Raw genomic sequence first — 127,545 nt, 5'->3', positions numbered from 1 at the left:
CAAATGGTGACCATTACTCACACAAGATGCACGCATATTGTATGCAAATGTCATGATGTATCACACACACACACACACACACAGTGGGGGCTCACTGCTGTGATCAAACTTGGACCCGATCCGTTCTCTTCCACTTCCAGCTTGTCCACACTTTGCATTCCAAGCACAGGTGAGCCGAGCCTCAGACCTCACCTGGCAACAAGGAATTCTATTTTCTGATTGGTCGATAGGTCGCTAATTCCAGACCGCTATATGAGCACACAGTAGTCTGCCTTTGACTCATTTACATGGTATTTAAAGGAATTTCTGTGGAGTGAAGCTAATCATTTCTCGTGTGTGACGGAGACAGCGAACAAATACACACGTTTCACTATATTTCAGGAACCTGACTGTAACCTGTGACCCAAAAACTGACAATATGTCAGAGCTCCCCCTAAAGGTCTCGAAGTAGGCTTTCAGTGGAGCTCGTGTCCTTTTTTGCTGCTGTGACTAATAGTCTGGAAAATACGGTAATTCCACTATGAACCACTAGAAGGTCTATAGAGCTGATGTAGCATCCTCTCCACGGTGACTCAGAGTTAGTTGGTGTGCAGTACAGCAGCATGAGGTGACACCTGGGAGGCCCCAGAGCTGCTGCTGCTGATGCTCCATCAGTGTGAAACACGGGCCGTAGTGCCCTCAGGGGAGCAGCAATAAAACATCGTCAATAACACTGTGTTAAACGACAATGTGCTGTTACACACAGTGTGAGGGCGAGGCTCCTTCACAGATGACAGCCTCCGTAATCTGCAGCAGAATTAAAAGCACAGATTTGAATATGCATCTCTCTGTCTCTCTCTCTCTCTCTCTCTGTGGCCTCCTTGTGCTCTGCTTTCTCTAATTCCTCTTTAATCTCTGCAGTCAACACCTCCTGAGCCCCCTTCTGTCTTCAGACCCCCACCACACACACACACACACACTCAGATGAATTAATGTGTCTAAAGTCTTCAAAGCAGCAGAACCAGGCTGAGCTCAGCGAATGCACTCAAAACTTATTTTTTTAATATCAATCTTTCTTTGGCTTCCGCCGCTCTTTCACACACACGCATGCACATAGGATTAAATGTAAAACCATAGTTATGTATTCCTAATGTTGCTATAATACAGATTAAATACCTTGTGGACCCTGACCAGCTGTGACAGATCCGAGCCTGGAACACACACACACACTCAGTGCTCCCAGCGTCTCACTTGTTAAGGTCGATTTATGCCCGCACACTTTCAGCAAATCAGATTATCTCTGTCATGTCACAGCGGAAGTGGGGAGCTGTGTGTATTCGTACAGCTGGCACTGGGCGACGGTTCAATATTAGCATTCATCACCTGTCCATAACACAGAGTTTGACACTCGCTCAGTGCAGAGGAATGTGTCTGAACACACACGGCACGGTTTCGTTTTTAGATCTTATATGATGTGTTGTGCTGTGTAACAGCAGACACACACAGTATGAGTGTGTTTACATTTTAAGGGAAACGAGTGCTTTTAGAATGAGGTCAGACCGCAGACACACACACACTGGTCTGGCATGTTTCAGTCCACATCCAAGCATGATCATTACAGTCACATTAAATAAATATCACTCACAGGTTTGAGTCTGGGTCCACCTAAACTCCTGCTTAGTCCAAATGCAGGCACAGAAATTAAATAACCATTGATGCATAAATACACCATCATTCAATGCGCCTCTCAGATGTTTTAGTGCACATACATCAGACACGTCTGTGTGGACACACTCTGCTGCAGCTGAACCTGCTGCGTGAAGCTACAGAGAGACTGACCGGCTGTGAGTGTTTTGAGGCGGGGGAGGAGCTCACGGCCGCTGCTTGTCGAGGACAGTGGTCTGACTGCAGAAGGATTTCACGTCAGTCTCCAAACGTCACCAGAGAGTCAGTAGTTTCTTTAGATTAAAAAAAGTTTGAAAACGCCAAATGTAGCGAGAGAGACGCCGAGTTGGCAACACTCGTCTATATGCTGGGGTAAAAATGCCTCCCTGTATTACTTAATGCGCATGTCCAGAACCGAACAGAACACGCGCCCCAAATCGAAACGGGGGGCGGGCGATCATGGGAGCAGGAAACTCACGCTGTGATACGTCAACTGTCTGTCACTCAAGCGGCAACGCCCATAATTATGCGTAACTTTAAGTCTGAATACAATTGAAACGAGTGGGTTGTAAAAAAATTCACCCCCCCTACAATTGACACTAGAAGAGAACCTATCATCTGAGACCAGAGTGGTTTTTTGTACCAGGCCGTAAACATGTTAATTTCTGCTGTGAAGTCGGCCATTTTAACATGGGAGTCTATGGGAAATTACTCGCTTTTGGAGCCAACCCCCAGCTGTTGCAGCGTGAATTACAAGTTTTGACACTTCTGCATGGGCTTCCACTTTGAGCCCCGAAGGTTGCCGCTTGGATTGAACATGTTCAGCGGTGAGCTACAAGGAACAGCTTTAATATGATATCTGTCCATTTAAAAGATCATTCAATAAACTGAAGCCCCAAACAGCTGCACATGGAGACAGAGGAGGCCCCACAGCATCCACCAGAAGACGGAGGACTTCACCTCCACGCGCCAGGCAGGACAGAGCTGGCTGCACCATCACAGCACCACGCGTCCTGCACGACTCCATCTGCAGCGTCTGCTGTGCAAACGTGCAACAACACCACCCATCTGACGTACACACACACACGCCACAATGCAGCTTTAAGCATTTGTGTTCAGCTCGTACCACATTGTGTCTCACACCTACAGCAACTGTGATAACACTTACACACACTCACAAAGTGAACATTCACACACACACACGTGTAGTGTTTGAATGGAAACCACGGGCTGAAGCAGCGCTGCACCTTTACACGGTCAGCAGAGCTTTACATACAAACTGCTGCGGAAGCAGGCCAACAAAAACACTATTACACAACCTCTTAGGTACACACAAAGGAGACATCTCACAGCACACACACGCACACAAAGCTACAATGTCAAGCCCTCTCCAGTGAAGCTGTCAGGTCAGGGTGTACAAGAGGAGGCTGCGGTGAAGCACCACACACACATATCCAGTTCATCCACATGAAAGCTCATCACTGCTAACATTTAAACACACATTCAGCCGCCTCTGTCCCACCTCTTTGTTCAGGACATCCCAGCTGGATAAACTCTGATTGTGCTTGAACACATCATGAGTGATGTTTGGTTCTCCCTGATCAAATCATTATTTAAACCAATTCTCAACTAAATTATTTTCCCAAAATATAGTGTTTAAACCATCAGGATTCTGTCTCAGTGCAGCTACAACACCATGAGTGGTTCATGTTTCACATTAGGGCTGCAACAAACATAGTAGACGGCAAAATTCGTCAACAACTAACACACACACTTTTTCAAAGCACCAACTGAGGGCTTTGGTCTAATATCTTCAGCTTTATACATTGAAGCGGCAGCACGGAGGCGGATGAAGCAATGACAAATGATTAAGGTAGTCGATGAGTAGTCGTTAGTTGCAGCCGTATATCACATATAAATCTGAAGGATGTTTCATAATTATTCTGTCTGACAACATTTTTTGCAGCAGGACTCCCATGTGACCAGCAGTCACATGACAAACGTCCAGTATTTGGCTGGTCTGGCTGGCAGCACTCTGCATGTTCTCTGACAGTCAGCCACAGGGGGCTGTTTAAAGACTGCTCTGTGCAGATGCCATTGGTCACAGACAGTGGTCACAGTTTACAGACACTCAGAGCTGCCCGAGGCTCGCTGGCTGCTGGGGGATGAAGTCCAAACCTGTGTGCACCACCTCGTTCGCCTGATTCCACTGAATTAGGAGCTAAATGGGAGGTAATTAATGTGAATGTGAAAGGCTCCGATCAGTGACCAGTCACAGCACTTAGCTCTGCCATGGAGACAGATGGCTGAGGGAAGCAAAAATCTCAGCATCCACACACACACACACACACACACACACACACACACACAGAGAAGCAGGCTGAATCTTTACAGTGGTCTGTGGCTTAATGGAGCTCTCAGACAAACTCAAATGGAGACAAAGAGGGAAAGAAGTGACTGTTTATGTGACAAGCTGTCCTCTATAAAGGTTCTGGGAGGATTTAAACACATTATTTCATATATATATATAAATATTATATAATTATATATTTTTACATGAATGTTTTTAGCTGCTAAATATGTTAGCTGTGTTAGCAAACCATTTACATCATCTGACCCGCCCACTTGGAGACGAAGTTTAGTACTAGCGCTGTGGAATACTCTGCATGCTAAATTCACTAGCTTGCTAACTTATGCCATAAACAGATCTATGCTATAGCTACATAGCTAACTTTAGCTTAGCATTTCTAACCTCTTTGCAGCAGGTGCAGGAATATTAACCTCCATGCCTGCTGCAAACAAGGTGAACTCCATCTTTTTCTCCATCCCCTTTTTATCCTCTCCCTCCTTCCTTCCTCCTTTCCCTGACTCTCACCTTCACTCCCCCACCCCCACCCCCCACTACCATCCCCATCAGTGCTCTTAGCCTTTCACCTCCCTCTATCCGAGCCTCCTCCTCCTCCTCTTCCTCCATCTCTGCCTCTCCATGCTCCGGTCCATCCCTCTTTCATTAGAGGAGAGCAAACTCAATCCCACCAGATGTAATAACCTATTACACATCACACAGACTCGTGGTTCATAAGGAAAATTATTCTATAATAAACTTTCCAAAAATATCAAATAATACGCCCTCTCAGCAACAAGCAGGAAGCCATGATGCCCTCGCATGTGAGCAGCAGTCACATGACCAACATTCAGAGAGTGTTTGGCTGTTCTTGTAGTTTGTAGCTCAGAGCGCCCTCTAGGTGATAAACAGGAAGTGAAGAGGCTCTCTGTGTGAACAGGTTCCTTTTAGCCTAACACAATCCTCAGCCCTTACAGGTGGTGAAACTCTGATGAAACTTCATTCAGGGTGACTTCAGGACGCCGGTGTGGTGTAAATATCAGGACCAACACACCAGTGATTGGCTTGTTGTTGTCATGATTTGCGACTTCCTTTCTGCTTTCATGTTTCACTTTGAGGCACAAATGAAACACCTTCGAATCTCAGAGGAACTTATTTCTACATCAAGCCAGCAGCAGCTTTGAAGAGCTTCTCTCCCACTGCTGGCGTCGCCCGGCTGACCATCACAAGCTGTTTGTCCTCCTCCCTTCATCGCTCCGCTCGCCGCTAATGAGCTCGGCTGTCCTCTCCTTCTTTGTCAAACCTGCTCTCCTCCTCCCTCTTTCCTCTCCTCACTGCTTCCAATACAGAGTCCCGGCCGTGTTTGATTGTTCATTTATTTCACCATCTGCCACAGTAAACACACACGCAGCCATTACCTCCCATATAAAAAGCCTCCCTCCTGCTGTGATCACTACTTTAAGGATTTTGCCAACAGACTGACTTTCCAGAGCCGCATGTGTCTATGTGAACTCCATCTCTGCCGAGTCCCTGAAGACGGCACGATTCAGAAACAGAAACTCATAAATCAGCTTGTCCCTGAACTCGCTCCTCTCTCCCTCTCTTTCATCGCTCCATCCCTCCCCTCCTCTTCCTCCTCTTCCTCCTCCCCTGTGAGGTGGCTGAAGCAGCAGTGACGCAGTTACACCAGGATTCCCTCCATCCCTCTGCTGCACTAACTTCCACATCCTTTTTGATCCTGTGTGATCATGACTCCGTCTTTCTGAGGTGGAACCGACTCTGTTTGATTCCACTGTACGACTGCACGACAAACACAAAGGAGCCACTCGTATCACCACAAACACACAACAGAAACAATCCTGACACACTGAGCAAAAGGCATCCCAAGGTGAGTCTCTTTTCTATGTCATCTATTCCACCGTGTGCGTTCACAGTGTGTGTGTGTGTGTGTGTGTGTGTGTGTGTGTGTGATGGTATGCCAAAGAGGAGAAAGGGAAGTGAAAATGAGAGGGGGAGAAAACCCTAAAATAGAGCAGCTGCATCTGGTGGGGCCTGGCCTTAAACCTGTGCTCACACACACACACACACACTCACTCACACACACACACACTGTGACCGTTCCTCTCCACCTTGAGGTACTGTCTCCTCTACACTGACATGTTGTTATCATACTTAAGAAAGTGATGGTAATATTCCAACTGTATTAAGAGAAACAAAATAAACAAAAAAAAATCCTACATTTCCCATGGTGCACCTGTACATCTCCATGACTTCTTACATCTCATATTGTTCTTCCAGCACTTGGTTTTAAACTGAAGGATTCGTCAGAGCTTGGTATTTTCAGCGTGCCCTCCAGCTGTACCTGTGCTGCTCACCGCTCATTTGTCAGCTCCTTTTTTTTCCGCCTGTCCTTTATAATAAAAACAAATCAACCTGATAGGACTGTGGAAAAATCCTGCAGTCCACACTGCCACTGTTCAGTCCGGCTAGGTGTGTGTGTGTTTGTAAGGTGGTGTTACCTATCTTTGTTATTTGTTTGCAGCCTTTACAGTAGCTTAGCGTCGAGATACAACACATTTAAATCTGCTCCAGCGGCTCATAAAGGCTCAGTTCATGGACTTTAATCGCCGTGCCATCCTGATTGTGTAACATGAGTATGAGCAGAGTCCAGCAGGACTGTGTGAAAGGCATGTTGGTATGTCCTTCACACACAGGGGACCATCAGACATAAACATCCTGCGTGATCATGGCGATCAGCAGGGCCGCTCTTATCATGTGTTTCCTCCCTCAGCCTCTCTGACACACTTTCAACTGGATTCTGGTTGCTTGGTAACCGACCGCAGTCCGAGGATTCCAGAGAAGCGCCGCAGAGGGAGAGGAGAGTTAAGGACAGGAAGGTGGAGTGTTCCTCTGTCTTTGTGTCTTCACTCCACCTTCCTCTCTTTGCTCTGTATTTTCTCCTCTTTGTTCAAAGCCGCTCTTCCTCCTCCTCTTAAAAAACTCCTCAGGGGAGGGGGGGGGGGGTGGTCTCCCTCTCATTTCTCCTCTCCTCTTCCCGCCTCTGCAGAATGCAGTATAATCCACAAACCTGCTTTTAATCCAGTTTCAGTTTATCATAAGCACACAGGAGGTGGCGCTCAGGTCTGTTAAGGTGCAGCAGTGTTTCAGAGTGCCGGTCAGCCAAGTGTCTGGGAGCCTCTGCAGAGGACCTCAGTGCTGACACCACACTATTGTTTTTTACTGCTTCAGTGTGTTTTATAGATCAGAGCTGCTGGAGGCCTCGAGGGATTACAGGACAGAGAGAGGAAGAGGTGGAGAACTTTCACTTGGAGGCAAAAACGTTAGAATCCTGAGAAACCATAAAAACCTCAGAATTCAGAATCACAGTGTATGTAACCTTCTTTAATCACTAAGCAAAGACAACACAGATCGATTTTTGTTCTTTCCTCGACAGTGGAGGAATCAGAGTGAAGCAAACAGATTTCTGTACATCACTGAATCCAAATCTAAAGGTCAGAGTCTATTGGTTGTATTTCTATCTTCCACCAGATGGCCATATGCCCTGTCCTGCCTGGCAGCATATGGACATCTGGACACCAGCCATGAGCACTGAGATCACACACACACACACACACACACACACACACACACACACACACACACACACACACACACACACACACACACACACACACACACACACACACACACACACACACACACACACACACACACACACACACACACACACACACACACACACACACACACACACACACACACACACACACACAGAGAGACATGTGTTTACATCAATGTGAGCATGTTAAAAAAGAAAAAAACAGTTTGTTGTGTTTGTGCCTCTAACTAAAATAAATAACACAAATACAGCAGGTGTCAACACCACACACACACATTCAAAAACCTGTTGTTTAATGTGTGTGAACTGTACAAGTCCTCTATATGAATGTGTGTGTTCAGTGTCTCCATGTGAAACCTGGCAGCGTTCTGTGTGATGTCATTCAGGAGCTGTAGTGTTGTCCTACAGACCGGGTCGTGAGTGCAGTGCCTCTTTTTTGCCATTTTTAGGTCAAAGGTCGACATTAAGTCCGATGGAGGAGGCACAGGGTCTCTGATGGTTTAATAATAATAATATTTATCCACCTTTATGACACACTCCAGGTTCACTGGCATCACTCTGACAGTCCTCCTAGAGCAGCGTTCAGAGCACGCAGACGAGGTGGAGAGGCTGAGCTCCACATGTCACCACACTCTGCTGCCTGTGGATGTTTTGGATGGTTGCTCTGTGAACCGTGTGAGTGATGATGGACACACAAACTGTAATTATTACGATTATGTGTAGATATCTGATGCACCTCACTCAGCCGAGGTTCAATTCAACACAAATGAAGCTGGATCATTTTCTGTTTCTGCTCACAGCTGAAATGATCCAACTAAACACATTTACAGGTGTTCAGAGAGCAGATCTAACTCCAGCCAACAAGTCGTCTCAGCAAACTAGGTTAAATAAAGTAAAGACAGAACAGTGGAAGCTGTTGTGCAACAATCTGACGGTGCGAGTTCGGATTTCTGGCAACAGCTTGATGGCCATTAAGGCGAAGACGCTGAGCACAACAATAAACACAGACAGAGCTCAGGCCACGATATTCACTCTGCAGCTGAGTCACAAGCAAACCCTCCACCATCAGCCAGACACACACACCCTCCACCATCAGCCAGACACACACACCCTCCACCTAATGAAGCTCCTCTTATCTCATGGAAAGAAAGGAAAAACTCTAGAGCCACTGAAAGGACACATTTGTCTTCCCTCCATGAAACCTTTAATTCAGGAGCAGAAAGAGGAGCTGACAGGGACGCGGAGTAGAAGATGGATTCACAGAAACACTTCACACACACGTCAGGGATGTAAAATAACTTCAATGTATAAACACACACACAGCCCGCCAAAATCTGACCCAACGTGTCGATTCTCCGCCCGCCTTCATTCAAAAAAGCAAACATGCCGCCACAACAACTTCCTTCCTTCCTTCCTGAGCGTCTGCTGCAGATCACCTCACTGCCAGACAGCGAGCAGGAGCGCTCACACACACACACAGAAACTGAGCGAACCAGTAATTGAATTTCTTTCCATATTTTAGTTGTCGTTACCATAGGAACCACATTTCTTTCTCGTCCACAGCCTGGCTGCGCTGGAGCTCAGGAGGAGAGTGGAGCACATGGACGCTCCTCTAACTGTTATTTATCAGGTGCAATTAATGCAATTAAAGAGTCAGCCTCCCTCCAGACTGCTGCACGCACTGATCTCCATCTGCAAGGACCCGTCCTCTGGGAGCAGGATGGAGCGCTCTGAGATCGCGGTGCCTTCGTTACAAACAGCGCAAATAAACCGGCAACACTTCCAATGCTTTCATTTCTCTCCTGAGGAAAACACAGGGACGCATCATGCATCACAGCAAAACTAAAGGAAAGTGGGCTCCAATTAAAGGACAAGGTATTTAAAAATAAAACAAAAATGTAGGAGTATTCAATGATTCAATTAATGCAACTGTTAAGGTCAAAGAACAATAAAAATGTGATTCTCCAGCTGGAATCAACAGACTCAGGTGCTCACTGCCAGTCTGCTAAAGGGGCGGGGCAGAGGAGGAGACCAAGCGACACAGATACAGGAAATGACTGTCCTCTCTGTGATGTGTTCAGGTGTCATCGCGGTTATTTCAGTTTGCTTCCTGCAGGCTTTTAAACACACACACGGTGAGTCCACACCGGGCTGGAGGTCTCCAACACTTCCAGAGCGCAGCCACAGCCGAGTGGACAGGACACTGTGTTTTATTATCAGCTGAGGCAGCAGCAGGAGGCACAGCCTGCTGGTTTCAGCTGGATTACATCCAAAGAAAAAAAAACTCTCCACACGGCGAGTGGAGAGCGGTGGACTTCAGGAGCATTTGAAAGGTGTTTCACACACGCTCAGTCCTGGTCCCAGCACTGAAGGCCTCACACTAAAACATTTCACTGACACTGTCCAGGGTTCGCTCACCATCAGTAAATAATCATCAAACTCTATTTACCCTCACCATGGCAACGGCTGCATACACCTGGGGCAGGTACTCCATGTTACCGTGGCAACGGCTCCATGTGGTCAAAGTGAGGAGGAAGCATTCTGTTCTCACAGGAGGTACAGGGGTTAATATGAACCTGTGTAAATGTGACACACACACACACACAGTGAGCCAATATATTGTACATTAACAAACAGGCTGCTGGATATCTCCATGGAAACAGAACTTACATGATGAGACAGAAATCAGAGCCTCAGATCTGTTCAGATGTTGGTAAAGGTTTTTGGTTTATATCCTGTTATGGATAGATATTTGTCTTTCAGCTCCTCTTGCATCACTCCCCCCTGCTTCACCCCCCTCACCTCCCTCCCCCTCATCGTTCTTCCACTCCGACCTCAGAGCTAAACGTGGTAGCTCTTGTTTCCTCCCGTGGGAGAAGAGTGCACTGAAGCTCTGGTACAGCAAATACAAAGTGACAATACATTCATTACTTATGCCCTCACTCTTCCTCCTTCCTCCCACCACACACACACACACATGCAGCAGTGTTTCCATCACTTCAGAGGATGCTACATTGCGTTACTCTACCCACAGTCACTCCTCGACTTAAGCTCAGTTCATGGCTCAGCAGACGTGGCTCTGTACATTGAAGGTTTGGTCAGCTCGTCTAGAGGATGATTCAGCTCTGAAATGCAGATATTTCTGGAAGACTCCTCAGCGTTGCTCCATCTGGGCTTCACGGTGCTCTCAAATGATGAATTATGTCAGGATCAGATCATAATTTAGGCTGGATTAAGGGTCAGGCTGTGACGCTCTTTGACATTAAGACAAGAGGTCTCACATGTTTGTCACGTTCAAGATAAACATCGTTTCATGAGGAAGAAAGATGAATAATAAATAAATAAATCACCAATGTCTGTATCAATGAAAAGATCAGATGTTTTTATGTGCAGTGTATTCACTTTAACCTTCATTAATTCATAACTCACATGATGGAACTTTCTGTCCTCAAAGGAGAAGCAGGGCTTTAACACACACTCCTCCTCTCTGTGAGTGTGAACAGGCTCTCTGATCAAGAGCATTAGGAAAATGTCAGCCATTGTACCTGCATTTCAACCCACTTCAGATAAAACCTCCAAAGAACACACACACACACACACACAGAAAGGGTTACACTGCGACACACACACTGTGAGTGTGTAGTCAGGGCTCAGTGCACTGAACATTCCTGAACTGGAATCCTGACTCCGTCCTCTGACAGTCACCCACTGATTAGAAGTACTCTTCATCTTCTCCTTTGTTTTGCCAGCACAGACTCTTCCTCTGCTCCACTGCTGCTGCTGACTGATGGAGCAATTAGCATAACACAATAAATGCAAATCAATTCTAAAAGCAAAACTCTGATTCCAGCTGTCAACTGGGAAACAACCCAGAGCCCAGCTGATAAAAACACACACACCTCACACACCACGACGTTCCATCTCAGGACAGTTCTTATAAGAATATAAAACACTGAGATGACGGCAGCATCTCACACTCACAACAAGGCACTGACAGCATGTTAAAAATGTGTGTGTGTCTGTGTGTATCCTGGAGACAGGTAAATGTCATTGATTTCGTAGCTGACTATGTCTTAAGTTGCGGTTTCCATGGAAACAGATAAAGTATGTATTGTGTACTGTGTGAATGAGCCATACCATAATGCTCCAGCCGGTGTGGGTGGACAGGCAGCGACTGCACAGAGATCAGCCTGCTCCACACGGCTGCTTCTAACACGACAGGAACACCTTCACACGGTGATGGAGGACAGACGTTCTCTGCATGAAACCTTGTGAAGACTAAATAGAAGAAGTGTGCCAACTGAAGATGAAGATGTATTCTTCATGGTCCTAAAGCAGCAAGCTAGCATCTCCTGTGCTTCCTCCACGAACAGCCAATCAGACTCCTCCATTTTGTAGCTAGCGAACATTAACATTAGCTCGTCTTTCACATCTGCTGTGCTAGAGAGATGAAACAGCTTCACTGTGTGTTTCTTCATTACATTAATTAGCAAAAGGCAATCAATTATATTTATTAACCAGATTAGTCCAACTCATCCACTTTAGCCAAAAAGCGTTAGCAAGTGTAGTCTTCAGGCTGAATCAGCATCTAAGGACAGCAGGGGAGGTCCGTCAGCTCACACACTGGGACCTGAAGGTATCCATAAGTGTATAGCTGCTCCCTGATTGGCTGCTTCATGTTTCTGCCTTTTTATGATGCCGCCTGAAAATCTGCACAGTAGGGCTACTCGACTAAGAGACGACGGCAAAATTCGTCGACAACTAATGTAGTAGTCGACGGGTAGTTAGTGACATCATCGCATGGCATGCAAATAGTGGGATAAGTGGCAGTTTGGGTGCAAGAGGTCCTGGGTTCGAAACCAGGATGAGCCGTCTGGTAGGTCGGTGTGGAGGAAAGGTTGTTCCAGACTCCACTAGAACCATGCAGAATCTGCGGTAATGCACTTCGGGCAGATGCGGGAATGAGCAGACACACACACAGACACACACAAAAAAAAGAAAAGAAAAGAGCATGAACCGACGGCTTCGGCCCAAGATCTTCAGCTTTATACATCGAAGCGGCAGCACGGAGATGGATGAATCGACAAATTAGCACCCAAAGTAGTCGACTATTAGTCGATTAGTCGTTAAGGTAGTCGATGACTAGTCATCCCTACTGTACATGTGGCCAGCTAAGCACACCTGACAGTGACCTCAGGCCGTCAGCTGTGACTCACTGCTGGTTTTTGGCTGCTCTGGTGCTGATAAAAGAAACGAGCGCCGCGCATGTTGTTTGACTAATAAGCGCTCGTGTCAGCGGTTCAGCATCAGCGCGGCTCGCTTAATGAACTCCGACTGCAGGTCAGGAGCCAGCAAGGCTTCCCGTCACCATTACCCTGCTGCTGGATGTGATTTCCTGTCACAGTCAGACACGCTGCCAGCAGCATAATCACTTTCTGACTTCTCTATTACATTGTTTAAGAAGCACAAATGGGAATTATTAAAGATTCATAAAAGACGGGCGATCAATCAGTGAGAAGCAGCAGCAGCAGCACATGAGGCGCTTCCTAAAGTGCTTTTTAATTATTAACAGATTAACTTCTGCTACAAGTGAAACACAGTGAAACACACACCTCCTGCTGACCCACAGTTCATGAGCACTGACTCCGCCGTTATCAGGAGCAAAGTCAGACACTGTGACAGGTAAACAACGCTCTGCAGGAGCTTGTTGTGAGTCTGTGTGTAGCCTGGCAGCGAGAATCCAAACAACGTGAAAATCTGCTCCAGGTTTGGTCAAGAAAACTCTCCGGATCCTTCCAGACACCATCACTGTGTCTGTTTTCCACACTGTGATATCACACCGGTGTCACCGCGCAGATTTATGTGACCTCCCACTGACACTGATCGACTATAAACACTCCTGTTCACTGAGGTCACGTCGACCTGAGACTTCACCCTGCTCACACACACAAAAAGTTATCTAATCTGAGCAGTACTGCAAGAATAAAACCATTTATAAAGCTTTAAAAAACTAAAAGTACAACAGCTGCAGTTCCACAAGTGTCCACTTGAAGGCTTGTTCAAAAGTTGTCAATAATCAGAGACCTCCAGGTTCCAGAAATAAACATGTTTACAACTGTTATTGTCTTATTGATTCTGCTAACATGACAACACGTGTCATGATTGGACGAACCATCTGTCAGTCACTGCTGAGGCTCTCTGACAGCTAGCATGTAGCAGTTAGCATGTGTGTAGAGGACTGTTAAGATGATCGCTTGGACACTGCTTTCCATGATGCATTGTGGGATACATCGAGGACACTCTATAGGTCTAAACATTGTCCATACACTACAAAATGGCGCACACCCTGTAAAGGCCCTGTACAGTGAGCAGGGGCAGATTAAGGACGGTGACATAATTAATCCACATATTCTCTCTCTGATGATGCTGTTTGCTGCCATCTTTTCTTCTTCCTGCTGTAGAAAACAAACCACAGACTCTGGTTTCTGCATGTTTAATATCCCTGTCCGGCTGTATTAGGGTGCTCTAAGAGAAAATAAACCTTCAGCATAAAGCCGACGTGAACACAAAAGAGCCAACACAACGAGGAATCTTTCTTTTTCTTCCTCCGCTCATGTCTTCTGGCTCCCAGGCAGCTCTCCTCTCCTCTTATCCATCCTTATCTCTCCCCTCCTGTCTCTGAGCTGTCACATGCTTGAGGAAACTGAACAGAACACTACGGCCCGACTTGACAGCCTCCTGCTGTACATGTGTGTACGTGCACAAGTGTGTGTCTGTGTGTGAGATTATTGGCGGTGTGTACAGCGAAGCATGTCGGTACACAACCATCCCACTCCAACCTCCAGCTGCATGATCCATTCGTGTGATTTTATTATTGTTTCGGTCAAATGGGAATACACGGACGCACAAACACAAAGCGCACAAAAACAAACATTTAGTGTGTGTCTGTGTGTGTGAGTGGAGACATTAGACCATTAGCTGGATCACACTTTTTACAAATAGAGCTTAAAGACCGACTCTGATCCAGTCAAATACAACAGGATTATCCCAAAGCCTTCGTACATACAGACACTCACTTTACACACACACACACACACACACACACACACACCATCCACATAATTAGTCTCTTTTATTTAACCTCTGTGGAGGTTCAGGCAGCTCCATGAACAGTAAACTCTGCAGGAGGAAGATTTCCTGAGCTGCAGCTTTTCTTTCACCGACATCACTGACACCACAAACACACTTCCACAGACTCACACAACCTCTTTAAATGTAGCCGGGGACACCATGAAAGCACCCACAGTGTGTATGTGGACCTGCATGTTCAAATGTCTTTGCAGCTTTGAGTGACAGGTGGGTGCAGGCAGCGTTCTGCCGAGGCATCACCTGACATTTAAAGGCAAATTACAACAGAACAGCAAGCTGTGTGATGTCAGAGTACAGATTGAGATTAGATTTTTGTTTTTCTCAGAAATAGAGGCCATCTGAAGACGGCAGGAATCTGCAGGATCCAGCTTCCAGTGTGAGCCGGTGTCACATCCTGCAGCACAGACACACACTGAAGCTGGAGGGAGACGTAGGAAGTGGTCTGCACAGGATAAAAACATCACTGAGCTCCTCTCTCTCCACCTCCACCCCCCCCCCCCCTCCCAGTGAAGTGAAAGGTCAGGCCTGTCTCCGCCTTAGAGATAAATCAGCTCCCATCACATCACTGTGTGTGTGTGTGTGTGTACATCTTTATGCTAAACACACACAAAAACACACACATTTACACAGAGCCACTGACAGGAGTGGCATTCAGCGCAGAGTTAAAACAGGAAACACTGCTCTGAACATGATGAAGGGAGTCATTTCACTGTGGACACACATACACACACACTGAGCTGCAGCAGCACAAAGGGACTTAACGTCACATTTATCTCCTCTGACAGCCACTTATTGCTGAATGACCCTCCTCTCGTTCTGCACTTTATGGCGTCACAGATTACAAGTTAGCATACTGGGGAACCATTTGAAGGTAACACACTTACTGCCGCTCAGAGAGCAGAGAGGTTAGAGAGACAGAAGGTGTGTGTGTGTGTGTAGAGATGTGCACACAGAAATATAATGTGGTTTTGATTGAATAATGGAAGGCAGCATGTTCTCCTCTCTGAGTTACCGAGCAATAGAAGAACCAGATACGGCCTGCTGCCTCCACACTGCATGAGCAGCTGTGTGTGTGTGTGTGTGTGTTGGCCCTAGGCATGTATTTTATGGTCAGAAAGAGATGAGGCACAGACTGATATCCTCTCCTGACGGCGTTCATTCAACCTTCAAAATCCATTACTCTCTCTCTCTCTGTGGGTCAGTGTCTCTCCACCATCCTCCTCGCTCAGGCTACTCATTCCTAATGTGATTAACCTGACTCCAGTCCCTCTGCTCTGTTTATTCTGACTAATTTTATTCATTCCGTCTACTTTAAAAAAAAAAAATCCAAAGTTTGCTTAAAAATACAAACTTTTCTGCTTCAAAGTATCTGAGTTCATGTTGAGCAAGGTTTGGTTCTGACCAATCGGAGTCCAGTCAGGAAGTGCTGTCCAATCCTCTTCACACATGCTAAATGCTACATGCTAGCTGTCAGAAGTCCTTGGTGGTTTGCTGATAGTTTCCTGATAGACTGACAGATGGTTCGTCCAATCAGCTGCTGAGTATTTTTTTTTTATGGTGGATCCCACACTGAGGCTAAAAGGGACAGTTAGGGGCCAGTTCCTGCGCAGTCCTGCCGTGGAAAGTCACCTACACAGAGAGCTGAGAGAGTGTGCTGTGTCGCTTCCCTCAGGTGTCGGCTGTAGGTTCAGATGTGTGTTGTAAACAGCGTGTGTGAGTCACTGCGGCGCGTCGCTGATGTCACATCCTCACCTCTGAGGGGACCTGTCAGTTCATATCTGTCTCCTTCACAGTGGATTTCTGAGAGTTGAATCATCAAGTGTGAGTGAACAAAGTCATTTTTGGCTGCTCTTTAAAGAGTCTTAAACATTTTAACCCTCGGTGATCCACAGGCGGATCACTCACTGCAACTACAAAGGCCCACTGCTTCCGAGGACGGGAAGGGGGGGGGTATCTACACATCGCTATGAAGGCAAAGCATGATGGGAACTCAGCAGTGCAGCGACTCTGTCCTCTGACAGCAGCATTGATCACAGAGGAGCACTCTGCAGATAATTATTCCTGTAAATGTGTGTTTACATGTCAGCATCAACCCTGCACACGTGCGTGTGTGCATGTGTGTGTGTGTGTGTGTGTGGAGCAGGAGAAGATGCTGATGAGGTTAATGGAATGACAGCCCCCTTGCAGCCCCTTCATTGAGAGTAATGGAGGGCCTGTATAAATGGCTTCAAACACACACAGAGAATAAAATGGCGTGGCAGGAGGTCAGATACGACGAAATTCAATTCGAGCAGCCGGTAAAGATGTGGAGGAGTAAAATGGTCAGAGAGGAGGATTTAGAACTCCTCAGTGAGAGAAGTATGAATAAAGCCAATGTTTGTAGACTCATTTGAGAGCCTCCCGGCTGCCCTTTAAATCTGTCAGTTCAGAGCTGAAATATCATCAGCAGGCTGCAGATCTGGCTCTCTGCGCTGCTATCGCTGCACACCTACTGCCATATTATCATGGCTGATAATTGACTTAAATAAAAAAATGTCCAGTCAGCGTCACACAGCCGAGGTGTAAAGGCTCACCACTGTCCCCTTCCTCAGGTTGAAGAGGGTAATCATCACTTTTATTCATAACAAGAGGTTGCAATGAGCTTTTTAACCAGTCAGAGCCTGTGAAAAACCCGGCACTGAAACAAGGCTGCCCTACAGCAGCCGGCTGGTTCCTGTGATGTAAAAATACCCTTCTGTTTTAAAGAGAGAGTCAGAAGTATCTGCTTTCAAGGACAAACTGGTTCCTGCTTCCAGGAAGAAAGCCTTTCTGAAATCTTTTAGAGTTTTGTTTCTGCTGCAGCACCTCCGTTTCTCTGAAGTACGCTCTGTTCTTTTTTCAGCCATAAAAGAAGAACAGCATGGTGAGCTACAGCAAAAGGAACTTTCCCTAAAATGGCCTGTTAGTTCCTGCAGTGAAGAAAACACCCAACTTGTTTTGTCGAGTTTAATCGACCACCACCAACTCATAAACTACAAGAAACCTGCCCTAAAATGGCCTGTTAGTTCCTGCAGTGAAAACAAACCTTCCTGTTTCAGGGAACCACACCATCCAATCAGCACGCAGGTTTTCAGGGCTGCTCAGAGGTAGTCCAGCACTGGGAAGACCCAGCAGGTGGAACTTGCCCTGAATGGCCTTCCTGTGCAGTTCCTGCAGTGGAAAAACACCTGCTGATGCAGACACAAACATGCTTCACAGAGTGTCATCATAACAGATGAGCTCTGTGCTCCAGCTCAGCTCACATAGGAGCTCATTTTGTGTGTCTGTGACTTTTTGTCTGTAGTGTGGAGCTGTCAGACGTCTGTGTGGAGTCATATATAGTTTTACTGGTCCTCACATCGTCTGACCCCGCCCTCTGATCTCCCACTGTTACGTGTGTGTGTCTGTGTGTGTGTGTGTGTGTGTGCCTCCAGAACAATTGTGCCTGCTTGATTTAATCAGCTGTTAATTGAAATGGAAAGAGTAATAAGAGAGAAACTGCTCATTGTTTTAAGGCCATCTGGAGCCAATGCGCGCACACACACACACATCGTAGCGGGATGCAGGGTGAACCGTCTCTTGCTTCACTGCAGGACCTCCTCCTGATCTCTTTCTCCTGTCCTCTCTCTGTGCTCTCATCTCTGAAGTCTCCCCCTCTCTTTCCTCCTCTCCCTCTCACCATGTTTACACTGAGCCTCCATTAACAATCAGTATTACAGGCCCGTCAGAACACGAGCACCTTTATCCAAACACAAAGCCCGCTGGGAGATGTAAATCTGATTTCATTAACTTTTCACAGCAGTCTGATTGATGTAATTTTCTTATGTAACTCTTGTTCTTTTCTATTTTCAGCGTGTGTGAAGTCGGAAAGGTTTCCCTGGGAAGACACATGACTCTGTCTGCCACTTAAAGCCCTCTCTGAGGGATCATCTGCGGTTTGGTGATGGAGCTCTTTCACAGGCAAAACTGTTGCTCAAAAGAAAACTGCAGCATTAAAGGAAGGCTGTGTGATCCAGTGTTAACTACACAAGACAAAAACATATTCAAAACAACTCCTCCCAGAATGACAGAACCACTGCAGCCATGAGGTCCTCAGGCCTCAGGGTCCATCCCTGCTGTTTGCAGAGGATGTGGCTTCACTGAGCTGAGACCTCCACTCACATTGGAGCAGTTTGTGGGTGAATGTGAAGCAGCACTTCTTAGGCCCCGTTCACACTGGAGAAAGTCAATCCAGCTAGAGTAGGACTGAATCCAGAGAGCCTTTAAGCTGGATACATTCAGACCTATTTTGAAATCTGACTATCACACACACGTGTTCGTGTTCAATCCAGCTTAATCCGGCTTGTTTGTTGTCCTCCAAACCACTAGGTGGCGCCTTGTAATATACAGAGTCTGTTCAGGCCGCGGTAGGACTGCATGTACGCATGCGTCATGTTTTTTTTGTCCTGTGTCGTTTGTTCTTTTGGGTTTTTTTCGGTTCAAAAAGCAGTTTATTCCTTTGTAGCCCTGTTGAAAATAAACTCAGGGCAAAGCTGTCATAGTTCGACGGTTGTTTACATACGGATTTGTACGCGACCTAGACACTGTCCCTGTGAACCAGAAGTATGACGTCGCTAGCGGGATTCGCTAGCTGCATTTGTGTTCAGACCTGAGACAAATGTAAGCCAATCTGGCTAGATCCGCCTCCGAGAGGTAGATTGAAATCAATCTGGATATATCCAGATACGGCCCGAATCCCGCTTTAGCCAGATTGATTTCCCCAGTGTGAACGGGGTCTAACTGAAGGGTGGAGTGCCTTCTCTGGGTTGAGTTGATGCCTCAAATGGAGTGTTGATCAGAAGATGGACAGGCAGGTAGGTGTGGTGTCTTCAGTAATTTGGGCTCTTCACGTCTGTTGTGGTGAAGAGCTGGGCCAAAAGACTTCACTTACTGGTCAACCTACATTCCTGTCCTGATGTAGGTCCATGGGAAGAACCAGATCACAAGTGGCTGATATGACCTTCTTCCACAGGGTGACTCAGGGTGAGGAGCTCTGAGGAGAGTCACTGCTCCTCCATACTGAGAGGAAAGTCTCCTCTGTGAGGTGGCCCAGGAGGAGGCCCCGAGGAAGACCAGGACATGCTGGTAGACACCTTGTGGTCCAGCATGATTCACCAGCAGAAGTAATTCACTGACATATCAGCGATCAGGGAGGACACCATAACCAATCAATGCTGTTGTACAGAGAGCCATTTTGATTCCTGCACACACAGAAGTATCAGACCAACCACGTCTACAGCGTGATTTCTGTGTTACAGCAGCATCGGTCCGTCCGTCCGTCCAAACCCTGCCTGACAGTCTCCTCTTCAGATGAGAGTGCACTTCAAACAAGAAGCTAGGTGGGCTGGGATGAGTGTAAAATTAGCAGCTATCCACGCTGAGCTGTTAATGCCACATCCCTCCTCCCACGGCTAACATTGTTTTAAGCCATCTCACTGGGTTAGCATCAAACAGAGGCAGACACACGGCGGGGTGCAGGTCATCTTCGTGCTGAAGCTTTCAAAGAGAAATCCGCTCCATGTTTTTTCATCTTCTTCTTCCTCAGACGGCATTCTCTCTGCTCACGTCTCTGTGCCAGGAACGCCTCGTAACAACAACAACGCCCTCACACACACTCTACTACACCTGATCATTCAGAAAACACACTGTAAACACACTGTAAACACACACACATGCACAACAGAGCTCACCATGTCAGCTACCAAATTAGGAAATAATATGCGAGGTCGCACAAACATCATGTTCGACTTAGTCAGGAAACACACACACACACGGGAGGTATTAGAGGCATTTAGCATGAAACTAACAGCTAAACAAATCATTTTGCTGTAAATGACTCGCTGCTCTGCAGGAGGGGAACAGCCAGCACAATATGTGAGGAGACATTTTACTGCTTCAACAACACAAGCAGTCAGGCCACAACATGTCATTTATAATATCTGACTCTGCCTGCCTGTTTATAGTCCACAGGTGCTTCCAAAAAGGAGACGTCTGTGTGTCCACAGTCAGGAAAACACACACTGCTGCTAATCTGTGTTAGCCAGTTTACTAAAATATGGAGCTTAGACACTCCAACAGCAACCCTGGGCTTTGGGCTGGTTCACAGTGCACCGACATGGGTTAGCTTAGCTCTTAGCTTAGCCATGGACAGCCCCACTGTTAAACTCCATTCACACTGGGGAAATCAATCCAGCTAGATTCAGGTCGTATCTGGATATATCCGGATTGATTTCAATCCTCCTCTCAGAGCCGGATGTAGCTGGATTGGCTCAAATGTGGCTCAGGTCTGAACGCAAATGCGGTGAATCCCGCTAGCGACGTCATACTTCCAGTTCACAGTGACAGTGTGTACAAGCGCTGTAAGTAAACAACCATCGAACTATGACAGCTTTGCCCCAAGTTTATTTTGGACAGGGCTACAAAGCAATAAACTGCGACAAAAATAACGCCATTGCATGCACACACGGTCCTACCGCGGCCTGAACAGACTCTGTATATTACAAGAGGCCACCAAGCGGTTTAGAGGACAACAGACATGCCGGATTAAGCCGGATTGAGCGCGGATACGCGTGTGTGATGAGCCAGCTCATCTGAGCGTATCCAGCTTAAAGGAGTCAATCCTACTCTAGCTGGATTGACTTTCTCCAGTGTGAACGGGGCCTTTAGTGTCTGTTTATCTCCGTCAATCTGCCAATCTGCAGCCGATCTCAGAGACAAAGTATCTGAGGGTTGATACGTATGAATAATTGTCATGGTAATCGTCTCCACGGCTGGGTTCACTGCTGTTAGCATCACTGCTCCCTTTGTCGTCTCTGCTTTCAAAGAACAAAGATCAAATACTCTGTTGTTACAGTTTGTTAACTTTCCGTCAATTATATTTATTTCTCTGTATCAGTGGAGGATAACGAGCCGAAACAGGCACAAAACACAGATCCTCCTCACACACTCACACACACACACACTCGGCCTGCCACCCTCTGATCTCTTCATTAGCAGCATCTCATTCTGTCTTGGCGAGCCAGAGGAGGACCCGTCCAGTGTCCATCGCCATGCCGACACAGTGCCGCCAACCAGAACAAACCAGATCAGTGCTCAGTGCGTAGGAGGTCTGTCACACACACTCATGTTAGCGCTCCTCTGCCTGCAGTGCACTACAGCACACACACACACACAAATAAGGAGCTACACACTCGGCTGCATTATTCAGTCCAACATGGAGTAAAATATAAAAGAGGCATGTACAGTAAAATCTGTTTTCAAATCTGAAAGGAGTCCTCCTGAAAACAAACATGCTTTAACTCCACAGCAGCAGACAAGACACCGGTACTACAAACTCCAACACCCAGAATGCACCGGGCCGTCGACTGTTAGTTACTCTGAACCTTTTAACTTCCTGTGAAAGTCCAACATTAAGCTTCTCACATGAGGCCACGTCAGGGCCATGTGTTTATCTCTTGGGAGCAGACACACCCTTCATGTACAGTGTGATCAGACTCAGAGGTTTTCCTTTATTAGGGACAAACATTTGCTGTAACCATGGAGACAGCTGCCAGTCAGAGTGGAGGGAGGCTGATGTGAACGTCTTCTTTTCCCTGTGTGTCCTGTTCAATATTCCATTTTGACCATATTAATGGATTGGGATGTTTTGCCCACATGAATCCTGTAACCTTATTGATCCTCTGCAGTGTGAAGTGCAGCATCACAGAAACATGGCCGATCTTTGCGTGACAGCTTCATTTCCAACAGTCTGCTTACAGCTGACGCTGCATCCCTGTGACCTTTGACCTGCAGGATCAATCTAAAGTCTGACGTTGTTTTAATGCCCTAAAACCTGCAGTGGAAACATAAATACATTTTACAGTCTCATCAAAGCTCCCTGCTGCACGACCTCTGTTTTTCCTGATTACAGCGAAGCAGCATTTTGTGGTTCAGTCTAATTACTGGATCTATAGAGTGTGACGCTTCGCTCCCCTCCAGACAAGCCAACAGCACCAGTGTAGAGCCACTTCAGCTAAAGTCAGCCTGTTTAACACACACACCGGGCCGCCCGCACTTCAGCTGGGTCAGCGGCTTCACAGCGCCCAAAGGCTCAAAGGCTGCACGTGTGTGTGTGTGTGTGTGTTTGAAGAGTGATAATAGAGGTCCATTAGAAAGCAGACCAAGGGCCACTGAGGGCGGTGTTCCTTCATTACAGTCTAATGGACATTAAACGGCACTCACACACACAATAAATAAGAACTGCTTCAGATAAGGCTGCATCATCCTCTCAATTAATGATGACCTGAAGAGTCAGGGAAAGATTAATCCATCTACACTCAGTCTGTGTGCGTGCGTGTGTGTGTGTGTGTGCGTGCGTGCGTGCGTGCATGCGTGCGTGCATGCGTGTGTGTGTGTGTGTGTGTCTAAGGCCTAACAATGCCCTGATCGATCCACAGAACAATAGATCACTTAGAGGCCGAACATCTCCTCCTACAGCTCATGACAGACAGACGCAATCAGAACCAGATTCTTCTCTTACTTCCTGGTTGCTATGGTGACGAGCAGTGTATGTATGCCTTTTGATCATTAAGATCAAATGATATGAACAGTGCCTTTCAAAATAAATGTCTCAAATTCATTATTGGGGCATTCCTGAGAAAACCCATCCCAGGCCCTCCAACATGTCCCGAGTCTGCCCTGAGGCCTCTTCCTCCTACGTGGACACGCCTGGATCTGACCAGGAAGGCACCCCGGGGGACATCCTAGCTGGATGCCCAACGACTGAGCAGGAAGGAGGGTCCGGGCACCCTGCAGGGGGAACTCATACCAGCCTGTATCTGTGATGTTGTAGCCACGACCCACAGCTGGTGAGGGTGGAAGCACGGATCGACAAGTGAGCCGTGTGCTCTTTCTTCACCACGAACATCATGAAGTGGTGTTCATTAGTGAAGATGGTCCTGCTGATCTACACCTGTGAGGACCATAAACTGTATTTTATGCTGTGCAGCTCTGAAAATGGCCGCCTCTTCTCCTCAGACGTCCTCATTCAGTCGTGCATCAGAACAAACGGACAGTGTGACCACTTCACTGACTCTGTGTGAGTTCAGTTCACATGAGCGCCAGGTCACCCGCAGAAATCAGAAACGAGCAGCAGCTCCGACCTGAAACTGAAGGTCACTTTCCACTTTGCTCTCATTCTCTTTGTTGTGTTTGCTGCACCGCTCCACCCGGGCCTCCAGTGGTCTACCACACACAGACACACACAAGCGTGTGAGCGTCCAACAACCTGACTTTACCCTTTATTTAGCCTCCCACGCACTCCACCTCACAACACTTTGTATAAAATACTCATAAATAATATAGTTATTGACTTAGAACTCAAACATGAACACACACACACAGACACACTGTATGTCGACGCCCCCTCCCCACTGCTCCAATAAGCAGCAGCGCTATTCTGTTGCCTAGTAACCAGGTAGAGTTTCTAGTAAGAGCCTCTTTGCCGTGAGAATCCCACTGTCCTAGACTTCTACTTCTTCCTCCCTCACCCACTCTCTCTCTCTCTCACACACACACACTCACACACACACACACTCACACACACTTGTACTGTTTGAAGTTGCTTTCATTAAACCCAGCACATGCACTTTAAATTCACCCCACCACTTTTCTTCACCATCAACCTTCAATCACCACTCTGCCGTAAAACGTGGCTGCTGTGACTAGTATCTCACACACACACACACACACACACACACACACAGGCCCACTTTGTAGACAAAGCAGAGCCACATGCTGCAGAGATGAGGAGAAAGAAGAGGCTGCAGATCTCAGGTCTCTGAGGAGATGCAGTGGATGTATCCATTATACACTGCTGCTGTGAAAGCATCTCTTATCTAATACACACTTACACACATTGTAACCCACTAGCACACACACACACAAATATGTGGGCATCCAAGAGGTGTGGAGCATGTCCAGATCCTCGACTCTTACTCTTATAGAGTAAGAAGCTCTTTTGTAGTTTATAGAATGTGTGCATAAAAGAAATATGCAAATATGAATATAATATTAATAATAATCTTTGAGATGTGGACTGAATCATCACACTCAAAACATCTCTCACTTTAAAGTGCACTCATCCACAGCAGAGACGGAAAAGATGAGGAGAAAAGTGTCAGCAGTAAAGGAGGTCTGGACTGAAACTAAGTTACACACACTCGCTAAAATATTACAGTGATAAGCCCGCTTTCTCACTGACACACACACTGCTCTGCTGTCCGCATCGCCATGACAACCCAGCGCTGGATGCTGATGGATTTCCCAGATCTTTTATTTATTCATCCATCTCTGCATTACTCTTTTATACACACGCATGAAGTGCATCCTCACGTGTGTGTGTGTGCATCCATGCATGCACTGCTGCACACACACACACACACACACACACAGGCCTTTATTTGCAGGCTCATCGGATGATCAGAGTTGATATTTGTAGAAGTGCGCAGCTTTTGTCTAAAATCAAAGATCAGCAGCAGCGCAGTAAGAGCTGCTGTGTTATTCATGTGTAGGTCTACTGTGGGGAAAACACACACTATCACACAGACACACACTCAGACACACACAGAGAAAAGCTCATTAGGAACAGCAGCACAGCTACTAAACAGGCAATATGACCTAAAAACATAACTGAATACTGAACAACCAAAAGATGGAGTTTAGGACTGCTGAAGATCCAAACCCAGAGACGATGCAGCGTCCCTGGGGAGCCCTGTTCTGACCTTCCCCTCCTTCCAACCACCCTCATCCAGAAGGAAACGTCCATCTTACTGGCTTTTTGCATTGTTTCTTGTGGTTATATGTGTCTTTAAAGCTCTTCCTATTACACCTAGTGCCTCTCTTTCAGTTGAAATAAATTCATCTTTTTGGTCACAAGGACATCACACACACACACATACCTACAGATCAATAGACTCTGGGAGTCAGGTCATGTCTTCCAAAGAGACCCTGAGTCTTTATTTCTGAATTTGTGTGTGTGTGTGTGTTCATACTGCAGCAGACTGAAAAGAAGACTCAACATAAAAAAATGTTTGTTCATCTGCAGTCAGGATGTATTTTATCAGCAAGAAAAGACAAAGGAACACAGAGCGCGCCCATTATTCAGCTGCACAAAAGAACAGTGTGTGTGTGTGAGTGTGTGTGTGTGTGTGTGAATGGGGGGTTAGGGTTAGGGGGGGTTGGTGGAGAGTGTGTCTTAAGGTTGAGTGCGCCGTTGCATCTCCACTGCAGCAACCACCAAGGCGCAGCAGCAGCAGAGGAAGAGGAGCAGCTCTCTTTCTTCATCCCTTCTTGTCTTTGTCCCACTTTCTAACTTCCTGTCCTCGGCTGTCTGTCCTATCGTTCTAACACTGAGGCATCACCTTCTCCTCTGTGTGAGGGAGGACGTTGTTTTTTGTTGTTGTTGTTTTTTTAGAAATGATCACACAGAATTCACTCTTCGACCATCATCAACACGATGTGCAGCCATGGCAACAGCTGCTGGAACATCCCTCCCACAGTATCAGAGGCCCAATCAGTGCGCCACTACAGGCACTACAGGGACCCTGACTGACAGCTCTCAGTGTATTCACAGAGATCCTGATCAGCTCATATCTCCACTCACTGTCCTCAGTCTAACAGCATTCACGCAGTGAAGTGGTCAGTGAGGACTGTCTCTGAGTATGAGGACTGATGGGCTCCCAGTAGAGATCACTGCTGACAGGTGAAAATAGGAGTCTGGCAGCTCCGCTCAGGACAGCGGGGGCACGTCAGGAGGGACACATCAGGGGGGACACGTCAGGGGGGGGGGACATGTCAGGAGGGGGGGACACGTCAGGGGGAGGGACACGTCAAGAGGGGGGGACACGTCAGGGGGAGGGACACGTCAGGAGGCACACGTTGGAGCAAACACATGCGTATCATGTTAGCTGGTGGATATTCAGAGCAAGCTAGCTAACTATCATTCTTCACGATCCATTATTCCACGTGAGCAGCAACCTAGCAGGCTAACTTTAGCTTAGCTGAGTTGAATGGATCTAGCATCTGTAAAACTGTACACTAGCTGCATCTAGATCAGCCTGAGGGATCTGGACTCAGTTGGGGTCCTACGCTCAGTTAACTCAGACCAGCCTCAGCAGATTGACCTTTGACCTCTGATACCGACCATCAGTAACATGAACCACAGCCGGCTGAACACCTCATGGTGTTCTGTTTCCACTGACACATCCAAGCGTCTGATAAAAACATTCAGATCACTTTTATTTAAATAGCACCTTTTACAAGCAAAATGGTCTCCAGGTACAGGAAACCAAGCAACAACAATCGACCAATCACAGCGCTTCTGCCCGTAACCCCGGCAGCTTCATCACTTCACCGAGCACCAGCACCACGCACACGGTCCTGGTGAGGGTCACTGCCTGTAGACACAGTGCGTGTGTGTGTGACTGCACACAAACAAAAGCCCGCCAAACACACACACACACTGTGTTTACACACATGAAAACAGCTCTATTAGTTCCAGATCATTTTGTAAACAGTGAGCCGGAGGATAAACAGAGATCCTACTGCACTGGAAGTAATCCCACTACACACACACCTCAACACTGTGCGCACACACACACACACACTACCTGAGGGCAGGCAGACTATACCATTCATCTGTTTAATTATTATAAATGATATATGAATTGTTATATATGAACATTAATGCTCCACATTAAGTTGTTTTATTCATTTTTAAAGGTATAAATAAGAAGTAAACATCAGCTCTCATACTTCAGTCACACATGAAATGTTCTGTGTTCACTTGGTTTGTGCGTCTGTCTGTCTCTGAGTGAAGGTCTGCAGCCTCTGATTAGATGATGTGATATCATAACCACCTGATTCAGGCTGATTAGGTCTGATTTAGGGGGCCAGACGAGGTTAATCCATTACAGCTGAGTGGATTCATCATGCTATCTAGATCCATTAGTCATCCTGCACTCCTCAGTAACTGAATACAGATGAGACAGAGCAGCCGTCCAGCTGTTCCTCTGATTGTATGAAGTTCCTCTGATGAATCTGATTGACACCCTGTGTGTGTGTGTGTGTGTGTGTGTGTGTGTGTGTCGCTGTACGACCTACTGCTGCCATAAAAGTCACCTGTAAGAAAGTGGACCCGTCCACTTCTTGTCACTCCCATGGCAACATCAGCAGAGCTCTTTCTGACAGGGCTCTGTGCACATGCATGTGTGTGTGTGTGTGTGTGTGTGTGTGTGTCATGTTAAAATGGCTTCATCTCTGCAGCGTGACGGGTTGTGAGCGTTAGGCTCCATGTCAGCAGGCTGTCCTTCTCCTGCTGCCACTCAGACAGGCCTCCTGTGGTGTAACTGTGTGTGTGAGAGTGTGTGTGTGCATCACTCCCTCTCTGCCAGTCTCTCTCTCTTTAAACTGTGTGTGTGTGTGTGTGTGTGTGTGTGTGTGTGGTGAGTCATTATATTTGGCCTGCAGTCATCATAACAGCAGATTGGGGGTCGTGAGGTGCGTTTTGCTGCAGAGACGGAGGGATCCTGCCTCTCTGACGTATGAAGACTTGGCACACCCTGTGCAGTGTGTGTGTGTGTGTGTGTGTGTGTAGTGTGTCTAACTTTGTGTTGTGCTGCAGAGTGGACACAGCCCACGCTCATGAGGACTTTCAGCTCACAGCAGACATGGCAACCACAGAAACAAAGTCCGATCTGTGTGAAGAGTCTCACTGAGGATGATCCAGAAACGACAAACTAGCTGCACGAACACACAAACAGACTGAATGACTTTAAACTCTCACATACACAATGTCATGATGTGTTGTATTCCTTTAAGTTCTACTTTTGTTTACTGTTTTCCTGCATGTGTTAAGCTAACGTCTGAACACATAATCAATCCTTCCATCCTCCTCTAGCAGCTTATTGAGCTAGCTTCCTATTTGAAACGGTTAAGCAAACATTATGAAACAAACACCACAGTTAGCCTAGCCAGCTAACCACCCCCGCCTTGCATCACTCCACTCAACTCTTAGCCACATAAGCTTCGTGCAACCATGTCATTTAATGCTTGCTCAGCTGCACACTGTTCGGTACACGTGTTTCGGTTCGGGACGAGTGTTCTGTTCGCTTCTGGACATGCGAGTAATACAGGAAGGCATTTTTACCACAGCATAGAGACGAGTGTCTCTCTCGCTACATTTGCCGGCTTTTCAAACTTTTTTAATCAAAAGCAACTACTGACTCTCTCTGGTGACTTTTGGAGACGTGAATCATTCTGCAGTCAGCTACTGTCCTCGACAAGCAGCGGCCGTGCGCTCCTCCCCGCCTCAGGTCAGTCTCTGTAGCTTCACGCAGCAGGTTCAGCTGCAGCGGAGCAGAGAGACCCACAGCACTCTGCGTCCAACCGTCTGCAAAGCTGCCGCTGGGCCCGTCAGTGCTCACAGAGCGGGATGTAAATTATATATTTCAATGGCAAAAATAAAATAAAAACACAGGCATCACTATCGTTAGCTTAGCCTAGCGTAGTCATAGAGTTCAGGCTATCCAACTAGCATGTGATGAGCAACGGTGGACAAAGCAACACACGTTCTCTGTCCGACGGTGTGTGTCTGTGTCTCTGTGTGTGTGTTAGTGCATGTGTCTGCAGCAGCGGTGAATTGTAAAAGCACAATGATGCACAGAGAAATGACATGCTGCCGCGCAAATAAGATGAATAACATGAGCTGTTTAGTTTGTTTAATAAAAGAACGAGGTGTAGAACTGTTCTATAGGAAACGTTCTTAAATGGCTTCTGTTATGATCTGGTGCTATATAGAAATTACAAAATTAAATTGACTTGACCTGATATAATGATGGGAAACACTAGGCCTGTCACGATAACACATTTTGCTGAGAAATTATTGCGATAAGTGATAATATTGTCGTTTTGAGAGCATGTTCAACTAATCATAACGACATATAATGCAAGTACACCCTTTCAAAGATCAATGAACTTTAATTTCTAAAAAACATTTAACACTGGAAAGGCCACCAATCATCAACATTATTATTATTATTATTAATGATATTAATATTAATGTTTACATAGGCATGTTTAGTCTGGTGGTGAATTGTGTCGAAGTGTTGAACCGGTGTTGAGCAGCTTCACAGCTCTCTGTGTTGCTGTAACCAGCGTCCAAGCCCTGCAGCACTGTGACGCACCGTGGCGACGCAGACAGCGAGCTGACCGTGGTCTGCTCAGAACATCCCGAAAACGTTACACAATGAGTTAAAAAATAAGAACTACCTGTGGATTTGACACATTTTAGGACAGAAGCCGCGGGACATATAAAGTCCGACTTACACACTTCATACGCTACAACGCACCGGAGTGACGCCTTTTGACATCCAGCCTCTTTGGCGAGGAGAGAGAGAGGGAGAGGGAGAGGAAAACAAACGAGCGTGCAAATGTAATTTATCACGGCTGAAAAACGTATCGAGCCCATTTAATTTATCGTGCAATTAACTGATTTATTGTTTATCGCGACAGGCCTAGGAAACACTGAACTGATTCTTAAATGTGTTGAATGATGGATAAACAGGCTTTGTATTTTATGCTCATCTGGTATTTCCAGAGTGTTAAAAGTAGGAAAAACCTCAACAATGTAAACCGAACCGAACCGAAAACCATGACCTCAGAACCGTGATATGAACCGAACCGTGGATTTGGTGAACCGTTCCACTCCTACTAACTAGCTATCATATCCTCTATTCTGCTAGCAGCAAGCCGGCTATAAGTGCAGCTTAGCCACAAGGTGTGGACCTGATTTAACTCATCAAGTCATTTACAAACAGCAAGCTGGCTAATGAGTTAGAATATTTAATGAGCACATTAAACCCATGAAAACCATTCAGTCAGCAGCAACAAAGCTAACCAGCTAACTGTAGCGATGGGAGATTGTGTAAACTTTTTTTTTTTTACACAATGCATAAATTAGAACCAGGATCTATAAAACAAATTAAGTGAGTAGCCCTCGGTGCTTTGACTGATTTCAGGGTTTAAACAGACAAAGGAGGTCGGCTTTCACCTCAACTTGATCTTTTTGTTTGTGTTAGAATAAATCCGTCCTGTCACTGCGCTGTTGTTGTTGTGTATTGTTTGGATGAATCAATAGTGGATCAGGGGATAAAGAGATCAATATAAAGCAGAGGAGGGACGTGCCTTTCTGTTTACCTGCAGCTGATCACTGGTGATGAGACATCATAAAGATGACGGATGAGAAAAGCCATTGTGGTAATTGTGAACAACTGTTTGTGCTGTGGCAGGTGATTAATGGCTGCTCGGCAGCGCAGCGAGTGTGTGTGTGTGCGTGTGATCTAGGCTTCATACGGTAACATTTTATTCCCAGGCTGCTCTGTAAAGCACGCCGGTCTGCTCTTCTTCTCTCTTTAACCCGCCGTGTTCGCTCCTGAGCGGCAGAGCATTTCTGCTCTGAATAATATTTACATATTCCACAGTGGACCACCAGCTCTGCACCGCTCACACACACACACACACACACACCCTGTGGAATAAAACACACAGCCATGTCCAGAGAGCGCTGCCCTCCTGACATGACCTGCTCACAGCCTCAGACAAGCTGCTGTGATGAAGCGTCAGCCATGTGACGGTGTGTGTCGTTCATTAGCCGTGCTAACTGTCGCCATAAAAAACACAAATAACACATCAGGAATATGAGCAGGAGGCAGGAGAGGCTGCTGCAGAGTAATCCCTGACACACAGCCGCGAGCAGAGCGGACATGATTCAAAGTAACGTCCACATCTGTCAGACAGCCGGCCACTGAGCTGGACGTCCTCTGTGCGCTCAGGACTAACTGGACTGTTCCTTCATCATCTGCTTCCTCAAACTTCTAATGAAATCATGAAGCTTCTTGGGAACGAACTGACCGTCCAAACTGTTAAAGTGATGCTCATAAGAGCACAGCAACAGCTGATCCATGGCGACGCGTTAAGGGTTCAACTCTGATCCCACATGTAAGAGTTAAAAGCCTCTGATGACTCGCATGTTTCTGACATACTTCTGACTGACTCCTGGATTTAACACACAATGACTTAGAAACAAACAAACAAACAGGCGTGTGGCCCTCAGCTGGGGCCTGAGTGGGGCGCTCTGGGAGCAGACGTCCAGAGTTTTAGTCCCCTTTAAATGATTTCCATCCAGCTCTAGCTGCAGAGCAGCCGTAGCCCGCTCCTGCACGGTGGAATATTTTAACGTCAGCGTTACCACAGGGAGCGTGACGGGCTTTACATTTCCATGGCCGAACAGCTACATTCATCCCCAAAGGGACACAGAGCTCAGGAACGCCCGCCACACGTACATCCTCCATCTTCATATCTATAGGTACAAAGAGCAGCAAAGCCTGTCAGAAAACTGCTGCACTTCAAGATGGAAGAAAAGCTGAAAAGCTGCACCACCAAAGCCCCAACCTACAACCAACCAGGTGGAGCTCACTGGTTGGATGACTTCAAACCTTCAGAGGAGAATCTCGAGTAAACAGAACCCAACAAGAACCCAGAAAGTCAAACCTGAAGCCACTGAGATGCAGAGCAGACACACACCACACAACAAAGCATTCAAACCAGTCATGCAGCTCCCGGCCCTGTGGGTGCAACACCCGGCCCTGTGGGTGCAGCTCCCGGCCCTGTGGGTGCAACACCCGGCCCTGTGGGTGCAAGTGTCTGGACGGCAGTACTCACTGCGACAGGACGGATGGCCTCACAGCTACACTCCCAGCAGGTAAAGGATATGGGTTACACACGACGCGCAGACACCAGTTTCGTGGCCTCGTCGTCTGCTTCAGGCAGAAGAAGGCCACGGGGGCCAGAGCCGGGTACGGCTGCTGCTCCTCCTCCTCCGAGACACAGTCCGGGTCTCGGATCGGAGCCGTGATACGAACGCCCAGCGTCGGTCCCACTTCCACCTCCAGCTCCGGCTCCTCCTGGACTTCAGGACTCCATTCTCCTCCACCACCGCCGCCACCACCGCTCCTTCTGTCCTCCTCCTTCTCCTCCTTCTCCTCCAGGCCTCCTCCTGGGTCATCGTTCCTGTAGGGTGTTGGTATGGGAAGCCTCACCTCCTCCTGCACCACCTCCTCTTCCTCCTCCTCCTGCTGCTGCTGCTCCTGGTACTGAAAGTGTGCTCTCCCCTCGCCATCAGTCATGATAGGGCATCAGGCAGAGCCACTCTGAGGGGAGGGGGGGTCAGAGGAGAGACGGGGGTGAGGCAGGAGAAAAACAGGCAGGCTGCACGGCAGAGGAGGAACACTTTCTGCTCATTTCAAATCGGACTTTTAAAACAAAAAAATCTAAATTTAGGTCAAACGTCTGAGAAAAAGTCACAATTCCCACATAAAGAAAGTCCAAGAAATGGGATAAAATGTAACTTTTTCCCCTAATTTCTGCTTTTCTCTCAGACGTCTGAGGAAAAAGTGCAAAACCTGAGAAAAAAAAAGAGTCTGAACACTAAAGTCTGCAGAATTCTGGGGGAATATTTTCTACAGTGTCCTTAATCCTGAGTGTAACTCAGATTATCTGTGCTCCACGAGTGAGCAGGCAGCACTTCAGACACCTCCTGTGAGCACGGAGCTGCGTCTCGGTCAGCTGTGACAGAGGTCTGAGTGAAGGCTGAGGACCAGAGGAGGGATGCTGCTGTGTGCACCGTGGACATGTCTCCCCCCTCTCTCTCTCTCTCTTCCTGTTGCTATGTGATGGAACAGATGGACTGCTCCGTCTCTGCTCCACTCAAGGTTTTTTAGCCCACACCACGCAATGGTGGGCAGGGAATGCGCCAAAAAGAGCAGAAACAAACAATAACCTCCGCACTAATCCTGATTATTAGAAGCAGAATAACACACAGAAGCAAACGTTAGTCAGCATAATCCAGCCGACAGACTTTTCAGGGCTTTTTAACGGGCTTTGTGCTCCGTGTGTGTGTGTGTGTGTGTGTGTGTGTGTGTGTGTGTGTGTGTGTGTGTGTGTGTGTGTGAGGGGGGCGCATCTGAGGCGTGTGCGCGCTCCTAGCTCTGAGGGACGTTTTATAACAAAGACAGAAAAATGTCAAGCAGACTTTAATGATAAGAAGCCGTGAACCACAGCCCGCGGCGGCGCGCACACTTCACCTGCGCGCCTGAAAAGTGGATTTAATGGTCCGTGTGTGAACATCACATGATAAACTGGAACATTTTTTACCTTATCGAGACGGAATCGGAAGTTCCCATAAACATGATCCGTGACTTTCCGTCTTCCCAGCGCGCACCCTGCCTGTCTCAGCGACCCGGAGCTTCCCTTCCTGCCTTCCGCTCCCTCTGCTCTCTGCTCTGGAAATCCCGCTCCTCCTCCGGTCTGTGCGCTAATCCGTCACAAATCACTGGAAGTAATCAAACAAGTCACTTCAGGTGGTCTCGATCTTCGGTTAATAAACGGGAGCGTCTGTCCACATCCATCCGTCCGTCCATCCTCGCTGAGGTGTTGTCGGTTTACGCAGCGTGGAGCGGAGATGCGCGCACGGGGAGGGTCGGACCGTGTGGGTGTGCTGTGCTATGCTGAAGCTCCGTGGATGATCTGACACGGGAAAAAACTTGGCCCAGCACCCGGGAGCCCGGACACGTGACACGTGATATGCCACGAAGGGGGGCCACGGAGACGCACAGCGCGCACAGGAGACGCACAGCGCGCGAGAAACGCGTGGGGAGCCGAACTGGGCGGTGTTCCACGCTGAATGATTCAGATGATTAAGTAGCAGCAGTATTAGTGTAATTATTGTTACATTCTTCAGAGAGCTTGTACCTGTTGGGCTGTGCAGGCCGCCATCTTGAGATTTTGTGACGTTAACGCGTGCGCAGTGGCCACAGCTGGTACTGCAGGTCACATGACTCACACACACACACGTCTTTTCCAGCCACCTAAATGCTCTGCCTCAGTGAAAATAAACATTCTTTAAATATTTTGTGACATAATTTCTTCTTTAAAACATGATCAAATAATTTAGTTAAATCCTGCTCTTGCTAATCTGAGGTTTTGAAAGTATAATGTATACTTTCCATGTCTGTGAGAGTGTGAGGGTCCATGTAGCCGCCATGTTTTTAATTTGACAACACCAATCACTGCAGCTGAGGACGCTGCGGCTGCTAACACTGTAATGATTAAGCTAGCATTAGCTCAGCTAGTCAAATGTTGCTACCATTGTTGCTAGCTTAAGACTGTGTTCTAATCATAGACTGAATAAACACAGACGACATGACAGCTCCCCAAAAGTCAGGCCAGAAGCTCTGTATCGCCCCCTGGTGGTTGGCTGCATGAACCCCGCTTCCTCCATGTTAGTGGATGGAGCACCAACTAACTAAACACTAAAAGTGCACCACACATACATGGTTAGCCTGTTAGCTAGTTACAGCTTTACTGCAGACTCTGGTTCCAAGATGGCGTCTTGTAAGATCTGTGGCCTCACTTTGTACAAGGGGCAGAGAGGCAGAGCCACGTCGTCCATGTTTATATACATGTTCACACACTGTCTGAATCCAACAGATGATCAATACGTCTGTGTCAGCTCGCCATGTCTGGCCAAAATTACTTACAAAGGCCTCAAATATCTGTGAGAGTCCACGTCTGATGTTCTGATCTATCATCTGTTTCCACTCAGGACCCTTGGTTGTGCGAGCGGTTAGCAGGGCGCCACCTGTCTGAGGCAGGAAGGGCCTCGGGGGGGCTGTGAGAGCTGCTGAGCTCCTTAATTGATTGAAGCCACTAAAGTAATCCAGCTAAAAGCAGCTTCATGAATGTTGCATTATTTTAAATATTATATCAGCTCATAAATGCACGGTGGAGAGACCTGCACGCCATGCCAGCTGAGAAGATGTGGCTTCTTATTGTCAGAGTAAAAACAAGAACAAAAAAGAAGTTTGTTTTCTTCTGTAGTCACTAAACAATCACCGTCAGCCTCTACATTTTCTGCAGCTGCTGCTGCTGCAACGTCTTTATAAACAATTTGATTCAACAATCAATTTAAAGTCCCACGCTGGCCGAACGATCAATCACAAACACATACACTACACTTAACGAGGAGAGTTTACAGAGGCAGGGCGAGGAGGAGGAGACGGCCGGCTGCTGTCAGGACGCACGCCGCCTAACTCTCACCAGACAGGAAGTAGACGCTTCCAGCTCATTTTGACAGCTGATTGGACGAGAATCTGAAAAGAGTCCTTCAGACAGAAAACCATAAAAGAACGTCTTCTCAGAACCTTAAGAGTTAACCACAGGCGTGACAGACTCACATTTGGAGGCAACCTCTAGTGGACATGGAAGGAACTGCAGCCCCTTCCTGCTCTTTAGTCCTGCTCTTTACTGTCCAACATGAACCTTTCACAAAGCTAAACATGTTTTAAACCATCTCTCATCTTCATCATTTTCCTAATTAACCCATTCATGCCTGTTATGGCCTCCACACACCCCTCCACCTCTGAGACGTACAGCTGTGTTTATCCTCACAGGCAGGATACATCAGGCCAACAGCCAGATTTCACCTTTGTTCAGATGAAGCCATACTGTTATGTACACTAATCAATAATGATGTAGCTCGCTGTGATTGGCTCAGGGCCCGGTGGATGAAGCAGTGTGTGCTGCCAGAGGAAACATTCTCTTTCCTGAACTGAAACACACACACTCTGTTTTAAATGAGATTCTGTGCGCTCAGGTTCTGACACTCTGCTCGGGTCGTTCTCAGGCGTCGGCTGCTCACAGACGCGGCGAGCTCCCTGCCAGCCGTCCCGTCGCCAAGCCGATCAAAATAATAATTTGCAAAGAGGTTGATGTTCTCCTTCAAGACCCTTGGCTGGCAGCAGAGCGGCGTCCCTGAAAGCCAATTAAGAAGTTGTTTGAAGCGGTGAAACCGGAGGGACAATGGAGACACTGGAGAGGTTTACTCAGAGAAGAGGAAGCTCTTCTGTGGCTGTGAGGAGGGAGGAAGAGGAGGAAGAGGAGGAGGAGGAAGTCATTACAGCAGCAAGATATGATGCTCAGCTGTGAGCAGTGTGCTGACACCTGTCTCTCTCTCTGTCCCACCTGTCTGTCTGTCTGTCTCTGCACAGTTGGACTCCCATCCTCATTACTGCAGGCTTGGCCCCAAAATGGCTCCCGCGAGGCTTCTGCTAATGCTGGCGTCACTTCACGGCGGTGCAGAGTGCCCAGAAACCTGGTCCGCTCAGGGCGCTCTTGTCCTCTGAGAAGACAGAAATCTCTTTTATTACACAACAAAATGCATCCTGCACGTCCAGCGCTGACTCAAACCAGACTGCAGAAGAAGAAAACATCTTCACACGCTGTGTTTAATTCATTTCTACAGTATGTATTGCCACCATGTCCAAATCAATACGTGTGCTTCCCACAGATAATCAATACTTCTCTATCAGCTCGCCATCTCTGCCTTGCATTCGTTGGCTGTTCAGACCGCGTCCCCACTCCCTACCCCCATCCCGTCACCACCGCCCTCCCACCCCCCCTCTGACTCCCACGCTTTCATCATCCAGCCTTTTCTTCCTGCTTTTCTCATCTCCTCCTCATCTCGTCACCACACTTGATCCTGATAAGTGGGATTTTTGAAGCACAGCAGCAGAGACTGGATGTTTCACTCTCACACACACACTGTACAGTATATATGAGAGAATTTCATCCAATCAGACGATTGCATTTAATAAAATTAAAAAATTCATTTTTCTGCACTATGTAGTTCAGAAATCTGCATGTTTTTATTTACACTACTGCAAGAAAACCTTTGTCACATGGCATAAAACACCAGGTCAGAAATGAGCAGCCACCCACCTCAAGAAAAAAGAGAATGATTGGACAATGCATCTGTCAGTCACAGAGGAAACTGCAGCCAATCAGATCAAAGAGGAAGCACAACAAGCTGCTGAGGATCAGCTAGCATGTAGCAGTTAGCATGTGTGTAAAGGATAGTTGTGTCTTTGTGAGGAGAATATGAGCATAAAAAGCACAAAACCAAACAAACAAGGACACAGACAGAGCTGACAGCACTTCCTGACTGGACTCTGATTGGTCAGAGCTGACAGCACTTCCTGACTGGACTCTGATTGGTCAGAGCTGACAGCACTTCCTGACTGGACTCTGATTGGTCAGAACCAAACCTGGTTCAACACCAGCTCAGAGCTGGAAGCCTGATGATGGAGCTCTGGGAGTTTGTGAGCTCACAAACCTGGTGAGAATCCAGCTGCTGTTATCACCATGGTAACTAACAACATTTTTCATACCCAAACTGTGACCCATTCCCAAAACTAACCCACTAGTAACAGACCATCCAGTAGTCTGTACCACTGCAGAAGGTGTAAAATAAACCTGTGAGTAGCCACATGTGTCCGTCTCCCCCCTCTCCTCACCCGCTCTGCAGGTGGGAGTATTCTCACCAGGCCTGCTGACGTAGGTGAGGAGAGGGGGGACCCTGCAGAGGGCTTCCCCCGAGCAGCAGCCACTTCTATACACAACATGTGCAGACAGGAGAGGGTGTCACGAGTGAGCCACTCGAAGCTGCTGAAATATGCATATTCCTGATGTATCACTGAAATCAAACTGAGAACAGTGCACTGAGATGTGTGTGTGTGTGTGTGTGTGTGTGTGTGAGAGAGAGAGAGAGGCTTTGTGTCTTAAATGTGGAGCTGCATGCCAAAGTAATCGTTCTAATTAGGGTATATAGAGAGAAAAATATCTGCATTCATAAACAAAACAAGGAGGAAACCCTTACATAATCACACACACACACACAGGGTTTGGAGCAGCATCAGAGACAGCTTCAGGAGGAAATCTGTCACGCTGCAGTCAGCCATGCAGTCATACCTGATTGTGTGTGTGTTTGGTTTAAAGGCACTTTTCCACTGCAGGAACAAGGGGCCACTTCAGAGCACTCTGTGTCCCTGATGAGGGTTTAGACCACAGGAACCTGCAAGATGTCATCCAGGGACGTCTTTGAGGGTGAAAAAGGCTGCGGTGGGGGGGCTGGACTCTGATGGGTTAAACTCAACATCATGGGGCTCAGTGCTGAGGTTAGACAAGGGAAGAAGAACATGGATGGTAAACAGAGTTAGTAGAGACCAGCTCTTTGAGTTCCTGGTCCTCGCGTGTTCACAGGTCTGCTGATGCTGTGCAGCTACATTATGACTTCTAGCTGGAGAATACACTCCCTTAACTCACAGCCTCCATAAAGAGTCTGCTGGAGTGGCTCAGCTAACAGTCTTTAACTCTGTGAGTTTATAGCAGCGATTGGACTTTATATCATCCTGTAGAGGCGTCTCCACACAGAGAGGTCTGCAGGCTATAATCCCTGAAATAATTCACACTTAAATAAGTCAGATTACATTCATGAGCTGATCGGTTTGCAGGGATCTGAGTGGAGAACGGTGTGAGGAACGAGTCAAACTCACAGCAGAAAAACATTCAACTTAATTAAAATACTGACTATAAAAGAACTGCTGCAGGCTGCGGCCCACGTACACCTCTACCTGTCGACTTCAAACCGACTTCAAACCGAGTCCATGGGGGCCGAGAGAGAGAGAGAGAGAGAGAGAGAGAGAGAGAGAGTCAATGGATCTAGAAAGTTTGCCCAGCAGCTTCACTGTTGTCATGGCAACCACTGAGCTCCTCCTCCATCCTGTTGGAGAGGTGTCAGTGTGAGGGTGTAGATCAGGTGAACAGGTGTTGGATGATGGTGGTCTGAGTCTTGTTGGTGTCCTCCTGTAGCTGTCTCAGAGATCAGTGTAGTCGGCCCCTGTAACAGTGTGACCCTTTCTAACAAAAACATCAGGCGTGAGCTCCATGTCTCCTCTGAGCTCCAGAGTTTTTAAACATGGTTCACGTTGGGGAAAACTAAACTAAAGTGGGACATGAACAAAGTCATAGAAGACAATTATTATTGAAATCCTATCAGCTCCGGTCCAGAAATAAAACTCCCTGTCTGACTTAATTGGACTGTTTCATTGGGAAGTACACTGCTAAAAAAGTGTGTGTGACTTTAATCGCTCCAAAAGTGAGTCAGTCCCCACAGACCGCCGTGTGGAAATGTGTTGGCACGGCCAAGATGGCGCCAGCTGGTGCCTCCACACAGAGATTCAAAGCTGCTCCTCAGAACTAGAACCTCTGAGTGACAAGCTTCTCCACCATTTTCCACATTACCATGGTAACAAATCAAGGAACTCTTATTCTCATGACCACAAGAAGACGCACAGCTGTGTAAACGCCACCATGTGATTCACCCTAAAAACTGTTTGATCTTTTCTATTCAATAAAAGTCTCATTCTATAACTCTCAGTGACATCACTAGGAGCCACTTCCCAGCATCCTCCATTCTGCCAGCAGCAGCAGAGCCCCAATAGAGATACAGTATATGAGGACGCCATGGAGGGAGGACCTCCTGTCCCCATCAGTCCTAAGTTGAACTGACCAATCAGCAGCCATTAGCAGCAAGCTAGTGATTTTTGGGCTTGAAGGATTTAAGGGCTGCCTCACAGCGCCCTCTAGGTGAACTGGAGCCAGTTTCAGTACATTGACATGAACAGGAAGTGGACAGACCCTCCTGGAACAACTCAGGCTGACCTCACTTTGAATATGACGCCATCTTTACAGAGAAGACACCTGCACTGAGATACATCTGTAAAAATGTAACGGGACGTCTGTTCATTCAGGTGGAAACAAACAACAACAACAACAACAGGTTTTAAGAGGATAAACAACAACAACAGCAGCACTGCAGGTGGGATCAGACAGAGGTCAGTCCAGCGCTCGCCTCCTCTCTCTGAGACTTCCTGCTCGGCTGAGTGTGTCTGAAACAGTTGTCAGACGTCACATTAGGAGCTCCTGTACACACAGACACACAGACACACTGTGATAACAGCCAGATCAGATGGAAGGACACAGATGAGAGACGGGAGGACTCCCAGTGCTGAGTCACACCGCTCCACAAACTCCTGCACAGTCCTCACATACTCAGCTGTGTGACGACACGCCTGCATATGTGTGGCTCTGTGTGTGTCTGTCCCTGTGCAGCTGTGCATTCCAATCAGAGAGATTTAACCCTCCTGCCTCCGCCGAAGGCCCCACCACCACCACCCTCCTCCCCCCTCCTCCTCCACATCATCCAGTAATATCCTCTGATTTCCTGCCATCTGGACGTCACTGAGTCCAGGCTGCACACAAACTATCAGCGCTATTCTCACGCTAGCAACAATTAGCTGGTTTTTCCAGGAGGAAGGAGAGTTGTCGCACGGAGAATTGTCTCGATCTAACAACGTCTGCTGCCAGTCTGTGCTCTGTTGTGTCTGCATGCTGTGGCCACTTTGACCTGTGGGTTACACAACACACAGGTCAAAACTCACAAAACAACAAAAACAAAAATCGCATTTCAGAGAGTCAGAAAATCACAGCAGAAAATCCTGCAAATGTTTCACAACCACTGTCTCTACACAATGCTGGTCAACATGTGTATGGTGAGTGACACCAGTTTCTTCTTTTTTTTTTCAACATATTACAACAACAATGCTAGCTGGCTAACAATGCTAGCTGGCTAACAGTGGTTAGCGTTGGTGTGCCTATGGGATTATAGCTAAGCTAACTTGCCTGCTAGCTGGCTAAATGCACCACTGTTGCTTTTCCTGGTTCACATACCAGTGTGAGTCTGCAGCTGAATGATCATGGCACAGATTATCATTACATTTTGCTAACACTTATCTGTATGATAAGAGTTAGCATAGATAGCTTTGTTAGCTAATGATGAGAAACCAACAGAAAGACACTGATTTGTCACACTGTTGTGTCTATCATGACCTTTAACAAACTGAAGTCTTGATCACTTTAATCCAGATCAATTTGAGCTTTGAATCAGAAACATTTAAAGGATCCACCCTGAACCGAGGCTTCTGTTTTCAAACAGGAGACGCTCCTTTCACTCCTATTTGCTGCTGCCTTCCTGCCATGGCTGTTCACTCCTCACCAGGCTTTCAGCTTCATTACATCATCTCCTTTTCTGCTCGCAGAGATGAGCGCACAAACACACACAGACACACACACACAGACACACAAAATACTCATGTAAAACCCAATAAATATGGCTTATTAGATGTGTGTCCAAAATCAACCTGTTGTAAAGACTGTGTCTGCATGTGTGTGTGTCTGTATGCATGTGTGTGTGTGTGTGTGTATGCACGTGTGTGTGTGTGTATGCGTGTGTGTGTATGCACGTGTGTGTGTGTGTATGCATGTGTGTGTATGCACGTGTGTGTGTGTGTATGCGTGTGTGTGTGTGTCTGTGTGTTTTGAGGATCACAAGGTTAGAGGCGAGGATTCCTAACAAGGTCTGTGGCAGCATTGCCTCCATGGAACCAGCTTGACTGCTCTTACTAATGAGACACACACACACAGACACACACACACAGACACACACACACACAGACACACACACATAGCAGCGCAGCCCTTTAAAAACCTCTGAATAGATGCGGTGAATCACCATTTCATCTGATCTGCATGCAAACAGCCTCACTCACTGAACCATTTCCTGGACTCTAGGTGTGTGTGTGTGTGTGTGTGAGGCCAAAAGGTCCCTCCCCTGGCAGCTGAATCTCCCCCATTGCTTGGTCCCTGTATCCCCCCCCCTCACACTACAGTTGATCTTTTTTATGGTGTTGGTCCAGAGTTTGTGTGTGTTGTGCGTTTCCTGTGTGTGTGTATGTTCGGGTGTGGGAATAAACATATGTTCATCAAAGGCGGATTACACTCCAGTATAGTGTGATCTAATCTGAATACAGCATTTGTAGGAGAACAACCTGCTGATCCTGATCACTCTCTCTCACACACACGCACACACGGTCCTGGGTGTTGTGCGGATGGATGTGCTGGGTCATCGGACCTATGCAGTGATAATCATCTTCCCATGCAGCTGACCAATCAGAGCCCAGCTTCTAGGAACAGATGGCTGTGTAATCTGAGGGTATGAATTTGCTGTGAGCTTTGTTATGTAGCATTTCTTAAAGAGAGAGAGAGTGTGTGTGTGTGTACATTCAGTGTTGTGCTGTGCATTACTTTTCATTTCCGTGTGCAGAAAATGTCTCTGACACTCGAACGCATCGTGATGCTGCTGTGAACAACTGCTGAGGCTGACAGTAAAACATGAACCCCGGTGTTAAATGGCCTCTCGCTGAGCTGTCCTTCCTTAGTTACTGTTGCTATGCCTGCAACTTTTCTCATGCAGTCTGGTCCGACGGTGGACTGTGTCCGCAGGAAGCTGCGCTCACATCAGAAGTTCAGTGTGGACAACACAGAAATATAAAGGATGCACTCCGTGGGTGATTTTCCACATAGCAACCATACATAACTGTCCATGTCAGTCTCTCTCGCCAACCAATAAGAATCAAGAGGGGGCGGAGCTTCATTAGAAAACTGCTGCTCTCATCGTTGCTAACTGTCCCAGCTGCTAGCTTTGTGAATACCTAATGTAGCAAACGTGCTGGCTAACTTATTTTATGGCGTTAGCACAGAGTTAGCTATATATAGCTGTTAGCTGTGTTAGCAAACATCCTAGCTGACTTGACTTTCTAATGTGAATATCCAACATTTGCAAACATCCTAGCTAACCCTTGTTTGTGATGCTAAATACAGCTGCTAGCTGAAGTCAAAGCAGGATGCTAACACATTCTTGTCACTTGTGTTACCTCTGTAATGTGTGCAGGTCTAATTCATGCTGGTTTTAGGAAGACGACAAAGAGTCCTCGCCTTCAGCAGCTGCGCCTCTCTTACTCTGATTGGTCAACCCCCCCTCCCCCCTCCCCTCATCCATCCTCCAGCACCTGAACACAGCTGCACCAAAGCAGTCAATGTAAACAAGATGGCGACGAAAGTAAATTGGCCATAAATCAGAGCTGACTGATCACTGTTCCTCAGCATCATGCCAGCTCGTGTCTCTGCAGAGTCCACACACACACACACACACACACACACACACACACACACACACACACACACACCACTTTTACTAGTTCAACTCCACCAAACCTCAAACTCCTGGCAGTCGTCTGAGCGCTCTGACCTGTGTGTGTGTGTGTTTAGAAAGAGCCTCTGTCAGTAGATTTATGGGCTGCTGGGACTGCACAGACTGCAGCTGCTGTCATACCACAGATCAAAGGGGATTCCAAGACAGGAGGAGGAGGAGCAGGAGGAGGAGGCGGCGGCCATGTTGGAGAGGTGGGTGCAGGGAGGACTTAACGGCACTCTGATGTCAGCTGGTGTCTGAACTTCAGATCTTTAGATGATTAGTTTGTGACCACCGTTTGCTCTCAGATGTAATCCAGCACAGGAGGGATTAGGAGGCCTCCAGCTGAGACTGTAATCAATAAGAGCACATCTGATTCCAGCTTTGAGCTCATCTATATTCTGTGTTGTTACACTGAGAAGTATTTCTAATATTGAGCCTGATGTATCTGATAAACCCAGCGTATGATCCATTTGTCTCCGTTGTTATTCGTGCTCTGTTTTCTGCAGCAGCCCATTATTCTCATGATGATCATTAATCATCTAATCTAATCTGCAGCGTGATGCTGCTCCATCCTGCTGCTGGTTATGTATCTCTTGTAATCCAATTGGTGCGTCTGTCTCTAATTCTGTAAAACAGCAGACGTCAGCCCAGATGGCATTTCAAAATCAGCCGAGGACACCGGAGGGCATTTCAGAAATGATTTCACACAACTGACATGATGCAAACATCAAGAAACTACAGACTACAAACCACAAGCTACAAGCTACAGACTACAAACTACAAGCAAAAGACTACAAACCACAAGCTACAAGCTACAGACTACAAACCACAAGCTCCAAACTACAAGCTACAAGCAACAGACTACATACTACAGACTACATACTACAGACTACATACTACAGACTACAAACTACAAGCAACAGACTACAGACCACAAACTACAATCTGCAGACTACAAACTACAGACTACATACTACAGACTACAAACTACAAGCAACAGACTACATACTACAGACTACAGACTACAAGCAACAGACTACAGACCACAAACTACAATCTGCAGACTACAAACTACAGACTACATACTACAGACTACAAACTACAAGCAACAGACTACAGACCACAAACTACAATCTGCAGACTACAAACTACAGACTACATACTACAGACTACAGAATATAAGCTACAGACTACAGATTTGTTCTCATAAGACACACAATATGTCCTTAATACAAACATTTCAAACATATCTCTGTAATCCACACATCCTCTGAACCCGCTTCGTCCTGCAGTGCAGGGTCACGGGGTCTGGAGCTTATCCCAGATGTCTACAGATGAGAGGCAGCTTGTAAAAGCTAGCTTGTAGCAGTTAGCGCAGCTGTAGAGGACGTTTTGCCGTCTTTGTGAGAAAAATAAGGCATAAAAGACACCGTGTGTGTTAACAGGCTGAATAAATGTAGATAAACAGTAGCTGTAAGTAGCTAATGTTGCTTAGCTAACATGATAGAGGATGGAGTCAACATCAGAAAATCTGAAGCAAAGAGTCATAAACAAGTAAGATAGCTTAGCTTCTTTGATTGGTTGATAGCATCTCCAGTGATTAATATAATAAATCTAAAGTCAGACTGATTCAAACATTTGGTCATTTGATGGATTGATTGACTGATTTGAGTGACAGAAACTGTAGGGTCTCAGATTTAACACTCATTCTTATAAAGGGTTAATTGATCCTGGGTCCTACTGTAACACTCTTTACTGGACCAGTTTTTCCCATAATCCGAGTAGAGGTAGTGCAGCAGGCCGAGGAGGAACATTAGAGCTGACAAGAATTCAAGAATATGTCAGTGTGCAGGGAGAGACAGACGGGGACGAGAAGGAAGAGACAAATGAGAGACAGGCGGGGGGTGCAGAGTGTCGGGAGGACTGTCAGGACGGACGGATAGCAGCCACATCAGCGAAAACAGGATGAGTCAGAGGAGCAGCGGGTGGTTGGAGCAGGGTTCATGGAGCAGAGACCAAAAATGAAATTTAATCAGAATCACATGAACAGAGAGTGAGAAGCTGCAGGACGACCGACGTCAGGTCCCATCACCAGGAAACACACTCCTCCAGGCAGACGACACCATAGGTACACACAGCTCTGACAGGTGTGTGGGTCTGTCTGTGTGTCTGTCTGTGTGTGTGTGTCTGGCTGTGTGTCTGTGTGTGTGTGTCTGGCTGTGTGTCTTTGTGTGTGTTTCTGTGTGTGTGTGTGTGTGTGTGTGTTTTCTGTGTGTGCATGTGTTGTATGTGTTGTATGTTCCTGCTGTCTGGCACCAAACTGTTAGCACACTTGTAAATTAAGCGGTTCTGATTCGGCTGCATTTCCCCACTGAGAGGGAAATATGGCCGACACACTGAGCCAGCTGTCTGCTGCGATACATCAGCTGCTTTATCCTAACACGCGCCATACTGCAAAACTAGCATCAGCATGCAGGCTCCATTTACTTTATGATGTTTATATATTCCGTCTCCTCATCTTTGATCTGACAAAAACACATTTGCAGCAAAGACAATGGGGGAATTAAGAACACTGGAACACCAGGAGCGTCCGAGCTAAGAGCTAAGAGCTAACTGAAGCTGGAGCTCAGAGGGCAGCTGGGTTGCTAGTAGGAGTTCATGAGGGACACAATATATCTCTCAATACAGTGCTAGCTAATATTGATAGTCCTGATGTGTCTTCCTGCTCAACATCATGTAACAGCAGGATTATCTAAGAGGATAAGCTTGCTAACCCTGAGACAGGGGTCGGCAACCTGCAGCGTTAAAAGAGCCATGTGGGCCCACTTCCACCAAATAAAACACTCGGAACCACAGAACCTAAATATATAGTTTATGTGTATGTCAGCCTGAGTATAAACACACAGGGTCTGATATAAAGATATATGAGGTCATTAAATGACCTCTCTCAGCTGGTTAATGTGGGTTGTGCACCTGAACTTGACCGCCCAGCCTGTCGTCTCCATGTCAGGGCTGGAAGACGCCGACCTCTGCCATGAGAGAACAGCTGCTGGCTCTGTGAACCGGCCCACGTCCCAGACACCGAGACACACACCTGTTTCAGAACTATGTATAAACAACACCAGCTAGCTAGCCTGCTAACAGATTAGCACTGGTATGGCTCTCTTAAGACAGAGACTGTCTGTCAGACCTCCATCATCACTGAGACGCAGCTGCTACATATTAAACAAACAATGCTAACCAGCTGGCTAACACTGCCACATCACAAACTTTTGTATTTCATGCACCTCGGGGTTAATAATAGTCTGTATGTTGCCTAAATAAAGTCTAGATCACATTTAACCCTTCAGGCCTCTACATACAGTAAAAAGTTTCAGTCAGGAAAACTTCAGCAGAGATTCGCCGTGATCCCCCAGCAGCGGGAGATTGAACCTAACCTGGTCACACAGATGAGTGGTGCAGGAGCAGAGGAGGAGCAGAGGAGGAGCAGAGGAGGAGCGCTCCCCTCACAACATTCTACACCCTGCTGAGCTGACTGCATCCATCATCATCCAAGCCCGAGGCCTTTCTGCTGGGAGCTGGATCTCAGCCTTTATCTTCCATTCAATAATTCAGCCACTGCTAAACAGACCATTAGAGCAGCCACTGATAGAGAGAGAGAGCCTCTAAAGAGGTGGAACACATGTGAGGAGAAGGGCAGGAGTGGAGCTCCAGGCTGAGGAGGCTGAGGAGTGGAGCTCCAGGCTGAGGAGGCTGAGGAGTGGAGCTCCAGGCTGAGGAGTGGAGCTCCGGGCTGAGGAGGCTGAGGAGTGGAGCTCCAGGGTGAGGAGTGGAGCTCCGGGCTGAGGAGGCTGAGGAGTGGAGCTCCAGGGTGAGGAGTGGAGCTCCAGGCTGAGGAGGCTGAGGAGTGGAGCTCCAGGCTGTGAGGACAAAGTGACAGACACACACCTGTTGCCATGTTTCCTGTATTTCCCTCATGTTTACACTGATTAGTGGTTTGTATGTGCGTGATTGATTGATTGATTGATTGATTGATTGATTGATTGATTGATTGATTGATTGATTGATTGATTGATTGATTGATTGATTGATTGATGCACAGGTGACTCCACGGACTGACAGCCAAACAGTAAAAATTTTAAAACCGTCTGCAGGTTGCTAGGCAACAGGAACAGCACGTCATGATGGACCAGAGGTCTTCCTCAGACCGATCGTCATCGTTTAACAATAACTACTCACTAATGGATCAGTTCTACGTCTTCAGCTCACACATGAGCGTCACACAGGTGTGTGTCACTTCATCATCGCCGCCGCCGGCAGACGTGTGTGTGTGTGAAGTGTAAAGTTGTGGATTGTGTTGAAGGGATTTGAAGAGAGCTGGCAGAGTTGGTTACAGCTCTGACAGGCGGCCCTGCTCTCAGTGACAGGCCGCCACGCCCGCAGTCCTTTTATTTATGTTTCTAACAGCGTGTCAAATTAAATCAATCACTCACTCATCTGCTCTCTCGATGAAATATGAACGAACAGACACACGCTGCACACAGGTGGTGATGGCATCAGGGTTTGTAGGTGACCTGTCACTGAAGCCACAGACCTCCTGACAGCAGAGGGGATGTGGTCTCTGCAGCTGTGTTTACATCAACACGTCCCTCCACAGATCACTTACATCTATGGACGTGTGTGTTGAGGGTCATACAGCCACAGAGTTTTACCACAGAGTGACTAAGAGTCAAACTTGCAGGAAGTCCTAAAATATAAACATTAAAGATGAAATGTTCTTTGATTTGTGTGCTGTGTGCTGTGTGTGCTTTGTTCTTTAGACTCAGACTAGCTTCTGTTTACTTCTGTTAGCTCCATTAGCTTTCCATGTTTCCACTTAATGGGATTCATCTCCTGCTCTTTGTCCTGTGACAGTGGTTACATGACACCAACCTTCCTTACATCACTGTTCATCTGCAGCAAACTTCAAACCGCTGCCAGTCATCAGAGGAACGTGGGCCTGCAGTCCCAGAGGCCCAGATTCTGAGTGCTGAAGTTTAAATACCTTTGACTGGAGTCAATCTCTGAAGACCTGGAGGCCGTCTCTGCACAGAGGGACGACACTGAGGGGGAGAGAAGACAACTATATGACACAAACTCATCATAACACAAAGTACACTCAACACTGAAGACTGTCTGAACAAAGGCTACATGGTCATCAAGGTGTTTGTCCTGTGGAAGAGGTCAGAGCGGTGAACCTGGTGGTGCTGATGCTGTAGTCATGTGACTGTTAGTGTGAAGACAAAGACCTGAGCTCTCGGGAGAATCATACCTTTATACCTTTATTTATCAAAGCACAATGAACATACTTGGACCCTTGCAGCCATTTGTCACTACGTTTGACCCCTCAGTGGTCCCTCAGTGAGGACGGCCGGAGGAGCTGCAGCGTGTTTCTGTCCTCCAGGGAACCAGCACCTGCTCCTGGAGCCCCGATAACCTGCTCCCTGCTCTCGCCTGGTTCAGGTCTGGGAGCTCTTTGACTCAGAGATCCTCTCTGAGTGGCTCTGAGGATTTGTTCTGATCTGACTTGAACACACTCAGAGGCTGTGTTGTGTTTGTTTAGAGTCCGCTGAAGGCTGGGCTGGTTCTGCTCTGCAGTGATGTTAAACATCAGGCTGATACCTGACTCCACAGAGCAGTCATCTTTACAGCCCCACCACCTCAGCTCTTCATTCAGCTTTAAGACTTCTGGAGCCTTCAGGTTTCTTCCTGTGTTGATGTACACGTCAGAACCCTGATCCTGACATGTCAGTGTTCATGGAGCGCTGCTGGAGGTCGATGTCTGTGTGCACCCAGAGGTCTGTGGATTCAACAGTCCTGCAGCTCATGTGTTAAACAGGTGCAGAAACACACACACACACACACTGTAGGTGTGTGCTGCAGTAGTCACTTTACTCAGTAATGAGTATTAATTCTCCTCTGAGGTCCTTTAAACCAGGCCTGAATTCTTTAGTCTGACAGCTGCTAATGGTATGACCCTCACTCACTCACTCACACACACACACACTGACTCTACACATAATGCAGAGTCAGACGACACATGTGGTCACGTTACACTCTCAGCAGTGTCGATATTTTCAGCTACAAAAAGAATCTGAAGGTTAAATGTGTATAATAAGGTTAAATAAGCTGAATATTGATAAAGTCATTTAGAAAGATCAATAAAGAACATTTATGTCAGGTTTAACTTGACTAAACACAATCTGTTTGTGTAAGTAGCGTCAGACTGGAAGCAGTGAAAGTGCATTATGGTTCTCCTGTTTAATTCAAGACGTGTCATCACTGTGCCGCACACACACACACACACACTCCTGACATCATCAATAAGATAAGTTCTGATTTTCTGGCCTCAGCTCCACTTAGGCTCTTCCTTTATGCCCATATTTGGAGTTTCACCTGCTTCCTTAGAGTTTAACTCCTGGATATCGTCAACACAAACACTGCAGTTACAACAAGCTGCTGAAGCAACAGCGTCCTCCATCTTTATGATGCTGCTAACAGTGTTAGCGGCTTCGTTTCGCCTTCCTCTGGCAGGATTGAACTTTTTATTCATGTTTGGATGACTGGCTCATAACAGCCTGGCTGCACTGCCAAGTTTATCCAAATCCGATCTGCACGCCGTCACTGCGCTCCCTCACTTATCATCATCACACGCGTTTAACAGCAGCAACACATCTGTAAACACAATTACAGCGAAACGAATGTGAAGCTGCTGGTGTCATGATGGAGGCCGTGCCTCCAGGCGGAGCATCAGGAGCACCGTCAGACCGCTCGTCGGCTGCTGTATGACTCCAGCTGCAGGCCTAAATGAAGAAGTTATGCATATTTCTCTAACTAGGCCACATGGGAGGAAGAGGAGGAGGAGGGGGGGGGGGCAGTAATGTGATTGTCAAGACATGCAGAATTCCCACTCTGCTGAGTGTGTGTGAAGCGAGAGATGAAACACAGAGGCTGTGTGTGAGAGTCGCCTTTAAAGGCCTCGAACATCCACATTCAGTCTGACCGTGCAGCTGGTGAACCACTGCAGAGCTGCCAGGAGGACCTCTTCTTCTTCTGCTGCTTTCATGTGCTCAGCTCTGTGGAAGCTACAGATACACACACACACACACACTGTCCTCTGAGCCAGGCGGTGTGTGTGTGTTTGTGTGTATGTGTGAAACCGTTAAGGATGTTTTCAGGTTGCACCGGAGTTCAAATGCTCGCAGAGAAGAAGAAGAAGAAGAAGAAGAGGAAGGAGGAGGAGGAGGGGATGGGGGTGATGTTGTTGCTATGCAACCAGACTGCACTGTTTGAGAGCCCTGCAATGCATGCACACACACACACACGTATGAACCCACGCACATGCAGAAAGTGTGGGAATCTGCAGAGACACAAACAAACTGCAGTCAGATGTTTGAGTCAGCCTGCCACAGTCTTCCTCACTCTCTCCGTGATCTACATGCATGTTAATGAGCAGCTTCCTGATTGGTCATCACAGACTGTGAAAGCTGTCAGTCAATCAGAGGACAACTTTCAAGTCTTTGTCCTCAAGTCCAAAGTCCTAAACAAGATGAATCAAGAATCAAGATGTTTCCTCAATCTGTCAGAGGAGAACACACACACACACACACACACACACACACACACACACACACACACACACACACACACACACACACACACACACACACGCACGCACACACACACACACACGAGACTCAGGACCGACCATGGAAACATGTCACTCATCAGCCATCAGGACATCATGTGCACAGAAATATGACACATCAGCTCCTCATTAAACGATGGTACGGACAGAAGGTCCTGGATAAATGTGCACCATTATCTTCGATAACAAAGTGCATTGTGGGTAATTCAGAGTCATAATTCTCATTTAATCTGTAACTTGCTGAGCAGAGCTGTCTGCCTTCATGTCATGTTTCTGGCTCTGCTCTCGGTCCATCCCAGGCACTGCTCACCCTCGTTCCCCCTCGCTCACCCCTGCTCACCCTTGTTCCCCCTCGCTCTCCCTCATTCTCGCTCACCCTCGCTCACCCCTGCTCACCCTCTTCCCCCTCCACCTCTTCAAAGCTCGGCTCTTCAGCAGCTCTGCAGCTGCTGAAATATAGATGGTGCTGCCTGTGGGACTCTGCTGCTCTGTACAAACACGCACACACACACACTATGATACAGCTGTATGCTGCCGGGCTCACAGGTTAACTAACAACCAGCTCACTAAGTCACATCCCACGCCTCTCTGTGTCCTCCTTTAGTACCACTGGACCAAAGGAAGCCGGCCAAAGAGGATCCGTAGCAAACAACAAAAACAGCCAACGTCTACTGACAACAACGCAAAATAAGCCTTCTTTATTCCAAAGGGATCCAAACGCAGACACAAGACCAACAAAAGGTGAGCATGACACCGAGGAGCACACAGGTGAAACAGGAAGTGCAAGAAACACTGACTGAAACCATGCAGCAGCTTTAAACTCTGCACACCACAACAACAACAGGCAGCTTTGTGGAGGAGGTGCTAAATGCTAACACTAGCATCCTCAGACCTACCATATTTACACACCACACACTGCATCAATGAAGAGGAGTAATGAGGTCTGTGTGTGGATCATCAAGAGCAACAGAAAAACACACGTCGTCTGAGTGACTTCTGTCAGCTCGCTGCCCTTTATCATCACATTTTCTGACACAAATTATTCAGTCGACACGTTTCAACACCTCGAAACGACAGTTTGACCTTTTCAGCTGAAACTTCGCGGCTCTGAATAAACTCAGACTGACAGATCGCTGCATAAACATGCACGATCCTCAGCAGCATCATCTTCACCTTATGAGGTCTGAAGCCAGCTAATGCTACGCTACAAACCAGCTTCAGCGCAGTCACATGACTACACTGCCCTGACCTCTTTAAGGCTTTGATGACATCATTTATAGTCCCACTTAGCCACCTGTTAGCATTTAGCCTGTTTTCACCACAGGTCAGTGGGCGTTGACTCCAGCTCGTGTTAGCCACAGACCTTTTTACAGACGTCTAACCAAAACCACACTGTGAGAACAGGAAGTGCTAACATGCTAACATTCAACACACACACACTGAGGGGCACAGGAAGTGCTAACATGCTAACACATGTCTGGGTCTCATGGTTCCATCCTGCTGCACGTTATGTTCAACAGAGCAGAAATTAGCCAAGAGTTGAAACAAAGCTTTGACTGTGAGGACAGTTAGCGAGCTAGCATACTAGCGTACTAGCTTTGAGCTAGTGTTGGTTCACATCAACGTTACTGCAACTTTGATTTGCCGTTCTGTTGAAGGGTTCCTGATGCACAGATGAGTGGAAGCGCTGCAGCTGAACATCTCTTCTGTACTTTTGTTTGAACTTTGCTCTCTGTCTTGAATCTTTCTCCCTCTGATCCATCTGATGGCTAAATGAAAGCGGAATCAGGAAACCGCCGGCACTTACTGCATCTATGGCTTCATAATGGAGCAGATAAGCTTACCGCTGAAATGCTTTTTGGGAAATGGGCCTGTGTAACTCCATTGTAACTGTGCTGTCTTGGAAGGGGCTCTCGGGGGAGGCCCGGCAGTCTGTCTCTCTCGTTTTCATCTCCCCTCCAGCCTTCCTTGTTCACTCACTTGTTCGAGCTCTTTCGCTCACTTCCCATCATCCCTTCTTTCATTATTGATCAGCTCAAAAACCTCTCAGAGCTGCCCGGAGTGTCTGTATCTGTATGTGAGTGTTTGTCTGTGTGTGTGTGTGTGTGTGTGACTTCGGGACCCACTTTGCTGCACTGACATCAGCAGTTGCCGGGCGTGTTCGTAACTACGTTGACCCTGTTGTCTGGGCGACGGCCATTATGTTGTCACAGAAAGCACTCAAGCTAATGGAGCAGCCATATTAATGATGATGCTCTATACCTCACACACACACACACATACAGATATGCATACATTACTAACAGGCTCTGATAAAAAATGGCTTCTTCGTTCCTCAGACGCCGGCCATAAATCGATGACACTCCTACCTGACCTACACACACACACACACACACACACACACACACACGCTCAGACGCTGTGTTTACCTGAGTCAATTCATCTATTGATTAAAGTTTTATTGAGACTCTCTGTAAGCAAAAAGATGCAGACATTTACCATTTTAATAGACACATACTGTACACACACACACACACACACACACACACATGAGAATGAAATCATTATCAGTCTTATCATGATTTTCTTCCTGTCAGGAACAGCTACCAGGGCTGAATGCTAAGGAGCTAACCGCTGACAGAAAGAGCAACCGTGTGTGTGTGTGTGTGTGTGTGTGTGTCCTAACAGAGCATTAGTCATCTGATCTCTGCGATATTGGAGTCAAAAGTCAGACATGTCAGTGAAAGAAAATATTACAGAGAGCTGGATGATGGACAAATAGATGCAGCTAGTCAGCAAGTAAAGTGTGTGTGTGTGTGTGTGTGTGTGTGTGTGTGTGTGTGTGTGTGTGTGTGTGTGTTTAACACAGTTCCAGGTAAGGCAGTTCTCTCATATGTTATCCATCTTCCTCAGTCCAAAGGTTAAGTGATGGCTGCATGTGTGAAAGTGTTAGCACTGTTAGCACTGTTAGCACCAAATACCAGACCAAACAGTCCGTTCACTGAGCAATCACTTCCTGTTTCTGTGTCACATGGTCCTCTCTGCTGCTTCAGTAACTAGCCAGCTAGCTAATTTAGCCTCTGAGAGCATGCTAAGTTCCACCACATGAATCAGGGTGACAGACAGCAGAAAGCTAATGTAACATCTAGATCAGTCCGGTTTGTGACATTATGTATCATGCTAGTGCAGCCGGACCCTGGACCCTGGACCCTGGGTGGGAGGTTTGTGTGCTGCAGTGGGCCACACAGTCGCCGCTGCTCCACAGGATGCTGGGAGGCTGACAGCAGCTCAGAGTCAACAACCAGAGCTGGGTAAACAAATGGCAGCATCAGAGATTTAATTGTGCGCATTAAACCAAAGTGATCCATAGAAACGCTGCCTGAGCGTGACAGGCTGGAACACAGACGAAGCTCTGCCTCGTCCTCTTCCTCAGCCAACAGCATCATGACTTATAAGTCCATCAGCGGGGAGCTCGGTCCACCAGGCTGACCTTAAAGACTCGCTCCACTGATGAATATCTGAATAACCTCCCCTCTGAGCTCCTCACATCCATCACACACACACACACACACCGTCTTCAGCTTCATCCTTTTTCCCTCCCTGTAACTTTCTCTTGTACCTCCCTGTTCCCTCCTCCTCTTCCTCCTCCTCCTCCTCCTCCTCCTCGCTGAAGGACAGTTAAGGTTACAGAGCTGGGTTCTTGCCTATGGGCAGAGCAGGCTGAGGTTTACGGGACGACCCTCTGTCTCTCTCTCTCTCTCACACACACACCCCCTTGGTGTGTGATGGCTGTTCTACCTTCACACATAATGAGCTGTTGTGGTTGGAGGCTGACAGCTCTGACCCACAGATGGGTTTCCTGTTTACAGACGCTGATACATGCTGATGAGTGGTGGTTTATGAAGGCACTTCCAGTGAAGCTTTTACTGTAAAAAGGGCTGTTACTGTCACTGTTCCTACTTCCATGATAATCAGCCTCAGTTCTGGATGCCGTTAGCTAGCAGCTAACAGCTAAATGGGGCAGATGTTGTCCAGATGTGTTGGCCTCACTTTTGGTGAGCTGTCATGTCGTCCATTTTTATACACAGTCTATGTTGTAGCCTGTTTATTTACCATGGATGGAAGACGATCTGCAGAGATGGTTTTTTTGGTTACCATGGTAACAGATCCACTCAATTCACAATGCACAAATTCAGACAACCACCGCATAGCTGACACAGGTCACGTCAGTCACCTTGAAACGCTCCAAATGAGCAAATTTCCAGGCGATTCCTTTGAGGTTAAACTGTTGATTTGTTTGTGACTGAAGGTCGTTACAGTGAACTGGCTGCAGCACAGCTGAACAGCCTGAGCAGCCCGAGCAGCCCGAGCAGCCTGAGCAGCCCGAACAGCCCGAGCAGCCCGAACAGCCTGAGCAGCCCGAACAGCCCGAACAGCCTGAGCAGCCCGAACAGCCTGAGCAGCCCGAGCAGCCTGAACAGCCTGAGCAGCCCGAACAGCCTGAGCAGCCCAAACAGCCTGAACAGCCTGAGCAGTCTGATTTTGGAGAGACTGGCTCCTCCGGGGAGCTGAGAGGACTCCAATCCTGAGACTTTCAGACGGAGGTTTAAAAATATGATGTGGAGTTTTGGTACCACTCCCAGAGGGAATACAAGATTTAAACTGGGCCAAAGGCGGACCACACACACACACACAGACTGTAACATTCAGAGTCCAGGTGAGGCAGACAGGATGGAAAGCTGTGCAGACAGTCTAGCAGCAACAGGAGCAGAGAGAGTTACAGGTGTCCACTCCAGAGCAGCTGCTGTGGAAATGATGCATGAAGCCCTGTTACAGTGAGAGGTTGTTTAGTGTTTATTGATCCCAGAGGGGACATTCTGAAACACTAATAAAAACTAATCACATAGAATAAAGGTGCCGGAGCTGGTGATTCTTAAAAGTTAGCAGCATGTCGTCCAGCTTTAAAATGAGCACGTGTCCTTTTGAAGAGACAGCAGCTACACCAGCGACGACTCTGAACGCTCCTCCATCTTTGGTTGCAGTCTATCCGTGGTGCACGGTGACAACGGTGACAACGGTGACAACGGTGGCACTGAGGCGAGGCGCTGGTTTATCAAAAACCCTCATGTCATATTTCAGTAAACACAGGAAGTGAAACATTCTGTCTGAGGTCTGTGGCTCTAGTGGCCTCATTTCTCCAGAATGATAAGTTTATGACTCCTAATAGATCCACAGCAGCTCCTATTTCTCCTCTTCCCCATCCTCCACAGCCTTCACTTATTTCTTCATTAATTATTCTCCATTTCTTCTGCTCTGTTTTCTCTCCCTGTCCGCTCACTCCTCGTCCTCCTCCTCTTATTTCTGTTTCCTCCTGCAGGTGAAGTCATCAGTCACAGTGAGATGCTAACCTCCATTACTGTGTATCACATCACACAAGTGTATGTGTACCCATTGAAAACAAGGTAAATATGACTCACTAATTACACTTGTCATGCTTAATGTGTGTGTGTGTGTGTGAGAAAGTGTGTGAAGTTTGCAGGTAAAAGTCGGAGGAAACGAGGTCAGATGACCCGTTTGGACCGTCCACAGTCTGCAGCAGCTTTAAATGGGCCGCCAGTCAGGAAGCCGTCCCACTCTAAATCAGGCTTCTGGCAGGAAAAAGGAGGCGATGGACATGGAACAAAAGGGGGTCAGAGAGAGACCAGAGGAGGGAAGGAGGGACAGGAGAGACGAAAGACATGTGGATGAAGAGGAGGACACAGAGGGGAGGAAGAGGAGGGCAGCAGGAAGGAGGAAGAGGAGGACAGAGAGAGGAGGAAGAGGAGGACACAGAGAGGAGGATGAGGAGGACACAGAGAGGAGGAAGAGGAGGACAGCAGGGAGGAAGAGGAGGGCAGCAGGGAGGAAGAGGAGGACAGCAGGGAGGAGGAAGAGGAGGGCAGCAGGGAGGAAGAGGAGGGCAGCAGGGAGGAAGAGGAGGACAGCAGGGAGGAGGAAGAGGAGGACAGAGAGAGAAGGAAGAGGAGGACACAGAGAGGAGGAAGAGGAGGACAGCAGGGAGGAAGAGGAGGGCAGCAGGGAGGAAGAGGAGGACAGCAGGGAGGAGGAAGAGGAGGACAGAGAGAGGAGGACAGCAGGGAGGAGGAAGAGGAGGACAGAGAGAGGAGGACAGCAGGGAGGAGGAAGAGGAGGACAGAGAGAGGAGGACAGCAGGGAGGGAGGTTCACTAACAAAGTATTATTGTTAACAGGAGTCACTTGAACGTGTCGAGGACTTTATCCGATGCTGAAAATGATGATGAGGAGGAGAAGGAGTGATGAAGGTCACAGACTGGAGCTGGCTGCAGGACCAGTCACAGCAATCAGAAACTAATTATCTGAACAAAGGCGCTGATAATTACAACAGCACAGAAAGAGTTTAAGGAGCACAGTCATGGCTGATGTGTTCAAAGGTCGACCTGCAGACTCAGGAATAAAGGTCTGTTCTGTATGAAGCCGCACGCTGACAGTGAACAGCTCACATCATGTGATTTAATGCTGTTTATGTCACACACAATATGATGAAGACAATAACAGAAAGATTAAAAAAACTACCTGGAGCTGGAGAGATCTGGAAATATTTTTTAAAATAATCTCCCAAAAAGTTTTTTTCCCCTCGAGGGGATAACATTAGTGGTAAATTAATTAGGCTACATTGCACATTGTTTTTTGTTAATGTAAAAACTTTTTAAATTGTCATCACTTTGGTCAAATTTCACAATAAATAATAATAAAGTATGAAAATAAATGCACATATTAGATACAAAGAATGATAATTAAAGTGCTGCTCGTGTAACTTAGGCCTGCTGTGTTGAATTAAAACAACAGCTGGCCGTTTTGTATGTTTGTTACTCTGCCGCCATCTTGTGGTTATTCGGATCATTTCAGCGCTCTCATTCAGTTTGGACCTCGTAGGGAGCCGTAGGGCGGAACAAGCGTCGCTGTGGCAACGGAGCAGGCTTGTGGAGGTGTAGCTAACTGATTAGCAGCACTTTCTGTCTGTATTAAAGTTTACTTTAGTTAAATTCGCCTTGATGGCGGCAGCTAACCCGTCCGTGTTCCTGCTCGCAGTGAACGGACAGATCGAAGGCGCGAACGTGAGTGGAGCTGCTGTGTGTGTGTTAGCCTAGCCTAGCAGCTCATTTCAGCTAACGTTAGCACACCGTGTATTTTGTCGGTGTAAACGTGATGTTTTTGTTGTGTTCCAGTTTCCAGAGTACGACAACCTGTACTGCAAATACTGCTTTGTGTACGGACACGACTGGGCTCCCACCACGGTGAGAAACGAGCTTTAATGCGGCTAAACATGACCAAAAACATGCGCTGACATGATGTGTGTGTCCGTGCAGGGGCTGGAGGAGGGCATCACCCAGATTACCTGTAAGAGCGGCCAGTCCTCACACAGGCTCGTGTGGAACTTCCCTCTGGAAACAACATTCAAGAGCACGAACCCGTCCGGATGTGAGACACACACACACACACACACAAACACACGCACAGGTGGTTTGATTGGATGGTGTAGAAATGGAATTGAAGACTTTTATTGTGGTGACTTCCTCCTTCCTGTTTCCTGTTCAGGGCCTCAGCTCGTGCTCAGTGTCTACGGTCCAGATGTGTTTGGTAATGATGTGGTCAGAGGATACGGAGCGACACACGTCCCCTTCACCCCCGGACAGTGTGTATCACCTCTACCTCTGTGTTATTAACCAGCACACATGTTTGTGCATTGTTCAACACAAAAACAATGTGTGTGTGTGTTTGTTCCTCAGACACACGCGGACCGTCCCCATGTTCGTCCCTGAGCCCACGTGGAGACTCCAGAAGTTCACAGGGTGAGACATGTTCACAGTGTGTTTGTTGTCCTCAGCGTGTAGAAGACACACGACAAAGAGTCCTCTAAACACCATGAACAGTAACATCTGCAGAAACAATCATTCATGCTTCTTGTAATCTGAGAATTTTTATAAGAGAAACCTAATCTGTAATCTGTAAAAATCTCGTGCACAAACATTCGCTGCATGTGTGCATGAAAAGCAGACTGGATGCAGAGACGTCTTTAAGAAGACAAGAGACATGTGAAGGTCCAGACTGCAGACAGAACTCTGCAGAACTACTGAAAACATTATTATTATATTTCTGAGTATAAAAAGTGCTGTTGGCTACATACACACACTTTTCCTTATTTTATTGTCATCTAGATTCACAGATTAGTTAATCTCAAACTTCACACTCAGGACTGCAGATTGACTGATCAGTTATTGGACTGTAGTGATGGTCTGTTTTTAAATATATTAAGATTAAATACACGGAGCTTTGTTTTCTTCCTTATTGTTACTAATAATAAAGCAGAATACAGATGCTCCTGCCCGATAATCCACCTCATAAACTTGAGTGTAGGTTGATGCAGATTATTCATAAATAAGTCTGTTTTTTTATCTTAGTTTAGTTGTGTATAAAGTCATGTGAAGGAAACTCGCAAAGTAAGAATTTACAATAAATTCCTTGAATCTTGAATAAATAAACAACCATCAGTCTAGTCAGGACTTTTAAACATCCCATCTGGCTGCAGGTGGCGCTGTTTCTTACTCATCCACTTCACTCTCTCCTTCCTCTGGCAGCTGGTTGTTGGGACGGCGGCCCGAGTACACGGACCCTAAAGTTGTGGCGCAGGGTGAAGGCAGAGAAGGTCAGTGGTGCTTTCATGTCTTCGTCCTTAAAGCTGGTGTCGTCCAGTGAGGCTGCAGACTGGCTGCAGTGACGTCACGCTGATCCTCTCTGAAGCCGTCTTTCCGTCTCGTTTCAGTGACGAGGGTTTGCTCTCAGGGCTTCGTCACCGTCTCCTTTCACATCGTGACCAAAGACATGAAGAAAATGGGCTACGACACGGGACCGCCTGCACCTGCACACACGCAGTCTGCCTCCACCATGTGGTCAACAGAGGAACAGCCGTAAAAATAACACTTGATGGAATTACTTATTTTTCCTCTTTCTGTGGACACTGTATGTTTTTTTTTACTTTTTTAAAATAAATGTGTAATTTAATAAAAAACAAACAAAGGAGCTGAAGTGATACACGTTTTTATTTTGAACCGTTGCAGCTACAGCCGTCCTCTCCCGCTGCGTCCGTTTGTTTAGATGCCGTTAAAATACCACAATGACTTTTTCCTACAAAAACCCATTACATAGAATAATAAGGTATACAGAAGAACAGTATGTTACAATAGTACAAATGATAAATTATATTATACAGTTATAATGCCAACAGGTTTGAGCACGATAAAAAAAAGCAGCCTGCTCCCAGAACTATGAGAAGGAAACGAGACAGAGAGAATAAAGGAGGCTGTTTATGCATATAAAGACCACTCAGCCCGTCAGGTCAGTTAGTCCTCTCCATAAAAGCAAAGTGATGAATACATGAACACACAGAGCTACACACACAGGCCACGTTTTCACTGCACCCGGCCACGCCGCTGCGGATCAGAAAGGGAGCTCCGTTGGTTCCCCACAGGAAAAGGCTCGCTGGAGTTTAAGAGTCAGGCCGCAGTGACAGAAAGGCCGTCGCATCGCTTCCAATGTTTGCATATATTGAGATTAAAAACATCTGCTGGTTACATCCATTCTCATAAAAACAAGCACCACCACCACCACCACCACCACCCTCAGCACGAAGCATCAACTCATTCACACGGGCGGAGCTGCCCCTCCGTTACGCCTGAGAGAGAAATGGAAGTGGAAACATCCACAGCCCTGCGGCGCAGCTGTCGTACCGCAGCAGACCACGGGGGGGCGCCAACCCACACCAAAAAAAGAAGGGAAAAAAAAACACTTCCACAGTAACAAGGCTGGCAGTTATATTACAGAACAGAGGGCGCAGCTGTTTCTCATCAGCCAACCGTAACACTTTCTGAACAAAACATGACAGCTGAAATTTAGGAAAAGACTTTTTGACAGATGTTATGACGGCGTGTTGGGGCCATACATTCTGAAAATAACAATACAGAGCCAAACAAAGTACCATGTCTGAAATCTACAGGGTACAACCTCACAAGACTGAAGGGAAAGAGATGATGTCTTAAATATTCAAACTCAAATTCATGAAGAGCTTTTTTAGGTTTAATCTCATTGATTATCCACACGTTTGTTTTTATGAATGTATATCGTTTCTCATACATTTGTGAACTTTTTCTCTTAACTTTATACTTGAATAAATGTGTCACTTTATCAGGTGTTTTCTGATAAATGTATGAGTCTTTTCTGAAGAACTTTTTAAATCAGTTTTTTAGACGAGTTTGTGACTCGTGTCAGAAATGTGTCAACTTGAAAGTTTTTTTGTTAATTGGCCCCAATATGCCGTCATACACATCAGATATCATCAGGAAATAAGGTGAAGTGAGAGCCTGCTGTTTACAGATCAGCGTGGCCTCCTCTGACATCACAGCTGCTGTGACTTTGGTAACAGTTGTGCTTCTAAGAGAAGAGAATCATGAAGCCTACCCATAGGCTGACAGGAGAGAGAGAGAGAGAGAGAGAGAAAAGATGACACGATGTTTAGCTAGTACACGGCTCCAAAACTCAGAAAGGCTCGGCTACGGATTTACATCTAAACAATAACAACAAAACAAAAGTCAACAACTGCTTGTTTACACGACTCGCTGCTGTTTGCTGTGGGATTCCCTGTGCTATCAATAGACTGATCCTCCAGTGTGTGTGTGTGAGTCCACTCTGTAATGACAGATTAGCCACTGTAAATCCAGTCCAACGCTGAGAGGCTGACATGCCATGCTTTCTTTGCATCCTCGTCGCCATAGAAACACACACACACGGTTTAATTAAGGCTGCTGCTGCACCTTCAGAAACTAAACGTGAGCAAATTCTAAGTCCAGAGAGAGAAACAGAAAAAGTTGCTCGTTAAAGTACACTTGGAAGCTAATCGTATCTCACACACACACCTCCCTCATCCCTTTGACCCTAGAAACAACTGTCCCATGATGCTTTGCTGCATCCATTTGTTCATATAGCAAAATACTGATGCCATCAGTCTCTAAACACACACTACTGTTAGCATCTGAGCAGTAACATGTGAGCACTGCCGCACACACACACAACGATAAGAATTCACTGTTAGTCCTGCTGAGGTCAAAGTTCACATGGAGGGTCAGAAAGTGAGGGGGGGAGTGACTGAGCGGTACCAAGAGTGTCGTCTTTTTAGCGGTGAGACCAACAGTCAGAAAATAATGTGCAAAATTTTTGCTTTGTACCACACGCACACACACACACAAACAGTATAAACACATCTGACCATCTCTCATTCGTACGCCAGTGTGTGTAAGTAAAACTCACTGGAATCGACACAGTGTAAAAGTACTGAGATGTGCGCGCACACATACACACAGACACACACCAGCTGACAGGGCTTATAAAAGATTAGCTCTACTGAGAAGATAAGATCCTGGCATTAGTACAGTCAGACTGTCACTCCACAGCAGCAGAGTGGGGACTGTAAACACCGCCGCCACTCTGAGAGTCTTCATGGTTGTCGGATCAGTATGGAACACACAGGACTAGGCAGCTCGTAGCACAGAGAGGAAGAAGAGAGGAGGAGGAGGAGGAGTGTGGGCTAAGGTGGTTATAGGTGGATAAATGGGATCGGGCGTCTTATTGTTCATTTTGAAGCTTCTCAAAGAGAGAGCACTTCCTTTCACAACAGGAAGGGGTTGGTGGGTCCGGCGGGTTGTGTTCCAGCCTGAGGGGGCATGCTCAAGAGCGGCTGGGGCATGGACATGGAGGCCGGAATCCCAGCACTCATTCCCACGCCGCCCATCCCACGGCCCATGGGGGCCATCCCTGCCAGGGGGACCATGGTGATGGGCTGAGCCGGCATGGAGGAGAGGGCCATGGGTTCCACTATCCCGCCGAAGCCGGCAGGCATCGGGCTGACGCGCATCTGGTTGAGGGTCGGAGGGGCGGGCTGGGTAACCTGGAAGGGGTTGGCTGGAGCTGGAGCTGGAGCTGGAGCTGGAGCTGGAGCTGGAGCGGAGCCACCTGAACGGAGACAAGCGAGGAAATCATGGTTCAGAGACTTATATCTGTGATACACCCCTAAACCCAGCAGGCCTGTTCAGGCATCCGCTAACTGTACAAACTGTGTTTACTTTAACATTAGAAAAACCCTCTGAACCCAAAAGCCTGAAAACGAGTTTCAAAATTACATCAAACACCACAGCTCAAATCGAAAAATAGAAACATTCTTCACGCTCCTCTCCCATGATCCGTGAATGCATCATGTTCGGTTGTACTGTACCTAACCTATTCATTTGTATTATGCTAAAACATTTCAGTTGAGATTTGATTTTCTTACCTCCTCCTGAAGCCAAGAACGGGTTAACGACGGGCGCCGGCTGAGCTGGTTTGGTCACCAGAGAGTCAAGGTTGACGAGGGCAGCATTGGGACCCAGGAAGGACTCCGGAGTCTTCCTGGTCGGGTTTGTGGAGGCAGAAGAGGATGATGTGGAGGTGGGCAGCGGGTCAAAGAGGTCCAGGCTACTGCTGCTCACCAGACTGACCTGGGAGGGGACAGAGGAAGCTATGCCGCCATCACCTGGACCATGAGGAGGAAGAGGAAGAGGAGCACTTAAATTAGAAACCAAACATTTCAACATCTAGTTGCTTTGTGGTATTTTTGTTTTCTGCCGTCCACTCCTTCCTCTCTGAAGGTCATGCACACACACACACTGAGCCTGTCTCTGCACATTAACATTCATGGTAAAATAAACCTGGGATGATTCAATAAAACGAGAAGCTTCTTTTATGAGAGCAGCTCAGAGGCAGACAGGCTGGCTGTTCGTTAAAGCCGCAGTGGAGACATTCATTAATGTATCCACACACACACACACACACACACACAAACACAGAGAGAGCTGGGATACAGCAGAGATAGAGAAGAGTCATGATAAGATCAGACAGCCCCACTGTGCATCAACGCTTCATAAATCCTGCAGAGTTTAACCACAGTCTGCAGACAGTTGTTTCTTTGCCTTCGCTGCCATCAGTCCTTCTTACCGTGACTGCAGCAGTATTTCACTCAGAGCTAAAGTCTGACACCAGTGTCAACCTCCCACACAAACAAACACTCAGACCCGGACACACACTGGAGCCCTCAAAGCATATTCGTGCATGGATGGATCACGAGCACCTGGTATCAATAGGTACACAGAAAATCTATTCGACTGATCAGTTTGTTTTTGGATGTGTAGCTGAAACCACTGATCCTGAGTATGAACCATGGCAGAACACAGAACACAGGATGAGTCCTAAAACCAGAAACTGTAGAAGAGGTCAGGGCGGTGAGGTTCACCGCCCTGACCTCTTCTACAGTGGTCAGGGCGGTGAACCTGGTGGTGCTGAGGTTGTAGTCATGTGACCATGCTGTAGCTGCTTTATAGCGTAGCATTAGCTTTTAGCTTCTGGTGATCATATTTAGGCTTCAGACATCATAAAGTAGTGTTCATTAGTGAAGATGATCCTGCTGAACTACACCTGTGAGGATCATTAACCTTATTGATTTACTGCAGTTGGCCGTTTGCAGAGGAACCACATGAGAGGCGAACTCCCCTGGAGCCCTGTATTCACCTCCAGGTGTTTGAGCAACAACGCAACAGAGCTGCAGATGGCTGCAAGTCTGCATGGTGGTACGTCTGGATGATTCCAGGCAGTGCAAATGTAATTTAGACGTTCATCACAGCAGATGTGAGAGGGGCTCCATAACCCGGACGCTAAGAGCATTACACACACACACACAGTAAGAACTGCACCAGATTCCACCACAGTGATACGAGACCAGACCTGAGCAGTCACAGCATAAAGTCCTCTGTGTCTGCTCAGGTGTGGTGACATACAAAGACAGGACATGTGTGTGTCTGTGTGCAGACCGGCATCATTTCAGACACAAACAACACAGACTCCGAGGCATTAGAGAGACAAAGACAGGGTGAGTACCAGTAGGGACAGAGGAGGAAGAGCGCAGGCTGTCAAACTCTGAGAAGTCTTCTTTGGACGTACCGTTGGACGCACTGAACGGGTCAAAGCTACCTGCAAGGAGACAATGGACACACACACACGCACACACAGCAATACACAGAGACATGGACAAATGGAAACACACACACAGCACACAGAGGAGTGAGCATGGATAATTTGACCAGGAGACAAATGAAAACAATAAACAGCTGGAAGCATGCAGATGGAGATGAACCCGTGTCATCCTAAAACTCCAAGTCTGTGCTCCATCACCTGTGATGGAGGTCTTGGGGCGGGCAGCTGCAGAGCCCCACGGGTCGGAGGCAGGAGTGGAGTTTGGTGCCCAGGGATCGGTGCTCTTCAACGGAGGGACAGAAGGAGACGCACCCCACGGGTCTACAGGAGCAGCCGGCTTCGGGGCAGAGCCTGAGGGGAGCGGAGGGAGAAGAGGGAGAGGAGCGGAAAACGTAAATGTGAAGAAAGATGTAGGCTCTAATTTAATGTGTACACCACCCCCTCTGTACTGTCTCAGTAACTTTATGGAAACAACACAATTATGGCAACAAGTGTATGTGTGTGCAGAGTAGCACAGTTCGAATGATTGATTTTACAAATGTGTAAATAAACTGGAATCTGGATACACTCCCACCGGCGGATAGAGAGCTCCTGTTGTCACTGCTGCTCATGACATGCTAGAGACTGCACTCCACTGGCTAAGCTAAGCTACGCTAACGGTAGCACCAGCATTTGTCTAGGATGGGTTCAAACGCAGCACTTTCATTGGCCAAAAGCTTTTTATTTTACTTACACAGACTGCTGTGAGATGCAACAACAGGGGTACCTAAAGAGCAGTGAACCCTTTTTTTCACACTCTTTTTTTCCCTTCAGAATAATTTCCTCTAACGTCCCCCCTTCACCTCAGAGCAGTAATGCTGCAGGACCAGCAGAGCAGCATTCCTATTTAACAAAGACTTACAGTGCTACAAGCTGCAGGTGAAGAGCAGGGATGCTTCTCACACACACACACACACACTGAGTCTAGTAGATGGTGATGTGAATGTGAATATATATGTGTACCATAAGGCTGCCATGGGTCTGCTGATGCAGCAGCAGCTCCAGCCCCAGCCCCAGCTCCTGCTCCAGCACGAGCCCCAGCAGCAGCTCCAGCTCCCCAGGGGTCAGCACTGGCACTGGGCTCTGGAACATCCATCAAATCCATCAAAGATGACTGAGGCTACAAAACGACAGGAAGAGAAACAAAATGAGGATGATGATGCAGACAGAGGAAGAGGAAAAATGTAGGACAGACGGTAGCATCACTGCGTCATCACGTATTGACAAAAACATGAGCACTTTGCTGTGTGCCCTCAGCCAGAATAATGAGACTTAAAGAGTGCAGAGGGAGCAGAGGGAGCGATCAGGAGAGACAAGATGGAGAATAATGGAACGACTGAGTCATGGCAGCCTCCACGTTTGTGTGCGCTGTACCTCTTTCTTCTTCTTGGCCAGTTTTGCCGAGCCGGGACCTTCTTTCTTACTTTCCTCCAAGGCCATCTGTAGTCGCAGGTCATCCCCACGGCGTAAGCGCTCCTCCTAAACACACACGCTTCGTTAGCATGAGCGCCACGTGTGTGTATGTTTCGATCAAACACTCTGGAAAAGGCACGAGCGTTCGCTCCGCCATGTTGGCACATGTACCTGCTCTGCAGCTTCTCTGCTCATGGCCAGTGCCAGCTGCAGCTGCAGCTCCTCCTCCCCGCTGGTCTGAGGTCTGGCCTGCTCCAGCTCCGAGCCCAGGTTTGGAGATGTGGCTGTGACAGACACACAAGAAGAAGCCATCACACACCTCATATACACGATGTCACTGTATCAAACCTCTAAAGTATAAATAGCCCCATTTTAATTATACCAGTGTGCAAGCCTTCAGTGAGCCTGCCAGGGATGCCGGGTCCATTCAGGCTTATTGGATTAGGTCAGGCCATGTGGCAGCACCAAAACACAGATGCACTGCACATGGCAAAACATTTGGCAAAGAAGAAGCTTGCTCGGCTTCACTTTAATGCTTCCGATTGTCTTCTTTTAAAGGGTGAGTAACTTTGTTGTTTCCACGGTAACCACTACATCATCATGTTTCTACTCCATCTTTTCTGTGTGAATGTTGTGGGTGTGCAATTATACAGTGAACCCCATATTTTCTGCTTTATTTCTCTGCCTGGTGATTCATATGAAAAGATGTTTTATCCGTAATGAACAATATAAAAAAAGAATTCTGCCCACCTCCTTTTTTTCCCTCTGTCCAACACACACACACACACACAACATCGTGATCAAATAAGATTATTCTGAATGCCACTGGCACCACAAAAGCCAAAAATAACAGTGACACAAATATGACGCAGAGAAAGACTGATGGGTAGTTTCACTATTTGACATGACTGAAACTTCACGCTTTGACTAACATCCTTCTGCTCAGTAATTTATCAGTGATCTGCAGGTTTTCTATCATCATACAACAAAATCGGCCGCAATAATATTTCCATTATGAGAAAATGTTACATATTTCCTGGAAGCCTGGAGGTGATTTAGGGAAGCTGCTGCTGCTGTTTATCAAATGCCCCAATAAATAAAAATATAACCGTAAATGATCCTTCACACGGATCACTGCCATGGTGGAACAAGATGTGAAGTGTGCAGAGCAGAGTTAAAGAGGTGAGGTCGAACTGCCGCTGGTCTGCCTTCATGTTTAGCCAGCAATAGTTAAATAATATATGAATGTATGGATTGGACAGCATGATACAAACCAGCTAACTAAATAAACCATCTCAGCAGGAGGAGCTGAGGAGTACTTTCAGTGTTTAGTCGGGTCCGTGTTCCATCCTTTAACATGGAGGAGGTGGATTTATGGTGTATACTGCAGCCAGCCACCAGGGGGTGATCCAGATGTTTTGGCTCACGTTGGTGCAGCAGGCACAGCGTCCATCTTTATACAGTTTCTGGTTCAGGGCTCTAAATGGGCTGTACCATCTGCCTCATGTCTTTACATGTGGTTCTGGCTCACCAAAGACCTAGTAGACGCCTCACTGAGGACATTGTGTGGTCAATAAGAATGTAAACATCTCATGTCTAAAACTTTCCCACGTTACCATCTGTCTAGATTGGCATCTTTAAATACGGCACATCTCCTGCCTCACTAGGGATAAAGGTGAGTTTTTTTAGCTGCTAGAACATCAGCTGCATGTCAGCTTTAAATAGACCGTGGTCCCAGCTGTACGACACGGGGACACACTGCCCAGGACGCAAAGAGGTCAGTGGTAAAGTTCGGGCTGATTTCAGAGCAGATCTGACCTTACTGAGCCCCTTAAACTCCATTAATAATTATAAACACCAACACTAACACGTTCCAAGCATGCAGCACCTCAACGCATCACAGTCTAATATCCGAAAGATTGTTTTCTTAAAGCCCTCTTTAAAGGTTTAAATAAACTGCAGGCCACAACGTTCTGTCCCTAAACTGGCACAAAATAACAAACTCTGAGTGGTAGTGAGTCAGGGAGACAAATAAATAAAACCCACAGCCAACTACAACACACCACTCCACTGTGGGAATCAACCTTATATGGAGAATCCCAGTTTTTGGGCATTCTTCAGTCAAAGCTTCATCATTCTTCTACCAGCAGCTGTTTGGATCTTAATTCTTGCTAATGTGTGGACGAACAGCTGAACAAAACATTTGAAGACTGAGTGATGACCAACCAGGAAATGATGGTTCACCCTTCACCCACAGCCTTTTCTGTCTGATGTCCTTTAACCTCTCTGTTCTATAACTATGAAAAAGGCTCCATGAGCACTGTGCAATTTGGGCTCTGAATATGAAAGGAAAGGGTTTAGTGAACATTAACAGACATCAGTAGTAGATGAACAGGATAAAAATAAAGAATTAAGCAGCAGAAATGCCACAAACAGGCTGCTCAGGAACAGACCGTGAGGATGGAGGATACAACAAAGATCTGTTGTGTTTACAGTTTGCCGTTTGACCTGGACCACACTGCCTCAAACATGTCAAATCAATTCTAAGACTTCACTGAAATTGGACGTTTTCAGTGAAATGAAATGCTAACTTTGACCTAGAAACAATGGTTGTCTGGTTAACCTCAGGGGAATTCACCGTCTAAGAATACATTTCGGGTCTTTCTCACACAAACACGCACGCTTAATAACATGTGTGTGATCATAATCTCTTAACATGTGAATCTTAGATCAGAAGCCATGTCTGCAATGGACTGAAACATGTTTAGACCTGGGGATGAGCTCAGATCAGATGTTTTTAGATTCTTTGAAGACTGATGGCTAGCTCAGCACCTACAGTCACACTTCCACTAACATTCACTCACACCCTGTCGGGACAACAATACGTGGAAGGCTGGACTGGAATCCCAAAAATCCTCCTTGGCAACTCCCACAGCGGTGGCCCAGGCTGTGAGGCTACTGGCCGGCCTTTCTGTCAGTTTTCTCCAGTGATGACTCAGCTGCTGGAACTTCCGCCTCTGAGACACACGTTCAAACGTACAGGCAAGGCAAAAAAGAGGAGCACACACACAGATATCCTGCAGCGTATAAAGGATGGGGAGGCTAGGGTGTGAAAGGAAAAGAGGTCAAAGCTCACTCTTTCATTGGGGTTTCACTATTCTTCCCCACACTGTGTTAGCCCACTTCCTGACTGCTTCTTTTCAACTCGAGCCCCCCCCCTCACTGCACCAGTGCTTCCAGTTCAGAAACCCAGCAAGCAATCATCACCAAAAAAATACCAGGCAGCCTGTGTCAAACTCATCACTTTCCTACAGAACAGTGTGTGTGTGTGTCACCAAGTTCTAAAACAGTGAGGTGCTCTCCATCTTCACTGCTACACTGTCTGTCACTGAGTCTCACTGAAAGGATGGGCAGATTCCTGTCATGTGAATTAATGGTACGAGGGGGGCTCTCCTTCTGTGTGTGTGTGGGAGACAGAGCGCTGTGGAATGCAGCCCAACTGCAGACAGAGCAGGGGGAGGGGCAGTTTTCAGGATGTAGGCCACAAGTTACATCAACTGGGAAACAAAAACACGTTAGGCCCAAACATATGAAACGAGCCGTGTGTGTGTGTGTGTTCTCTTAATGAATACTCACAGCCATGGTAGGAGGCGGGCGAGCCCTCTGACCTGCCATACTCTTCACTGTAGGAAGTGGAGAGGTTGGGTTGAGATGATCCTCGACCGAAACCCATGTGACTGCTGCCCGTGGACACCTGAGCCATGCGCTCTTTGGTCTTCAAGGCCTGAGACCTAGCAGGACACACAAGTATATAATCTAATCAATCACCCTGAAAACGATTAAGAAACACAAAAGAAACAGAAGAGTCATTCGTTTCAATTAAACTCGTTGGATGACACCGTCTCTTCTGCTTTTTCTGTGATGTTTCAAATATTGTCAGACTCTTATTTTCTTTAATGCTGATCATAACCATGTGATTTATGGTCATTTCTAAGCAAATGTTTGAGACACATGACCAAATATTTTAGCATACAAAGATGTGATGCAGAAGAATTTGTGACATGCCAGAAGTTAAAGTCGGCTGACTGCACAGTGGGAGCTGAGCTGCAGGCCGAATTGGTGACGACGTGACCGTCATCTGTCAAATCTGATGTGTGTTTAAAAAAAAGAAACAAAGTTCAGAATCGTTCAAACTGTCCCAAACAGGACTCATTACATCAGCCCCGAAGAATGACAGAGCAGCAATCAATGCTGAGTGTGTAGAATCAACACGGGTGCTGATCCATGACAAACAAGCAGAAGCCTGAAGAAGAAGTAAAAGATGCAGATCAACTACTGAGGATGTAAGACTTTGTGGGGTTATTACTGATCTAGTTTAGAGATGTTAATTGCATTGGTTTGACAAGCAGTGAAACACTAATCAGCATTAGTGCTTGGTGGAGGATGTGGTGCAGAGGTCTGAGACCGTTCAGGCCTGGTGACCTCAAAAGTTTCCGACGGCAGCGCGCAGAAACAGCAGAATGTCACAGAATTAGCACAGCCAGGTACAGAGTACTAAACTTCTGCACAGAACTGTGCCACATCTCTCACCTCTCTCCTTTCAGGCGGTCCTCGTCTTTGAGCAGGATCACCAGCTGCTTGCTCTTCTCCCTGACGTTAATGCCCTGGTCTTTGCCATCTCTGTCGATGTACTGGAAGTCCTTCAGGGTCTGGATGGCAAAGATGTTCTCTTTGCACTGCAGGGCCACCCTCTCCGAGCCCGTCTTGATCAGGTAGTCGAGCAGGGTGAGCGCCTTGTATACGTGGCGCCAGTTCTTGCCGTGGTCGTTGAGCCGTTTCCAGATCATGTTCATGATTTCGCTAAAGGCCACCACGTTGTAGGTAAGGTCGGCTATCTCGGACATAAGCGAGGACGAAGGGCCCCAGGGGTCATTGGATGTGGCCTCTCTGACTTTCTTCTCCGCTTCGGAGTAGTTATTGACCATGTTTTTCATCTGCCGGCGAATGGTGCTTGGCATGGTGGCGATGAGGATGATACACACAGAAAGAAATAAAATACACACTCTCACACAGGAGAAGAGACTCTGGTAGTGTTTTAGGCTAACACACACACACACACACACACAGACAGATGTGTGTAAGCTTGTGTTATCTGTCCGTGTGTCGGTGTCCTTTCTCACGGCACAGCAGTGTAAAAGGTTTGTTTATGAGGCTTCTCCAGGCCAGTGCAGAGTTCCTGAGTCCTCCAGAGCAGCGTCTGTTAAAACCATCTCCACACGCAGAGCGCAGGCTGCACACACGACAGCGCCATCACCTGTGACAAACAGACAAACAACAGGTCAGTGCAGGGAAGAAAAAGTCATCAGGAGGGAGGAAGGAACTCACAAAAAAATCAACCTCTTTCTAAAGGAAAGAACTCACTGAAGAAACACTTTGAACATCTGCTGATGTCACGCGTTAATCTAAACGTCTTTCAGTGCGGTGTCAGTGTAATCCCATTGTCTGCAGCTCAACAAATAGACCGGGCTGATTTGTATTTATAGAAGCAGCTGTAGCACCTTCCTTTTTGAAACTTGACAAACAACATGTTTCATAGTTTCACACTTAGATAAGCAATTTCCATGCCTGCCTCCCTCATATTATAACAGACCCGGGGTGTGCTGTGTGACCAAGAAGTGTGTTTTGTTTCCACTTTTATAATCTGCACTAGAGTTTACAATAACTTGACACAATGGCACATTACAGGGTGTTGAAAGTGAATAATGACAGGACAGCCAGGCCTGTGGGGCTTTTCAGGTGAAAAATAAAATGCAAAAGTCAAATTTTTTAGTGTAATATTAAGAGAACTTGCTCACCTCCATTCTTCAACAACGTGCATCATATTGCCAGGTACCTATATTATATAGGTATGCAGATACTGCCACATTTGACACAGAGGCAGCACTAGTACTAATACAAACATCAACCCTTAGGTTGCCTGATTCTACAGAACAACAAACAAAGCTAGCGTATTGACGCATGCATATGCCAGCATTATGTCATCAGAGGTGTGCTGCTGCATCAACTGTCTCGTGTGGCATGTTTAGGCGTGCCCAAAGCAACAAAACATCCCACCAATCTACATCCATACCAGTTTTCTAACACTTTGCCCCATCAGAAATCATTTGCTTTGACCTCAACAGTCGTAAGCTGTGCAGCAGGAATAAAAAGATGTGAAACATGGCAGCAGCTGCTGCAGCTAGAAGATCAGCCTTACAAGCTGGGATGAGAAGCACTTATTTTTCACTAAAGGCCATGAAATGTTCCTGTTGTCCTCCTGTGAGTGCACAGCAAGTCCCTGTGAACATGAGCAGGATAAGCTTCCTAAAGAAAAGTCTCAAAGTCAACATTAGCTAACTTTAGCTATGCTTAATTTAAAGTTCAATTTGTGGTGAACTGAAGCCTGACTCATTTTTCAAATGGTAACACATTTTATCTGTGCTCCTTCTCTGCATATTAACAGTGTGTTTCCACACTGCCTGCTGGGGGGTGGCAGGGGAGATGAAGCATTTCCAGTCTGATGATGACTGTGTGAGTGAGTGACGACACCCTGTCCTTGTTTCTAAAAGATCAGCATCACTTCCTGACTGACACACACACAGAGGCGGGTGGAGACTCACATCTGCGTTACATACACAGCAATGTTGCGGGTTCTTAAAAACAATTACACACTGCAAACGAATCTTATTCTTGTCTATAATAAGCAGATGTTAAGCAGCGCTCACAGCTCCTCTGCATACCTACGATGACTTGTCCCATTCAGTAACCTGATCTGTGCAGCGAGCGTGTGCCGACAGGCCTCACAACCAGGTGCTTTCACCAATGGGAGAGTGTCCCGACTGATTAGTTATCAATGCAAAACTGTCTAAGAAAATGCAACAATTCAATTTCCACAGCACAGCAGTAAGTGGATGTGTACGTCAACACTCGAGTGTTTGTTGAGTTCAGGAGCTTCCTGCCTCCCGATGCCATGGACAGACAGCTGGAGGGGACGGGGGTGAGGAAATGAGGAGCTTCGGCAGGGGGATAAGAAAACAACTTGGCACATCCCATAAATTCACTTAGTGCCAGTGAAACGTGATTCCTGTGGACCATGCCCCCCCACCCCTCTCCAAACCGTTCCCTCCTCACCCTCCTCCTCCTCACCCTGCATCCCAATGAATACTAGCTCAGACCTAATGACACATCTGCTGCTATAATCACCTATTCACCCATAGCAGACAGCAGGAAGAGAGGAGAGCCTGTCTTGTCCGTCTCACCCTCCTGCGCCCCCTTCACATCCCGGAACAACCCCCACCAGCAGACACCCCCCTCCTCCTCATCCTCCCCCGACCTGCCTTCGCTCGGTCCTTCTGTGCTCAGTTCACCCAGCAGAGACGGCACACAGCGTCTGTGTGTGCAGAGATACATATTCATGTGTCAGGGCAGGTTAATTATGAGCCAATGACTGAGCCTGTCATCATTCTTGTCAAACGGCCAGTGTGTTGTGTAGAATAGAAGAAATCAGGCGGTCCAGGGGCAGATTTGTCTGCGTATTGATATATTTTTTTACACCCGTCCCTTTGTAGCAATACTCTCTTTATAATGCATCACAGTCTGTCCTGAATGACAGCAAGATGTCCAAGTTATATAAAAAAGATGGGAAGCTGACAAATCAGTGATACAAGGACACAGCGGAGGTTAAACAGTTTGAGCTAATGATCACTCAGCTGTGTTGAATACTTGATTTTGATTGGCCAAATGTGGCTAATCTGTTATTTCTATACAACAAACTGTTGCTAAGGACCAAGATCAATATTTAGAGTGAGACTGAGCTAAAAAAATTCATGCAGTGAGCAGGATAACATGCATTGATCACTACAGTGATATTAACCCCTTCAGGATTAGCCAGAGACATTACTCATCGCATTTCCTGGATGTCTGATGTAGAAAGTCTTTTATCAAAAAATAACATGCGATATAAGTTACAATGATCACATTTACAAATCACAATGTGTGTTTTTTCCCTGTCAGTACCTCTGTATCTGTCTATAGGAAAGAATATAATAATATAATAAGATAATCCCTGAGTCACTGTCCCTGTGTCACAGTGCATGGACAGACTCCGTTAGTGAGAACACGGCAGGCTCTGAGCATCCAGAAACTCAGCGGCTGACACCAAACAGCCTGCTCACATTCCAGTTTTCCTTCTAGATCCCAAAGATCTGTGAACTGTGAAGATCTTTGCACTATGCCCACCATGCAGCACATCCTGGTGCATGTGGACACTGCAATAACAGCTGTGCAAGCAGGACGACTCCACTTTCTGTCAATATTGCACACAGAAGAATTTATGGCTCTATTTGACCATCAACAGTGGATGGATCAACAGCCACATAAAGAGTCGTTTCCCTTTAAACTGCACACACACAAGTTAGTGCTGAGCTGGCAGCGAGCTACAAAGTTTTCTGAGTGTGTGTGTGTGTGTGGCTATGTAAACTGTGATTAGCGTTAAGGAGAGCGCTGAGAACAGGTCCGCCTTGTCACACAGAAACAGTAAAGCTGATCTGGAGATAGAGGTATTGCACAACCAGGCGCCTGTGTGAGAGTGTGACAGGAGTCCTGCAGCCACATCCTTCTTTTCAGCGCAGCATACAGCAGGAAATAATCCTCCGCTGCTCAGAGAACCCGGGATTAACTTCTAACAGTCTCCAAGACAGTCAAACCGCAAACACTTCTTCCAAAAGAGGTGGCTGGGAGTCTGAGCACCGACCCTGAGCTACCCTCTGATCAGCGCATCATCACCCCGCCTATTGTCTCCTCTCTGCCGGCAGAGAAAGAGAGACAAAGCCGAGTCAGGACCGGGAGGAGGACAGTGATGATGCATCTGTCACCCACTGTGACTGACTGATCGCCCTGACAATAGACAAAGCCCTGCCCCTCTCCCTCTCTCTGGCCACGTTAACGTGGCTCCAGTGGAACTCCGTGGGGGAAACCAGCAGCATCTTTAACAGTTAGACCGACCCTGACCCTGCGAGTTATCTTCTAACATTTATCAGCCCATCCGGCAGGCAGACAGCGCCCTCACCGTGAACAATCACCCCAAAAAACACCAAGAAGTGGGTGAAGTTTGGCTTTGCTGACTCACTGTGGTTTGCTCTACTTCAACCATCATTTGAACAAAAAATACGGAACAGCTGTGCAGAAACATACAAACCCCGTTTAAATGAGAAAAATCACGGCGCCTCTCTGCCCTGATGTGATTGATAGTTAGCACAAAAGCTAAAGTAGCTTTAGCTTATGAGCTCGGTAAACTGCCTCGGTGAGGTTTCCGGTAAATTACCGGTTTGGGTTTCGAAATAATGATGGATGGAAGTTCATGTGGCGTCATTATAACACATCAGACGGAATAACTACCGCACAGGCTACTTAGCGCTGCCGCTAAGTTAACTGCAAACTTGCGGCAAGTAGTTGCAGTTAGCTAGCAAAATAAGCTAACTTGCTTGCGTTGACTAAGTTAACAGGTTAACTCGGCTCACCAGAAAAGTGTAAAAACCAGCACACGTTAGGTTTATCACACAACTTGGACTCTCAGTTCTGTAAACAGCCAATATTTGAGCTAAAACAGCTAACAGGTCTAATTCTGTGATCCAAACTTAGCTTTTAAAAAGTTAGGTCAAAGCTAGCTGAGATGAGCACTCCTTCCTCCCGTAGTTTGGCTAAAAACACAACTGTTGATCACTTACTGTAACATTAATAACTAAACGTACCGTTTATTGTAGTCAAGTTGAGTCCTATGGTTAAATACACAACAATTTCCGTCTGCTCCCGAGCAGTATTTTTCATGTTAAGGTAGCATGCTAAGCTAGTTAGCAACCCTATATGCTAGCAGCCAAGACGGGTGCTCGGTGGAGACATCACCACAGCAAACTGGATTACAGGACACCCTGGAAAAACAAAACAACCCGACTGTCTGTGGAAGCGGGACGGTAACTCACCGTAATGTTAGTGGGTAAGGTCAGCTTCTACCGTCGCTCCGGGGATCCACAGCCTTAAAAGAGTTCGGCAAATTCCAGGGGAAATAATCGAGATAGATGTGACTTATTCCGGCGTTCAAGGAGCTTGTTGCGCCTCCGCCTAGCTATGCGCTGCTAATGCTAAACCAGCTAAAGCCAGGACTATCCCCTCCTCCTCCTCCACCACCACCTCCACCTCCTTCTCCTCCTCCAGAACATGGCGGGCGGGAATCGTGGGGTGAGGAGGGGGGAAGCCGGGGAAGGGTGTGACTGAAGCGGCTGGGAGCAGGCAGACCCCTCCCAGGGAGTCCTGGATGTAAGTTTGGAGCCGCGGGGCTCATAATGTTTTTATTTCTCAGGGATCTTACAGCAGCGTGAGGGAGACTACACAGCACCGACAAAGCTGTTTATATGTTCTATTATCACACAAACATAATGCTACTTTTTAATTTTTGGTGGCCGAACAGACCTCTCAGGTAAATCAGGTTTCACTCAGAGACCACGTTCTTCTTCAGTCAGGCTTATTACACAAGTAAGTGCATGTCATGATGTGTGTGTTGTAGGTGTGTCAGAACCAAACTTTGCAGGACAGCATTCCATCAATCAGACCATCCCATTGTCTACACAGAGGCAGGCCACACACACACACACACTAGGTTCTATGAATAGGGAAAGATTCCCTTTAAAGAGTACAGTGAGCTATGAATAGAAGTGTGTGTGTGTGTGTGTGTGTGTGTGTGTTACACCTCAGTAAACTGCCTGTCACTCCCTCTCTTGGCCCGCACTGACTTTCATTCTGGTCTTTGGTCATCTGTCATTAAGCTTTAGTTTGTAGCTGCTGTGTGAACAGGCTACGCTGAGCACATTTGACAAATATGTTAATAAGTATTAACAGCTTTAGTTTTATTGTTCGAGAGGCAGAGTCTGCAGACCTTCACCAAAAACCACACAGATCTGAGATCAACATACAAACCCGGAAACACATCAGTGTGCTGTTTAACAGGCCTGCACACCAAACACAGACGTAACAATATAAGATCATTCACACACATTTTCATAATGACATCACCAAGTTATCAATAGAACACTTGTTTTTGGCAAAAAATAATGCACACAACAACAAAATAACCCCGAACCTTAAAGGTTAAAGGTGGCTCCAATATTTACTTCAGCAGACTGTAAACACACTTAAAGCGAATTGTGTCACCTTGACATTTAAGACCAATTCACTTTATTATTACCAGATAATCGCATTTGCTTCTGTGCATCATCAAGCCTGGGCCTCCTGGTTATCAGGTGCAGCTCTCCTGCAGTTCCAGTTTTAGCCAGCAGAGGTCAGGAGAGTCCCACTTTTGTCATCAATGTCTTTTAGACAGAGTCCCTGCAGCCCTGTGCGTCCTTTCAGTTTATGATCAACACTGATGACCCCCGGTTTAAAAATCGATTGAAGCTAATTATTATTAAACACATTCACAATAATCCTCATCATCAGAGACTCACTGAGTGTTCTGAGTCCTGTGGTCATCACACAAAGGTCTTCTCTGCTTTATCACAATATATCTGAATATATGGCCGTCTCCAGATCAGCTGCACAGTGTTTTACATAACTGAACAGCGTTTGTCACACCAGCAGCTCAGGCTCCGCTAAATCTCAGCGACGCATGTGAGTCATATTCATTTAAATATCAGTCAGCAGAATGTGACAGGTCACACGAGGTGAAATCAGCAGAAAGGAGAAGACAGAAAGCATGAAACAGGATCAAGTCACTGATGTGCAAGTCTCAAGTCATAACCTTCAAGTCTCAAGTCCCAAGTCAATGTGCTGAGACTCAAGCAAGCCACAAGTCAAGTCATACAAAAATGGTCTTATTTTTAAAATGCTCACAATGGAATGTTTAAAAGAAGAAAATCTATTGCTCATTAAGTGTCCCTAAAAATATTGACTTTAGGATACATTTATAATGTTAACAAAATAAATATTCTTCACTGACTCACGTAATAATGCAACAATAGCTTGATATGTTGAAATTAAACATTTACAAAGCTGATTGTTATGCATGTGATTATTAACCCATTGGCAATTGTGAAGTATATAAGGTTATTTACGCACTGACATGTACTCGATTATATATGCTTACACTTTGAGAAAAACACATCTATAACTCTTACAGAGAGTTAGGGAGGAACTCTTTGATGCGGTGAAGGCCGAAGCACTAGGAGGCATGGACTAAGATAAATCATCCAACATAGAAGGGACAAAGGGTTTCATAGTCATAAATATGTTAGACCAATTATTATAATTAGTAGGTGGAGATAAAAGGGCAACATGTCCCAATATGGGAATACCAACGAGGGTCTTGACAAATTGTTTATCTATTATGCAAATGTGCCTCACTTTTCAATAAAACTAGCCTGTGTCCAGGGAGGGGCAGAACACTTATCTTACTTATATGAAATCGGTCAATGTATGCTGAAGATACGCTGCGCCAAAAAACGTATGGACATTCGGGTGGATGTGTCATTACGCTGGGCCAAAATAGTTGTAGTTGAATGGTGGTGGTGGTTTACTGACCGTAAAAAATGCAGATCTTTATATTAAAATATTTTAGTCCTTTCAAGTCATTCAAGTCTAAGTAAGTCCCAAGTCATGAAAACCAAGTCAAAGTCAAGTCGAGTCTTTTTTCAGTGTTAGTCAAGCAAGTCTCAAGTCCCTCAAATTTGCGACTCGATTCTGACTTGAATCAAGTCATGTGACTCGAGTCCCCCTCCTCTGGTACACACACACACGCACAAGGACATCCTTAATTTGCCTGATTTCTGCTAAAACATGCTGCACAAATGCTGCAAACCTGTGACTGTGACATCACTCATAGGATCTCTGAGGAGATGTTTTAGGTCACTGCACATGCATGTGTTTGAAGCATGTAAAACCTTTACAACTGCAACCTTCAACAGTCGAGTGACACTCAAAAAAAGCAGCATAAATGAAGAAATCTTCATATTAACATCACTAAACTTGTGCAATTTGTGCATAAAAGTGGAAAGTGTGAACAGCCAGAGGAAACAGGAAGTGAACTTCTCACTTAACAGGGGACAACGAGCTGCGGGCAAAGCTGTCAAACGTCTTCATCAGGCTGTAGGAGCGGAGTGAGGACCAGCCAGTGAGAAACTGAACTTTGTGTCTCTTTGTGTCTTTAAGGGGAAGCTGAGAAACTTTGTGCCCAACGGCTTTTTCCGCCGGTGCCCACTTGCTTTCACGCCCCCCCCCCCAGGATGTGAGGAAGAGCTGTCTGTGCGTAACACGGTGCTGTATGTCAGTTAAAGGAAACATGTGAAGAGATGAAGGATGAAGGCGCTTCATGAATGTTTTCACCTTAAAACATCCGGCGCTGACACTGCTGGAAAAGGACACAGGAAGTGATGTCACCGCGTCAGCTGAGAGGCCCGAACAAAAGAGCGAGCTATGAACAGCGCTGTGGCAGACAAAGACCAAAGAACCGCCCACAGACACACAAGCTGAAGGATCACCCACGCTGTTTGTTGGACACACACAGACAGCAGCTGTAAGTTTCCTGGTGGACGTCGGTCTGTTTCCTGGACTGATCACACCGAACAAACCACAGCTCCTCCACTCACACGGTATCTTTGTACGTCAAAGTGCAGATGAGGTCTTCATCACCAAAGGAAGCCAACAAGCACACAAAGCGATCATCTTAATCCAGATTATCAGCTCTGAAGCTGCAACAATGAGCCATTAATGGAGGTTTGGACTGCAGCAATAAGATTTACACCTTCACACCTAAAACAGGCCAGGTGTCCGTTTAGTTTTGGTCACACAACATATTTTGATAGGTGGCAAGTTGTAGTAGTTGCAAGTCGTCAGCATCCCTCATGAAACCACAACTGACATACTGAGGAAATACATTCTGGGGATTTGTCTTATGAGGTAAAGTTTGCGGACGAGTTGCCATGTTGGGACTGCCCCGACCATGAAGGAGACCGTCCAATCAGAAGCAGCCAGAAAGAGTTTAACCCTTAGCTCACTGTTCACATCGAAGGTGTGAAAATACAGCTCAGGATGTCAGCCGAGTGACAACAAACCACACACACACACAATGAGAGAGTACAGGAGTGTGTAAGATAAATATATACACAGGAAGTGCCTCCCACTCTCTTGATCCGTCTCTCTCTCTCTCTCTCTCTCTCTCTCTCTCTGAGTGTTACTCATGACAGTGTGTTGCTGAGCAGCAGCCAGTCGTGTTTTTCCCCTTGCTGAGCTCCCTCTCTCTCTCTCTCTCTCTCTCTCTCTCTCTGACGCTCTCATTCGCTCTCTGCTGCTCAGCGGGCAGACATCAAGACCTCCTCCTCCTTCTTCTTCTTCTTCTTCTTCTTCTTCCCTTCCTGTCTGTTATTCCATTGCATCTTTTCTGTGATCTGTTTCTGTTTCACACTTTTACCCCCACTGCCAGGGGCATTCGTGGGGGAGCCGGAGTGTGTGTCTGGTGTGTGTGTGAGTGTGTGTGTGTTTGGAGGTTTCAGCATGGAAGCAGTGGCACTCTACACGTTTCGTGCCACAGAGGGCGATGAACTCAGTTTCAACAAGGGAGACCTACTCAAGGTAAGAAATCTATCTATCTATCTATCTATCTATCTATCTATCTATCTATCTATCTATCTATCTATCTATCTATCTATCTATCTATCTATCTATCTATCTATCTATCTATCTATCTATCTATCTATCTATCTATCTATCTATCTATCTACAGAGCAGCAGACCCTCTGATCAGCCTCCTCTCTGCTCTCTTTCTGCCTCCGCTGAGATAATTACAGCAATTATAACTTTAGCGTGTGCCACTCTTGACATTGTGTATCCAGGTGCTGCTGCTCACTAAAAAGAGACTTCTATGAAAAACCAGCACAGTACAGAAGGACTGAACTGTTTTTTTTATCATCAATTAATTGAAACATTTGTAAGACAAGGTGGGAAATATGTTTTATCCTTAATAGATGTTTTGTTGGTGAGACAGGATGTACATGTAATCAAATATATTTTTATATATTTGTAATCAAATCTAATGTAATCACAGCAATAACCAAATAATTAAAAACAAAACTCACAAACTGCAGTTCCTCGAGGAGCCACTTGAGGACTGGCATGTAAAGTGAGTCGGTCTCCATTGACCCCCTTTAATACGGTGGCTGCTGTTTGTCTGATATATACAAGAAGACTGCCAGCAGCAGCTTAGCTTTGCTTAGCTTAGCATAAAGACTGGAAACTCGGTGTCAACTGCTGGACTGGGAACGATGTAGTCATGCGCCCCCCTGTGGTCGTGTAAAAAAGTGCAGCAGGAGTAAAAATGGAGGAGAACCTCAGGGAAATCTCAGATCTCAGATCAATCAATCAATCAATCAATCAATCAATCAATCAATCAATCAATCAATCAATCAATCAATCAGTGTATTCTGACGTTTGATGGACAAACAAGTGGAAAATTACACACAATCTCCATTCACCACTAGCTGTTAGAGTGTATATGACATAAGGAGTATTTACAGGGCTTGACGATAGTGGTTACCCACTTGCCTGAGAGCAGTAAACTCTGTGGTCAGGCAAGTGAATTCACACGCTAGAACACGCTCAGGTGAGAGCGTGTCCTCTCACTCTGTTGAAAACATAAAATAAAATAATATCAACAGATATAACGTGTAAAGTGGAGGATGTGACATAATTAGCAGACATTTATGCATAAAATCAACTTTGTGTGTGTGTTGACACAGAACAGCTCAAAGAAATGACTGAACCGGTTTGTCCTGAGGTCAAAGCCACCTGACCCCTGACCCCTGACCTCATCACCCTTCATCAGACTTTACTGATGCTGCATGGGCTGCACAGGAGCCAGAAGCACGGAGGTCATTCTGTCCACATGCTTCTGGCCGTACGGTGCAGCTGCAGTGTGATGTTTAGAGTACAGACACTGGAGCAATAATCTTCCTTCAAACGGGTCTGATTCTGTGAATGGTTGTGTAACAGTGTGTGAAGTTATCGGCGTAGAAACTGTCCCCATAAGACGTTGACAGTGCGCCTCAGAATTAAAGAGCTGTGTGGAGTGTGAAGCGGCAGCTGTGAGATCAGTGACCCCACTGGAGTTCAGCCTCTCCGTGGAACTCTGCACTCTGCGTGTGGATTCTGGGAGGTGGTGCTGGTGGTGAGCACGCTGCTCCTTTCTGCCTCCCTCAGCGAGCTGTTACTGTAGCTGCTCACAGTCAGTAGAGTGGGACCGGAGCGTGAGTTTGTGTGCCACACTCGGGTTCCTCCCGCTGAGATAAGCGTCTGTCTTGTCTCTGTCAGCAGCTCCGGTTCAGGCCTGGGTCAAACAGCGCTTCTAAATAATTCCTCTCATTTGCTGCGTTCATGCACCAGATGGCCGAAGCTTCACAGCTTCAGAACGCCTCGGGTGGTGCTGTGTGAAATGTCTTTTTACTGTTCCACCTGTGAGATGCTCCTCCTCCTCCTCCTCCTCACACAGAGCAGATACAGTCAGGCACCAGCAGTCTGCTGGGAAACGTTGTTTTTGTGCAGTCGCCATGTGGAAGTGGATCAGTGGCACCGAGTGGAGCGTTGACTCATAAAGGAACGATAAAAATAGATGAATAAAAAAATCTGGAAGACAGCGCAGCCAAGTTTAATGCGAGGGACACAAAGCTCTTCTTCTGTGACATAAAAGAAGAATGTGTTTACTTCCTGTTACCCTGCGCGTGTGTGTGCACGCAGCAGCCATACCTGAGCTGTTTATCAGTCTTCACTGACAAACTGTGTGTTAAGAAGAAGCACTTTGACAGGAGACAGCTACATCATCACTGAGGTGGAGGCAGATTAACAGGCTGTGGCTGGACATTTTCCACTGTGGGTCAGTGCAGCCTGTAGACCACAGACACTCCAACATATGGCTGAAAGCAGCATCTTTTTTAAAAAAGGGGCTCTGTGTGACTGTGATTGATTGATTGATGCGATGAACAGTAAATCACTCCACGGCCTGCCACACAGCTTTAAAATGTGCAGTGTAACCATCCCAAACAGCTGAGGCATGAAATGAAGTTTGTGAAGGCAGAGAGAGGACGGGACAAGTTTTTAGGCAGAGCTGCGCTCCATCAGCGCCGCAGGATGTTTCTACTACACGTTACTCTAATTTCTTCTGTCTGGCTGATAAATGACAGACGAAGCATCAAGGGGGGGGGGGTATTTTTTTTTAATAAAAATGTGTCAGAGACAGAGCAAACCTGACGAGGTGTGTCACAGCTGGATCAGAATGCTGAGTAACTGACAAAACACAGCAGCTCTCCTCATCACATCACTCATTCTACTGTCAGATAATCAAAGTCACCATCACAGCATGATGCACAGTGAGGTCAGCAGCAGCTACACTAATACTACGCTATAAACCAGCTACAGCACGGTCACATGACTACAATATCGCCATCAGAGTGGGGCGGACGGTGATATTCTGGAGTCATTTTATAAAGCTCCACCAAAAGCCTGGGGTCATATCAGACCGAGAAGGATGCAGCAGCTCAAAAAAGAGCAAAGTCGGACAGTTTAATTGATTATGAAATCAGAATTGTGACACTTTGATGAAGCGTCCGCTGGCCTTCATGCTGTGATCAAGACCAGTCTGCAGCATCCTGAGCTCTCCAGTAATCCTATCAGTGAGCCGAGAGTTCACACAAAGATGGATGAGAGCTGAGAGGAATGATGGTGACCTTTAACCTCACAGTCACAGCCTACACATTATATGCATCGCTTCATCTGTGTGTGTGTGTGCTCCTAGATCACCAACATGGAGGATGATCCTAACTGGTACACAGCTGAGCTCCATAACAGGAAGGGCTTTGTGCCAAAAAACTACATTAACCTGCGGCCACATGCGTAAGTACCAACACACACACACACACACACACACCTTCAGCTGATTGGTTTTCACACATCCAGCCCGGCTCTATCTAAGCTGCTCATCAGGATGAGGATGAGTGCAGCAAAAGCTCCGGGCTGTGGACATCTGCACTCCAACAAACATAAGGCGGCGTACCCAGAGGACCGCGCTCCCTGGGCGCCTTACGTAACCGCTCATGATACAGCACTGTGTGTGTGTGTGTGTGCAGGCATGCTGCTGGTGCACCCTGTATCTCCATCAGATGGTCGTACACCAGCTGGGCTCTCTGTGACAAACACAGATCCGACAACTTTCCAGCGGCTCGTTAATGAACACTGATGTTGGAGTTGTTAAGTTTGTGCACAGTGCTGCAAGCTGTCCTCCCCTTCCTCCTCCTCCTCCTCCTCCTCCTGCTCCTCCTCCTGCTGCTCCTCTTCCTCCTGCTCCTCCTCCTCCTGCTCCTGCTCCTGCTATTCTTCCTCCTGCTCCTCCTCCTCCTCTTCCTTCTCCTCCTTCTTGTGCTCCTCCTCTTCTTCCTTTACCTCCTCCTTCTTCTCCTCCTCCTTCTGCTCCTCTTCCTCCTGCTCCTCTTCCTCCTCCTCCTTCTTCTCCTCCTCCTCCTGCTCCTCCTCTTCTTCCTCCACCTCCTGCTCCTCCTCCTCTTCTTCCTCCTCTTGCTCCTCTTCCTCCTGCTCCTCTTCCTCTTTCTCCTCCTCCTCCTGCTGCTCCTCTTCCTCCTGCTCCTCCTCTTCTCCTCCACCTCCTGCTCCTCCTCCTCTTCTTCGTCCTCCTCATGTCTCTGCACTGCCATGAAGCAGAAGCTTTGACCTTATGGCCTGAGCGGAGGCACAGTCTGTCCCCTCTCTCTCTCTCTCTGACTGATGAAGCAGGTTTATTTTAACGCTGCGTACAAACAAAATGCTCCGCTGAGCTAAACTAATGAGCGAAATGAAAAATGACACGATTACTTCTGCTCTGAGGTTGACAGCTGAAAAGCAGCGTTTTGAGTTTTTTTTGTGCATATTTAGCAACGTGTTTTAAAAATAACTTCACAAGTATGACACATTTGTTTTTCTCACCTTTAGCTCCTCTTTTACTTCCTGTCGCCACCGATCAGTGTTTGAGCCTCTGAATCCGTCCGTGTGTGTTTTAGTCGGTGTGTTGGAAAAGTTGGAAAGTAAAGTCCTGCTCCTCTACACACACACACACACTGCAGTCAGACGTGTGTGTGTGTGTGTGTTGGTTTTTGTGTATTAAACGGACAATTGGTATGAATACACCCCGACACTAGGCAGACATTTTGAATTAGTCAGACAGGGCCAGTGTCCGCCTAATTCTAACAGCGTAGATGTGTTTCTATTGGCTTAGAAAGCCCATATACTAATTTTCAGCAAAAGTCCTTCTATTACACATTTTCATGATTTTGTGTATAATCTGTGTATCAACATAGCGCCCCTGCCGGTGGGTCCGGGTAGTACACCACCTAATTAATTATTCACACAAGTGTATATTTCGCAGGTTTTGATTGGCTGATGGATACACAGTCCCCCTAATTCATACAGTCACCCTAATTCAAGGAATACCAGAGGGTCAATAGGCAATAGGCAAGGCAAGGTTTATTTATATAGCACCATTCATACAAAAGGCAATTCAGAGTGCTTTACAGAAGACATTAAGATCACAGAATAAAAAATAACATTTTAAAACAAACAACTTAGAAATTAAAATCATAAAGATTAAGTGGGAAAGATTAAATGAGAAAAGTTCAGTTAGGAACCATGAATACAATGAAATTGAAGAGAATGCTGCAGTAAACAGGCCTGATTTAAATAAAGTGACTGTTTGAGCAGACCTCAGGTATTCAGGAAGATTGTTCCACAGGTGAGGGGCAGAATAACTGAACCCTGCTTCACTTAGTTTGGTCCTGACCCTGGGTACACATAGTAGAATAGAATAGAATAGAATAGAATAGAATAGATTTTCTCCTCAGGGAAATTTGGTTACCAGCAGCAATACAACACCGACAGAGCAAGAGTTAAGTAGAATAGAATAGAACATAGTACAGTAAAAAATAAAAGATAAGAGGAATTCTGTACCAACATTGCACAGCAGCATAGATGGTACAGATGGATTATTGCACATGTAAATTATTGCAGGTGTGTTGTATCAGCGGGCTGTGCTCCTCCCTCCTTCTCCCCCTCCTGCCAAAAGCAGAGTTGTAGAGTTGATGGATCGGGGGACAAAGGAGTCTCTGAGTCTGTTGGTCCTGCTCTTGGGGAGGAGCAGCCTGTGACTGTTCAGGCTCCTCTGAGCTCTGATGACAGTGTGCAGAGGATGACTGGCATCGTCCACAATAGCCAGGAGTTTTCTTAGTGTTCTCCTCTCTGCCACTGTCACCAGGGAGTCCAGCTTCATGCCGACCACAGAGCCGGCCTGATCAGTTTGTCCAGCCTGTTAGTACACCTTTTGTTTATGTTACCCCCCAGCAGACAACAGCATAAAAAAGTGTACTGGCCACCACAGACTGGTAGCACATCCAAAGGAGTTTCCTGCAGATGTTGAAGGCTCCCAGTCTTCAGGAAGTACAGACGGCTCTGGCCCTTCTTGTACAGGTGATCTGTACAGCATGTCCAGTCCAGCTTGTTGTCCAGCCACAACCCGAGGTACTTGTAGCTGCCTACAATCTCCACCTCGTCGTCCCTGATGGTCACTGGACGTGGCTGTGGGCTGGACTTCCTGAAGTCAATGACCAGCTCCTTAGTCTTTGAGGTGTTAAGCTGGAGATGGTTCACCTGACTCCAGGTGACAAAGTCACTGACTACACTTCTGTACTCATCCTCTCCATCATCCCTGATACAGCCCACGATGGCTGTGTCTTCTGCAAACTTCTGGATGTGACACAGTTCTGAGTTGTAGCAGAAGTCTGAGGTGTAAAGGGTGAAGAGGAGGGGGGCCAGCACCGTCCCCTGGGGAGCTCCAGTGCTGCTGATGACAGTGTCTGATGTGGTGTCCTTTAGCCTGACGTACTGCGGTCTCTCCGTGAGGTAGTCAGCAATCCAGGACACCAAGTAGTGGTCCACAGACATCTCCCTCAGTTTGTCCAGTAGCAGCAGGGGCTGGATGGTGTTGAAGGCACTTGAGAAGTCCAAGAAAAGAATCCTCACTGTGCCCCTCCCTTTGTCCAGATGTGCTTGAACACGGTGTAGGAGGTAGAGAATGGCGTCCTCCACACCCACACCTGCCCAGTAGGCAAACTGTAGCGGGTCCTGAGCCTGATGCACTTGGGGCTTGAGGAGGTCGAGGATGAGCCGCTCCATTGTCTTCATCAGCTGTGATGTGAGTGCCACCGGTCTGTAGTCGTTCAGCTCCTGAGGGCAGTTTCTCTTTGGGACTGGAACAACACAGGATGTTTTCCACAGGGTAGGCACTCTCCCCAGCTGCAGACTGAGGTTGAAGACAGTAGGCCTGTCCCTGATGATCTCAGGGGTCTGGATGCTTCATAGGGAACCAACAAATCCACAATGTATTTTGGTCCAAGACCATTTAGTGCTTTGTAAGCCAAGAGTAAATTTTAAAATGTATCCTTTGACTCACAGGAAGCCAGTGCAGTGATCTGAGTACAGGTGTGATGTGGTCCAGTTTCCTGGTGTTAGTCAGAACTCAGGCAGCAGCGTTTTGGACCAGCTGTAGCTGCCTGATTGATTTTTTGTTAAGACCTGTGGAATGCCATTATAATAATCCTACTGAAAATGAATGCGTGAATATGTTTTTCTGTGTCTTGTTTGGACAGAAAGCCTTTGATCCTAACAATGTTTTTCAGGTGGTAATAGGCCAACATAGTAATAGCTTTTATATGGTTGTTAAAATTCAGGTCTGATCTAAGAGCTTTCATTTTTGGGGCCAAAAACAAGCACTTCTGTCTAATCTGCATTGAGCTGGAGAAAGTTCTGGCTCATCCACTCATTGATTTGTTGAGTACACTTACTTAATAACAATAAAAAGGGTTATATCTGTCCGGGCGCGGGTGGCCGGCTTTAGGACCCGGGGGAAACCTTTGCGACACACACACACACATGGAGTCAGCAGTCCCCCCCCCCTCCCTGCTCTGAGGAACGTCTCTGCCCTCTCGTCACGTGGACTCGTTTCACCTGGCATGGCGAGGATCACGCAGGTAAGGCTTTTAACTCCAGACACACAGCTACACTAGTTCAACAAGCTAGTCTTGCCAGGTTTGTTTTTTGCATCGCTAGCTAGTTAAACCTAACGTGCTTATTGGACCAGGTTCAGCTAAATGGAAACTTTAACCATAACTTTAAGTCAGTTAATAACACGCGGCCACCGAAACACTTTTTTCACCGGAACAACTCGGCTGAAACGGGATGTTGTTGTGCCGACGCTCCAGCATGTCTGCCGTGTCTTTTCTTGCTCCATGTGAGCAGCTAAGTAAAGAGATCCGCTCCTGATGCATCTACAGCTGATGTTATTCTTTTAAACGCAGCATTAAAGCGTCTTCTAAGCAAAGAGACGGGCCGCGGAGTGAAAGCGATGAAAAGTGCACTCGTAGTGCATCAGCACGAGTTTCACTACTCGGCTTCTTTGCACTTCATTATTGATCCGCGTTATAAACATCTTACATGTGGGAATAAAGCAGCGCGCATGAGAAATGATCCAGGCCGCGTGGATGCATGAAATAATTTGACTGAATTGTTGTAGTGACTAGTCATTTTATTTGAAGGCTGAAAAAATCTGGACAAGGCGTAATGTCTGTCATTCTCTCAGTATACAATTGTTTTGTTATTGCACATCAAAAAGTATCTTTGAATGTTCAACTTTGATTGTTTAGTGATTAACTTTGTCCATTTCTGTCCCCAGAACAGTCCACAGGAGACTGATCCTGTCCCACCTGCCTCTCCTACCAGCAGCATTCATGAGGTGAATAATTGATAATTTATTAAAGTCCTGTTTTAAAATCTTCTATATTTCTCTGTAACACTGTATGCTGCTGTCATACTGTGTATTGTGTGGGGTGGGCAGTATTGTGCAGCTTAATAACAAAATCAGCTCAATCAACTCTATGTTTTTAATGGTCAGTGTTTATGCTGAAATGAATTCTCACTCTTGAGGAAAATATAACGTGTATTGACATTTTGTCAGTATATAATTGTTTGTTTATCACACAACACAAATAACTACAGTTTGAATGTTCAACTTCAGATGTTTAGTGCTTATTGCTTGTCCATTTCTGTCCCCAGAACAGTCCACAGGAGACTGATCCTGTCCCGCCTGCCTCTCCTGCCAGCAGCATTCATGAGGTGAATAATTGATAATTTATTAAAGTCCTGTTTAAAAATCTTTGATATTTCTTTAACATTATATGCATGTATCCTAATCACATGTCTGTTTACAATCTTAAAATATCATGTATGTTGTCATTCTCTCAGTATACAATTGTTTTGTTATTGCACATCATGAGCTTCTACACTTTGAATGTTCAACTTTGATTGTTTAGTGATTAACTTTGTCCATTTCTGTCCCTAGAACAGTCCACAGGAGACTGATCCTGTCCCACCTGCCTCTCCTACCAGCAGCATTCATGAGGTGAATAATTGATAATTTATTAAAGTCCTGTTTTAAAAGTCTTCTATATTTCTCTGTAACACTGTATGCTGCTGTCATACTGTGTATTGTGGGGGATGGGCGGTGTTCTGACCTCCACCATGAGGCTAGACCAGTTTGAGCATCGTGTCCTCCTAGTTACTGCTGCTGTCTTACTGTGTATTGTGGGGGATGGGCGGTGTTCTGACCTCCACCATAAGGCTAGAAAGGCTAGACCAGTTTGTGTACCATGTCCTCCTAGTTACTGCTGCTGTCATACTGTGTATTGTGTGGGGTGGGCAGTATTGTGCAGCTTAATGACAAAATCAGCTCAATCAACTCTATGTTTTTAATGGTCAGTGTTTATGCTGAAATGAATTCTCACTCTTGAGGAAAATATAACGTATTGACATTTTGTCAGTATATAATTGTTTATTGCACAACACAAATAACTACAGTTTGAATGTTCCACTTCAGATGTTTAGTGCTTATTGCTTGTCCATTTCTGTCCCCAGAACAGTCCACAGGAGACTGATCCTGTCCCGCCTGCCTCTCCTGCCAGCAGCATTCATGAGGTAAATAATTTAAAAATTCAATATTTCTCTGTAACATTTTGTATACACATCCTAAACACATCCATCCATCCATTCAAAATTAGCATCTCAGACTTAAAATCCTTGGGTAATCTGCTTTATGTGAACTATATGTGTATGCTTACATTTGATAGATATTGGCGAACATAACCCAATTATGATTCAGAAAACATGTTTCGAAGGCTTTTAAAGTCAAACTGTCAGTTAGAGCAGTCTTTATCTTTAGGGAATGTACCCTGAATGTGTACATAAGTTATAGCACAACGCATTAATGATATATTTAGTGGCTTAAGTCGTGACTATATAAAAAATACTTGATTGCTTGAAATATTTGAGTACCTAAAATTTCTACTTAACCTTTGAACCTTCTGTTCAGAATTTCTTTGGGTGAGGATGGAAAAGTTCACATGTTTTGTTTGTTCGTTTACAAATAATAGCAAAATATATACATTTTCTTTTATATTTCCACAATTTACATTCTGTTAATGTTCTCCATCACACAAAAAGCAGTGTTTTTTGAATTGCAAGTGTTTTCATCAAATCAGATGAAGTGTAATTTTGATATTCATCATGATATTCTCATAACTATGTTTTTTCCAACAGATCTGTGAACATGATTTGGTCTCCTCAGTTGTACCAAGCTTCGACAAATGTGCCAGGTGTGGTGGACCTTATGCTGCGATCAAGTGGACTGGTATTAGATGTAAACGTGAGTAGTTTTGTTGAATAAATGATGCATTCATGCATGATGTACCAATATTAATTCATAATTATTACAGTATTTTTTTATTCAGTCTGCATAATATATCACATTTAGTGTTTGTTGACAAAGGTTTTCGGTTCACCAATTTCCACTAATTCAGTTACATAGACATAAAAGTACATTGAACATTTTCCATTCAAAGCAGTTTTCTACAAATCATATATTTACACACTCAGCTAAAGCAGCTATGTGTAAGACTAGGGTACCAAAGGTAGCATCTGAAGACTTAGGAAAGACACCATCACCCCAAGTCTATGGAGAACTTTGTAAAGCAGCCCTTGCAAAAATCATACTCTTCAACCGAAGACGTGGAGGAGAAGTTGCAAAAATGAGACTCAAAGGCTTCCTCGAAAGGGACACAACTGCCTTGCATAAGGATGTTGCCAGCGGCCTTACAAAATTCGAACAAAAACTTTGTAACCACTTCAGTTGCGTGGAAATTAGGGGTAAAAGAGGGCGCAAAGTTGCTGTGCTGCTGTCACCAGACATGGTTGATGCCTTAACACATCTTATCAGCAAAAGAACAGAGTGTGGAGTCCCAGAAGAGAATGAATTCCTGTTTGCAAGACCCCATTGTTTGTCTTCTTATAGAGGACAGGACTGTTTGAGGATTTATGCAAATGAGTGTGGCGCTCAGAACCCTGAACTCCTCAGGTCAAGTCACTTGTGCAAGCATGTTGCAACTTTGTCACAAATCCTGAACCTCAAAAATCATGAGTTGGATCAAGTTGCAGACTTCTTAGGACATGACGTTCGTGTCCACAGAGAATATTACAGGCTTCCAGAGGCTACAACGCAGCTGGCCAAAATATCAAAATTACTTCTTGCCTTGGAGAAAGGGTCCCTGACAAATCTTCAAGGCAAATCACTTGAAGAGATTGACATTGAAGGTATTGCTATTAAAAGTTGTTTTCAGCTGTGTAGATCTGTGTAGATCATAAAGTTTGGTTTACAAGAATTGCTAACAGATATTTTTACTGTAGCAAAAATATGACCTAACCTCTAGAATGTTATGCTTTCCACACAGCCTGCCTGCCATTTGTCCCTCACACAACCCCACTTAAAAAACATCTGTCCCTTTTACCTCAACAAGCTAATCTTCATTGTAATATTATTCATAATGTTTTATCGCTGTAACTCAATGTTTGCCGTTTAATTCTCTCATGTTTTATTATTTATTTTCTTCATTTTTTGTCAGATGACATGAACCTGAGTGATTCTGAGCAAAGCGAAGACAGTGAGTTTGATGAACAGCAGCCCCTCATACATTCACATACAAGTGTTGGTAAGTGTGCCTAGAAATATTTTTAACTAGAAATATTAATAACTGAATTGGCACAAACCTGCTTATATTACATGAACTTTATTGAGCCGTACTATTAATTCTACAGGAATGAAAAGAGCCAGCCAATATGAGCAGGAATGTCCAGGAACCTCAGGTGATATGACTAAGCATCCTCGTTGATGTTTGATTCATTACATGTAGTAATGTTAGATGGATGTTTGTTAGATGGATACAGCAGTGCAGGAGTCATCACAGGGCATGCCATAGGAGCTACAGCTGCTCTTGTCTGTATGTCTCCATTTCCAGTACTTCAGTTCAGTCATTAGTCATTTTATCATGACATAGCAGGGAGACTTGAATATAAATTATTTTTAATGGATGCATTCCTTTTAGCTATGCAAGTTCAAGTGGTCTGCTATTGTACATGCTAACTGGCATGGCATGGCTTATTGGGATATACCTGAATCATAATCAATCATAGTCATTATTGTTGTCCTGTACCTGTAATGACAGGTCAAATCATCACATGAACATTCAACTACTTTATTCTGTAGGGATGAAGAGAGACAGGCAGCCTGTTGAGGAACCTCCAGGCACCTCAGATGGTATGACCACTACTTCAATCCACCAGCCTCCTTGATGTTTGATTCATTACACGTAGACAAGGCAATGCTGCTCGCTATTTTAATGTTAGTCAGGCAGGGTTTGTTAGATGGATACAGCAGTGCAGGAGTCATCACAGGGCATGCCATATGAGCTACAGCTGCTCTTGTCTGTATGTCTGTTTGTCTCCATTTCCAGTACTTCAGTTCAGTTATTAGTCATTTTGTCATGACATAGCAAGGAGAGTTGAATTTAAACTACTTTTGTTAATAGATGCATTCCTTTTAGCCATGCAAGTTCAAGTGGTCTGCCATTGTACATGCTAACTCACTGGTATGGCTTATTGGGATATACCTGTAACATAACAAGCACTATTGTGGCGCACAGTTGCACGGCCAGGAAGCTATATTCCAAACGTAATCTCGCCCGCACTTTTTGTGCAAGTGACAATATAGTTCCATTCCTGTACCTGTAGTGACAGGTTGAAGTGTCTGTTGTGAAATACACAAATCATCACATGAACATTCAACTACTCTATTCTGTAGGGATGAAGAGAGACAGGCAGCCTGCTGAGGAACCTCCAAGCACCTCAGATGGTATGACCACTACCTCAGTCCACCAGCATCCTTGATGTTTGATTCATTACATGTAGGCTAAGCAATATTACTGTTTGCTATTATATCCATATACCTAATCTTTTTTTTCACTATACAGATATTGACTCTGCCATTGAAAGCACATCTACTGGTAAGACAACATGTTTTTTCTGAAGCAAAACACTTTAAATGGGTTTTAATACTAGTCTACAAACTGTGAAGATAAAATCAGTGATGTTTGTCATTGCACAGCATATCGTCACCCTATTAAATGAATGGCCTAGGTAATGTTTTGACCAAAATGAATATTTGGCCTAAATATCATATGCTCTGCTTTTGGTGAAGTTATGTGTTGTCTGAAAAACTTGGAAAAAAGGACTCAGGCCATTATTCTAATAGTGTGAGGATATGCAAGCCCTGGTAGGTGAGGCTCAGCTTCCTGCTTCTCCATTTCCTCAGTTCACAAAATACATTCTGAGTAGTGTTGTGGAGTGTTGAGGTGTTGTTCAAGCGTGCAGTGGAACGCAGTGACTTCCTCTGTGGTGTCCTGTCATGGACACGATGCTCATGAAGACTCATGAAGTGATATGTTAACCAGTTCCAGGGGTTGTTTTTGTTGGGATTGTTGTGTGAATACCATTTGACAATCTGTTTTTCCTCTCTTGTAGTGAGTCTGGATGCCAAGGGAAATAATGCAAGGAGATCTGTTTTAAGTACACTTTCCTGTTGGGATGAAGAGGCCCAGGTAGCCTGTTGGCACGTCAGATGGTATGACCCCTAACTCAATCCACCAGCTTCCTCGAGGTTGGAGCAGTGAATGGTGTGAAAGACATTTGGTTCTATAATGTTGCAGCACTTTTTTAGTTTTTTGTTAAATGTTTTAAAATGTACAAGCCAAGATGTTTTATGATTGTTTTTGCTGCAATAAATGTGGCTTGCAGTGCATTGACTGGTGTTTGTCTCGTAGCATCACAAAAACATTCTCTGTAATCATGAAAGAGGTATTAACTATATAAAATATGTAATATATATGTGAGCTATATTGCCAGTTAAAATGTGTCCTCACAAATCAGGTATGTCTTCACAATGCATAGTCTGGCGTATTGTGTGTTGTGTAAAACAAATTGTCCACATATAGTAGGTGTGTCCTTTCAATGGACAATGCCTTCACGTTTGTGTTTGTGTTTAGCCATGTTCCATTAATGGTATTTGACCCTTTAATACACCTCAGTGACATTTTTGTGTGTGTGTATAGCTACTGTCTGCACAAATTGAGTTAGTCCTCCTAATTTCTCTTTGTGTCATGGGCGGGGCTAATTACCTCATTATCTCCTGTCCGCCTAACTAACCATGTTGTCAGGTTGTTATATCTTGGGTTGTGTGCTGTGTATTTAAGATTTAAAGTGACATTTGTGTTCTATGGCTCAAAACAGATTTTTTGACATACCCCATATCATCGTAAAGCAAGTGGAAAGGGGTGTCCGCCTAATGTAGCAAAAAACGCGTTTGGCCAGCAGTGTCCGTCTAGTTCACATAGACCCGTATGTGTGTGTGTGTGTGTGTGTGTGTGTGTGTGTGTGTGAAATCAGCTGCAGATCAGACAGATACTCTCTGAATGTTGGTCATGTGACTGCTGCTCACATGTGACCCCATCATGGCTTCCTGCCTCCTGCTGAGGAGGACAGAACTTTTAGTATTTACTGAATCTTGTTGCACATGATGCATTCAAGGACCATTTTCACAGTTTGTGACTGTGATTAACTGTTGAAACAGTAAAGTAGAGATGTTTTTCTTATTTCTAGACTTCTATAAACACATAAAACAAATATTTAACGTCTTCTCTTCTGTCATGTTTCTTCTTCCTGCCTCCTGGCCTGCAGCTGGTTTGCCGGGCGGATATCTCGCGGCGTGGCAGAAGGTCGACTCAGACACAGGGAGTGTGGAGCTTTCCTGGTCAGAGAGAGCGAGAGCGCTCCCGGGGAGTTCTCCATGTCTGTCAGGTAGGAGATAATTCCCCTCACATGTCCCTGTAAGAGCCGTATGAGCCGTGTACAGGGACAACACACAGCTGCACAGTTCTCCACAGGGACCATCCATGTTTCATCTGATGCAGTCTGATGAAATGAGCACATCTATGTGCACACACATCTTCATTACTCCTTCTTGGTTCATTATATTGGAAGTGTGTGTGTGTGTGTGTGTGTGTGTGTGTGTGCAGCAGTGGCAGGGGATCAGAGAGCCAGGCAGAGGATAAGGTGGAGGGTAAGAGGGAGGATCTGTAGCCCCTCTGGCCTGATGTGAGTTAATCCTGTCTGGCACAACACGGCATCGGGAGCTGCTGCTGAACGGTCGTCCTGTCGGTGGGAGCAGCTGAGGATCGGTGCTGTGCCTCGGGAGGATGTGTGTGTGTAGGGGGTCTGGAGTCTAAGTTTAGGTGCTGATGAAGCTCCTCCATGAGCTGTGAGCAGCTAGAGGACAGGCAGGGGTTAAGAGCTGGTTATTGTTGGAGGATCTGCCGTGACAATTGAGGACAGGCCTAAAAAAAGTGAAGATGATGGAAGGTGGAGGAGCGTTGTGTGATAGATTGATTTGCCAGGAGGGGACAGAGAGGATTTAGACGCTTCCTGTTTACTGATGTCTCCCTGGCTGGTGTTGCAGGATGGTGCAGCAGCTTTAAAATATGGGTCAGATCAGCGTGTGTGTGTGTGTGCTGACAATGCTCCTGTCAGAGCAGACGTCTTGACAGCTGTAAGTGTGGAGACTGCAGTCGGCTCGGTCCGGCTTTGACGTCAGTCTGTGAAAAATCCACTTTCACAGTGAATGAAGCCGGGACGGCACATTTTTACAGGAAACTACGACACACTTCATGCCCATATAAGGTCATGATGTCTGAAGATGCTGTTTACATCCATCCAGATGCAAAAACATGTAGCACCGACTTTTTCAGACAGTAAACGACCATCAGTGTGTTTACTGTGTGTTTGTGTGGTAGATTAAAAACCTGCTGAGCTCCTGTTAACCACAGACCTTATTTCACACATATGACCAACAACAACACACACTGAGGGGACAGGAAGTGCTAACATGCTAACACTCAGAACACACACTGAGGGGACAGGAAGTGCTAACATGCTAACACTCAGAACACACACTGAGGGGACAGGAAGTGCTAACATGCTAACACTCAGAACACACACTGAGGGGACAGGAAGTGCTAACATGCTAACATTCAACACACACTGAGGGGGCAGAAAGAGCTAACATGCTAACAATGAAAACGCGCACTGAGGGGACAGGAAGTGCTAACATGCTAACATGCTAACAATGAAAACACGCACTGAGGGGACAGGAAGTGCTAACATGCTAACATGTTTCAGGGTTTTGTGCCTCATGTCGTGTTTACAAATTAGGTTATGGCCACAAATTGGTTTCCTGAGGATGCAGTGACGTGTGATTCTTATCAGTTTAACCTGGATAGATGTGCCTCACAGTCCAAACAGTAGAATATACAAAGAACATGACCTCAGTGGCAGCTCTGCCTCATTTAAAGTGGCTTTATTGAGCACAGATCATCGGGGAGCTCATTTTAAACTGTTTCTGTTTGAAAGGTGGAATCTCTGAGGCTGTGCCGGTGAAACCGTCCCGATGGGTTATTTAGTAGCTTATTTTTGGAAAGCCAAGCAAAGTGATGCCAAGCTCAACTTTTATAGGAGGAATCCATCCTGCCTACCCGGGCGTTCTCACAGTTCCCTTTGAGTCAGCAGTGCTTGTACCCACAGGATGTCTCGTACCCACAGACCTACAACTTAGATCTCTGCAACAAAAAACAACAACTCGTCTGCTATTTGGTTGTTTAGGGACTTTTCACATTCTCAAAGAGAAACTTTCACTTTTACTCCGGTGGGAAAATATCACCTCCTCATTCATGATATCACATAAAGTCACTGAAAGTAACAAAACTCAGCATGAGCTCTCTATTCTGATTCTGAGACACCTTATTTCTCTCATCCTGCCTCTGATTAAAGCACCAAACCCTATTACTGCTATAGATTTGGTGGATTTGTCACTGAAGGACCACCTCATATCATCATGAACTAATGTTCCACCAGCTCCTAAAGGCTCGAAAGGTGCCACATTACCTGTCTGAACAAAGGCTACATGCTAACAAGTGACTAAATGGGACTACAAACGATGTCATTAAAGGTCATCAAGGTGTTTGTCCTGTAGAAGAGGTCAGAGCAGTGAACTTGGTGGTGCTGATGTTGTAGTCATGTGACTGTGCTGTAGCTGCTTTATAGCATAGCATTAGCTTTTAGCTGATCATATTTAGGCTTCAAACATCATAAAGTGGAGTTCATTAGTGAAGATGATCCTGCTGAACTACACCTGTGAGGATCATTAACTTTATTTATTTATTGTGATAAGCCAACAGACAACGGAGGAATCTGATTGGCTGTTTGTGGAGATGCTAACTTCCTGGTTGGACTACAGAAATGTACTTCCTGGTTCACCACATACGAATAAAGTTATAAATATTACTATAAAAGCTGAAACAAACTGCGCCCAGTTATGCTAAGACGTATATTTCCATCATAATCCTGTTAAATTAGCTGTAATCTCTGTTTCTGCGGATGTCTGTGGGCTGACACGCATGCAGAAAATACACTTCAATAATAATTCGCCTCCTCTGTGGTGTTGTTATCACTACTGTACATGCAAACACTCAGCTGAGTTGTTTGTTGTGTGCTGCAGCTCTGATTGTGTTTGTTTGATGGTGCTCCTGCTCACACACACGTACACACTCGGTGTTCCTGAGTCTTTGTCTGGTAACAGGTGAAGGTCGCGTAAAACAATAGACTTCTTCTCTGCTCTGTTTGTCACCAGTCTGTCAACAACTGTGTGTGTGTGTTATTACAGTTTTTATTATAGTTCCCTTCCTTCCTCGGTCATGTGGTCATAGTCAGACCATTTCAGCTGCAGAGAAAGTGTCTTAAACTGTGCTACACTGTATCAGCGCCACCATCCGGACATGTCCTCAGGTATCATTGACTCATCACGGCTCATCCTGGTAGAAGAGTCATCAGTCATCATTACTCTTACTTATGGGCGCCATTAGTCCACAGAGGAAGCGTTAAAGGGAAGTGACCCTGCGGGGGTTAATTCTACAGCCACACAGAGCGGGCTCAGCGTGGCATGAATGCCATCGCTTCAGGGGCGATTTCACACTCGATGGACCTCGGAATGAGGAGAAACACAGTAGTTGTGTTGGATAAATAACGACATGCAGAAAGTGAGTCAGTGAGGTTATGTAACGGCTGAATAAATATGTAGCACAGGGAGCCGCGGCGTTTCTGTGGAATTCTCCTTTAAGTTTATACATCTGTGAAACTGCAGAAACGCACGACTTTAATATTAATATGCTCGTTCAAAATAAGACCTAGTGGACAACATCATGTGTATGACTTCGTGCTGCTCGCCCGGCTCTTGGTGCAGGCCATGTTTACTTCGCATCGTCCATCCCAGCGTCCCAGCTTGTGTGATTAAAACCAGTCCAGATGGTCCAGGACGCTGTGGCATGTCTGGGTTTCAGTGCTGTCGGAACTACTGACGGGAAGTCCAGCTCTCTAAAGATTCGGCTCTTTTGGCTCGGCTCCTTCAGAAGAGGCTGGAGAGCTCATCATCGATGACTTCCTGATGTAAAAGTTGATGTAAAAAAACACTGTGACATCGCCTGTTCTGAGAATGCACAAGTTGATGCTGGGTCACATCATGAGCTTCCTGCTTCCAGCCTCAGCTCCGCCTGTTTGCCTGTATGTGGATTAACCAGGAGTTTAGGTGGACTGTATGCTGCTACTGTTGGTGTGTACTGTATACTTGTTGTAACAAGAGAAAGCTAAATCTGGATTCATCATCAGAGAGTGAGCAGGCGCCTCAGGGCCGATGTCCACACACACACACACAGATGTTCAGGGAAGGTGAGCAGAGTGTGTGTGTGTTTAGAGACTAAAAGAGTGAACATTCACATTTGCACAAGAACACTTTCAGCTGGAGTGTCTCCATCTTTTATCATCCTTCTCCATCATTTGCTCCATCACAGCTCTCTCTACTCTGCACACACACGCAGCCGTCTATGGAGTGATGCTTTATTAATGCTACACAAGGTGCCAAACCGCTCACTCCTTCAGTTGACATGCAAAAAAGAGCCTGACACACACTTCACCAATCACACACACCCACTGATGTAATGTGCAGCGCGCACACACACACTGACACACACACACAGCTGGAGGTGTCATTCTGACTGTGTGAAGTCCTCTAGACATCTGCAGTGGTTCAGAAACTGAAGAGCAGATTAGAGAAAGAGGAGGAGGCGGAGGAGGAGGCCGAGAGCGAGGAACACGAGGAAGTGAGAATAGACTGAAGGAGGAAGTGCAAGGAGAGAGAGAGAGAGCGAGATGGACGAGTGACCTTCATGGATGTGGGATTGTGCTGGCGTAGAGTAAAAGTTTTACAAATAGCTCTGGTGCTGGTCTGTGTCTGCGCTCCGTCTCTACATCTACCGTCACTTCCTTTAACTCAGAGAGAGAGCGTAATCTCTCCATCGCTGTGGGCCTTAATTACACTGGATCAGAGAGGAGTGTGTGTGTGAGAGAGAAAGAGAGATCAAGCAGAGACAGATGCTTTCACTGTTACTACAGCAAACGGCTTCTCTAATGAATAAAATGGTCCATACAACAACAAGAAAAGCAGAGTTCACTCCAGTACTTCTGCTCACTCCTCTACACGAGATGGAGTCACTCCACACCGAAGAAAAAAGCATTCGTGATACATTTTCTGACATTAAAGTGGTGGATTTATGACAGATATTAACTCCCAGGGGTCCCTTTGTTCACATTTGCCACTTGTTTACTTTTTCAAGTTCCAAAACAGTTCATTGAGCATTTTTTGTGATTTTTTTATTGTCATAAATAGTTTTTTTGTTTGTTTTTGGGCCCAATATGTTAATAGAGTAGGTTAAAGTTAAAAAATTGTAGTTGTGGTTTCAGTGTCCACACAGACTCCATGTCTGAGGAAGTCTGTGTGATTTTCTGTGTTCCTGACACGTGGTTCTGGATTTGTTCACACATTCTGTTGCACAAGAGGCCGCGTGGAGCAGCTGCCGTGCAGGGGCCGCCACTTTAAACCTGTTTCCTTCCGTTTCTCACTTCCTACATGCTTTTATTTCTTCATCACTCCACAGTGAATCCCCCACAGTCTGCCTGTTCTGTCTATAAACGTCCTCGTCTCTTTCACCACGGTGGCAGTGAGAGAGCCCTACCAGCAGGGGGCGGCAGATAGTGTTAAGGGGTTGAAACAAAGATTAGTGAGCGGAAAAGAAGAAGAATGAGTTCATCTTCAAAGGCTTTGGTCTATAAATATGTCATAAAAACGTCTTTTTATGCTGCAGTTTCATCATGTTTCTGTGAGTCTGACTGGTGAGGAGGGAAATGAGGACACACACACAAAGGGCAGGGTGGAGGTGCAGCTGAATGGCATCCAGTCATCAGGGAGTCTGTCCGTCCTGCTTGTTCACAGAATGGAGAGAGGAATTCTGGGTAAAAACAGGCGGATGCTCATTCGCTTTCTGAGAGGCGCTCAGACTGACCACAAATGTCAAAGTGTGTTTGTCCTAGGAGGACTAGGAGGAGACATTTTTCTTTTCCCTCCACACATCATTAACACACACACACATACTCTGGGATGCGTTTAGAAACACGGGGGTGATTTCTGCTACATATTACATGCAGTTATGTAACCGCATAATCACGTCGAGATGTCCAGATTCCAAAGATAAGGTGGCACGTTACTAAGCAACCACCGCCGAGCAGGACCGGGGGGTTGGGGCGGCAGGTATGACTGCCAACAACGTCCAACCGGCCGGCCGAACTCCACAGATCACCGCTCTGCTATTTATATCCTCATTATTTAGCCGCACTGAGTCACTGTGTCCACCAAACATGATCAAAATATCATCCTGTGTGCCTTTTGTAGTCAATATAGGTATTTATTTTTGACATGAATTGTTTATAAAACTATAGAAATAATAAATATAACAATATAATAAATAAATAAAATCATATAATACACAGTAAGGCTGGTTTCTCAGTGAGACGCACTAACAGGAGTGCACTGAGCGCCTGCCAGCTCCACCAGCTGACAGCTGTGCAGCTGGTGGAGAGGCTTCGCCCCCCCCCCCCCACTCCTTTGTGATGTCACCTAACTCTCCACCTTTTGTTTTTGGTGTGCTGCAGTTACGGGGACCATGTCCAGCACTTCAAGGTGCTGCAGGACCGCTGCAGTCAGTACTACGTGTGGGACGAGGTCTTCTCCTCCCTGAACGAGCTGGTGGAGTTCTACCATAGCAACAGCATCGCTAAGGAGAGGACGGTGTTTCTGAGGGACCCTGAACACTTCGCCAGGGTGAGTCTGCTTCTGATTCCAGCTTGTTTCAGGAACTAGTCCGACCCTCAGAGGTTACTGCATCAGTAAGAGTCTCTCACATGTTGTGGAGGGAGTTTGGTCCATTCTTCTTCTTCATTTAAGGTCCCACCGCAGCATTTCAGCTGGGTCGAGGTCTGGACTTTGGCTGGTCCTACTTTGGTGTACAGTTTGACTCCATTGGTATCAGAGGACTTGGTATGGTCCCCTCAGTGCCTGCAGGGTGTCCAGGTCCTGTGGCTGCAAAACAAGCCCAAACCATCAGCCCTCCACCGCCGTGCTTGACAGTGTGTTTGAGGTGTTTCTACTGAAATGCTGCCCCTGGTCTTTAGAGGTCTGATGATCAGCTCATCAGCAGCACCTGCTGCAGCTCACCTTCACAAGTTCCAGATGTTCTTTTTGTCTTTTTTCTTCGCTGTTGTTAAGTAAATAACGGCACCGCCAGACACCGTACATGCAGCATTTTCACAGTTAATAAAATAACACCTGAACACGTGATCGGTGCTGCTTCACCTTCAAATCACCACACATCTCCTCTTCAAATCGACGAGTCAGAACAAACACACACAGCCAGCCTCCAGGTGTTTGTTCTTCAACCTGCCGTCACTTCAGTGCACAACCTGTTTTTTGTTTTTCTTCTTTTAAGCGGAGCCAACAGCTCCTGGATGGCTCCGTGTGTTGGAGAAGTTTCTGGGTTTGACGTGAAGCTGCGGCTTGAAGTGAAAGATCACAGAGCTGCCGGCGGTTTGGAGCAGGACTCAGTTGTCCTGAGGCGGAGGGCCGGACTCCTCGCCGGGAATCATTTGCATGTGTGCTGATTCAGCAGATACAAGTCTGGACACATTTCTATGTCACTCAGCAGAGCTCTGTGAGAGGCCTGTCATGTGAACAGCTGTGGAGGCTCTGCTGGTGCTGTCATCAGGTCCACAGGACCACACTGTGTGGTGACTGTATTCCTGGGAGGGGCAGGCCACCCCCTTCACACTGATCCTGACACGGTATCAGTGAACAGCTCAGACACAGGAGCCTCCATTCATTCAAGAGCTGAGCAGAGAGGAGTCTCACACCAGCCATGGAGGACATGTTTTATTTACCGCCTCTAGTGGACACTGGAGGAACTGCAGGGTCCAGCCTCATTTCTTAGCCTGGTTTTATAATAAGCTAATCAATAACAGGTCGCTGCTGTACGCTGTGCAAGCAGCAGAAGTGAACTGCTTCAGGTTAATTCATCCTGGATGAATTTTTCAGCAGCTCCCGCGCGGATGCTACAACGACACAAGTGTGATAACGACACACTCCAAGTGTCGCATCCCATCAGGGTTTGAAACTCGCTCCATAAAGACTGCAGACTGTGTCCCACTTGGAGTTTCTCCTCCAAGCAAAACACGCGATCCTCTCAGAATCCTCTCATCCTGCGCTCCCTATAGGTCAATAGGATGTGACAGGGGTTAACAGGATGTAACAGGGGTTAACAGAATGTGACAGGCTGCATGACTTATTAGAGATGCAGCTCATCATTCATGCTCCATGTTCTCTGTGGTCAACAGAGCATCTGCTCTGCTGCTACTGGAGATACAAACATGATCTGGAGGTGGATTTGTCTTTAGGTTCCTTGAATGCATTATGTGGATCATAATGTGTGTGTGTGTTGAGAGCGCTTGCCGCTATCTGCTCATCGCAGCCGCATCAACTGCCCCTTTCCACAGTGTAGTACTTCAACAAACTGCCCAGGTGCCGCAGACTGATGCACTTCACAAAGGAAGTGGCTCATCCCAGTCTCGAACCCGGGACCTCTCACACCCCTACACTACGGAAAGAAAGTCATCCTGCGCAGGATGGATTTATCCCTGGAAACGCGTTAACATTGACAGCCCTAACACCCGAGTCCTGATCCGGAGGTAGAATCCGATTTCGAGTCTGAAACCACGTAAATGGCCCTGATTTCCGATCACGTGATCAGATCAGGACATCCCTACTAAACATTGTGTGCTTTATTTATTATTTTCAATCCAACCAGATTCTGTAAACAACAAAAAGTCCGGCACTCCTCAGCAACAAGCAGGGAGCCATGATGAACTCAGTCACATGACCAACATTCTGCAGATCTGTGGGATCTGCAGCTTCCTACAGCTGATGTAAAGTGAACATGTGTCTTCTCTGAGATCGTTTCTGTCTTTCTGTCTGGATCATAGGACACACACACATCTGGGCTCCCTCATCTTTGTGCTGTTTCCATAGAGAGGAGAACAGTGGACCCACAGTGGGTAGAAATATGGTAGTAGTTGCGTTTGAAGGGTTAACAGATAAAGATTCTGGATTAATCTGGGTTTTTTAATGAGCTCAGAATCTGCCTCATTAGGAGGGCGGTCTTGGTACCGCCATCTGTTTTCAGGCAGATGTGTGTGCACTCAGTAACAGTGAGGAGGGAGTGGCCTGTGAGGCGGCCGCCTGCAAACATGGCCGCCACCAATGCTTCACTGCAGGTGATCAGATAAGAAGTGAGGTCAGCCGCCTCCGACTCTGGGCTGTTATTAGAGCTAAAGCGGGGGAGGAAGTCGCAGGCAGACACACAGAGAGACGAGGTGGACTCGAGAACTGGAGAGCATGAAGAAATCAAAGGTGCTCTGAGTCTGCGTTTAATCCACGTCCATTAATCAGGGTGAGTTCAGCTCTCAGGTGGAGCCGGCTGGATTTGGAAACTGAATGGAGGTGACGGCTGTGGAGCATCAGAGGGGTTTGTGAGCGTGTGCAGGTGGCAGCTTTTTGTGTCCTGCAGCAGCTCTGACAGGGTTTGTTTGGCAGCTTCCTGCCTCCTGAACAGCACACGTATGTTCCAAACCAGCAGGGATGTCACAGACCGCACAGCTGCGGCAGGTGCTGGGACGAGTTTGTCCTCAGGGCGTTAAAAAGACGCCAACGACAGGCGCCTCACGGGAAGCAGATAAACTGAAGCGTCTCCAGCATCAGGTCTGTGTGAGCGGTCTGCGGCCCTGTGTGGTCGGGCTAATAATAGCAGGATTGGCCTCTCCATCTGCTCCGCTGGAGCTGCTTGTGAATAAAAGCTGCTTTATTTACCATTTTATTTTAACATGGCGGGTTCTGCTTGTTAACTTCCTGCTGTTTCACTGACAGGACACAGCTGCTGTGCTCTGAGTGAGCAGGCATCAGCTGGGCCTCTGCAGGTACCGTGAGTCAGTCAAACCTTCACTTTATAATATTTAATAAAGTACATGAGGACAGCCGTGGACGACGCGGCCTGCTGACAGTCAGTCACATGTTTACAGTGCGCTCGGTCGGGCTGAAGCTTCTTCTGCCTCGGGTCTGGATCATGTGCTCATGTGGACGTCTAATGAGGTGTGCGTGCCGCAGCATGAGTGCATGTACACAGATGAATCAGGTATTAATAAGACACCACTGCTGGAGTTCTGATGTCACGACGTCACTGCGTTATAAACATACAAGCTGTGGATACAAGAGAAGACCCCAGATTCACGCCAACCAGAGTGACTTCAACCCCCACCAGAAGCATAGTGTATCCGTGGGTGTGCTCCAAACTCACGCAGTAATCTTCCTGCCCTGAAGGCTGCTAGCTAGCTGTTTGCTAATTACTTTATCAGCTAACAGTGCAAAGTCCCTAACACCAGATCCATGCAGCATAGCACAGCTACAGCTAGCTGGCTAAGCTTTTGTGTTTCACTGAATATTATTTGCCATTTTCTACATACTACCATGGTGACAGGTCTAACAGCATGCACTTCTGCACTTGGCCACTAGAGGGTGTATATGGCTGCATAATCACCGGCTGTTTGCAACAGCCTTAAAAATTGTGTGTCATTATTTTTTCTGGGGAGAGTTGTTGCCAGTTATCGACTCACAAACCTGTGCTGTTTGATAACAGCGATAACACAACACCTGTAGTCAGGTCAGCTCTCTGATTGGTCACATGATGTGGAATGTCCATGTTTAAGCTAAAACTAAGCTAAGCTAACCCATCCTGGAGCTCAATGTGAGACACAGGTGACATATCTTCTAAAAAAAAACATGTTAGCTATCTGGCTAACATAGCTTAGCATTACTCTCTGTGGGTTAGGAGTGACAAAAAATATCTAGAACTAGGCTAAGCTAACTTAGCATGCTTAGCTTTCTTAGCTAACTCTGAGAGAAACACACGTTTGGTTCACTTGAATGTGAACTAGCCGAAGGAGGAAGTACAACCACGATGGACAGCTTAGATGAGCAGCTGGCAAACAGTTCCTGGAAGGAGAAACACGGCGCACAGAGGAGAGCGTCTGTCCACAAGGTGGCGATAAAAACTAATCCCAGTATCGATCATGGTGTTACGGTGGCTCGACGTTCACAGAATTAAATTCACACATACCAGTGGTCTGCTACAGTCAGCTACACTGATCTTCTATCTATTGTCATGCTATGCGCTTCCCTGAACATTATCAGCTCGTTAGGCCAGGTAACCACGACTGTGCTCACAATTTACAATACAATTGCATTATCAACCTTTTGTGTGTGACGTGCGCTGCGTAGAAGGGCCGTATGAGGAGTTCTGCACAACCACGTCTAGCGGATTATGGTACCTCCGTGCCGAAAAGAACTTTTTTTTTTCAACAGACCTGAAACACAAGGGAAAAAGTCAAGTACAAAATAAAACAGGAAGTAACTAGTAAAACTAGAATGAATGCAAATGGAAAACAGATTGACAAAATAAAAGCCCTGGCTCAAACCCTGACACATCCCAGAGATGCTGTTGGAGTTCCATATTTATAAATGAGAGCTTCGGGTGCAGCAGAGCTAAATGTCTGAGCTTCATTTCAAAGTTCATTTCAACAACAGTGTTTCAGGAAAAGTAGGACAGATGGAAGAAGGATGTTTTCGATGTGCGTGGCCCGACGTGCAGCGTGTGTTTCTCGTCATGTGATGGAAGCTAAAGACCGTGCTGCTGCTCCGCTCTGACAGAGTCATCTGAAGAAAGAGACGCCGAAAATACCAACAACAAGCAGCAGGAATATATGTGTGATGTTTGATGGAGAGGTGAATGCTTTCATTCTGAGCTCTGTGTGTGTGTGTGTGTGTATGTGTGCTCTCCTGATACTTCTCTGATCTCTGGTGAAGTAAGAGCAGTTTAACAGCAGCAGAACAAAAGTGTCTATTTTAAGGAGAGCTTCTTGAACTTAACCAACCTCTTGGCTGTCAGCCACACTCCCACGGAGGAGAGTGGATGTGATATGAGCGCACACACCCTGGAAGGAACACCAGTGTGTGTGTGTGTGTGTCTTTAATCCTCACAGTTTTACAGTTTATTGTGTTGTTAATCTGGTCTAGACTGGGAGTGTGTGTTGGTGTGAGTGAGTGTGTGCAGGCCTCTGTGGGACAGTGGGACAAATGACACTGTAAAACATGGACTACAGCTCAGACCTGCAAACACACAGACACACACAGACACACACTGGAAGCGATGACAGCGTGTCAACGCGGGGTCAGGGTGTTGGGGTGTTGTTGGAGGACTCGTTCTGCTGCACTGAGATAAGCAGCGGTCCGGAGCCGTGTAATGAGCTGATGTGGAATGAGTTTGGAGAGACACAAAAGGAGGAGGGATTATAAATCAGATTATACCTCGACAGCAACACTGTGAGGAAGAGAGAGAGAGAGAGCATGAAACATCTACAGCGCAGCGCTTACAAGGTCTCTGCATTCATTCATGTCGTGGTGTGAAGAGAGTTCAGCAGTGTTTACTTCTCTGTTTATGACAGCAGACATCAGTGTGTTATTAATATTTGACAGAATGCACACCAGCTAACCAGCCAACCAAACAGACACACGTTCAGCCAATCAGCTTCAGGTACATGTCTCTGAGGTGTCTGTGGAGACAATGAAGAGGGGGGTCACCATGGCGACAGGATGCAGCAACAAAGTATGGTGGAGCTTTGCATTACTTATGTGCACGCTGCCATCTTAGCAGCACACAGGACATCGAACTCTCTATTTAGCAAATGTGGGCAAAGAGGCGGGGCTAAGGCGGGGCTGAGTTGGAGCTGAGAGGCGGAGCTGAGGCGGAGCTGAGGTAGACCTGAAGTGGAGCTGAGGTAGACCTGAAGTGGAGCTGAGGAGGAGCCTAAAGATGTCATGAAACTACCAGCACAGGCCAAAACAGCGGATTGGACGCCCTTTTAAACGACGTTTCAATAGACCAATCAGAGTGCTGTGTTTTTTCCACAGCAGCGTCTGCTGGTTCCGAAAGTCTGTTTGGAGACAACTGACAGTTCTCTACACACACACACATACACACGCTAACTGAAACTACAGTAGAGCCTTCAAACACCGCCAACAGTATGCTGTGTTTCCTCTTTGATCTGATTGGTTGAAGTCAGCTTGTGATAGGTGATGATTGACAGATGGTTCAAGCACCTCTGCTTTACAAGGAGTTTCCTAGACGCCCTGATGATGTCACGTTCATGTACGGTGGCTCTGGATAGTCAAACAGCTCTGAAGGAGTTATGTCAATGTCAATGTCAATGTCAGCTTTATTGCTTAACATTAAAGTACATAAAATAAACTCAAACTGATAAAATACATAAAGGAAATCAACTGCAGTAAAATACAATAAAACAAAGATACAATCATAAAACATAAAATCCCCAAGAGCTGCCAATACTCAGACAAAGGCCAAGGTGAATAAGTAAGTCTTAAGTAGAGATTTAAAAGTGGTGAGGCCATTTGCTGACCGCACAGCTAGAGGCAGAGCGTTCCACAGAGTGGGAGCCATGACTGAGAAGGCCCGATCACCTCTAGTTTTTAAAAGAGATCGGGGGACCTCCAGAGCCATTTGGTTAGCAGACCTAAGAGCTCTGGAGGGCCGATGTAATACCAGGAGGTCTGATAAGTAGTCAGGGCCAGCCCATGCAAGCACTTAAAAACGAATAAAAGAATCTTAAAATCAATCCTGTGCTTCACCGGTAGCCAGTGAAGTGAGGAAAGCACTGGCGTGATATGCTTGCGCTTTTTTCTCCCGGTGAGAAGGCGAGCCGCTGCGTTTTGGACCAGCTGCAGACGGTGAAGCTCTGACTGTCCAATTCCAATGTACAGGGAGTTACAGTAGTCTAAGCGAGAGGTTATAAAAGCGTGGATGACTTCCTCTAAGTCACTCTGACTAAGGTATGGCTTTACCTTAGCAATAAGCCTTAGTTGAAAGAAGCTGGACTTGACCACTGAGCTCACCTGCTTGTCCAATTTAAAAGCACCATCTACAATCACCCCGAGATTCCTTGCATGTGTTTGTATGTTTGGCGCCAGTGGGCCAAGGGAGCTGGCAAGGACCTGGACTAGGTCGGGGCGGCCAAACAAGACAACCTCAGTTTTGTTTTCATCTAATTTCAGAAAGTTTAGGTCCATCCATTTCTTAATATCACTCATGCAGTTGAGCAGTGATTGCAGGGAATCTTTGGCAGAAACTCTAAGCGGCAAATACACCTGCACGTCGTCAGCAAAACAATGGAAGGGGATGCTGTGCTGAATATGGACCCCAAGGGTAGCATGTACAGAGAGAACAACAGCGGGCCCAGAACCGACCCCTGGGGCACCCCGCAGGTCAGAGGGGCCACTGAGGAAGAAAACTGCCCCATCTGAACTGAGAAGGATCTGTCTGTCAGATAGGATTCAAACCACTTTATGCCGACATAGTGCTATAAAGAGTTAGAGTTATAAAAAATGTATCCAGATATTTGTTGTCACTGACCTCCATCTTTTTTCCCTCAGCGCCCTCACCATGCCCACGCCCTCTTCGACTTCACCCCCCACCATCCGTCCCAGCTGCGCTTCGTGCGTGGTGATGTCATCGAACTGATTGACTGCTCCGATTCGCTGCGCTGGAGGGGGCGTTGCCACGGACACGTTGGCTACTTTCCGCCGGAGTACGTCCAGCCCATTTACCACTGCCAATGACTCGACATGCCACACACACACAACTGATGTCATCTATCATCTACCAATGGACTGCTCCTCCCATTTCTCTGTGATGTCACCTGTCAATCAAACAGCTTGTCAAATCAGATGCTCATCGATCTCCACCTGAAAACACGGACCAACACACTGTGGAGACAACACACACACACACTCCCAGGCATATACTGCATCTTATTGCAGGCTAAATAAAAACAACACACACACACACACACACTAACCTGGAACAGGTGTGTGGCCCCTGGGAGCTGGTGGGAGGAAGGGCAGGTGGCGTTCCTCTGCTCCCATGAGGAGATCCGGTGAGCTGAGCAGACACACACACACACACAGTATGTTGTATGTTTATATGAGAGAGTGAGACGCACCTTGTCTGGGTTTATGAGTCATTTATTTGTTTGTATTTATACCTAATCATGTGTAATCTTTAAATACATATACTATGAGTAAACTGTATAAAAGGCTTTGATGTGATTAACAGTAAAGAACATGGACTGGTCTTCCTTAACCTGTAATGATCAAACATTTAAATAAAGTACAGTCACCTCTTTCAACCTGAAGCTGGGACAGTGTTCTAATTAACAGTTTGTTCGTTATTTTTAACCCCTGCAGGTTTTTGTCCTGGTAGTGTTTAAGCTAGCTCGATGGCACCGCATGGATCGTGGACCTTAGCTGATGAAATAACGCTGCTACGCTTCATAATGTTAGCTGAGAAGAGAATACAAATATCAAGTCAGCTAATAATTCACTGAGACAGAGGCTAACAAGCTAACATTAGCTCATGTGTGGTTTTTGTGTCACAGGATGTGTTCAGGAACCAACAAAGAGGATGGGTCATGGGTTTAATAAGTACTAACATCACATGCATGGACAATAAAACAACATCTAATGATACCGATGTCTTTGTTGTTTATCTTTCAACAATTTAAACTATTGAACACACAGTAAGTTATAATAATAATAAAGTGTTTGTGTGAGGTTGTTATTCTAAGCTCATTCCAGCAGCAGCGTTCACTGACAACACGACAGCAGAGGTGTGTTAAAAAAACATGACGGCAGCGGCGTTGGCACGATGCGCCCTGACGTGAGGAATGCAGCGCTGCTTCTCCAACCACAATGTGATGTTTTCACATAAAGCGTCCCATAATTCCCCTGGATTTAACCCTTTCATGAGTCACCTCTGGTTTCAGGAGGAAAGAGAGAGACAGTCCTGCTGCTGTTTTCTGTTAAACTGCTGAGTCACTCTGAAGTGTGTGTGTGTGTGTGTGTGTGTGAGGTCTTCAGTATAGGAGCACTAACACACAGCAGGAGAAGGCCATACATCAGAGGAATTAACCCCTGAAATGGAACCAGTCTGACTGAGTGAACGGCCTCTGGCTGAGCAGCCGCCTAGGAACCAGAAACTCCAATGATCAGCTGATGATGGATCAGCTGATCCATCATCAGCTGATCCATCATCAGCCAGTCAAATAAAAGGAGGAGAGCAAAAGCAGCTCCTACTGTCTGCTGCTGTTGAACGCTCCACGCCTTCTCCTCCTTCATCACGCTCACAGTGCTGCCGTGTTTGATAAAGACGCCATCTTGGAACCAGGGTTCAGTAAACGCCTCGTTGTTGCTGCCTACACACTTCTGTGTGGAGCACAGTTTTTTTATGCAGCTCGTGTGATGTCACTTCCTTCATTTTGCAGTGTAGGTCGTAAACCCCGCCTCCGCCTCCTCCATGTTAGTGGATGAGACTTCAAGTACTCGGCTGATTGTTTGTGTTTATCACTGTTCGTGCTCAGGTGCTCATTCTTCTGATAAATCACTTTTGTACAATGAGTGGAGACCATGTCCTCCATCTTGATGTGCAGTCTGTGTTGGTGGAGCACAGCGGAAATGAATGAGTTAAAGCAGTGAAAGTTAACCCTGTACTTCCTGGTAGCTGTACTGTCTCTTTAAATGAGGTATAAACACGTGTTTGATGTGGCTGCTGTGTTGTTGTAACATACAGAGGTCAGAGGTCAGAGACACAGGGGTGGAGCTGACATTAACCCCTCCCTGATCCTCCTCTTGTGTCTGTGGCTCTCCCCTCTGCAGCCTGGAGCTCCTCCATCCTGGCACGAAGGTGAGGACATGCCCCAGCAGGTGGAGCCGCTCCGCTGATGGTTTTTCAGCTGATCTGATGGTTTAGTGAGGCTCAGGTGTGGGCGGGGCCTGTCACTCATCACACCTCCGTCCTGCGTGGGCGGGTGTGTTTTTAACCTGTCAAGGTCACACCTTGACGGGTGGTGTCAGTCAAGCTTGATCCATACTCCGCGAGACAAAGACATTTTCCCCCCCTGCAGACGTTACGCCCACAAAATGACGTCATTTTTTGTCTCTGACCGCCCGCTGATCCGCACTCCTGTGCACAGGGCCCGGGCCGAACTTTGTCTTTCAAGGCTGTGCGGCAACCATGCTGTGATTGGTCGGAATTTATTGTGGGCGTGATGAAAGTGGAGAAGCGCAAGAGCCTCTCCAGGTATATAGGTAGGTGTATAAACAGCGCTGATTCAACAGATTTAGATAAGACCATACCGGTTTTGCATGATGAGCAATAAAAGAAAGAAAGAAAGGCAAGTCAGGGTGATTTGTCACCAATAACTCCAGACAGCCGTTCACACATACCAGATGGTGACTGTTATTACCATTCTATATACTCCTACATACCCGGGCATACTAGGCTCGTTAACAATGTCTGTATATCTTTGCTATTGTTACTTTTAATGTCGCATCTTCACAGCTCATCACCGGACAGTTTGAAGTATCGCAGGCACATTGGAACACAGTAGATGTGCAAATGTGGTCATAAAGGCACAAACACTGAATCTTTGCTATTGTTACTTTTAATGTCGCATTTTCACAACTCATCGCCGGACATCTCACGCTGTTGCAGGCACCCTCTCTGTATAATGCCCTCTTGCCATGGCACAAGTCCTTGTGGTGTGTTAAAAAACTCAGTAAAGTCTTTCCTTATAGTTTCGTGGGCGGGCCGTATGAGGAGTTCTGCACACACGCGTCTCGCGGAGTATGGTACCTCAGTGCGGAAAAGACCTTTTTTTTGTATCTCTTACCACCCGTGGAGCGCGTTCTCCGCTCTTTGTCTCGCGGAGTATGGATCCAGCTTCATTCTCTGCTCTGGGCGCGCGCCATGGCGGGCAGCAGTGACGGACAGCTTGTGATGACGCGCGCCAGCTGAGGAGGATCCCGCGTGGGCCCGGAGGACTTTTTGGACTTGTGTGTCTCTGTCTCTCTCTCTCTCTCGCGCGCGCGCTCCGGTCATGGCTCTGTCACAGCTCCAATGCCTGGACAACAACCACGTGAACCCGCGGACGCACGAGTCCAAGCCGGAGTTCCTGTACTGCGAGGACCAGCGGCTCGCGCTGGAGGCGCTCCTCAGGGACGGCCGCGAGGCGTTCCACAAGTACCTGGAGGCGCGCGGCCTGCGGGGTTTCCTCTCGGACCCGGAGCTCGAGGCGCTCACCGGGACCGCGGAGCCCTACGACACGGACGCCGAGCTCTTTGAGGGCCATGCCGAGGACGACCGGACCCCGCTGTCGCTGCACTACTGGCCCGAACTGTCGGACACCTCCATCCCGCAGATGGACCTCGGCTGGCCGGACTGTGACGCGTACCGCGGGGTGACGCGCACGACGGTGTACACGCAGCCGCCGCTGGACGGACAGGCCCATGTCAAAGAGGTGGTGAGGAAGATGATCGCGCAGGCGCAGAAGGTGCGTGGACCCCCCGTCACACACACTTCAGTCTTTACACCTGCTTTAATAAGAATCAATGAGCACTGTCTGCTTCTTCTTCTGTGGTGGAATACATGTAGAATGAGTCAGGCTGAGGTCAGAGTCCGGACTGATGACGGCTCAGGATAAAGTGCAGCTCGATTAAGCTGCTTTATCAGGACAGCTGGAACACTGCTGTGTGTGTGTGTGTGTGTGTGTAGGGCTGCAGGCTCTCATTTGCATCAATAAGTGCATCAGTGTGTGTGTGTGTGTGTGTACAGTTGACACAGCCAAACGTTTATGACGTGTTTGCTCTCAGCGACAGTTTGATAAAAACCTGAAGAACGACTTCGATCCAACATTCAACCACAGGGAGGATGATTGATAAGTCTGTGGCCTGAGGGTGAAGGAGGTGCAACGTTTAAACCTCCTCCACCTCTGTCATTGAGGTCATGATGACATCATTAGGTGAGGATGTCTCTGAGAGGTGCTGTCAGTCAAAAGGTCACTGACAAGATCCATAACATGATGTGACAACAGCTGGGTACCACAGCAGGAAAAGTTTCAGAGGAGGAGAAATGCTCGCCAACTTTACTCACTTTACTCTTTGTTATTGTTTCAATTTCTGAAGGAACGAGTCACTTTTGTAGTCTTTTGTTGTCTGAGAGAGACAAAAGAGGAACAAACATCAGGTGAAAAAAGAAATAAACTCTGGTTTCTGACCCTAAACAGAAATTTTGGAGGAGGAGCTCGGTGGTCGCCATGGCGACAGTGATTGTTTTGTCTACAGTGTTGTTTACAGTGTGTGTGTGTGCAGGTCGTAGCTGTGGTGATGGACGTCTTCACAGACGTGGACATCTTCAGAGATTTACTGGACGCTGGGTTCAAAAGGAGGATTTCTGTTTACATCCTGCTGGAACGCACAACTCTACCTCACTTCCTGTCCATGTGTCGGAGGGCCAACATGCACGCCGGACACCTCAAGGTGAGACAGACCGCGACGCGACATCACAAGCATTTACATATCTGCCATGTTGGAAACGGTTCTTTGTTTGTTAGACAGAAAGTTTGTTGAGTTCTTGTCTTTGACCCGTGAGACATGGAGACAAGCTGTCCTACAATTAAAGTCAAATGATTTCTTTTATGGATAAATGAAAGCATATGCTCACACACACACACACATACACACACACACACACACACACACACTGTGTTCAGACACGTCAGAAATCTTTTGATGCAGCTGCCAAACCAAACATGATCACTGTGACTCTGATGAGCTGTGATTATTTCTGCAGAACAAACGGACTGCAGCAGATTAAATGTTCCGGTGACGTCAGACATTTTGCTGCCTCTATGCTCTGGATTCTGGCTGAGATTATTCTCATGGACACCATGAGTGAGTGGTTGTTCTGGTTCTCTTAGAGGAGGCCTGACAGCTCAGCAACACTAAAGACTTAAATCTGCACACCTGAGGAAAAACCAGGTGAAGCTTAAAAGTCAGAGGTCAAAGGTCATGGCTGCTGCTCTGTAATGAATTCTTTAGTCAACAGCCAGAGACACACTGTGCAGGCTGGTTTCATACTGTAACGGTGGTGAAGCAGACCTTCACAGATGGAGACCACACCTCCATCATGTTTTAAATCATTCCTGGTCTTTATAAACCCATCAGATGGTGCCTGCACCATCACTGTCATAGAAAAGAGAGTAAACCTCTGTGGTGCCTGAAACGTTTGCGAGAACATGAACACACAGGCTCCACCGTCTTGCAGCACCATCTGCACGTGAAGCAGCAGACGGCACAGAAGTCAGCCGGTGCTGCACAAACATATGTGTGAACAGGAAATGGCACAAAGCCTTTTTTTAATAAATCGCAGGAAATGAACCTGAAGTTTGTCTAAAAGAGTCAAATATTTGTGAGCAGAGCGGCTCCATGTGTCAGAAACAAACATTCAGGGAGGATGTGCAGCTGAAAGTGTGTCAGGAGGCGGAGGCGGGGCTCCTGAGGAGGCGGCAGGAGGGACCGTGTGAGATTTGACTGCAGGAGGAGGAGGAGGAGGTGGAGGAGCTGGCAGGAAGAAGAAGTCTCCTCTTCTCTGCTGACTTTACAGATCTGTGGTGGTGTTTCACTGCCGGCCTCGTTCAAGAGGAATGCGGGGGGGGGGGGGGGGGGGGGGGGGATTGAAGGGAGGAGGTTCCACAGAGTGGAACACCGATTCTCTCTGATCTTTAACACGTATACACTAGTGTCATGAGCTGTAAATCATCAAGTATGCATCTTATACTGTGTCGTGACAGTGAGATGATTTAACGACATACATGTGGATAATATCATCAGACACCTCGAGCAGCCAGAGAACCTGAAAACATCTTTTTCAGCCTAATTAGCCTCGTTATTAAATTCCGATCAATAAGCAGCTCGCTCACAGTCCAGACCAGCGTAGGAGGTGTGGTGTCTATACAGCCGTGTTTAAAGGAACCATCAGCACAAACTGCAGTCCAAAGCAACACCAAAAGAACAACAGTGGTTTCCATAGCAACCATAACACCACAACATTTATCTGTGTTCTTTTATATTCAGGACAATACGGTCATTTTTTTTGCCCCTCTTGATTAAATTCTGCTGATTTACTGGACATTATGACATTTCTAATGTAGGCTGCGTGTTTATCAATGGTTTCTACGTACAGCACACACAGCCATTATACTCGTGACAAGGCAGACATGAGGATGCTGATTGTTGTGTAGTCACAGTTGTGTGATCAGTTTAGTTTGAACATGTGGAACCATTAACTTCAATTAAGGACGGCAAGTGGAAAATTGCTGCTGTCTGTGACCACAGTCTACTGCAGCGGTGAATATTCAAAGTGCTACACATCATAAAGCAAACATAATGTGTGTGTGTGTGTGTTTCAGCACCTCCGTGTGCGCTGCACTGAAGGTTCAGAGTTCTACACTCGCTCCTGTACGAAGGTTAGAGGACGAATGGGACACAGGTTCATGTTCATCGATGGAGACAAAGCTGTTTCTGGGTCATACAGGTCAGAGTGTGTGTGTGAAAGACATGGATTATCTGTGAGCGCCCTGCCTGTCTTTGTGTTGTAGTGTGGAGACAAACTGTCAGCAGTCGTCTTGCTGACCTTGTTTTGCGATCTGTTGTGGAGTTTAATGTCTAACTATGTTTGTGTGTGTAGTTTCACATGGATGTCCTCGCGGCTGGACCGAAACCTGATCACCGTGGTAACAGGCCAGGCTGTGGAGGGCTTCGACCGACTCTATCGCACCCTCTATGCGACCTCCGGGTTTGTGGACCTCCGTCCGGTCGCCTTAGAGCCTGAGCCCGAGGTGGAGCACCTCCCTCAGACAGTCTCCGTGGCACCGCCCTCTGCTGCTGTTGCCAGGAAACTTTACAACCCAAAATACGCCCTGGTTGCCGGGAGCAACCCCAGCCCCACCGCCTCCGTCGGGCGCGACAAAAAGCCACAAACATCAGACGTGAAGACGAATAACAGGCGGCGAAGAGCCAACAAGGAGGCGGTGCAGGAGGCTCCGCCCCTCCACCCAGGACTGCTGAATCTAGAAAAAGCATGTCTGATCACATACCTGCCCACCTGGCCCGAACCAGATCCTCCTAGTGATGTCATAGGCTTCATCAACATCCGGGACACCAGCAAGCCGACGCCGGTCCATCTGCAGCGGTCCGAGATGTTTGAAACCAGCCAGGCCATCAGGTTCAGCAGCCCCATAATGAAGCCGCAGGAAGTGCTGCCGGAGGCCGCCAAGCCCAGACAGCTGACCGCCAAACACGACAAGGCGAAGACACCCCAGCAACCAGCGGCCAATAAAACCGAAGATCAGAGGCAGCCTGAACCCGAGAAGGACTCGACTTCAAAGACCGAGAGCAAACTGGAATCAAACATGGCTGCCAGAAGAGACGCAAGACAACACACACCTCAGATACACACTGCTCAGCTGACCACAGACACACTGCGACAGTCCAGCTGCAGAGAGACAGAGGACAAAGGACAGAACAGTTCAGGGTCAGACTGTCTGTGCAGCACACACACCTCTGAACTAAAGGACAAACCTGTGGTGTCACACACTCAGCAGGTTGGACCAACAACAGTTAGTCCCGCCCTCCTTTCTGAAAACAACCAGATCACAGCAGAGTGCTCAGAAACTCCTCCTCATGTGGCGTTAAATCCTCCCAGCTCGTCTCCTCCTGTCCCCAAACCTCGCACCATCCAGCTGCTCATCAAAGACAGCGGCGATGAGCAGAAGATCTGCATCTTGAGGAAGTCAGGTGTTAGCGCAGGCATGTTGGCGGTGCCGCCATCTTCGGAAAAAGATGCTGAAAGCGTCACAAAACTGCAGAATGACCCAAAGCCCAAAGAGACAAAGAGCGAGGAAGCAGATGGACACCAAGATGGCGGTGAGGAGACGCGGTCTGACGTTTGCAGTGTACCGACAGCAGCAAGTACTGTAAATAATCAGGAAATAACTCCAAAAGATGGCGATGAGACTGTGACGTCAGCAGCCTGTGAGATGGACATCTTGGCCTCAGAGAAGACGCACCAGGCGAGAGCGCAGGAGCCGCAGAGAATCTCTTACAGTGAGCCGACTGCACAGGAAGTGTCGGAGACTGCGTCGACACACAGTCCTGTCTCCCCCTCACATGGCGCTGTGGACACACACATTCAACCACCTTTAAACTCCGCCCCTCCAAAAGCTCAGCTATGCACACACACTCGTAAAAAATCCCTGCGTTTACACTTCTCTGACACACACCTGTCGGACCTGCGTTCTACAACACCTGAGCGAGAGACACGGTCGCTGTCCTGTCTCGCCCGCCCTCCCACTCCTGATGGACTTTCTCCACGCACGCCTACCCCGGACTCCCGAATGGCCACGCCAGACCTACGCACTCCAACACCCGACGGGTACGTCTCCACGAGAGAAGACTCCGGCCTGTCCACCACGTCGGAGGAGTACTACGAGTGCAGTGACTCACCGCTCCACGACTCCGTCTTTGACCACGTGGATTATCACCACGTCAGGACGATGGAGGAGCCCGTCCCTGACGCTGCTGAGAAGGTGAAGACGAGAGAAGAAGAAAAGAGGAAGCAGAGCCTGACAGACTCTGAGAAGGCCGACACAGATTCTCCTCTGCCAAAGAACCAATCAGCAGCAGGCGTCGGAGGGACAGCCGGAGAATCAACCAGTGAGGGAGCAGAGCCAAAACTGTTGTCCCCCATTAAAGGATCTGAGGTGCCACCAGACACCAGAGTGTCCTCAGAGGCAGAGAACCAGGCGGCACAGAGACCCAGCAGCACAGAGACGGGCAGAGAGACAGAGAAGGTACGAAGACGGCTGATAATACTTCAGAAAGGAGCTGCAAAGATTCATTTAGAAATAAATAAACTTCATTATTAAATCAGCTGCAGAGAGCAAAGAGAACATTTTACAGCATGCTTTAATCAGGCGGTCTGTCTCTGCAGAGCACAAACACCAGGTGTTACAATAACGGATTTAAGTTCAGAGGTCACTGTGACATCACAAAACACATTTTGGCATAAAACAAGAATTCAAATGTGTAAAAGGGTTAAAAAAATCCAAGGAGTTTAATTTTAGATCATTTTTCCCAACAGTGACTGAGGTTTACCACTTCCTGTTTCATGGCAAGACATCAGACGTTGACATAAAGGCCTTAAAAGCTGCCCAAAAATACAGATAGAGAGCCGATAAGTAGATTGATACTTCCTGTGGAAGTAACTATTGTAAAGTTCAAGCCAGATTGGATGAACTATGAGAAACAACAACTTCCTGTGTGGTGGCAAAGTTGCACTGCAAAAACTCAGAGCAGGCCGGAGGGTCTGATGGAGGTCTGATGGAGGTCTGATGGAGGTCTGACGGCAGCAGAGCGAGGTGCAGACAGGAAGCAGGAAAAAAAGAGAGTCATCCAGGTAGAACCACACAGGAAGTGTGCTGCTGCTGAGACCACATTCACAGCTTTATTCTACGTGTCACTGTTAAAAATTCAGAAAAACTAAGAGGCCATGATGACTCACATGTGACCAGCAGTCATGTGACAGGAAGACAGAAACTGTAGCTCCATGGCGGCTGGCTCTGACTGGTGCAGTATTGATGAAGGAGTTAAAGATTGATAGTTTCACATGTATGGAGTTCTCTTATTATTAACACGTGACAATAAAACACAAATGTGTTTCCAGCTCAGTTATGGATTAAATATGAGTTGTAATAACCTGCAGTCTTTCTCTTTCTGCAGACTCCTCAGTGTCTTCAGCAGCAGGACGGCGGCTGCGTTTCCTCCTCCCGTCCCCCCAGATGCCCGCGGCCCTTCTTTGCCTCGCAAGTGTTGGGGCCGCGTCCGTGGGGAGGCCGTCAGCTGACAGAAGTCAAGGTGCTCCCTGGTGGTCTCCAGGATAACACCTCCTCCTCTCGCAGACCGGCAGCAGTCGGGTCGGCAAGTGGAGGCAGGAAGCAGGTCTCCCAAACGCCACAGAGCCTCCTCCCCCGACAGCCTGCGGCGGCACAGAGCAGGGCAGGAGCCGGCCAGTACTCAAAACCACCGACCTCCTTTCAGCACACACGCTCCAGCCGGCAGCTTAGTCCTCAGAACCAGGCTGGGACAGGACAAGAGGCTCTGGGAAAGGACGAGGGCAGGGCGCCGTTTGGCTTCACGTTCAGCCGGCTGTACAGCCTGAAGGGCCTGAAGGACACAATGAACAAACTGCCAGCGCAGAGCAAGAGGAGCAGCAGCGGCTCGGCGGGTCGCAAGACCAGCATGTGATCCAGGACACATGAAGAGACCACAGACACGAGGAGAAGCCATTTAAGATTGCACTCTGTCCTCTCATGTCTGTCTCTAATTGTACCATAATAACTGTACCGTAATAACTGGCTGGACGTTTTTTCCTCTGGTCAGCTGAATGTGCTCAGAGTGAGCTTTGCTCCTCTGTCCACTTTGGACTCTGCTCCAACCAGCGCCTCCATGTAACAGGCAGTAACCACAGAAAGCTGGTGACAGCTGAGCCAGGCGTCCCACCTTAATATCATACAGGCTGAATTCCATCCACTGAGGTCAGAGGTCAAACCTTCAGTCTGCTCAGAGTGGTTCTAAGAATGTTCTGAAATCACTGTTAAGATGAGTGCTCAGTACGATAAGAGCCCGCTGAGGGGATTCTGAGAATCTTAGTGAACACAGCTCTGATATACTGAACACACACACACACACACACTTCCTTCTGTATCACGGTGATGTAACTGAAGAATAAACAGATGTTTAAATAAATTTAACAGTCATGTGTGTTCAGATGATCTTCAAATGAAGATTAATATGTGAAATTAAAAACACAGATGAATTCCTCTCATATCTGCACCTCTTTTTTTACTGCTGTCAGTTAATTGGTTTTATTTGCAATTAGTCAAGTTAATGTCCATAGCTAACATGCCATTAATCACACATTAGACAGTTATTACAGCAGCAGCTTCAACAGTAACAGAATGAAATCTGAGAAATATGAGTGTAAAAAGTCTGAGCTCACAGTCTGACATGAAACGAGATCATCGACCAGCTGCAGTCTCAACTTATTGAACTCGTTCCCTGATAGGCTGTAAGTCTGAATGTTGACGTCTGTTTATTTACCCATCAGGCTGCTGTGATCACATGACTGCTTCAAATCCACACAAACAGTTTAACACTTCATCTATTACTGCACTTTTCATCCTCTTCTTGTTACATCATGTCCACAAAGGCTGCACAGCACTCTGCAGATGATGGAACAACATGTAAAGATCACCGTGTTTTAACCATCAGATAAATAACCAGGGATGGAGATAACAGGATGAAGCCCAGGAGGAGCCTCTGAAGTCTGAAGGAGCCGGACCTCCAAACCCTAAAACCCAACAAATTTCTCTTCTTTTTTGTTTTTACTGTCATTAAAACACAAATGAACATTTACAACAGCCTGAGTGATGGAGTCAGGCAGGGCGCCCTGACGGAGGTCTCCTACTGTCACTGCAGACTTTGGCCCCTGCTGTAGTTGTGTCAGTCCTCTGGGCTCCACGTCAATGTGGAGACCGAGCTGCACCTCACACAGGGGTGTGTGAGTCCACAGGGAGGGAGGGTGTGTGAGTCCACAGGGAGGGAGGGAGGGTGTGTCGCATATTTCACAGGGCGATCAGGTGTGTGCTTGTTCAGAGCGTGTCAGCTTTAAATTTCACACATAATGTCGGATCCTTTGTTTGAGTGCTGAACCCTGGAGACCACAAAGAGACCAGAGACCAGAATCCAGACTGGAGACCAGAAAGAGACCGGAGACCAGAATCCAGACCGGAGACCAGAAAGAGACCGGAGACCAGAAAGAGACCAGAGACCAGAAAGAGAACAAAGACCAGAAAGAGACTGGAGACCAGAATCCAGACCGGAGACCAGAATGAGACTAGAGACCAAAATCCAGACCAGAGACCAGAACCCAGACCAGAAACCAGAATGAGATTAGAGACCAGATTTCAGACTAGAGACCAGAAAGAGACTGGAGATCAGAATCCAGAATCCAGACTGGAGACCAGAAACAGACTAGAGACCAAATTTCAGACCAGACACCAGAAAGAGACCGGAGACCAGAATCCATACTGGGGACCAGTAAGAGACTGAAGACTGGAAACAGACCAGACTGGATTCTGGTCTTCAGAGCGCCCCCTGTGGGATGGGAGGCTCAGACAGAAGGACTGCGTGACACCATCTTGTAAGAAGATATTTAAAGTGTCCTGCAGACAGCTGCCAGGACAAGACCACACATTTCTGATCTGCAAAGACAAAGCGGTAAAACAACGCTTAAGGTCACTAACACACACACACACATACACACACACACCCTCCTCTGGCATGCAGCTGATTGTCAAGCAGAATTTAATTAATCCTGTCAGAGAAGGTTAAAGAAAAAGAAGAAAGAAGGGAGGGAACAGAAAGACAGAGAGAACGAGGAAACAATTCACTGATTTATGACGGCCTCGCCGAGTTTGCACGCCAGAGATGGCGGCACGCGTTGGATCATTTGCATCCTGACTCTTTGGGCCCTGCAGTGGGGTGCAGGAGCCGACATGTTGACAGGTGAGACTGAAGGCCAGATCATTGATCACCTCATCACAGTCTGAGAAGTCTCTTTAGTTTTGAGGAGACTTCCTGATGTGGTGGCGGTATGCAGGTGGGCGACCTTCACAGTCGACACAAACGCAGGACACACAACAATGCTCTGCAGCTTCCTGTGGAAAAAAAGGCTGCTGCAGAACTCGACCACAGCAAACTCACACACTACAGTCTGACATCTCCAGCTTCACACCGAACAATGTTGGACAACGCTGCCCCCTGCAGGACACGCTCACAGCTGCAGCCGTCACACACAAAAAGAAATCAGAGTTCAGACGTGGCCTCTGCCTCCCCCTGGTGGACAAAGAGGGGAACCGGACCACAAGCAGAGTCCACACTGCTAACACCACCTTCACACCACCACAGAGGAAATATGAACACATTTCAATCCTATATTTAACAGAAATATGAAGCACAGGCAGAAATATGAAGCACAGGCTGTTTGTGTGGCAGGAACAGGAAGTTCAGCTCAGACAAAACTAAACAAACATCTGTCTTACCTTTTGTGTGTGTGTGCTTCCAGTCATCAGATAACATGCTGTTTAATGTCCTCATGTTATTGTTTAGATGCAGTCAGATCTGTCTGTGAGCCGTCCACCAACATCACACCAGAACATCTCCACCTGCTCCGAGCCTCTTCAGACACGTCGACCAGTAAACTCGGACCCTTCTCTTCATCACTCGCATAAAGACTGTGGACGCAGCTCCAGAGTCTCCTGTCACTTTTGTCCCTGACCTCATGTCTCATGTGTGAGGTGAATGAGAGGGATGAGTCCACCTGTGACTAACCAACACCTGATCTGTAACACCATGTCCGGATTATTCAGGAATGGCTTGAATGACAAATACATACATTTCATATTATTTAAATGTGTAAAAAAAGATCCAGAAACATTATATTTCTGAACGTTTATTAGTCTTTAAAAAGAATTCTAATAACAAAGAATTACAGTCAAATCAAAGATGTAAGCCAGCCTTCATCTTCATGTTTCACCTCCTCTCCACACACTCTGTGTTTGTGTGGAGCTTTTAATGTGAATTCATGTTCCTCTGCTGTCCTGATAAAGACTTTAAGGCACTTCCTGTTTTCATTTTAACTGCTCATACGTGGCACAAAGAAGAAACATTTAGTGAAACATTCAGTCCACTGAGCTGCTGCACAGTCTGTTCACATGAGACGAGATCTCACCGAGGTCTCAGGACAGCAGAATATAGTCAGATTATTATTATAGTGATAATTTCAAAGAAATTAAAGTCTGTGCGATACCTGTGGCGATAAGCAGTGATTGCAGGTGTATTTTTGTTTCCAGAGATCCTGTATACAAAAAAGTGCTGCTCCTCTGTCAGAGGGGGGCACTGTTGTTTGTGTTTTTTTGTTCTTTGTTTGTTTGTTTCTTGCCTTTTCTCAGAGAACACCTTCACCCCTCTCTGTCACCTGATGACAGCGGCTGGTCAAACTAGAAACAGCTGCGCTAGCTAGTCTGCTATCCGGTTCAGAAATCAAAACCTTTTTAAACTAACAAATTGTATCTTTGAACACACAAAATCTTTGAGATTGTCGCGTAATTTTATGGAACAAAGCAAATTTGAACAAAAAGCTCACAAAAAACTGTAGTACCTGTCTTTAGAAGGGAGGGGGCGCTGTTTCCAGGGCTGCTCAGTGCTTTTTTGCATCCTCTCTATTGGAATTATGATCCCATCTAGTGGTAGAAAGTGGAATTACATTAATATTATGATAAGTGATACTGGATAAATAATTGATCATTCATTTTCAGCGATTTTCTGAAGGACCTTGAACATCATTTGGAACTTTTAAACAGCTGAACAGAAGCATATTTACATGAACTAACGCATAACTATTTATTATTATAAAAAATGCCACATGTGCAGCCGACAGCTACAGAAGATTAGACCTGCACCTCAAAAACCCCGATCATCACTTTCAAAAGCCTCTGATGAGTTCACATAATTGTACTTTAAATATAAAAATACGATTTTAAACGTCTGACTTTTCACAAACAAATGTACAAATCGTACCTTTAACACACAAAATCTTCAAGATTGTCACTCTAAAGAACAGCGGGCAGCTTCTAGTAATAAATAAAACCACATATGAACATGTGTAAAAGCTGCAGTTACATTACAGCAGCAGTGGACAGGTTAACAGTACCATAGGTTCATGTGGCTCTGAGGATGAGTTACAATAAGCTGGATGTGGGCTCTCCTTAATGAGGACTGTCTTCATTATCAGCAGGAGCCAGGCGGCAGTCTGAGGAGGCTGACTGTGTAACATGAGGACCAGGAGCTTCCAGCAGAGGGAGCCGTTGCTCCAAACACGTGCAGCCATGACAAGGCGTTTGCATAGCTGGTTTCTATCAGACGTACTTTATACATGTAGTAATGAACAGAGCATGGGGGGGGGGGGGGGGGGGGGGGGGGGCAGCTGCAGCTGGAGCAACCTGCAGGACATGGTGATGCATTCAAAGCACCTGGACGAGGAGACAGCTGAGACATTATGGACAGTATGTCCACTATGACAGCAGATGTGTCAGAAAGAAGTTAAAGGCAAAGCTGGACACTGCAGGAGCACTGCAGCTCATTACAGGACTGAACACACATCATCAGGACAGGGACGTGTGTGCTCCTTCTTTGTGTTTTATATGTGTGTATCTCCCCTGCAGTTACAGGCAGGAAATGTCCACATATTTACCATCATGTTGTGTCTACATGTTGAAAATCCTGCTGAATGATCATCATTTGATTACATTTAGAAACCTATGTGTGAACCTATGAAGCTCCATCTTGTGAGCTCCACCTTCTGTAATCTCATTTTTGTGTAGCCCCTTTACATCTTTACATGTTTGTACATTTAGTTTCAGACAGCCCGTCACTGGTGGGTCCAGTAGAAGCAGCAGCGCATGATGTGCGCCATCAGCTGTTTCCACTGACAGACAGCACTCAGGATGACAGTGATGTATCCATCCAAACCTTCCAGAGGCTGATGATCAGCGACTCTGAGACACATTAAGCCGTCAGCGTTCTGACTTTCAGCATCAGAGCCGGAGTGTTTGCAGCTTCAGCGTTTCAAAGGTTTGATTTATAACATTCAGTTATTTTAAAGACAGGAAAGATTCAGAGTGAAGCTCCGCCCACTGTGACCTAAAATAAACTGCTGTGTGTGTGTGTGGAGGAGGGCGCTGATGATAATGTTAATATCTGCACCCCCCCTCTGCTCATCAGGTTTAGAGGATTGTGACTTTTTCTGTCTCCCCTCACAATTTAAATGTAAAATTCCAACATTAGTCAACCCGAGTCAGAAATTGGAAAAACTTCAAAAGTCATAATTTTAAGAAAAAAGTTCCAATATTAAATTTAAAATTCCAACAACTAAACATCAGAATTTGAGAATTTAACTTATAAGTTTCAGAAACTGGATTTTTTTCCCTCCAGCAATCCTAATCCTCTTCTGTCGCGCCAACAGCCGGCAAAAAGGCCACAGAGCGGCGCAGAGCACTTGACTCCTTCCAGCCCACACTGACATGAAACCTGCCTCCTCCACGTTAGTGCAGTCCCATCAGTCTGGTGTTTGAAAG

At 46.6% G+C, this 127,545-nt stretch overlaps 4 protein-coding genes across 12 annotated transcripts; 3 read left to right on the top strand and 1 right to left on the bottom strand.

The window, feature by feature from the left end:
- Positions 1-49,799: 49,799 nt before the first annotated feature.
- epn2 (epsin 2) lies at positions 49,800-77,399 on the bottom strand. Of its 5 annotated transcripts, XR_003671046.1 has the most exons (12): positions 77,202-77,399; positions 71,776-72,499; positions 70,822-70,976; positions 67,357-67,469; positions 67,147-67,251; positions 66,736-66,892; positions 65,932-66,084; positions 65,638-65,730; positions 64,001-64,240; positions 62,457-63,684; positions 58,466-58,470; positions 49,800-49,820 (listed from the first exon to the last, which is right to left on the bottom strand). XR_003671046.1 is itself a non-coding variant. In XM_028411264.1 (10 exons), exons 2-10 carry the CDS (start codon positions 72,201-72,203, stop codon positions 63,341-63,343), a joined length of 1,788 nt encoding a protein of 595 aa, XP_028267065.1. In that variant the 5' UTR covers positions 72,204-72,499; positions 77,202-77,399; the 3' UTR covers positions 60,705-63,340. The 5 variants fall into 5 exon arrangements, 3 of the variants coding, with proteins under 3 accessions (XP_028267065.1, XP_028267066.1, XP_028267067.1); XR_003671047.1 differs by lacking the exons at positions 49,800-49,820; positions 58,466-58,470 and adding an exon at positions 52,817-52,819; XM_028411264.1 differs by lacking the exons at positions 49,800-49,820; positions 58,466-58,470 and having other exon boundaries at positions 60,705-63,684.
- On the top strand, positions 58,581-60,631 carry b9d1 (B9 protein domain 1). Its single transcript, XM_028411328.1, has 7 exons — positions 58,581-58,739; positions 58,851-58,919; positions 58,992-59,103; positions 59,221-59,317; positions 59,412-59,474; positions 60,261-60,328; positions 60,446-60,631. The coding sequence occupies exons 1-7, from the start codon at positions 58,677-58,679 to the stop codon at positions 60,592-60,594; spliced, it is 621 nt and encodes a 206-aa protein (XP_028267129.1). The 5' UTR covers positions 58,581-58,676; the 3' UTR covers positions 60,595-60,631.
- A 111-nt stretch (positions 77,400-77,510) lies between the features above and the next one.
- Positions 77,511-111,667, top strand: grapa (GRB2 related adaptor protein a). Of its 5 annotated transcripts, XM_028411277.1 has the most exons (14): positions 87,932-88,728; positions 89,153-89,321; positions 90,023-90,082; positions 90,403-90,462; positions 91,942-92,047; positions 93,300-93,386; positions 93,493-93,540; positions 93,941-93,991; positions 94,535-94,585; positions 94,704-94,736; positions 95,254-95,353; positions 96,466-96,585; positions 102,877-103,045; positions 110,828-111,645. In XM_028411277.1, exons 1-14 carry the CDS (start codon positions 88,625-88,627, stop codon positions 111,011-111,013), a joined length of 1,344 nt encoding a protein of 447 aa, XP_028267078.1. In that variant the 5' UTR covers positions 87,932-88,624; the 3' UTR covers positions 111,014-111,645. The 5 variants fall into 5 exon arrangements, with proteins under 5 accessions (XP_028267080.1, XP_028267078.1, XP_028267079.1 ...); XM_028411278.1 differs by lacking the exon at positions 90,403-90,462 and having other exon boundaries at positions 87,932-90,082; XM_028411275.1 differs by lacking the exons at positions 87,932-88,728; positions 89,153-89,321; positions 90,023-90,082; positions 90,403-90,462; positions 91,942-92,047 and adding an exon at positions 92,075-92,991 and having other exon boundaries at positions 110,828-111,652.
- Positions 111,668-114,177: 2,510 nt separating this feature from the next.
- Positions 114,178-122,034, top strand: LOC114439348 (protein FAM83G-like). Its single transcript, XM_028411227.1, has 5 exons — positions 114,178-114,783; positions 115,601-115,768; positions 117,700-117,824; positions 117,978-120,141; positions 121,070-122,034. Exons 1-5 carry the CDS (start codon positions 114,331-114,333, stop codon positions 121,592-121,594), a joined length of 3,435 nt encoding a protein of 1,144 aa, XP_028267028.1. The 5' UTR covers positions 114,178-114,330; the 3' UTR covers positions 121,595-122,034.
- Positions 122,035-127,545: the final 5,511 nt, after the last annotated feature.

The sequence above is a fragment of the Parambassis ranga genome, chromosome 8 (genome assembly GCF_900634625.1).
Source record: "Parambassis ranga chromosome 8, fParRan2.1, whole genome shotgun sequence".
NCBI classification, from domain to species: Eukaryota; Metazoa; Chordata; class Actinopteri; family Ambassidae; genus Parambassis; species Parambassis ranga.
The sequence above is the reverse complement of the archived record's forward strand: the minus strand, read 5'-3'. Positions and strand labels throughout refer to the sequence as shown.

What these genes read in the sequence shown, in the direction of transcription:
- LOC114439348 (XM_028411227.1), top strand. Translation starts at nt 114,331, where the DNA reads ATGGCTCTGTCACAGCTCCAATGCCTGGACAACAACCACGTGAACCCG. An exon ending in TGATCGCGCAGGCGCAGAAG is followed by an intron (nt 114,784 to 115,600) that starts GTGCGTGGACCC and finishes GTGTGTGTGCAG; the next exon opens with GTCGTAGCTGTGGTGATGGA. An exon ending in CGGGCAGAGAGACAGAGAAG is followed by an intron (nt 120,142 to 121,069) that starts GTACGAAGACGG and finishes CTCTTTCTGCAG; the next exon opens with ACTCCTCAGTGTCTTCAGCA.
- b9d1 (XM_028411328.1), top strand. Translation starts at nt 58,677, where the DNA reads ATGGCGGCAGCTAACCCGTCCGTGTTCCTGCTCGCAGTGAACGGACAG. An exon ending in ACGACTGGGCTCCCACCACG is followed by an intron (nt 58,920 to 58,991) that starts GTGAGAAACGAG and finishes GTGTCCGTGCAG; the next exon opens with GGGCTGGAGGAGGGCATCAC. An exon ending in AGACTCCAGAAGTTCACAGG is followed by an intron (nt 59,475 to 60,260) that starts GTGAGACATGTT and finishes TTCCTCTGGCAG; the next exon opens with CTGGTTGTTGGGACGGCGGC.
- grapa (XM_028411275.1), top strand. Translation starts at nt 92,289, where the DNA reads ATGTGTAAGACTAGGGTACCAAAGGTAGCATCTGAAGACTTAGGAAAG. An exon ending in ACATTCACATACAAGTGTTG is followed by an intron (nt 93,387 to 93,492) that starts GTAAGTGTGCCT and finishes TTAATTCTACAG; the next exon opens with GAATGAAAAGAGCCAGCCAA. An exon ending in CATTGAAAGCACATCTACTG is followed by an intron (nt 94,737 to 95,253) that starts GTAAGACAACAT and finishes CCTCTCTTGTAG; the next exon opens with TGAGTCTGGATGCCAAGGGA.
- epn2 (XM_028411264.1), bottom strand. Translation starts at nt 72,203, where the DNA reads ATGCCAAGCACCATTCGCCGGCAGATGAAAAACATGGTCAATAACTAC. An exon ending in GACCGCCTGAAAGGAGAGAG is followed by an intron (nt 70,977 to 71,775) that starts GTGAGAGATGTG and finishes GTGTCCTGCTAG; the next exon opens with GTCTCAGGCCTTGAAGACCA. An exon ending in CCCCAAGACCTCCATCACAG is followed by an intron (nt 65,731 to 65,931) that starts GTGATGGAGCAC and finishes GTCTCCTTGCAG; the next exon opens with GTAGCTTTGACCCGTTCAGT.